The 134682-nt window shown below is 38.9% G+C and overlaps 1 protein-coding gene and 2 long non-coding RNA genes across 6 annotated transcripts; 1 reads left to right on the plus strand and 2 right to left on the minus strand.

Annotated features, from left to right (window-relative positions):
• Positions 1–62565: 62565 nt before the first annotated feature.
• On the minus strand, positions 62566–79968 carry LOC148424142 (uncharacterized). Its single transcript, XR_015865765.1, has 3 exons — positions 77934–79968; positions 63240–63290; positions 62566–63093 (listed from the first exon to the last, which is right to left on the minus strand). It is a non-coding gene; the product is annotated as an uncharacterized LOC148424142 (long non-coding RNA).
• LOC148424143 (protein mono-ADP-ribosyltransferase PARP4-like) lies at positions 67805–121188 on the plus strand. Of its 4 annotated transcripts, none has more exons than XM_088415914.1 (37): positions 67805–67839; positions 68391–68518; positions 73812–74034; positions 78315–78393; positions 79742–79820; positions 79897–79986; positions 80062–80220; positions 83594–83731; positions 85032–85199; positions 86486–86637; positions 89646–89777; positions 94322–94420; positions 94567–94750; positions 95802–95943; positions 96539–96681; positions 96759–96890; positions 97889–97975; positions 98063–98227; positions 98320–98366; positions 100091–100172; positions 100427–100564; positions 100645–100834; positions 102027–102097; positions 102902–103089; positions 103519–103618; positions 103741–103911; positions 106274–106354; positions 106437–106517; positions 107915–108010; positions 108093–108278; positions 108451–108495; positions 110747–110903; positions 111006–111972; positions 112951–113056; positions 115278–115377; positions 117465–117594; positions 119422–121188. In XM_088415914.1, exons 2-37 carry the CDS (start codon positions 68393–68395, stop codon positions 119639–119641), a joined length of 5454 nt encoding a protein of 1817 aa, XP_088272040.1. In that variant the 5' UTR covers positions 67805–67839; positions 68391–68392; the 3' UTR covers positions 119642–121188. The 4 variants fall into 4 exon arrangements, with proteins under 4 accessions (XP_088272040.1, XP_088272041.1, XP_088272042.1 ...); XM_088415915.1 differs by lacking the exon at positions 67805–67839 and adding an exon at positions 67890–68014; XM_088415916.1 differs by lacking the exon at positions 67805–67839 and adding an exon at positions 68204–68305.
• LOC148424144 (uncharacterized) lies at positions 83577–93903 on the minus strand. Its single transcript, XR_015865763.1, has 5 exons — positions 93465–93903; positions 89629–89769; positions 84995–85192; positions 83977–84073; positions 83577–83705 (listed from the first exon to the last, which is right to left on the minus strand). It is a non-coding gene; the product is annotated as an uncharacterized LOC148424144 (long non-coding RNA).
• Positions 121189–134682: the final 13494 nt, after the last annotated feature.

The following is a 134682-nucleotide window of genomic DNA, read 5'->3' on the forward strand; positions in this document are numbered from 1 at the left end:
TCCTAAGTTGTAATTCAATCATTTCATCAACACAATAAAATATAACACATGAATACTGTAAATACTGGAAATTTCTTTTATAATAAATTGGAATTTCAAGTGTAAACTTGGATTGTTATCATGTTTGGTCAGCTATAGGCTTCAGTCTAATTAGACTTGTGGGCTGTTTTAAGCGCAACTCTCCATGAAACTACAGCCAAAGATATAGGAAGGGAAGGGATAACAGTACAGTTACTGGTGGGGCTGTAACAAAATAAACTGCATCTGTATCATCAAAGAACGTAGAACATGATACATTGTCATTTCACACGACCTTGTAGAATCAGATTATCCTTTGAAAACCTGCCCAAATAAAAAAAGAACATTTGTGAAAAACAGATAAAAATATACTTTTTCAGTGAACTGCATTGAGTTTTCACAAAGCATGAAACAACATCAGTCTGTGTACCTTCGAGCATGTTGGACGAAAGCACATTTCTTAGCAACGGAGTAAAACGTATTCACATTCTTGCTTTTGAAAGTCGCACAAGTTTGCGAAATGCGGAAAAGTGTGTTGCTCTCGATGCCCATGCATGACATTGGTGCCACTCAGTCGTTTCGGTCAAGGCACGAGCGACTTTTCTTTCAGTCTCTTTTAAAATGGGGTGGTATAGCGTACCTTGGCTCCGCTGTTTGCAACATTTTCCAGACCATTGTAAGGGCGTTTGACCTAAATGAGGACAGAATTTTCTCCATTGTTTATTTTAGTGCTTCCTGCTGCACAAGCTTGACTTTCCAGGATGTGCTGCTGGGTGACATCATGACAAAAGAGCCACAGAATTCAGTTTAACAATTACCAAAGCTGCTATGTGCGTAGTACACGACAGAATACAAAAGACAAGCAGATAATACATTTGAAAACACAAAGATTATTGAAACATCATTTTAACAACTATATGAAACCAAAGACACATGACTCACCACTGTGCATTGGGAGCTGAGCGGATGACGGCGCTCTTGAAACTCGACTCAAGGTCATCACTCATTTTGCAGCGCGTAATTTGCATTCACCTAAAATTGCTGTCGCCTTTGTCCTTAAACTATCTCCATATGCACTGTAATGTATTTCAGGCTGTTGAATCATGTTGGATCAACGTGAGCATTTTCAGAGAATTTTTATGGTTACCAATCCTGATATGACACTGATACCCTAAGTATAATGTTGCCACTTGTCAAATGTTCTCGCTACATTTACAATATTGTTGCTACTTTTCAAGAATAGTTTCTGTGCACTATTTGTGTTGTCTTCGAGTACTCTAGCTGCATTCATATTATTACTACCCATGTACAGTAAGTTTGCGGTACAAAGAGTATCGTTGCTATGCATTCACTACACTTATCACACACTCACTTTTCTGGCTGGTGGTTTTAAAAATGGTTTTGTACTGTATATCTATGTTTGTTTTGTGAAGCAGGTACTCTCTTGAACTTTTCCTTGACTTACAATCCACTCTGAAAAATAAGGCATACAATCGAACAAACTGAGCCTTGGTTAGCCACAAGCAGCACTTTTGAATATGTTTTACCTCTCTGGTCTGCTTTTTTTCAGTCTGTCAAGAACTGCTTTTAGCTCTGGTGAAATTGCCATGGTCAACTAAATAATAAAACATTATTAATCTTACTTTAGCTTTAAATATTGATTTGTTTACCTCTTATTCCAAGGACGAATATGGCTTGTCGAAGTAAATATATATCTTGGAAGTGACTGAGAGTCCGCGTAATGACGTCATGGCTTGGAAAACATTCATTGGAAAACTTCACTTGTGCTTCTGTTGGCTTTTTTTTTTCTTTCTTTTTTTTTTTTTTTACTAGATTGCATTCAGTCTCCAGCAGTGTTTGCAATCTCTGGCAGATGGACTTTTATATTGTGCACTCCACATGATAAATAAAACAAGAATGTTGTATATCTCTTCAGACTGGAAAGCTTACAAATATTTTAAAAATGCTCTTATTGAAGCGTTTTCTCTTCTGGTAAAAACTAAGACACGCACATGAGTATAAATACCACTATTTTCTGGTTTAATTGGAAAAACTGCCCTGATTTATTTTGTTTGTTATCTAATAAAGTTCTTTAACAAAAAACCATTGAAGCAAAAGTACAATAAAATAAGTTTTAATAGATTTCAGTTTTAAATTAAATTTAGCAGCTACTTTAGAAATTTTTGAATAATATCATGGATATCGCTTGTCTTCACTAGGGCAGAGTCATCAGTAAAACACAGGTTGAAAATAGATTCTTACGTGAATTGATTTTTTGCAAAACGCATACACACACACACACACGTGTGCATTTATTGGCTGTGACAATCCCTATGTCTTGTGTTTCTGTAGAGCAGTCATTCTTGGGCATTTTTTATAAAAAAAAATATATATATATATATTTTTTTATTTTTTTATAAAAAAAAAACATAGGCGAATAAAAACATAGGGTAGAAAAGGATTTTCGTCAACTGAAACGCACAGACAAACTGTACAAGGAAGACATCTTTGGGAAAAAATGAAGAATGGATTTTGTGTTGAATTAAGTGTTTTGGGAGACAGTTGTTTTGGTGAGAGAAAGCATTTTATTGATGTATCTTTTCATTTTTATTTGTTTTTGTAATTTATTTTGTTCATATGCAATTACTGGTAAATTTTGAAAGATGTTCTTCTTATACTGGGATTTGTAATTTAGTGTACAATCTCGTTCAAGCTTGGATGCTTTTGTTGGACTTAATATTACTTTCCAGACAAATAATTTTAAATTCCCTTTCATTTTAAGTTTTGACAATATCATGTATAGTGACAAGTTTTAATTGCTGATGCAGGTTTATTGATGTGTAAATGCTCTGGAAAATAACCTGTGTTGTCCACAATTCGGGTGTCACAATGCCCAGTAATGCATGCGTGTGCTTCTGTACATGATTTCTCTAGCCGTAGTGTCATAAATGATGGTGTTATGAGGAGTATTTATTCGAATCGGACATTGTTGATGGCGTGAGTGGGAAACGATAACCCTGACTGCCACTGACTGTTTTGTGTCGGTTTCTGTTGGAGGCACACTGTGTTCATGATGACACCACGCACCCTTTTTGGGAAGTCAATCTTGCAGGCATGATGCTCAAAAACAAAACATGAAGGAAATTCATTAGCCGCATCCTCATTTAAAGCAAGGATTTACATCCTTACAAGTGTTTAAACTGTTGCAAACAGCGGAGCCATGGTACGCTGTACCATCCAGAAAGTTTTTCACCTGAGACAAGTGCACCACAGCATCATAAAGAGACTGAAAGAATAGTCGCCACCGTCTTAATCAGATTGACATGTGATGGACATCAGGAACAATGCACCACCACGTCTTATTTTATACAAAAAAAATCGTAAAAAGTCTGAAATTGTCCATGTTTTTTTGAAAAAAAAAAAAGCACATTCCTTTCAAATCAGAACTTAATACATTTACAACTGACACTTTTTTCGCTGTCATCTTGTAAATCTGACTGAAGTAGTATGATAATGCGTCTTTGTGTGAGTGTGTGTGTGTGCAGGTGTGTGTGATGTGAATTGAATCGTGACAGTAAAATAGAATCTCTTATTTCCATCATCATTAACACAAATGCATATTTTTAACGCAAGCTGTCTTGAGTGTTAATGCACCCATGGAGGGTCTCATTATGTTGGGGATGGACTGTGAGATGAAGTGTCAGAATGAGGAAGCCATGTTGCCTTCACACAATAGCAGACAGAAAAATAAGTGGTGTTATTTCTGATGTATGTGTTAGTTTTGAAAGTATTGGAACTATTCCATGTCTAGTATTCTTATACACGTAGAAAGCCTAGAGTGTGAGAGATTTTATGACTACTTATGATCCTTAATGCAGTTTTAATTCACAGGATTTGAAGGCCTACAGATGTCAGTTGTAAACCTCAGAATGTGTAGAAACTTCTCCATGCCTTTTCGTTATGCTCTTTCATTATGTGAGAGCTATCATAAAAAAGGTTATTTTGGAGGGATTTCTCCAGCAGCCAGCCTCTTTTGCTTCAGAACACACTGACCAGGATAAGGGGGGACTCCTGCCAGTTCTCTTGGATTTCCAGCTACCTCACTCTTAGGCTTCAATACTTCAGGATGAGGGATATTGCATTTTGACACTGGAATTAGAAGAGGTGAGCAACTTACATTTTTTTGCTGGTTCGGCATTTGTCAGAGCCCCGCCCCCTTTCCGCCATCATCGGTCAGTCAATTTATTTTTTTCAAGCCGACAAAATTGTAATCGTCAGTCTGTTGGTGTATATTTGCCCAAACCTCTGCCAACACTAGAGGGAAATAATTTGACTTTGTCCCACATCTGAGGGGATGCAAGGGACGACAGTACAATTATCAGGCATGTCCACTGGATGGCATTATCATGCTTTACACCAGTGCTTCTCAAATGGAGCGATGGGTACCCCTGGGGGTACTAGAAGGAACTCCAGGGGGTACTCAAGAATTCAAATAAAATTAAGAAACATACAAAAATCCTTTCAAAATAAGTATAGAAGTAATTAAGTGTTACCGGAAAATATAAGTTCATAAAACAAATTTTATGTTCAGTAGGTTATTCAATTTTATGATTGTAAAAAGCCTGATTCTCCCCCATACAAGAATAGTTTAACCCAACTTGTCACGTACAACCTCCTGTCAAGTTCATGATATATTTTTGTTAACACCTCTCTAATATGATCCCAAAAGAGGACATTTTAAGTTGTACTAAGTTGTACTGATGTTTTGTAATATTTTTTTGTGGATAATTATTTATAATTATTTTTTTAGAACAAGTCTTTTGTGGACAAATATTTATTAATAATTAAGTTAATGATTTATTTTTTGTGAACAGATCTCTACTGTAATGCCAAAAGAGGACTCTTTATGTTTAATATTTTTCTTTGGACAAGTATTTATTCATAATTATTTATTTTTGAGAACAGGTCTGATGTTTTGTAATGATTATTTTGTGTGGACAAATATGTATTAATAATTTAGTTAATTACATCTTTTTTGTGAACAGATCTCTATTGTAATCCCAAAAGTAGACAATTTTTGATTAATATTTTTCTGTGGACAAATATTCATTTATAAATATTGCTCTTTGAGAACAGGTATGACAATTTATGTTGATCGTTTTTTGGGAACATACATAAGATACATACAGTGAGCCACACTGCCAAATACATAATAAGAATTAAGTAATTTCTTTTGATAACAAATCTCTTCTATGAGCCAAAAGAGGACACCGTATGTTTTTTTGTTTTGTTTTGTTTTTTAAACAAAAATGCTTTGCACTGGTTAAGGGGTACAATATATTTCACAGTGGGTGAGTCACTGAAAAAAGTTTGAGAACCACTGCTTTAGATAGATGTCAGTTCTCATTTCTAACTGCCTGCTCTACAACTATACAACATCTGTCACATACACTACAAGTAAAACAAAGTATTGCTGAGGTTGAATTTACTAAAAACTAATAAATAAATAAAGTCTATAATTAGGGAATTAAACAACTTTATCTCGCATTTAATGGCTAAGAGCCAATCAGAGAAAGAATGCTAATTTGCGTGTAGACCAGGGGTGGACAATTCCAGGTCTCGGGGGCCGGTGTCCTTCATGTTTTCCTGTTTTCTCTCTCAAACACACCTGATTCAAATGATTAGGATTATTCTCAAGCTCCAGCAGAGCTTGTTGATGAGCTAATGGTTTAAATCAGGTGTGTTAGGGAGAGAAAACTGGAAAAAACATGCAGGACACCGGCCCTCGAGGGCTGGAGTTGCCCACCCCTGGTATAGACCATAGATTGCTGGAAAGAGTGACTGCCTGAAGTGGAATATCACTCTAGAATGTTCTTATCAACAGTATGAGTTGTAGTTTTTGAAACGAGGACTAAAAAAGGGGGCAACTACATTTCAATCTCTGAACTCTCTGAAGTTGCTGTATAGCTGTGAGTGATGAGCAGTTAATTGAATCAATCCCATATCTTGACTGAATATGTTTCTCCCCTGCTTACAGCTGGTGGTGCTGTAAAGTGACATTTTTCTTAGCATTTCTGTCATTTGCCGGCCCGGCGGCAAAACAGGTGTCTGTTTGTGACGGACTGACGGACAGTCCATCAATGCTGGCCTCTGGTGACCACTGGAATCATCTAGGCCAGGGATTCTCATATTGCCTCGTTAGCAAGCAATTATGGACACAAAATGCATTTTAACCAATTTAAAAATGATTACCTTTTTAAAAGTATATTATACTGGCCCAAGAGTGACTACATTTCTGCTATTTTTCCACAAGTTACAGCAACCACAGTGAACAAAACAGAATGGGTGTGAGACCACAGTGAACAAAACAGAATGGGTGTGAGACCAAAAATACAGGTGACGGATACCAGACAAGATGTTTAAATTGTCAAAACATTTGCCACAGGTTGAAATGAACATATCCTGACAGAATATAAAATGGATCAGTACAACTTGGAAGCGATGCTTATGTGAGAATCATTCTACAGCATCTCCCATTGGTTCTTTCAACTCTTCTAAAGCTGGTTTTATATTCCCTACATTGCCCTCTGTCCATCCATTCATTTTCTTCTGCTTTATCCGGGGTCGGGTCGCAAGGGCCGCAGAATTCAGGGGGGAAGCCAAGACTTACCTTTCCCACTGTGACATTGCTAATGTTTCATGATGAATGTGTTTGACAGAGAGAGATACACTTTCAAGAATGTGCAGTGTGAATTTAAATACGGTTGCGTTTTTCCTCTGCAATTGGAGAATGAGGAAATTAGTTACGTGAAAGTAATACAGTGGACCCCTGCAACGTTTTTTTGTCGGTTTTGTTTTTTTTTCACTTTACAACATCAAAAACAATAACTTCTCCTCTCAAACATGGCATTCAGTGTGTGTGCGCTACTACACTCCTATGTCACTACACACATCACTGCTTACAAGTCAAAGTCAAGTTTATTGTCAATTTCTTCACATGTGCTTAACATACAAAGGAATCGAAATAGCGTTTCTCACTATCCTCTGCGTTTTACATGTACAATAACAAAGTGCAGGTGCGCAAGATGAGACAAACCTAAAAACTAGATACTTATCTATAGTAATGTAAAGTGCAGTATGTTTGATCTACTTTGCCTAGTGTTGCTAAACTACTAAACAACTAACAACTAAAACTGAAAACTAAATACAAAAAAAACAGGTATGGCAAGAGTATCCCAAGACAAGACATAAGTAGCAGCGTATGACAGGACAATCCAACAGTACGAGACAAAGCAGGACGTCACTACAATGCTGGTCTGCTATTGGTCGGTTTGACGACTCCCTAAGATACTGGTCTACTATTGGTCGGTGTCACGGGGTCACGAAGATGCCTGTCTGCTAATGGTGGGCGTCACAGGGTCACAAAGATGGCGACATGCTAAAGTCTATCTCGTTTGAGTGCTTACAATATTGTATTTATTGTGCATATTAGTGCTTAGTTCAAACTTTAATTGGTTAGCCATGGGGCCCATGATTGCTAGTGATTTTAAAGAGAGATGTAAGAAGTTCATTAGTATGGAAACGAAGCTGGAGATAATTAAGAAATACAAAGAAGGCTAGACTAGGCTAGGCTACCCTCGTAGGGAATATGACCATAACAAGTTCGTCACGTCACTCAAAGGTCAATAAATTATTTCTATATTTTGTATTTATTATGCTATGGAATTGTTTAAATGTATATTATATATAAGTAGCACTTACTATAATATTGTGTTACCAATTTTTGATACGTATATACAATTTTATGTAATGTGAAGTAATGTTTTTAGCTGGGGTTTGACACGCTTTAACTAGATAATATAGGTTTGGATTGCGTGCCATACGGCAAATTCGCGTTACGATCCCAACCGCGGAACAGATTAATCTCGTAAACCGGGGACCCGCTGTATAATCAAACATGCATCGAGCAGTAGTGTATTGTACATGTGCCCTCCCGTCATTCTGGTGTGTACCAGTTAGGGGGACACCATTTGGCTCTTCCGTGGCAAGAAACGTGCTCAAAATATGCCAAGCAGCCACATTTTATCAGGAGAAAGCATTGACAAAATATGAAAAGTGTGAATGTCTCCAACAGAACATGATTGATCATCAAGAAACATTCTATCATCCATGGTAAACTGTGGCCCAATACATTATGTGCCTTTGAACATTGAAGACTCAGTAGTTCCATCTTTCCACAGCCTGCTACAGATGCTGTGATAAGCCATGAAAAAAAAATTCGAACGACTTTAATGCAGAGGAGTAAAGCAATGGCCGAAGTATCACCACAAACCACTTTTTGGGCAAATGATGCTGCAGTGGCTGTTAGTAACAAAGAAACTGTAACCTTCCCAAGAAGTAGACATAGAAAAATAGATTTCATCACTATTAATTATTTTTTTCCAAAATTTGATAAAAATGAAAATGCATGCTAAAATAATATTCTGATTAAAATACACAATGTGAAAAAAAAATATCCTGGCTAGAATGGCTCTTTGAAAAAGGGCATCATTGCGGAAAAGATATTGCCATGTAGGCTCAGGAAACCTTCAAAAATTGTTAACACAATTGTAGAGCGGACCCAAGTGCACAAAGAGACAGGTAGGAGTAGAGAACAGGTGATTTACTGATTGCTGAAAACAGGAGGCAAATGGGTGATAGGAGCTGGGTTGGACACAGAGTCTTAGGAGCTGGCAGACAGAGCCAAACAGGGAATTGTGGACAGGCAGGCAGAGCTGGTCTTCTTACTGGGACTGCATGCGTTGGAGTAGTCAGGGACCAGCGAGGACAGAATCTAGGCTGGCAGAATTGGGGAGTTGGCATTCAGGTAGTCAGGGGCAGACAGGGTTGGAGTCTGGGCAGGCATAACAGAAATGAACGCAAGAAGGCTCCCCATGGGAGTAAGACAATTTGGCAGGCTTATATACTGGGCCTAAGCCCCCCTGAGGTTTACTAACATAAAGAGGCAAAGTGTGCTGTGGCCTGACAACTCCAAATATAAAATTGTTAAGGGAAATTGGTGTTGTGTCCGGGAAACAGACCGTTTGGATTGTTGCAAATACACTGTCAAAAAGTCAACATCTGTGATGGCATGGGGATGTGTTAGTGCCTGTAGCATGGGAAACTTGCACATCTGTTTAGGCATCATTAATGCCAGAAGGTGCGTACAGGTTTTGAAGCAACATATGGTAGCATCCAAAAAACATATTCTTTTGGATATTACTGACACATGCTTATTTCAAGACAATTTCAAGCCACATTGTACTTGTTATAACAGCAAGGATTTGTAGAAAGAGGATGCACTGGCCTGCAGTTTAGATCCCTCTACCACTGAAGTGCAAAACATGACAATGGACATTTCAATCTGTTGAGCAAATTGCACATCAAGCAAGTATGAATAAAATTCCACCCAACAAAGCTTCAGCAATTATTGTCCTCAGTTCCCTTGTGGAATGTTGTTAAAAGGGAAGGTAATGTAACACATTGGTTTAAAGAAAATGAATCAGCGTAAGCATTAAATACATTGCCTAAATAGTGTATTCAACTATCTTTTACACAACATCCCAATTTCATCACAATCGGGGTTTGTACAATTGTTTTGATGTCGGCTTTTCACATATTTATGAGTAAAATTCATCTGGCATCCACAGCTTCATATCTGCCTGCGCCTCAGTCAAATTCACCAAAAAGACTTGAGACCAGGTGCCTATCTACACCCGCACTTAGACATGGTTTGAGCAAGCATAAGTTTAGATCCACTTTCTGCCACCAAATTGACACTGCGCCAAGTGCATCACAGGCGACACCCCCTGTGCCCAGCATGCCCAACTTAGAGGAGATCTGTCTGCTGAAGTGCCGTGCATTAAGCCTTCTGCTCACATGATATTCAAGATCCGCCAGTATCTGTGCTGCACCTCAAGTAGTGTTTATAAAACGTTGGTGTAAGTGTTGCTATGGCCAAAAATAATGCAAACAAATTGAAGTGTCTGTGCCACTGCGTGGCGTTTTATTACTTCTTTTTATTTCACTGTCTTAATGATAATCGATTACCTCGCGGATCTAATGAGGGTAACTGAACTAAACGAGTAAAAACGCAGGATGATTAATTTAGTGCAATTAAATATGAATGGATGTAATGTAACGAGCAAAAGGGCGCAGCATGTCAAAAGAAACGTGGTTAAATAATTCACATGTGGAGGGGAACAGTGTGGCTGATAATGAGCTGACTCGTCGTGCATGAGAGGACACGACGCAGACCGAGTGCCGCCATTAATGTGGGCTGGGCTTGCTGATCGTTTCCTGCGTGTCGCACATTGGATCCAATAGCATCCCCAGGGACGCCACCAGCACAATTTTCCACTTATGAAATTGCATGCAATGTGTGCGCTTCACATATTGAACACACTCTCCAACCTTGCTGGCGTGAGCTTTTTTCCTCTTTCAAAGCTTTAAAAAGATGCCCACGTATGGCAAAAGTATGCAAAAAAAAGTCTGTTGTTTTTATCTTCAAAACCCTGAGCCATGAACATGCAGAGTGCTTCTTTAGTGGCTGTAGTTTCAACAAAGCGACACGTCGTCTCCCCCGAGAGTTCTGTTGTTAAACTTTAATTCATAACTTATCAATAATTTAATGTGAACCTGTTCCTTCACAGAACCTGTCCCCCACCCCCATTTAGCGTTCCTCTGCTCGTTCAGCTTCCCATGTGCATTTATTGTGGTGCAACCCTGCATCAATATAAACTGTAACTGCAATAATAAACATCAGCTGTTGAATGGATCTTTGATAATTCATTACAAAAATTGAGATGCTGTTAAGAGAGAAGAAAAATGTAAATTCAATGATAAGTAAGTCTCAGCATAATATAGTAAATCCTTTCAGAAAATCAAAACAGACAGGCCTATGGGGGGGTGGGTGTTGTATATTCATTCATTGATTTTCGGGTCACTAGACCCTATCTCAGTTGTATTAGTTAATTTTAAATTTATCAATGTAAATGTAGATTGTTTGTCTATCCCACCCCCCCCCCCCCCCCCCCCTTCCCCCCAGACACTATTTTGGAGAATTGTATTCTGAAGAAAAACACAGCTACATAAAGTTTAACTGTAAAATTTTACATAATGACATAATGAAGGTATTTTATACTCACACATTCCTATGCATATTCGCGTAAACACCCTTTTTTGTGGACAAAACCGTTCCAAACATGAAAAAAAAAAAAAAAAAAAGAACTAGTGCTGGGCATCGTGTCTTATAAGTCTATTGCACTATATTGCAATACAGCAAAGGTGTATTGCAGTAGATATTGCGATATATTGGGCAATGTTTTTAAAAGAAAAATAAATGTGTGTGTATATATATATATATATATATATATATATATATATATATATATATATATATATATATTTGTATGTCTAAAAAGATTGAGCCCTTAAAAACCAAAGGAAATTACTGTATTGAAACAGACAAATTCTATTTATTCTTTTTCAGAAGCCGCACACCTGCACATCTGCAGACATTAAACTTTTTTTAAATTCTAATTTATTTATTCATTGAACGTTCCCTTTTTTTGTATTAGAAGCATGTCCTTGACTGTGTTAATATGTCCACAGAATTTACAAATACTCTTTCAGATGGTACTGATGTGGCACGAATACAAAAGCAGCATTTTGTCACACGTGTCAGCACAAGATACTTGTGACAGTGCTCTTCAACTGCAAACAAACAGATCATGACGTGTTGGTGATAAAAAAAAGTAATAATAACAATAATACAACAAAACCCAAGGAAAAATCTATTGCTACAATTGATCAAATCCAGTGAAACTTTCAGATACAGTTGTTTCTGTACAGGTTTTTTTTTCTTCATATTACAAAAAATAATTCATTGTATACTTTTGGCTTATAAAAGTAACAAAATGAAGTAAGAAAAAACAAACCTTGAAATCTCAAAAGTTGCGGGTGACTTGAACAATGTGCGGAAGCCCACGATATGACTAAAACGGCAGAAATACTACCTTAGAATCATGAAGTTTTATTTTTTTTGCTTTTTGCCCTCTTCCTCTGCCTCCACTTATGCTTTGGAACATGACCTCACTTGGAAGATAGTGGATTGTAACATTTAATGTACAAAAAAGTAAAAGTAATAACAACTTAAAAAAATAAATAAATAAAAGGGCTTTTTCATATTTGTGGAAATTTGGTTGGTTAGGCCAGGGTTCCATAGTAACTGTCGTTTTACTCTGAGCACAGTGGCTCCTAAAATGACATTTTCCTGGCTCAAGTACAGTATAACTCCTCTGCAATGAAAGCATGTTTGCAGTCTTTTCACTATAGCAAATCTATGTCTCGGACGTCACCGTTGGGCAAGTTACCGCCAAACTGTAATGCATTATTTATTACGTATTATTGTTATTTCAAAGTGATTTGTTACATTACAATATTACTGTGTTTGAAATGTAATGCATCACACTACTGTTGCATTACTTTTATATTACTCTCACCAACATAACTGGAAATATGGATTTGCCATTCTAAATGGAGCTCATTACACTCATTACACATCTAGTGGAAGGTTGACTTCAGCCTAAAAACAGTACAACAATTTCATCTGTATTGTATTGTAAACCTTTAAAGACATGACAAGGTACAGAATTGTTTCTATGTATTTTAATCCCATTTAGATTTGCCATTCTAAATGGAGCTCATTATGCTCATTACACATCCAGCGGAAGGTTGACTTAAGCCTGGAAATAGTACAAAACATTTCATCTATATTGTTTTGTAAAACTTTAAAGACATGGCAAGTTGCAGTATCTTTGTTATGTATTTTAATCCCTTTATTACTTAGCTTCTCGGCATAGTGATGCATTGTTTATGCTTAAGGAAAAACTGTGCCTTCTGCTATTTCAATGTTAATATTCCAATTCAAGTTCAGTTGACTAGGTTAGAGACAGATGTTTCAAAAATAGATGGTTTCGGTGGGGCTAAGGTTAGCAGCTAGCCTACATAATCGTCATTGTCATTAGCGCGGTTTAATGTGAGGTTTTGCATGCTTCATATTGATACACATTGACCAGAACTTTTAAAAGACTATTATTAATAGCAAAAAAACAAACAAAGAAAAAATAGTGTTAGCTTACCTTGTCATTATTGGTAGTTGCGACAGGGATCTTGCTGATAAGGTTTCCATATGCTGATAACTCCACTGAGGAAGGCAGCAGCACACCTTCTATGTATGACATACCACGAATCTCCTAACATCTTGAGGTGGAAGTAGCATCCCTCAGCGAGAGAACTTTGTTTTATCCCCACTCACAATTCTCCGCGTCTTTTGGCTAACCTCACGTTACTATGATACAGCTCCAAATGGTTTGTTAAATTACTGGTGGTATTCCGCAAAGTGGACAGCTCTTCAGGTGTCACGCACAAAGTGCACCTTCTTATCTTTATCTCTGATGAGCTGCAAGTAATAGGCGTATGTCCATTTTGTGTCTAAATTGTCCATATTCAAGATGTCGTCTGCCGTCACCGTATTCATCTCTGTTGTTGTAGATAGTAACAAAAGAAAGTAAACATTTTGCCCCGGACTTCTCTCCTTTGATCTTGCGGTGTTTATGGAAAATATGTGAAGAAACAAAACAAAACAAAAAACACCGTCGGGCTGAAAATACATCGTAATTCATTGTTTAATGAGTACAATATCACTATTTTTTGTGTGTAATATATTGCACTACCACGTTACAGTAAAAAGTAATGCATTACAGTAATTAGATTACTTTACATTATGGCTCCACGCGTCAAAATGACGTGTTTTAGTAACCACGCTCCTCTGCGCGGAGTCCATGCAAATCAGATTTTCCGCAGTGTGTACATTCCGTAATTTTTTTTTTTTACCAGCGGAAAACACAGCGGGCGAACTATTGCTTATGGAGGTTTGCTGGTACAAACACCTTTATGATTAGGCTGAAAAGGACTACTGTGACCTAAATACCATAAACAACTCCTGGCAAGCACCACGTGGGAGAGAAATGAGGAGTCTGTTAAAAATGCTTGAAAGAATTTAGATAATTTGAATCTACTCGGATTCTATATCTCAGATAAAGAGTAGTGTTGTTTGTATGCTGTCGACTCCATTGACTGCCACCTAGAGTATGGGAGAATATTGTCTGACTGCGGCGGGAAAGCCTCTCTGAGTATAAAGTGGTGCAAAGTGCTTGCCACCACGTCAAGCATCAACAAAGCTAGACCTTTATGGAAGGCAAAGCAGAAAAAATCATTTTGTATTACGCAACAGCGGGGTTTTTCGTGGTGTGGGGAAGGCTTTAATATGTTTTTGTTTTGTTTTTTTTACCCTAGGAGGTATTTTTGCACATGCAGGTTTCATTCTAGATGGGTTCTACTGTAGAAATATTTATTTTGAACACTGCTAAGTCTACTTGCAAATAAATGTTCACTGATCTTCATTATATTATTGATAAATGGGTTTTGGTGTCTCCTCAATTTCTTCTTCTTTCCTCTATCCTCCCTGGTGTAAAAACACAGCAAAGCAGCAAAAATCGACCACTGCTCTGATGGACGCCACCAGAAAGCACAAGCTTGGTCGGCGTCGTCACGCAACTCACAGGAAGGCAATTATGGCAAATCCCCCGTCTGCATGCGGAGCATGGTTGCAGCGCTCGATAGCTGTTGATGAAGATCTCGGCACGTAGCGACCACACTTGACGACACATCTGGAGCGACTTGAGGCAAATAAGAAGGGACGTTGGGGCCTCGGGAGAATCCGTAAAGCAAAGGAGCATTTGGGAAGACTGGCAAACTTCAGTCTTTCACATCATCGCTATGAAGAGTGTCAATAAATAGTCATCAATAACTGGCCTTTCAAGAACACAGTTTTTTTTTTGTCCCTTGTTCGTGGATCGATTCTTACTGACTCAACAAAAGAGTCTTCGGGGAAAACGTCAATGGAATTCCGTGAGCGTACTGGCAACACATAAAAGGACTGTATGTTCATTACAACCTGTCTTATGACGTGATGGAGTAAAAATAAATCCATGGTCAGTTTTACTTTATATCGAATGAAGAGAGAAAAAAAGTGTTTTTCTTTTTTTTTTTTTAACAAATCATTTTCCCCTTTCCAATGTAGAATTCCTGTCTTTGATATGGCCAAATAAAATCCAAATATTTTTATCTTAGCTTTCAGTGTTAGCTTTCCCCTCAAAGAATAAGACTGGCCTCGTCTTTTCTAACTGTTAAATATTTGGCAAAATTTATGTGGGTGCAGTTGTTGTGAAACCTCTGGTGGATTGTACTACAGTCAGTCAATCTGTCAAATTACTATCTTTCATTAGTTTATTTTTACACATGTTTGAAGCCCTTTTATAGTGAAACCAAGGTCTTAAGTGGCAAATAAACATAACACACTAAAGAGAAGAATGTTGTTGACAAACCATACAAAATTTGTTTGAATAAAAAAAAGGATACAGTATTAACGTTAACGTTTGAAGGTAAATGACTATCAGTGTGATCCACATGCTGAGTAGCATATGCCACTGTGTTTCAAAAACAGCAAACTTTCCTTGAATTGAAGTATTTCACTATTCTTGCTCGTAACATCAAGAATGGATCATTATTTTACCTCAATAAAGCAAGATGCTTGGAAAACAAACATGCAACAGAATTATAAGATCTAATTTTACTATCAAGGGTCAAGATTATTTTGAAATTTCAAGTTAATGTCAAACATTAAGTGGCTTAAGAAATTGTTATTTTGATGACATTGTCTGCGACCTGCCCCCTGACGAAACAAGACAATTGTTTTACATCTCTCCTCCATTTGGTAGCAAGTATCATTTCAGACTGAATGTCCTTTTACAATGAATTCTTTCCAGTTACTGCACTTGGTTAATCCACTTGATAATACATTTATATGACAACAAACTACTCAAAACAAGAGTTTTAATAATATATGAATATATATGTTGTATAAGCAGTATCTCACGGGACAGTATTGATACTCTCCCAACAGCACTGATTTGTCTTTGTTAAGTATGAATGAACATTATGCTTTGATGATTAATAAACTCTCTGTTGCCTGAGGCTGCTTTTCCCCTCCCACTTCATATTCCTTAATTTTTCTTTGTCTTAATTTGACTTCCCATTCCCCCTCTGTTGGTCATTGTTTTTAATGTCTTGTGGATGAGTTGTAACTATAGTCCGCAAATTGTTCATACATTATCTCAACTGCTTGTCCTCAAAAGGATCGCTGGTTTGCTAGTGCCTATCCCGCCTATTATGTGAGGTGCATGGGGAGAACATGCAAACTCCAAATAGGAAGGCTGGAGCTGTAATTGAACATACAACCTCAGCATGTGAGGTAACAAATCTGCCACCCGTTAATATTTTATCAATGATTCAATAATGTAATCATTTGGACAAATGTCACCTTTAAAAACAGCTTTTGCCTTGTGCTGTCAACTAAACAAGACATGCGCTTCGGTGCAGAGGTGAGACCTTCAGAAAAACAGTTGCTTTTATACAGAGAACAATTTACACACAAGTGGATTGATTATATTACTAATGAGGGGACCTCTGGAGGCACTTGATTGCATCAAATTCTATGTAAGTGTATGGGATTACAGAGAGCTGGATACAAATGCACAGCAAACTTTGCAATTTTATATTCACTTAAAATGTGGAAAACCATGTATAATTTTCATTCCCTTTCACTATTGTATGCTACTTTCTGTTAGTCTTTCACCAAAGTTTCAACAAATTAAAATCACATTTATGAATGTAAGGTCACAAAGTTAATAGAATATGAATACTTTTTCAAGGCACTTTTTTAGTTATTTTCAGGCAGACAGACAGACAGACAGACAGATAGATAGATAGATAGATAGATAGATAGATAGATAGATGGAATCTGTGTCTTGCGTGACATCATATTTATTCCTACCTAATCTGCCTCACAATAAAAAAAATGACACCAGGGCTTGCGAATTTACACACATCAAGCAAGCTAATCAAGCAACACTTCATTGTAAGAGCATTGAAAATCAGTTATTTTAATATTTTTGGTATTTAATTTTGTGACCATTGATTTACTAATACACATATCAAAACCACAAATAAATCGTTGGCTTGCTCCAATGTAGATCTGCACAACCCTTGCTATTTGAAAATAAATTCCATCCTTCTTTCTTTCTTCAACGAGACTTCAATGGTTGTTTATCCGTGTGTTAAAGCAGTGGTCCCCTACCCTCTGTCCACGTACCGGTCCGTGGATCAACTGGTACCGGGCCGTATGGGCTGCACCCGAAATAATGTTTTGGAGATGATTTAGTCTTTACAGTTCATACGTTGGTGCTTGATCTTTGTTGTTTTGGCGCCGAAAGGTTGGGGACCACTGTGTTAAAGGTTCATCAGCAAATCTTTTTCAATGGACATGGAGCCTAGTCAGCTATGTTACATTGAATTAAAAGCACACATGTACACTAGCAACCTCTTCTCATGGATTCTCGTTGATATGCTTTAGCTTTACAGACTTTAAGTTGTGCGATTTCATTGGACATATAGGCTGTCATAAATGTTCACTTTGATGGAGAATAATTGTAATCTCATGCAAAACTTTATTGTGTTTAAGGCTTTGACGTTCCAATGCACTAGGCCCAACTGAAATAGTAGCTCTTGTGTGTTAATTATGATGTAATTTTTTATACTTCATGTATTTAGCCACAGAAATGTTTTAAACCCTTTATAACTGGCAACTACCAGGGCTTGACATTAAACCAACCAGATGAATGGGAATGTCATCAGTGGTAGTCCCATCCAACCCCTTCGGCAGTGTGAGTTTTACATTTGGTTCTATCCCTATAGCCGAAAAAAAAAAGGTTATGATTCAAGACATGAGGCACTTCAATTTGTATATGACATAGCATTAATAGCTTTTCCGTAGTGATGAAACACATAAAGAAATTATCTTTTCGTTAAGCCATCTCACATGACCTTACTCAGCCAGTCAAGTCTGCATATGAGGCTCACTGTATGCAGCAGACCATGCAAAAAAATCACATTTTTTACTTCTGGGGGAAAAAGCATATTGCCTTATTTTAACAAAATGCTACATTTGTAGATACGGTATGGATTACTATGTTGAGGTAGGACACGTTTTATCGTAAGTGTTTAATAAAATTGCAGGTTTACACTGAAAATTCAACATTAATTTTGTGCCCCAACTGCCAACGCATTAGCAGTTCCTAATCACAATGAAGAATAAAAGTATTGATTGAATGCATAATGATGCCGCAATGCATACAGCATATAAAACTGTACATTTGTTATGAAGCACTGACTCTTGTGATAGGAGCCAAGAACACTAGAGGCAGGAAAGAGTTGAGACCAGTTGTTCAATAAAAACAAGGCAGGTTTGGAAAGTAAAGGTATCTGGCTTCAGACAGATTAGGACAGCAGGGGTTTGAATATTCCGGGACAGACAGGTTTGGATTCCCGACGTGCAGATGAAATACATGCCAGAGTATGGGACGATCTGAAAAACATATCACGGAAGAAATGTAATTTATATACTACAACAAAATAAAGGGCTTAGATACAAATTGTGACCTGCGTGACTAAATGGCATTCAATATCGAGGCTTAATGACATATAAGCCTTAATGACATCTTGTGATGCAAAAGTGATGCTTGAATCAAAGCAATGTTGAAGAGGATTTTGGGGACCGGCGGATTTGCTCCGTTTGGCCTCGCCGGCATCCTGTCTGGTGCCGCCACCTGCTTCTACGCCTTTGTTGGCTTTGAACTGCATCGCTACCACAAGTGTGTCTAATTATTCAGTACTGCCACATACATAAGATGGCGGCGCGTGTATACGCAGCGGCCACTCGCTCTCCCGACAATGCGTTGTCTTGTGTACATGTAAAACGCAGAGGATAGTGAGAAACGCTATTTCGATTTCTTTGTATGTTAAGCACATGTGAAGAAATTGACAATAAACTTGACTTTGACTTTGACTTTGATACCGCACTTCACCTGTGCATATCAAATAACCACGTTTTGTTCCTCAGCCACTTCTTATTCTCACTCTTCTCACTGTTCCTGTTCCCTCCATTTTACTCCACAACGACAGCTTACCTGTGGCTTACCTGTGCTCCGGCTTTTTGCACTGGAGTAATTGTTTTGTCCTGTGAAAATGGGGCCAGTTATCAGAACAGTGTAAATTGGGGGAACAGTGTAAACTGTGGGGTGGAAAGTTCCAGTGGGAGAGAGGTTGTATCCCTGACCATTGGGACTATGTCGAAGTGTCCTTGGGCAAGACCCTGATCACTGAAACATCTCGCTCCTGATGCTGCATCATTGGTAAATGTTACGACCCTGGCCGTCACTTGTGTGTATTGCTTGTGTGTGAGTGAGTGAAAGATTGAGCGCTCGTCTCTTTAGGAGAATCTCTGTTGAGAGTGGTGGACAGCAGAGATTGTCAGACACCGGACCAACGGGACCCTCGTTGATTGACGAGGATTACTGCCGCAAATTTAAAAGGCCTCTGTGGAGTGGTAGCGATAGCGGTTGTTTGAAAACAGCAGTATTCTTCACTCTCCGTTTCAACTTTGGCCTGATTGTTCTTCGAGCGCACCCTTCTTTACGTTTTTGTGCCACTTGTTTTAGTTGTTGTTTGTTTTGATATGAATCAGTTTACATAATATTCTTAGTGTGTGTGCTTGCTTTTTGCTGCTCCCCTTTATTTTTGGCCCAACTGAAGTACATTGTAAATTGTGTTTTTGGTCACTGTAATGTTACTGTAATGTGATTAGTGCCTATGGCAAAACTTGACTTTGGTGGAAAAAGGAGGACATGGTGTGGTGATCCCAAATCGGCCTACATCATTGCCTACAGGAAAAGAAGACTCCAGAAGAGTCAGTGCTTCACCAGTGATGAAAATCACAGCTCATCGTTATTTAGCCCTGCATTTGATAAGACTGTCTACTACCGTGCTGATAAGAAAGCCAGGACTAAATGCCACTAGATTTGCTGAAGAGGTTGGTTATCACCAGATTCTATGTTGGAGAGGGTTAGGTTCTACCTTAGCTGAAACACACAAAATACACTCTTTTGAATTGTTACGGGAAATAAAAATGTACATTCAAAATTAATAACTGTAAGTGTAACACAAGACAAAACCACTAAGAACTTAGGGGGGAAAAAAAACAATTAGGAAACATGTTTTCAAAATTTTGTCCAAAGTTCAACCAGAAATATGTGTTTTTTATTTGTTTCTTTGTCTGTTTTCTGCCAATTGTACATTATAGAAGCAGAGGGAAGAGGAAGAAAGGGGAGGGGTGGCGGCTACTCCAAGCAGTTTCATGACGGGAAACGAAGATCAGTTTGGAAGTTACGATGACGAGTTATTCTACATATTTGATTTCACCCATCAAACACAAAAGAAAACCCCAGCAAAGACATCGCGTTACAACAAGAATTTACCGAAACCTTACCCTGCGTTGTGTTGTTGCCACTTATTAATCCCAGTGTGCCTGGATCGCTGTCCTTCTTTCTACTTGGCTGTAAGGGTTGTGTTTTCATTTTCTTTATGTCCGCGGAAGCCTGGGCTAATTGACTGGCGTTGACATATTGGCCCAAGTTTGTTGATTCCGTCCAACTGTGCACTGAAACCAATGGCAAATTTGACTTGTATTCACTCACTATGTTTCAAAATTCTGGTCTGTTTGTGACTCTTTGTGACAGTGTGTGTGCTGCATTCATGTAACATCACTAAAATGCAACTAAATTCTGCACAATGTTTCTTTAACACATAGATTGTTACTGCTCAATATGTTTTGCAAACAAAGGTCATCTGATTTTTTTTTAAACGAATATTTCAACAAATACCTTGTTTAGGTTATTAATAAAATAAAATGCGAAGCAGCATTAGCAGCTGGACTGACCATTTTTTTGCGCAACTTCAAACATATTTTTTTTCCTTTTTGCTGAGAAACCTTGCTGACATTTTGGAAACATGCCAAATCAATGTGTGAAGTGTGTCCATGTAGTTGACGTACATAACTCTGTCTATTACAAATTACACGAGCTGAACCCCCGTTGCGCTTCGCGAGGTTTAGGATTGTTTAACTTCCTTTAGTAGACCTCTCAGCCGTGTTCTTTTTTGTTTCCCCAAACAATTAAGAACATTTAATTACTGTCAAGTGGATGAAAATATCTCTTCTCCCACTACACTGCTGGTGAGGCGTCAAAGTGCTGCTGAGGCCGTCGCCAGCCCACTGCTTGTAAATTGTGCATCTGCCTTATCGGCCCTACGAGAGTGAGATGGCTGCATATTTATAAGAACATGGGGCCTCCAGATGAAAGCTGCTGCTGCGGGCACCGTTTCCAATCGCTCCCTTGGGACGCCATTACTGTAAACAAGCGTGTTGAGAGAGGTGAGGGGGAAGAAGAGGGTGTTTGGCTTTAGCGTGTGTGTGTGTGTGTGTGTGTGTGTGTGTGTGTGTGTGTGGGGGGGGGGGGGGGGGTTCATGAAATATTCTTTGTCTGCACTGTTGTGATAAAGGGCTCATTTTTCACTTTTTGCTTCTGTGAGGTGAATCTTTGCTTGTTTTTGGCCACGTTGCAATGTCGCCCCGTGCTTCTAAGCGTTTCCCTTTTTTATACAAACACACACATTCACACACACATGTGCAATGATGTAACAACCTCCATTAGCTTGTTGCCTATGCAGATCAACTAAACGTAATCTTTTCATTAAAACATGTTTCTCTCCTTTCATCTTGCTTTCATCCCCCAGATCCTTTCCCTTTTTAACTAACCACTTTTATCTGGTTTTGTTTTTCTCTTTAAGACCATAATAAGCCTCATTTACTCTTTTCTTACCTCCGCCAAGATGCTCATGTTTTCATCACCAGCTTGTTTTTTAATTAAAAAGATTACAAAGAAACTACTTAACACATTTCCATGAGACACTTTGCACGAAACTGTGGCAAAACCAGACTGGAATGGGCAGACTATGGTGGAAAAAAAAAAAAAAGACAGTTGGCAACTGACACCTGTACCGTGATTGAATGCTGCACATCTGCAAAAGTGCCGCAACAAAACTGTAACCACATATAGGTACATAGTGCTGCACTGCTTTTATTAAACTATAAAAAAAACATTGCATGGTGGTCAAGGAAGCAGTGGGTTGGCCCAAATGGAAGTGTGCAGGAACAAAGGTGAGATTGCCTGTTTTGAGAGGCTGCCTTGCTACATTCACTGACTGTATTGCCTTTTGTACATTGCTCAGGTGCATTCTGGTGGCATTGACTGCTCACTTCACTATTTCAGTACACGTACACAGATATGTCATAATATGTCACTATTTCACAGATATGAAACTGCAAATATATACTTGGATTTTTGTGAAACACAAAACATGTATAATAAAAATCTGGTAGCATGCCAGCAGCCATTTGGGTCCCGCATAACCTTAAAATTGTCAGAATGTTGTTTTTGTTTCCAACCTAATGTGTTTTTTCTCTTTCTCTTTGTTTTTTTCTCAAGGATCACACCTGCTACCAGTTATCATTATCAGGTGAGTGCCAAACAGATTGGTAAAGTCTTCAACTCATCTGTCATTCATTTGTACCCCATTCCCTCCATTTGAGGTTTAATGCTAGGTTCTTGGTGAATGTCTCTCTCTGGTCAACTCATATATAATAAATGAATAAATAAATAAATAAATAAAACACAGGGTTGGGGGGCATTACGTGAGCATCTTCATGTACACCTCAACCTCATGTATGTTCCGTTGGGCCATTATTGGGGTAGTTAATTGTCAGTGGTTGATTTGTTAGTCTCAAACCAAGCAGGAGGCTCACTAGTCAGGGGGGAGGGACAGAAGGGCGCGGTATCCCAGGAGGCGCAGACCAGATGGAGTGATTGTCAGGCTGCAGACAGTGGAAGTCTACATTCATCATGGGGTCCAGAACCATGTGAGAAGACACCCAAGGCTGCTCCTCATGGCCTTATCCCTCCCAATCAACCAGGTACTGGAGAGCCCTACCCCAACGGTGGGAACAAAGAGGTCGCATTACCGTGAAGGCAGAAGCCCCATCAATGAGACAGGACAGGGAAGGAGGTAGAGCTGCAAGAACCTAGGGCCTCAAATGGCCAGGTTTATTCTGGAAACGTGGAAGATCTCCAACCTTTTTTCAAGGATCGGTCAAGGCTTGAGATTCATCATGGACTGGCAGATATAAAGTGCACATAGAAAAAATAAAAAAATAACTGAAATGTACTGTATATTTTAGCGTTGTTTTTTAAAGTTTTTTTTTTAATATTTAATTTAAAAACAAAAAAACACACTGATTTTACACTTCAAATGTAAAAAAAAACCATGAAATCACTGCAACTGTAAAAATACGAAATAATATAAATACATACAAAACATTTCCGTTATTTTATCGATGAATGCAATAGAAATAGAGTTAGAAGTTATTGTTAAAATATAGTTACATCAGTACGGTATTTCACCAATGTTAGTCAGTTATTTAAGGGTAAAAACTGTGAAATTTGCATTCAAAACAATATAAATGGAAATTTCACTCAAAGTTACTTAGAAATTTTAGTAATTTCAGTATAAATATGCTGTTAAATGACTAATAATTTTGTTAAAATAACTAGAAAAGCTTTCATTTCAGATTTTTTTTTTTTTTTTTCCAGATTTAAGGAAACCTCTAGAGGACAGAGCTACGGTAGAGGGCAAGTATCAAATTGAAGCTGAGTACCCCTAGCAATATTTTCTAGGGTGCTGCTAAATTTAATTAGGTCGTAGGAATAAAATGCGCTGAATTGGAATGAAAGCATAACAAAAGTGGTGGTGTCAGATCAGGGCGTTTGGTGTTTAGTAGTGCTGGGCGATAATTATAATAATGATAGCAATAATAATAATAATAAGAAGAAGAAGAAGAAGAATGGATTTAATTTATAATGCACTTTCCATTTAACAGAATCTCTGTGCTACAGAAAAGAAGCAGAAAACTCAAACATAGTATAGCAAAAAAAAAAAAAGAACCAAAGGAACAATACTCATATATCAAAATACGTATTGCGATGCAAAGTGACGTACACATGTATTGCAATACAAGATTCAGTGTCAATTTTGAAACGTGTCGTGATATTTTGTTTTTTTCAATCAATCTGCTTGCTCCGAAGTGACTTTCATCTCATGATTTTTGTTATATGGTCGGGCAAAATGATCTGATACATTTTTAGGTTCAATAAAAGACAAATAATGTAAAGTAGTATGCATTGTGTTTTATACGTTTATTATTTATTTATTACCTTTCGAGTGAGGCCATGTTCCAAAGCAAAAGTGGCGACAGAGGAGAAGGGTAAACAGCAGAAAAAGAAAACTATGTTTGGAAGATAGCATTTCTGCCACTTTAATCATGTCGAGGGATTCCACACTATGCCACTTGTAGTAAGCTCCTGCATGTGTTCCTGGTGTTTTTTTTTCACCAACACGAGTGACATCACAGATCTGTTTTGTTTACGGTTGTAGATTACTGTCACCAGTATCCTGTGCTGGCAGGTCTGGCAAAATTCCTCCTCTGTATTCGGGCCACATCAGTGCTATCTGTAAGAGTATTCATAACTGCTGGGCACATATTAACACAGACCAGGGCATGCTTGAAATACAAGGAACCTGAACACAGGAAGCCCGGAGACAGGTGGATTGAACTGGCTGACGTGCTTTTAACTGCGCCACCGCCCCTATCATTATTATTATTATGATTATTATTATGATTATGATGATGATGATGATGATGATGATGATTATTATTATTATCATACCACACAATGAAATTGTTATTCTGCAATACCGCAATACTCTTTTAAGACACAAAACCCAGCACTTGTACTGTATTTAGCCAGACCGGCACTAAGCTTGCTAATTAACAGTGAGTCATTTCTAACTGAGGTAGAAATCTGGGTTACTCAAGAAATAAACATTTAAATATATTTTCTAAATAAAATTTGAAATAGCACAACTCTCTCAAATGCACGTGAAGGCATCGTTTCACTCAGCTAATCAACAGCATTGAAGCTCATGTCCAAGCTTATGGACATTGAAGTTGATTTGTAGGCAACCCTGGTCCAAGAGAGCCGCATACCTGCATGCTTCTCTCCTACATCACACCTGATGCTAAAAGTGATTGTTTTGATTAAACAGACGACTGCATATTTGTCATTTATGCTTAAACTTTATTCACTTTTTGAATTGGCTTTTGCCAGAACGGGCTAGTGTGATACCCTGTATGTTTCAAGATTTTGGCAACAAACTTGATTCCAATAGAGGCTTATTAGGTCAAATTTCCTTTCCGAAGTCAAAGTGTGAGCCAAGTACAACCAAAGTGTATTAAAAAGAATAAATCATACCTTCTTGCGACAAATATTTTAATTTGATTAAAATGTGATTAATTGCAATTTCTCTTGATGTGCACATGTTGTGTTCCTGTCGCCACTGATGAAAAACATCCGACAAATAAGGTCCCAACTGATTGCTCTCCTGATTGATGACACTGTGTCCTCATTAGGTGTTGTCTTGATTGATTACTGTTTATCTTCATTAGGATATTTATTAAATATACCTGCACACTCTTAATGGCATGATGGCAAACTTTAAAAAAAAAGAAAAAAAGATGCTCTTTGTTTCAATTCCCAAAGGGATGCGCTCTTTCTTTCCCTCTCTGCCTGCTTTATTGGAAGCATGCTTACCACTGCTGTTTGCCTTTTATGAGGAGCGCTGTTGTGTTGTTTAGCTTGCACTAAAATATCAGCTGGACAGATTTAGGGATATTACACAGAAAAACAGCACACCAGAAGTCATCCGTGGAATATGGGACGGTAGGGATAGCTCATAAGAGGCATTCCCAGGAGTCAGGTTGTGTTTTGAAAATTTTAAATATGTTTTCATGATGTTGTGTAGAACGTCCAACCCGTGTGAAGCATGCTGTGGTGCCTTTTTCTCTCCCCTTCCTCAATAAAATTGATAGATGTGGAGGTCATTTATCATGGTGGTGACTGGCTAATGCTATCAGCATGCTGGCAGCAGCTTTTAATCATCAGCTTATGGATGAAGAAAGTGCTATATTATCCAATCTCAATCCATATCCTGCCGAGCATGAAATGTTATTAAAAAGTTGCAAAGCGCCTCGATTGGGGGGTGACTTTTTCCTACTCAAGGGGCGCACTTGATTTCACTCTTTTGTGGCAAATATGTGGAATATTGTATCCTTCCAGCACAAACTCCAATAAGCGACCGAATCAATGGGGCCGCCGAGCTCATATATCATATTGTATCATATCATACGGCTTGCAGAGCTTTGAAGCACGTAATGGGTTAGCATTTTAACACACTGAGTAGGAGGGGGAATCTCTGGTGAAATCCTACTGTAATTGCTGCTTTATTACAACTATTTTCATAAATGTGTGTCTTTGTCTTGGAAAATGGAAGACAGATTTTTTTTTTTTCGATTAGCCCCAAGATGGAAGGCTTGGAGACCTTTCTTTTATGTTCCACATCGTAAGTTAAAATTAGACTTGCGGGAAATCAATAAGATCAAAGCACACTCACACATGCACACTATATACATAGTATACAAAAGCATGCAAGGACATATAGCCATTCACACTCAAAGACAAACAACAGTTCCCAAACAAACCTAAGGACAGTTTAGATTAAAAAGTAACTGCTGATTTATTTATAAATGCTGTAGTATTTGTATTTGCATGTTTTTTTTAGGCGTATGATCCATGCAACATCATTATTGATAGTGACTAACAGTGATCTCATAAGTGTTTACAATAGTAAATGTATTTTAATAAAACACAAGGACCAGTTTTAGCATACCGCTTGTTGGACTTGTGAAAAACAAACAAATAAATAAATAAAACGCTGCGTTTAGGATGAAGGTCCCCCGCCTTAGTACCAGACTTTTCTGGGTCTAGTGACCTTGAGGAAAAAACATTGCAGACTTTACGTGCAATGTGAGGCAAAGCCAATCTTAGGTGGCACTCAACAATATTCTCTCACGTAGCGGACATGGCCCTGCGTCCATAAATCACTCCCATGACAGCTGCTTGAACTCGGAAAAAGCAATGAACTTAACTATGAGTCACTCTCACCTATTTTTAGTCCGCTTAAATCAGTGGTGTCCGGAGTTTGGCCATTTGCTGCATGGCCTTGCTTTTCATTGGGCCACACCATTTTTGAAAAACAGAATTAAACAGGAGCCGAAACAGGAAATTACTCTTGTGCTTGCCTACATAGTAATTGTTTTGGGGTTGAATGGGGACACAAGCGTCTGCTGCTTTGCTTTCTTCAGCAGGGACAGATTTACTGGCATCCAGGGCCAGTGGTCACCCCAAAAATGACTTTGTCAATTAGTGTAAATCCCTTTGTTATATCATGCATGATCTGCTTTACATTGGATTAGTTTGGGCATTTTTGTATCATTTGCTGCACGCGGGGTTCTGTAAGAAAAGTTTGGACATTGTTTTAAAAGAGTCCAAGAAGTGATTGCTCAATCAATTGAATCAATTGAAATGAACCTTTATCTTATTTTCATTGTCTTCAGGTGATCAGTGATTCGTTCAGTTGATTACATTTTTATCTCTCTCTAAATTTGCAAGTTTTGCTTTTTAGGAAACATTAACGATCCCTGAACTCTTACAGACGTTTGATGCCGCTCACAAGGGAAGCATTGGCGCCGCCGATCTGCCGTGCCCGGTTTCATTCCGCAAATTCCTTATAGAAAATGTGAGCCTGTTGGGAAATTATTATCACGGGCGTATCATTTTTCCCACAGTGATTGGTTATTTTCCCTGGGAAATGAGAAGCGGAGAACGCACACGCATGCACGCACACACACGCAATGTGTGAAGTAGCAGGTGTAATCGAGGAAATCAGTACACTGCTTACTATTCATGGTACCACTATTCAACGGGAGATTCTTTATTATCACCTACTTATCCTTTTTAGGTATTTCTTTGGGAGTGTGACTTTAAAAGATTCTCCACACATACTGTAACTGTAAACCATGCTTCTCTTGTAAAGACACAAGTTGTTTTTGTGTAATTTATCTTTAAATTGATCAGCCTACTGGAATTATATCCTCTCTCTTTTAAAAAAAAAACATATTCTGTATATGACCTGGCAGCAAATTATGTCTGGTTTCAAAATATATTGTGCAGTTTTTAATTACGCAAGAGCAACACATTTTAAGATTTTGGATAACGGTGGTGTGCGGTGATGAAATACGACATTAGGATGATTCTCATTGCTCCTTTTTGTAGTATATGGAACGGTTGTTATGCAGCTCCAGAAGTGTTTTTGTAGACTTCTGAACAGTAACATAAATTTGGTAACAGTAGAGATCAGTACAATACAATAAGTACTTTTCGGAGTTGAGGTCGAGTGTTTTTTTTTCCTCATTTTAAGGGGATCCACTTAAACCGCACAACTCAAAGCAGGCCATTTTTTTCCACATATCTGTTTGAATAACATCTATTCAAATGCAGAATAAATTTTATCATGTCATTTATAAGACTAAAAATTATTATATATACCTCTAATTCGATATAGGTAGCATCCGTTTTAGAGCGTTTGCACAGAACATCATCAAGCACCGCCTTATTGCCTCTTTATTGTCAACAACGAGCCTGTGTGGATCATTTTTCAGATGGACTTTGGCTTCACTTGATTCCTTCAGGGCGTGGGCGTACGTTTGAACAAGCCGGTATGGACGTCGGCAAGTGAGGGGATAAACAGCGAAGGGCAACGTTCCACTCTCTGATCGCACAACAGTCGTCACTTGGGTAAAGAACATCACAAGTAAGATAATCAGCCAATCATCTCCGAAGACCTCTATTTCAAACCAATTGGACGGGTCCGAAGATGACCACTCGTGGAAGAGTTACCAGGATGTTTGCGCAAATTACGAGAAGGAAGGGGAGGATGTCCGTGAGTTAAACGGGAGACGCTATTTGCTGCGTTAGAAAGTGATGATGACTTTGAGGTCTTTTGAACAAATTAATTTTCAGTTGTGTAAAAAAAAATAAAGCACACAAACTTCAAAATCATTTTATTGTTGCAACATTATTTCAGCACGTGTCTACGTGCACGCGTAAATCCCCCCCCCCCCCCCCCCCAATAATCCAATAATTGTAACAGTGTTATTCGATATATGATGCATCTGAAACTGTTATTTCCTCAATTTAATAACACATCATGTGTTATAGTTGGACAGCTATGACTTATGTAACCACTCAAGTCAGGGGTAGACCTATGCTTGTGTTTTTGTAAAATTAACCCAAATTGAAGTAAAACATTTAGAAGCAAGGTCAACTTGTAGTCAGAGAAATGTGGGATGTAAATGATTTCTGTTTTGCTTTTGCCAGATCAGAAATGCTTCGCAGATTGGAAATTGACGCTTCCCTGGTCAAATATTCTGGGTACATACAACCTGAGAAGGATGCATCAACACACACTGAAGAAGCTATGTCCAGTTTGCCATTAAAGATTCCGGAATAGCGTCACACCACACAGAAACGTCCTTGCTTTGCTTGACTGCAGGCGCCATTGCTTTTCAATTTCAATTGGCAAGGTGTGGGATAGGGATGTGATCAACTTAACTACATGCAAGCCTATACTGCACACACAGAGCATTCTTGGTGGTGCTCTAGCATAACATCTCATGTTTTTTGCAGAAAATCAAAGTATGAAGTAGGCAGTGGGCAAATTGGGTTTCTTCCACTTCTTGGTATATGATTCACACCTATGTATATCCTTTGAGCTGTCTTGTATGGAGCCTATTGTCTTACTTGTAGTTTTATTTCATTGTTTTAACTCTCAATTTTCATCTTAAGAGGTTTCGTGTCAAGAATTTAGTTCTCTAATTGCTTCGCCGACCTAAATAAAATTTAAATAAATGTCTAAATTGTTTGTAAATAAAGGTACAATTTTGCGTGTACAGGAACCAAGAATAAAATGATGCAAAAGTTATATCACAAATGGCAACAAACCACATTCTTAGTAAATGGAGAGTTCAATATCATTTATTTGGCACGTCAGCGGCTCATCAGCCTCACTGTCCGGTACCTGAAACCATTCAGTAACCCCCCCAAAACCCCAAATTTATGATGTATATCCAGACTAAGAGAAACAATGTTCTAAAAGGAGGAGTATGGATGGGTGACGGGGAACATAAAGTCTGATGAGGAGTGAAGGTTCCTTTTCCTTCCATCCTTTTTCTGTATGCAACATTAAGCAATTAACAGTGGTCATAACGGCTTGAGTATAAGTCTAAAACACTTTTAATTTCACAAGTAGAATTGCTTCACTATTTGCTGCTTTTGTGAAGTGAGTTGAGTTTACTGTCACCATTCAGAGTCCTTTTCTCAAATTTGAACTAAGAAATCAAAGCAAAAACATGGCTGAAATGGTACACACACATATGTATATACAGTAATCCCCCATTTATTGCGGGGATTACGTTCCAAAAAGAACACGCGCAAAGTGAAATCCACGAAGTAGTCAGTTTATTATTTTACGATGCAATACTGAACTATAGACTAAAACCAATAATCAAAACCAATTTTAAAGCCCAAAATTAGTACTTAGTAAAAAATAAGTGATAAGTAATTAGTAATAAGTAATTAGTAAATATAGTAATACAAGGTTGGAAACATTGTCACTTGCGTATTTCACAGTCCCAACTGTGCTTCTTTGTCCTAGTTGTTGTTATGGGTAGTTGTTGGCGCTCTTTCTTTTTCTGAGCAAGAAGATTTTTATAAACGGATATGCCTGGACATCGAATTCAAGTGAAGCCTCTTATATCATAACAATACACTTGAAATTTCAATTTATTACAAAAGAAATCTAGGTAAAAGTCACATTTCCAACATTGCACATTTCTCCATTGCTGTCTGTGTGCCTACATAGTGTGTGCGTTTGCTCTCGGCACGCCTACGAGTCACGAGATCGTCTCCCAGTGACCAAGTTGCCAATCAATGTGCTTACTTACAATGTGCATGTTGGTAACGCGTGAGCGTGTGCAGAGCTGAGAGCACAGAGCGGTTACAGAAGAGACACAGGAGAGACGAAAGCAAGCTTTTGGATCCTCTTGCCTTTTGTAATAAATTGACAAGTGAAAAACTAATACAGTACAGAGTCAATATTTTATTTCTAGACAACAGTAAAGCCCCTGAGCCAATCAAGATTCAGAGCACAATGCACTGTAAAAAATATCCACACTGTAAAAAAATTATGAGGCAGTGAAGCCGTGAAAGATGAACCACGATAGAACGAGGGATTACTATATATGTATATATATATATATATATATATATATATATATATATATATATACAGTCGGCCCCCGGTTTACGAGCACCCTCTTTTACGAACATTTCGACTTACGAGCGTGGACTGTGGAGATTTTTGTCCCCCACTTAGGCACAAACCTTCCGTCTTACGAACAATACGACATGGCGGTCATTGTGTAGGTACATCTATTTTCGCTATGCTACTTCATCTAATTTAGAAGTTGACGCTCATCACGGCAACGTCGAACGCTATTGCTCTTACAATGTCACAGTCACTGTCTCAGTCACGGTGTCAGTCACGGAGTCAGTCACGGAGATATAGCATATCGGCATATCGGCATAGCATATCGGCATTTCTGTGATTGACGTGAAGCCGGCCAATAGCATCTCCGTGAGTGAGACCGGGTGACCTTAATCGACCAATAGCATATTGGCATCTCCATGACTGACTCCGTGACTGACACCGTGACTGAGACAGTGACTGTGACGTTGTAAGAGCAATAGCGTTCACGTTACTGTCACAAGCGTCAACTGCTGATTTTGTTGACGCAGCTAAGCGAAAATATATTTGCATACACAATGGCCGGCATGTCGGATTCTTTGTACGACAAAAGGTTTGCTCGTAAATGGGGGACAAAAATCTCCGTGGTCCACGCTCGTAAGTCGAATTGCTCGTAAGTCGAATTGTTCGTAAAACAGGGTGTTCGTAAACCGGGGGCCGACTGTATGTATATATATATATATATATATATATATATATATATATATATATATATATATATATACCTGATGGCATCATGATAGCTTGTTAATGAGGCATTAAGAAGCTATCATTGAAAGTATTTTCCATCTTTATAGCAGTGTCAAGCGATTGGTGTTTGCATCAAGACTTGATGTGTGTTAAAGTTAAGTGCAATACTCCCATAATTCCATACATACACTGGTGACAGCAATGCCAAAATATAGTAACACATGCATTGTATAACACCTTTCAGTTTAGAAACGGCTAAATTCCAGATTTCTCAGTTCTTTAAATGCAACCAATCAGGACTTGTCCACTTAAAAGATCTTTCTTTCACTGTTCTCGTGCCCTTCTTCATGCTTTTTTTCAGTTCGATCACTTTCCCCAAGTACTGGTCCTCGCCTCCAGCCCTCATGTTCACCCACCTGTGCCTCATCAGTTCCATTCACTACAGAGACTTTTCACTTCCTTTCCTCTACTTCTGTGTTCCGTCTTTTTGGCTCATTTGTTCCTCTGCCTGGTTCTCGCCTGCCTGCTTGCCAGCTTTTTTTTTTTTTCTGAGTTGATGTTTGAGAAGTTTGTCAGTTTCATTGCCAGCGATTGCACACACACACCCACACACACACACACACACACACATGCACTGAGACAAGTGTGGCTTAACGTTGTGTTGTTTTGTTATCCAATTGTTATTTATTTCAAACTCTTTTTTGGGCCCTTGATATGGGCTTTTAATGACACCTGCCCATTTTGAGCAACTTACATTGTACTAGTTTTTGTCTCCAAAATATGAGGGCCACACTGAAAACAAAACCACAATCTAATTATCCTATCATAATACAGCCACAATATTAAAATAAAAGAATTACAATGTTAAGAAAAACTGTATTTATTCATTTTGTCATTCATGAGGTTGTGTTTTGCTTTCAACCTAGCGGAACTGGCAAATATTTGTCTAGCTTGTTCTTGAATGCCTTCTTGAAGTCATTGATGTTTTTACCTGTGCATCTGTCAGATTTGAACACGCAATGTTTTAAACTGCGGCAAAAATGTTTTTTTTAAATAAATGTTATGTAAATATTTTTAGGGATTGTCTATAAACTGTATACAAGTACATGAAGTAAATCCATCCATTTGTCCAATTTATATGGCCGCTTATCCATCACAATTGTCCCTGGATTTCTGGTGCGTTTTCCAGCTGTCTTCGGGCAGTAGGCGGGAGACACCCTGAACTAGCTGCCAGCCAATCGCAGCGCACACAAAGACAAACAACCATTCAAGCACCCAGTCTCACCAAAGCACACCTGCCATGCATGTTTTTGGAATATGCGAGGAAGCCAGAATGTCCGGAAAGAACCCACGCGGGCTCGGGGAGAACATGCAAACGCTACACAGGAAGGCTGGAGCCAGCTGGAATTGAACTCGGGACTCTAAACTGTGAGTCGGACATGCTGTTCACTCTTCCACCAAGCCGCCTGCACTAACACTACCTCGGTGGGCGACTGGGCGACGCATTGAGCACCCCTGGTGTAAATTCTAAGTAATTACAGATGCAAATAATCATGCTGGTCACTCTGTTGTAGCTTTCTGACAAAGTTACAAAGTTATCCATTTTGAGCAATGAGAAGTGCTGTACCTGTGGCCATCGCGTCACACAATAAATTTAAACAGTTTTTGGGCACTTTTTTGAAAATGTTCCACCCCATACGCTATAGTGGTCGTGGATCTCAGAATTGCAAGCGTTTTTTGCCCCATGGCCCAGGGTCTACTCCAGTCATGTTCAAACCCCGTCCTCCTACATTATTTTGACGTTTTGTTGTACAATGCAGCTGATTAAAATGATTAGCATCAATATCAGGCTTGCTAATGAGCTGGTCATTTGAATCGTGTTTTGGGAGGAGAGAAATTTCAGAAACATGCAGGACAGCAGCCGGCGAGGACCAGGTTTGGACATGCCTGGTCTACTCCACTGAATATTCAATGATAATATGATGGTGATCTTTTCAGAAACATCTGTTTAATTTTTTTTTGTGGTAGTCTTAACAATGGCAAAATAGCAGTGTAAATCTATTGTATTGAATTGGCCTATGTGTAAAATTAAAGTTTTCAGTTTATTCATTTATGATACAGTGTGAGAGCATGGGAAGTATTAATAGTGTATTGCATAGTGTCGGCCATGTTTGATTGAAGTTCAACTCCTATTGATACTGAGAACATGAAGTAAACATGTTTTGATTGTAATAATTGAGCCCCAAAGACGACTAATTCAAACACATATTACGTATGATTGACCTCTCTGTGAGATTACAAAATCGAGGAGCGAACATCTCCTTTCTCCATCATTTGTCCCATTTCACTGCTGACTCCTCGGGCAATCTCTTCGATGGGGTCTCTGGTGGAAAGAGATAACATGTAAAAAGATGATCAAGGACCGTGGCGGTTACAAATAATAAAATGATATTTACTGTACCATCTGTCTACCATCTGTTTTCTTACGTTGAGGATTCTGTTATTTGTGATGATTTCAGCTTCCGTTTTGCCTTTTTATAGTAAATACAAGGTTTGTGAGTGCACTGCACCTGTATGAGTCAAATAAGACTGATGTGTGTTTAACCATTTGTATCCGTTATAGTTATAAGTTATAGCCTGTAAGTATCAGTCTAAATTTTGTCAACACAAATTGTTTTCGTGGGAGTACAATGCAAAATTGTATGAAATCTTTTTATGGGATTGACTCGAAATGGTGTGTTTGAATTGTCTTGGTGTGAGAATGACTCAAAATTGTGTGAGTATGAATTGTTTTCATGTGAGTACAACTCAAAATTATGTGTGTTTAAATTGTTTTAGTGTGAGTACGACTCAAAATAGTTTAAATTTTTTTTTTTCCACAAATTGAAATCCTGCAAGTTTAAGGTTTTTGAATACACTCTCACTATAGCACAGCTTCGACTCTCCACTAGACGCGACTTCAAGTATGTGCACAATTCTCTGGTGCGGATTGCCGTCTGTGGATACGATTCTCTTTTTTCCGCACGAATCCCTCATGTGGATTCATAGCTAGGGACCTCTCCTAGCAAAAACAAACACTGCGGTTGATTTGAAAGAAGCTTTCCCTTTGAAAAATATTTTGATTAGATGGAGACACGAACACTGAATTTGAATTCCTTTTGACAAATAAAGATGAATTAATTACAGATAAAGATTTTTATATGTTCACCGTGTTTAGTATTAGTTTTTCAATTAATGTAATTATGACAATCATAGATAAAATATTGACAGGTGGCACGGTGACAAACTGGTTAGCAGGTCTGCCTCGCGGAGGTTGTAAGTTTGCGTCTGGCTCCAGCCTTCCTGTGTGGGTTCCTCTCTGGACACTCCGGTTTCCTCTCTCATTCCAAAAACATATAGTTTAAAAACATATAAACATATAGCAGTTAAGATGATGGGTGGATGGATGGATGGAAAATATTAACTTTTTCCTGTAAAAAATGGCTAAATAAGTCAAGTATCCCTTGTATGACACTCTAGCAATGACCTTTTTTTGTGTTGACTGCTTTATTCCGATCCTTTTACAACTTTTTGTAATATTCCAGATTTAATTTATTTTATTTTAAATAAATCTTTAGCTTATATTTCAACCAATAAATTACGATATGTCATATATTCGACTTTTAACTTCCATGTTCGCACCTTTTTTTTCATGCTGTAAATGTTGTTGCAGCTTAATATCTTTTTTTTGTGAGCAGATACTTTATGCTAAATTTTGTTATGTAATGCAATTGATCCTGTCAGGAGAATTTAAATATCATTGCATATATTTTTGGGAACAAAGTTAAAACAAAAAAAAACAATACCGGCATTTCATTGTGGACCGATGACTGTTTTGCATTTAAAGATTAATTAATCAACTAGAAATACACTTTAACTCAAATATTTTTGGAGTAACCATGAAGATCAAAAGAGGTCACACAGTGGCTGAATATTAAAAGCTAAGATCACGCAAACAAAACATCAGAAAATCCGAAGCTCCAATTTTGTCACTGCATGAGTTCTTCTATGAGTTGTTGCTGCAAGAAGAAATTAAACATTTACTAGCCAGTACCATTTTATTCCCTAGTTTCTTTTTATAAAGACATAGGCGTGTGACTGGGGCATATCAAAGAGAGGTGCTAGTCCTGTAGCACGTTGACACTTGAGTTGTTTGCGAACATGTTCTCTTTACGAGGACCCTCGTCTTTACTCTCAAACCTCCATCACATGCTTCGACACAATCAGCTCTTCAATCTCACACATTTGCTGCTCGAGGCCATGCTGTGATGAGGTGTGTGTGTGTGTGTGTGTGTGTGTGTGTGTATGTGTGTGTGTGACTCTCAGAGACGACTTTGGGAAAAGCTTCTTCAATTGGGACCGAAAAAGGCCATTTGGGGAAAAAGCTCATTTTAACTGAGAAGTGACATTGTAAGTAACTTGGAGCCTGCAGCAGTGACTCCGGCAGAATACTGAATGCACTTAAAGTTGCTTTGAACATCGTAAAAGTCAGTCTAATGCCTGTTCCTGATTTGTTTATGTTAAAACTGAATATCATGAAGACAGTAAATACCAGTTAGATGGCAAAGACGATGTGCTATTATGAGAACATGATAAATGCCATATGTTTTGTCAAGATTTAAGTGACTTATTTCAGTACACTGTGAACAACAGGGCATTAGACATTGCAGGGAAGAGAATATGTAAAAAAGTGATTGCCTTAGAATTAGGGTAGCTTTTTTTCTTTGCTGACCAACGTCATTAGTGTGATTTGAATAAACCACCGTTGCTGGGTGGGAACGCAAACTTGTAGGCCATACTCAAGATCCTCAGACCAGAAACTTATGTTACCAGGATACTCAGAGTTCCTGGGCTTTTGGTCTGAAAGTCATACTTATGTCCCAATTCCAGCCAGATTTCACCAGCCCCCATTGTTTTGTCCCAATTTTACGCCAATTGTTTGGCCCATGTGTATGTCTGTCACACAATTGCCTGACCGATTCACATAAAACAATAAAAAAAAAAAAACCTTTCGAATTCCTTCCTTTTTACTTTTACACTTACATTTGCATCCAACCGGAACTGTAACTAATTCCTGGTAATCAGATTTGATGAGATATTAAATGCTATAGTTTTTTTTAATTTTAGTGTTTAATATTGAAAATCAGGTCACCCAACTGAGAAGCCTAGCGAGATGGTACTTTAAACTGTCAAAACATTTGCCACACCTGTCACTTTGTAGATGTGAAATCTAGTAAAACAATGCAGTCAAGCCTGACAATACCTCGCAAGACATAGTTAAAAGTTTTTTATTCCCCCAGGGTCTCACATGTTTAATTTACCTATGTGTGCCATTTAAACTTCATCGTGAGTGAGTGAGTGAGTGAGTGAGTGAGTGAGTGAGTGAGTGAGTGAGTGAGTGAGTGAGTGAGTGAGTGAGTGAGGGAGGGAGGGAGGGAGGGAGGGAGGGAGGTGATAAATTGTGTTTTTCCACATGGGGCTCTGTTAGCAAATGAAGGCATGCCGGTTGCCATGACAATAGCGAACACACCCCCAATCCTCTTTTGAAGCTTTTCTTTTTGTCGCGCCAACATTAGCAGGGACCAGCGGGTGGTTTTGTTTCCTCTTGTCTTTTGTCACATTGATGCTTTAATTGCTGCGTGCTTGATGGTTATGACTGACCGAAACAAGAGAAAGGAACATAGTGTCCCGCATGAATATGTATTTCTGCCATCGTGTCCATCATACAGCTCTGTAAAATGCCTCAAGGCCGCATGCTGTCACAGTGTAGAATGCAGGTGAGCGCCCTTTATAGAACATCCATATAAAGACAGACAAGTGAGACAGCCTCATCAGTATATTCGGATATTGTTTGTCTGCTTTCATGCTCGAGGGCGGCCTGACCTTGGATGACGATGATCACAAGTACCTTTTTGGATTTGAATTCCTTTGTTGTGTTGTTTGTCAAGGCTTTTTCTTGATTATTGATTAAGAGTCTTGAATATTTCTTGATCTTTGCCCTTTAGCCCATTGCCTGCCACGATGCAGGGTATATGGCACTGAACATCAGATCAGCATGCAATGTGATGTTTTATCCATAGTCTCTCTAAATCTGGGGTGCAAAACACATTGATCGCTGCCCATCAGTCGATCACAAATGTCGTATTAGTAGCTTGCAAGAAATTGCACAACATGCAAAAAGAAAAAAAAAAAAACACACACACGCAAACAACAAGGCCAAAAGCTGAATGCAGAGGCATACAGAATAATGAATTTGGTGGACTTGGTGCAAGCCAATCACAGGGCACACTGAAAAACATCCATCACACACCCAATCACACGTAAGGACATTATAGTATGTCCAATACACCTGCCATGCATGTTTTTGGAGTGTGGGAGGAAGCTGGAGTGCCCGGAGAGAACCCACGTGGGCTCGGGGAGAACCTGCAACCTCCACACAGAAAGACGAGAGTGATGTTGGTTTGAACTCAGGTACCTCAACTCTGAGGTGGACGTGCCAACCACTGCCCCACCGACCCACCCCTGACCTATATAATATTTATTCAAAATTATTAGCCTGGAAAATAATGCTTGATAAAATATTTGTCATTGATTTTGTCCAGTTGGTCCATATATATATATATATATATATATATATATATATATATATATATATATATATATATATATATATATATATATATATATATATATATAAAATTAATACGGTTTTGTAACCACTCACATTAGAACAAAGCTTTACCATTCCACCATTTTGAAATAAATGAGGCCGACCAATAGCAGACTAGCATCTCCGTGAGGAAACGCTGACCATTAGCAGACCAGCATTGTAGTGACGTGTTACATGGAGGCATTGATCAGAAATTAAGTGCAAATACCTGAAAATGCCTGCAGATGAAGACAAAACAATACAAATACAGCCAATCTCCTAGATTCATGACAGTTGTTTTTGTTGCAAAGCAGGGAAAACAGCGTAAAGAGGGGACAAAAAAACGAAACGAAAAAACGAAAACGAAAAAAAACGTAAGCAAGCGATGCTGTAACAGGGGGGCCTATATATATATATATATATATATATATATATATATATATATAATGTGTGTGTGCGTGTGTGTGTGTGTGTGTGTGATGTAATACAATGCTGTTTTATTGTTTTATTATTAGAGATAATAGATCGATAGAACTCTCGATTAATATGTTTTAATGACTGAGATATTTAGTACGATCCTATATACTAAGAAGATGCCTGATGAATGAAGGAGCATATTGGTGCCCATTTTTAAGAACAAGCGTGCAGAGTTGTGGTACATAAGGAGGAACAAAGGTGATGAGCCATTCATTGTAGTTATGGGAAAGAGTAGTTGAAGCTAGACTAATGACAGAAGTGAGCCTTTGTGAACAGCAGTATGGTTTCATGCCAAAAAAGAGCACTAGAGTTGCAGTATTTACTTTGAAGATCTTGATAGAAAAGTACAGAGTTCAGAGGAAGCTGCATTGTGTATTTGAAGATCTGGAGAAAGCTTCAGACAGGGTACCCAGGGAAGAACAGTTTTTTTTGTTTTTTTGTTGGGTTTTTTTTTTAGGTAGTCTGGAGTGGCAGAGAAGTATGTTACACCAGTGCAGGACATGTATGAGGGGCGTTAAGACTGTGGTGAGATGTGCTGTAGGTGTGACAGAAGAGTTCAAGGTGGACCTAGGCTTGCTTCAGGCATTAGCTCAAAGCACCTTCTTGTTTGTTTGCTATGGTGATGGACAGGCTGACAGACAAGGTTAGACAGAAATCTACATTTCTGCATATGACATTGTGATCTGTAGAGAGTAGATAACAGATGGAGGAGAAGGTAGAGTGGTGGACATTAGACCTAGAAAAAGAAAGCAATGAAGGTTAGGGTTATCGGTGAGTGGATGAGAGGTACCCAATTGGAGAGTGAAGATACAGGGAGAAAAGATAAAGAAGATGGAGAATTTTACGCATTTAGGGTAAACAGTCCAGAGTAATGAAGAATGTGAGAAAGTGGTAAAGTGTGTGCAGCCAGGCTGAAACAGGTGGAGAAAAGTGTCAGGTGTGATGAGTCATGGAAGAGTTTTAGCCAAAAGGAAAGGTGTACAAGACTGTGGGAATGCTGTTTGGCCTGGAGACTGTGCCATTGAGGAAAAGATAGAAGGTAGATCTGAAGGTAGCAGAGATGAAGATGCTGAGGTTCTCTTTGGGAGTGACCAGGACCGATAGAGTCCGGAATGAATAACATCAGAGGGACAGCCCATGTTAGAGGTTTGGAGATACAGTCAAAGAGGCCAGATTGAGATAATTGGGGCATGTCCAGAGGAAAGACAGTGAATAAACACAATATGTAGGATGCGGAGTAATGTATCAGAGGTAAATGGCACCTGCCCATTGTTTATATTTATGAATGCAGCACACACATCCCCGGAGCTAAATCTGTTTGCTTGCTGAATCTATAAATCCAAATGTAAAAATGTTGTCTACTTTTGGTGTGGAGTACTGAACGCCTATTGTGACTTAGCGGGGTCTACCAAATCCTCAAACACGACAGGCTGGACCTGCACGTCACAAAATTTAAGATGTGCACATGTGTCACTCTCCCAAATTAGGGCCCTTAATTAATTTATCTAAGATACTAATTCAGAAAAAATTAACTACAATATACAGGATTGACCTTTTTTTTTTAATTCACTTTGGTCAGCAGAGGGTTTTGCTAAATTTGCCAAATTGTATAGAAATTGAAAGACTTGCAAATGAAAGATTTGTCTGTTTTGATGGCCTTAATCACTGCAGATTGATATATTAACATTCATACTAAAGCAACAGCAACTCTCACATGCTGTACAACTTCTCACTTTTATTTGCAACGATAGAGTAGAGCAAGGAATAAGTTTATAAGTGAATATGTTTATGACTGATCAAGTAGTATTTTTGGCTGTGATAAGAAGCCCCCAAAATACTAAATTCTGTTGAAGGGCCCATGGAGTCTTGAGCGGGTCTTCTGTCTATAAAACATATAGAGCCCCATGCTAAGTAGCTCTTTTCTGGAATTTGTGAAGAGATTTTTTTGCATTAACTTTGTGAGTGTGTGTGTGTGTGTGTGTTTGTGTGTGTAGGTGTCCGTGTGTATGTGTGTGTTTGTTTTGAAATTCCATGTTCTATCCTTGATGTTCTACTCTCAGAAGGAATGTGCTACTCTCTAGTTTTGCCATCCGCCTGTGTAATCTGGCCAAAAGCATCACAAATTACAGCCTGTGACATAATAATTAGAACAAATCACACTCGCTCAAAGAGACTCAGTATTAATAGAAAAACAACCAATGTAATCCTCACAAAAGGAGGATTTGTCATTAAGGCTGGCGTATCATTCTGCATCAAGTTAATGTGTTTACCTAATAAACTGGCAAATGAGTTCATTAAGGCGCTTCTATGCAGCCACAGCTGATTTATTGATACAGATTTAGGCCACATTTTCTAACACTGAGCGCAAAATTGTTATTATGTGCAATCATGGAATTCACTCCCTTCTTTGTTAATATCAAACCTTTTTTAAACATGCATTGGTCTGATCAGTGAATTGTAACAATGGAATCAACTGTGCTGATTTAAATCAGTGCTATCGGGCAGTTTTAGACCAATTTTCAAGAGGTATAGGTTGGGGCCAGGTATTGTCAAAGGAGAAAACACACACACATATATATCCTTTTATCGAAAATGATTCACTGTAGCTGCAATTGGCTGGCAATCAATCCAGGGTGTACCCCACCCAATGTTAACTGATATTGGGTTTGGCACACCAGCGACCCTAGTGAGGATAAGCAGACAATAGTGAATGTATGGAGGGATGGATGGATGGATGGATTGACTATACCATTCTTTCATTTATATTCTAAATCTTTCTCGGGCCGACCCAACCTGTTAAAGATGGACAGCAGTCACCCTAACTGGGAAGGTGCCATCACTCATTCTAGAAACCTTGATTATTGTCTGAACCTTCCATGACTTCTCACATGAGAGCATGTTGGGTCACTAGAATTGAGCTAGAACAGGTGTGAAGTGAGTTAGGCTAGAACTAACTGGCACTAGGCTGGACTGTTGCAAAAAAGGGATTTATTTATTTATTTATTTATGTATTTATTTATTTATTTATTTTAAGTTTAGGTCTTTGCAATCAACACACTGTTTTCACCTATTGATGAATCCCCTAGCCATAAGATTTCTGCTAAGGTAGCTCTAAATGAAGAATGTGATCATACCGTTGAATACCGTTCTGTGCGTGCATTACAAGTTGGGATCCCAATCTTATTTATAGTATGGCTACTTATTCTGTGACTGCAAATAGGTAAAGTCAGCTGACTCGGCTTAAACTGGACTTTTGAAATATTAGATCACTCTCCTCAAAAGCCTTTCTTGTAAATGACCTTATTAGAGATCACAATCTTAAAATGCTTGGTCTCTGCCAAACCTGGTTAAAGCCAATTGATTTTTTTTTCTTACCAAAAATGAGGCCTTTTCCCCGAACTTTGTGGGTTCACCTGCGACAAGTCTTTGTAAAAAGTGCAAGGGTGTTGCCGTAAATTCAGAATCTGATCTCAAACTTAAACCCAAGCACCAATCATACCTTCAAGACATTTGATGCTCTTGTTATGTAATTCAGCTCCCCGTTGCCCTTTTATCTGGTAGTTATTTACTGCCTTCCCAGTCCATATTATGGGTTTTTGGATTAATTTCTTAAACTTGTGGTCCATGCGTTTGGCAATATAGGAACATAGGTTTTGTTTGACAATTCTTTATCATCTCAGGGTCGATTTAAGCAGGTCCTCCACCACTTGAACAATGGATCTCCAAATTGTGTATCTGGCACAAGTTAATTCTCAATCACCCTAACCCTTTTTTTTTTTTTACTCTCCTAACATTGATAAGAAGAAGGCAGACTGAAGCAGAATAAATTATGTAGTGAAGATTGTTAAATCCTAGTAATCTCATTTTAAGTGACTGTTGATATGACGAATTGATTACAAAAATAATGTTCTCTCAGTCCGTCCAATTTTTATTGTGGTGTGTTTTTAAAATGCAAAGAAACGTTACAAGAAAATATTCATGACTTTAATAATGTTGTCACTGTGGCTACAAAAGTTAAAGAAATGATTGCACCATAACTATGACACCCCAACTATAATTAGTGGTGTTGCACCCAAGGACTGCAATAAAAACGCCTTTCTTTCATATTGATTGAATTTCTGTTAAGGTCAATGGGAGTATTGACATTGTGCACATTTTAATAAAATATTTCAAGATGTTTTCTTTCATTTTTTTCTTTGTGCTTTTAGCAATCGTGCTTTTAGAAACCAAAGAATACTCTCAAAAGCAAACATTTCAAGGATACCACTGGTTTTCTGTGTAAGGCTGGAACTTTTTTATTGGGGTCGGTATCAGAGGTGTTTGTGGGGATAGTTTGCAAGAAGCAAAGGTTCAGTAACTTTCAGGTATTGAGTTTGTCTATTAATGTATAGTAAAGTGCTCTTTGGAAAGTAAAAACATCTGTGATGTTGTCTGTTCTTCAGTATGTATTTTCATGTGCATGTGTTTACATTTGTGTTTTGTGGTCACGAGAATGTTCTCAATTGTCCTATTTATTTGGACACACTGTCATTTGCTCATTTTCAAATCTTGACCTTCACCTTTCCAAATAACCATTTCACAAGCGAAGTAAATCATGAGGTAGCACAGAAAATTTCAGTTCATTTACTGTAATTTGCTTTGACCATAAACTAACTGATTATTTTCGTGCCATTTAACTCTTTGAACTACATAGCGCCCTCTCTTGTTAGTGGAGCACAAAGTTGAAAATACTGTACTAAATATGGTAAAATTGCATTTAGCTGTTATGCAGCATAGGAAATGGAATGATGCCAATAGATGAGAAATCAGTCCTAAATGTAAATGCTTTTAAATCCAGGTTAAAAAAAAAAATGTTTTTTTTTTTCCCTCTTTGCCCCATTAGGCGTTCTGGCGCATCTTTGTTTTATCTGCATCTTGTAATTTTTAGACCAAAAGTTAACAAAATTTTAGGCCACCTAACAACAGGTCTACTTCGAGGCGCAGGTAGTGTAATACCAATTAAGTGGATTAATTAACTGCATTACATTCATAAAGATGAAAAGGGAGCTTCACTTATTGGCCCTCAGTCTAACATGCGCTGAATTGCCTAAACTGGTTATGCAGTTCCAACTGGACTGTGACATTGTAGAATTCATATACAACAGCTGTGACTTCCTCCCTAAAATTGTATTCTGTTAGAATGTTGTCAATGTCCAGTAATTTTTAAGAGTGTTGCATTAGTAACATTGAGAATCATGAGTATTGTACCCAAACAGATTGGACACAGGTGGATGAACAAAACTGCCAATTTTTTACCACGGTCACAGAAGCAACCAAATCACAACAAATTAACAACTCAGTGACATAGGGGAAAAAAAGCACATAGTAAAGCACTATCCAAAAAGTCCAATTGGAGGATGTCGTCAAATTGCTAACTATAACTTACTTTCTAAAAACTTTCTAAAACCAACAAATTAACAAAGGAAATGCACACCAGCTACCATCTTAACAATACGAGGTATCACCAACACAACACATGAAGAGAGTGTTTGAAAATAATCCATCATCTATCATAATCATTTAAATAGTCAAGAAACCCCAAAACTTTCCAATACACAGAACAGCCTTAGAGGGGACAAAGCAAAGAGCGGAAACATGACTGTGAGGGACTTTTTAATGGATGCATGGATCTAAGCCTTTGGGTTTGAGATGACATCTCGCCAAGCTACCCGGCAATGTCAGGTAATCTGACACGCACACGTCTTGTTGACAGAGATCTTACTCCATACATCAACAGCTGATTGTTTGCAACGTGAATGTCCAATTAATCTGTAAATTATTTTATGAAATTGGACTGACAGGTTTATTTACGGTGGCCGACTGGGGCAAACGCGGTGTTACCGACAGAAGATGAACAAAACAAGGCGCACAAACTAATAAAAAACAACTGCAAACAGAAAACTAAAACACATTAAAAGAAACATTCTTTTAATGAGTTTTTGTTTTCTGTTTGTAGTTTTTCATTTGTTTGCCTCATCCTTGTTTCGTTCGTGTTTTGACGGTTGTAGCCCATTTACCCTAGTTGTCCACTGTACATATGACCTGTGTCCAAATCCATATATTGTTTGAAAATCATTCATATAAATTTTAAATTCTTAAGAAATTAACAGACAAATTAACACACAACCACAACAATCCATAATTAAATGAATATAAAAAATCTTTATTTGTCATTAATTAATCTATTTTGTAATAGGATTCCACTTCAGCAAGCTGTTTTAGAAGCTTCCCGAAACTTCGTGATTCTCCAATAAAATTGGCGCTAAATGGCCAAAAATGGACCACAAAAGCTTTATTTGAGCATGATTAAAAATGTGCATATTTTATCCTAAAGATTGAACCCTGATGAGACATTTAAAGCTTCTGTTTGGCGTTCAGTAAACGTTCAATTCTGCCTTTTTTTGTTGTTGTTTTTTTTTTTTAATTTGCTCTACGCATGCGCAGCATGAATGACTCGTAGGTCAACTGACTTTGCCAGGTAGCTTGGCATGATCATCGTAATTTGCATATAAAACTCAAACCCAAAGGCTCAGATCCATGCATGAAAAGGATCAGACTCACAAATTCAAAGGAGAGATTCATGCAAAGACGTGGTCGTGTCTCCCGAGAGTCGTACTCATATGAACGGTGAAAAAGACATGTCCTGTGAGAGTCGCACTAAAAGTCTTTCGCTTATGATTGCAACTGCTTGTAGACGTTATTACTTTGTGTGAAGTACATTGCGTTGCGTTGCTTTGCAAATGAAATGTGTTACGTAATGAAAGGAACCATATCATGGTATCTTAACCTTTTCATGTCAAATTAATTCTTGAGAATATCAAAATCTTACCTTTGTCGCGTATATATATATATATATATATATATATATATATATATATATATATATATATATATATATATATATATATATATATCCATGAACTCATCCATGAACTTTGATGCGGACGTGCTAACCACTGCTCCACTGAGCCTCTGGTATGTAAACTTACATGTGCAAATGTGATTTTACAACATCAAGAAAGACAAAGTAACAGAAAAATGCAATAAAATAGCAGTCTTTATCTTGGATTAACATGCTATTTATCGATGTACATGATTCATTTCTATACAATGCCAATGTGTATTTACAGCTATGGCCTGTCCATCGGGAACACTTGTAGAAATTGCACTGTTTTTATTTGTAATTTATCCTCACAAGGGTCACGGGCTTGCTGGTGCCTATCCCAGATGGCTTCAGGCAGTAGGCTGGAGACACCCTGAACAAGTTGCCAGAAAAGTGAAGGGGACACCAGGACAGATAACCATCCGTGCACCCATTCAATGTCCAATTCAGCTGGAGTGCGGGAGGAAGCCATAGCGCCCGGAGAGAACCCACGTGGGAGAACACGCAAAATCCACAATTGTTAGTACAGGTGAGTATTAATAATAAAACATATTGTCGAAAAATTATGGCAATGAAACACATACATTGTTGTATTTGTAAAAGCATAATAGTTAATATACAAAGCTCTTGTTGTGGTATCTCATTAGGTGGTGCAAGTTGCTCTAATGCTGAGTGTACAGTGTATAGTAAGATTTATCACTGGGGCTGGCACAACTAATATTCTGCATTTTATGAGTGAATGAGCATCCTGAGCGCAGACGCAAAATATTAAACAGCACTGACCATCACAAGCACACATCTCTCTGCACTATTTTTCATCATTATTTACTATCAATAAACCAGCCTTTGTTAGCTACCTGACTTGATAAAAACAATGCTCATTTTTACACCCAACCAAGAATTTTTCGCAATTCACCAAGCGAGGCTTACTTTATAGATATAGATATAGTACTGCACTGTGTACAGTGTGTGATTGATGTGTGGTCTCTCATTCAAACAGTGAAAGCCAGAATACATAAGCGCAGACTTCCAATATGTGAAAAGAACACATGGAATGGACTTGGCATGCTGTGCAAACACAATACTGCCTGCAATTTGAGGGCTTCTTGCGCTAGTTTCGGTATGGGAAGTCCCATGTCAAATGTAAACCTTTTTTTCCACATTGTGCTTTCATAACAGCAGCAACAATGGATGTACAGAATGTCAATGTGGTCAGGCAGCAGAATAAATGTGAGGGTTTGGTTTGGTAAAAACATAGGTAAGGTAAAGATAGATGAAGAAAAAGAAGTGGAAATAAAAAATGGAATGCAAAGGTTAAAAGTAAGGATCAGAAAAAGAAAAATGCAAGATTAGCAATTGTCAGGGTTAAGGCATTATGAGGGTAATTATATACAAAAAAACAGGAAAAGAAAAAGTAAAGGTAAATAATAGATAAATAATTGTTGGAATATTAAATAGAAGCTCAAGCAAGCGATGAAGGATCAAGCAATGGAAAATGTTAATTATATTCTAGGAAATGAATGGGAAAAATAAACACAAGCGTTTTATGAACGGATATTTTCTTCCACCAAAGGGCAGAGGCTCATCGTTAGCACTGATGGACTGTCCGTTAGTTCGTCACAAACAGACACCCATTTTGGCAATGGACCAACGAACGATGGGAATGCTCGAAAAACAGTGAATTAAAAATATCTGAAGTGCCATTTTCATCTGTTGTTGTAATCGTCGGGATAGACATTACGTCAGATGTCCGTCGCCATGTCACCATGCCCCTTTTTGCTTACTGAAACATAAATCAACTGACTTCCATATTTATCTGCTATATTGCTGCATCTTTACTGTAAAAACTACAATCAATCTACAGTCAATGTGACAATGTAGCACCACCTAGTAGTGAAGAAATATGGTCAGTTGAGTGAATAAACTGTGTTGGTTCAATTCCCTACTTCAGTACCAACACAGCTTACTTTACTGGAGATGTAGCTGTAAATGCTCCATTTCTTAGTCCCGGTTTCATAAACCAAATTGCATACTATACACAACCTCGCCGAGCAAAAGTTCAAAGCAATGTTTAGAGTTAAGTGTTAAGAGATTTTTGGGGGTTATTTTGCTTTTTAAATATGTTTCACATCGAGAAATTGCTTGCTGATTTGGGGGGGGGGGGGTCTGAAAAACTGAGTCTTGTCTTCCATTTTGTAGTTCATTCCTGCTTAAGTAGAACTTTGTGTTTTAATCATTTGGTTTTCATTGTTACTTTGGCTTATGGCATTTTGTTTGTTATTTTATATTTATTAACTCTTTGCTATGACGCTTTTTCCTGGTACTTTGACCTAGGGTTTAACGATTGCTTTTTATTTGTGGTTTGCATACCCGTCCGATATTCCTCAAACTTTGTTGCTCTTTTTTTTGTTATTAAACTATATTATTCTTCATGTCTGTGCCGTTGAGGTTTTTTTTTTTGGGTGGGGCAGTCACCTGTGTTTTTACTTAACAGAATCCATTCATCTCAATTTAGAACACCTTATACTGCAACCACAGCATTTTCACATGACATTGACGTGACTTTTCTTATGGTTGTAGCAGAGGGGCTGATTCCAATTTAGGGGGTGGTGACCATTGGAAAGCCTGAGAAGATGGCTCATATAGAGACATGAAAATCATGTCAAAGGACTGAGCAGAGGGCAAAAACGAAGACACCACCCTTCAATTTTTTTTTTTTTTTGAAGCTAGGTCGTTTTGCTCCTTGGTAGTGGCTTTCGAATGAATTGTATCCAAATTGGTGCCACAATTGTTTGTTTCCTGTGGGTTTGGACTAATGCCTCATTCAGATGGAGCGCGAAGAGCGTACGGTTTTGTATTGTCAATGGAGTCAATATAGTCAATGGAGTTTGCGTGACGGGCGCAATGACATGTCGGACGACGCGATGGAGCGACGCACTGCGCGTAATTATGCGTGACGCGTATAGTTTATAAAATTGAACTTTTGTCGCGTGTCGCGTCGCGTCAGCCAGTCAGCTTCGGGAACATTCAACGTCTTAAGCAGGGGGCAGGAACGAATCATGGCGGCTGCTTTGCGGTCACCGGGAGCGATCCAACACGGACAGTTGAGCTTTCAATACAAAACGGAGCCAAGCAAGAGCACTCACCTGGCTTGTAGAAAGGCGGGAGAACTTGGGACAACTGGTATGTGCAGCGTTTGCTTCCTTTCTTTAACAGCTGTTGAATCGTAGTTACTGTGCTAAGCTAACAATAGTGCAGCACTGACAGTACAGTATTTAGCACGGTATTGGCCACTTGATTGCGACATTGAAACTTTTTTTTTTTTTTTTTGACGAGTATTGCCGTGAAAGCGAGGGACATGCTGTGTAAAAAAAGAATAATAAAAGGTGCTGTTGGAGAAAATATTGGCTCTGCCATATCCCGGAAAAGTGAAGGTTCTCAGCAATGCTCTCCTTTACGGATCCACTGTTAAGTGCACAGAAAGCTCACTCCGCTCCCCTTGCGTGATACTGTTGCGTGAGAAGTGAATTTCATCTTGACCTCTCGACAAAACGGCTTGCGTAGAGCGTAAACGACGCGCTCCATCTGAACGCAGCATAAGGCATCATTGTCGGCAGCTTGACTTGAGAAGCGGGATACACCAGAAGAAACGACTCATTGAAGTCACGTCCTCCTTGGTTTATGTTGGTCAAGGTTTTATGAGCGACAGCTCTCTTTGGGAAATGAGGCTGGCGGTCCCAGAGGTGATTTCAACCTCCTTGATAGGTGACTCAGACTCTTGCAGTAATTGGCTGCCACTGCTTGTTGGTTTTCCACGTTCCTGTCAAGATTTAAACATCACACCCAATTCATTTTATTCATCAACATAAAATTGTTCTTGTAACCTTTACCTTCTACTTCATTCATTGCCAAATCGACTCATCGCTGATGGAACACCCACCTTTCAAGCATTTTCATACTTTTGGTGAATGCTATAAAATGCAATTCCTCATACAATACATGGACTTCGGGGGACCGTCTGGTTGTAAACCTGCTTCAGTTAGTGCTCAGTATCAGTTTTTTTTTTTTTTTTTTTTAAACAGTAACCATTTTGCACCTTAAAGCACATGCCAAAAAAAGCAGGAATGCCCACCGGCATTCCCTGTCAGCAACGTGACGATTCAGTGACAGGTTGTCTGTTAATTACTGGGCTTTTAGACCAGGTCTTGTACTGCCCTTTACAATAATATGGCCATGGTGGTCTGTTGTTTAAAAAAAAAAAAGTAGAAGAGTGGTGTCAGGATTTCTAATGACTGTTTAATAAATTAGATTATCACTTATACAGAGTGGGGAAGCTACTTCAAAACTGCAATGCATTATTTATGACATATTACTCTCATTTCAAAGTAATTAGTTACATTACAATATTACTATGTCTGAAATGTTAGCCATTACACCACTATTGCATGACTTTTATATTACTCTCACCACCATAACTGGAAAATGGATATGCCGTTATAAGTGTAGCTCATTCCACTCATTACACATCCAGTGAAAGGTTGGCATAAGCCTAAAAACAGTACAAATCATTATATATGTATTGTATTGTAAACCTTTAAAGACATTACTAGATGCAAAATCTTTTATTTTTGTATTTTAATCCCTTTGTTACTTAGCTTCACAGCATAGTGATGCATTGTTTATGCTTTAGGCAGAAACAGTTAGCGCATTCCCCAATTTCAATAGTAGTGCAAAGTGCATAAGTTAAAAAAATACATAAAAAAGTAGTGGTATGGTAGAATACTATTAACCCCAGCTAGTTAATGATGTAGGGGTAAACCACTCTTGGCTAGGCATTTTCTGCTGCAAAATCTACCTTGGATAGTAGTAGTTTTTCCATACAAGTTACTTTCTGCCAGTGTGGTGGTGTTTGATGAGTTGGTCCTCTCAATATACCCTGAAAATACTCTAATAATGCAAGTGCTAATCAATGTTAACACCTGTGTGTGCATAACCTATCATTTTTGGCTGTTTCAGAATGCTTTCCTCTGAGTGAAAAGCAGGCAATGTATACAGTACTATATCATACTGTTGAAATTATTAGTGACATACTGTATTATGAGGTGTTGGTCGCTGCTAGACTGCTTACCAGGTCTGGCTCATAGAGCAGAGGCCCTGGGTTTGCCCCTGGGTCCAGCCTTCCTATGTGGAGCTCTCTCGGTACTCCGGTTTCCTCTCACATTCCTTAAACATGCATAGTAGGTGTACTGGAGAGTAATTATCTTCAGGTATGTTTGTGAGCATGAGTGATTGGTCATTTTTATGTGCCTTGCGAGTGGCTGGCAACCAGTTTAGGGTGTCACCCACCTACCTACTGATCGAAGACACCTCCAGCATGCCTGTGACCATTGTGAATGAGAATGACTTTGACCACTTATTCTCTCTCTCTCTCTCTCTCTCTCTCTCTCTCTCTCTCTCTCTCTCTCTCTCTCTCTTTTTATGTTTTTGATGACTATTATTACCTCTGAAACCCTGTGGTGGACTCGCACAAGACTGGTCAATGCTACTGATGGCCAAATCAAACTTCTTGAAGCAATGAAGCTTTTCAGTCAATTGGTTTGCACATGGTTCAAAGGTTCATATGGCTTCATTTCCTCAATGGCCTCCATCAAGTAGTCTAGAAGCCCAAGAAGTCAGCACTCAGTGTTGAGAATTCTACGGCTGACATGACAGGACATGAAAGTGTGTGTGTTACAACAGAAACGAAATATAACAAGTGTGTTAAGAATAATTTGTTATTCATTTTTATTTAAAAATTCAGTGGACCCCCGGGGTACAAAATTCCTGCTTTACAAATTTGTTTTCAGCTTACGTTGTGATCTGCGACATTTTTTGTCCCCTCTTTACGGTATTTTTCCCACTTTACGACAAAAACAACTGTCATGACCCGAGAGGTTGGTTGCATTTGTGTTGTTTTGTTTCCATCTTCAGGTGTTTTTAGGTGATTGCTCTTATTTTCTAGTCCCGCCAAACTGCTTGCGCTGCAACGTGTCACTTAGATACTGGTATGCTATTGGTCTGCGTCATGACTCCCTAAGATACTGCTCTGCTATTGGTCAACGTCACTGTCAAAATGGCGGCATGCTACAGACTGGATCGCGTCTAGAGTGCTTAAAAAAACGATTGATTGTGCATATTAGTGCTTAATTCAAACTTGAATGAGTGAGCCATGTGTCCCAAGATTGCTAATGATGTTAATCAGACAAGTAAGGAGATCATTTACATGGAAACGAAGCTTGAGATAATCAAGAAATATGAAGAAAGCTAAGCTAGCCTAGCCTAGGCTAGGCTACCCTTACTAGGGAATATGGCCATAACAAGCTATCAGGGCACTCAAAGGTAAATAAATCCTTTCTATATTTTATATTTATGATGTGGTTTAATTGTATGCATGTATATTATATTGACTTACTATACCATGTTGATACCAAATTTTATGTATATACAATTTTTATGTTTTTACCTAGGGTTTTACACGCATTAGCGAATTAACATACCGTAGGTTTGGATTGCCTGCCATACAGTGAATTTGCGTTACGATCCCAACCGCAGAACAGATTAATCTCGTAAATCAGGGGCCGACTGTACAGTAATAGCTTTTACACTGTGTTTGCCTTTAAACTGTTTATTTTTTGTATTTCACCAGCTTTGAGAACTATTCTTGTACGGATGAAGCTGGGGTGGAAAGAAATGCAGCTGTCAGTTTATATCAATACAGATGTTATTCTGTGTCTCCCAGTATACTCATGGATTGTTCATTGTCAATATTTAGTTCAAATAGGTGCTTTTGGGCCTCCACACATAGAACCAACAAACAAAAAACTGACATTAGCTTCGGCTAACATTGTACATATTCACATGAAACACATACATACCACAGTGATATGTTGTAAACGAACCGCTGAACACTTCCTCTTGTGTCACTCCCTAACCAGTGTGCTGTCATGTCTGACGTTAGCATCGTTAGCGTGTCATTCGAACGTTAGCATAACATATAGAAAGTGCTTCACAACCTTATACTTAAGTAAACTTGCATGCTCAAAATGATCCCAAAATACAGTATATATTATTGCTCTTGTGGACTTGTAAATAATCTCTATATCACTGGAAATGTAAAGTAAAAAGGTACAAAGGAAACAACCGAAACAAACTTCTCTGCATGATCCACCATTACACCAGCACCACCTTAATTCAAACAAGTAAACTACAATAATTGCTACAGTCAATGGCTTTTAAGGGTTTATCAGCGTTTTTTAGGACTTGTTTTTTTTTTTTTGAGGGGGGGGGGGGCTTTCAACACATAAAAGAGCTTCTACTTACAAAAAATTCACATTACAAAATGACATCTGGAAGAAATTAATTTTGTAAGTAAAGGTACCACTGCATTTTTTTTTTCCCTATTTGTTATTCACTGCCAAACTCCTTACCCAGTTAATGCTCTTCTGGGTACGTGAATGCACTTCAATTGCATTTTTCGTTTTACAAAATGTGTTAGCCAGGGTGGTTGGGTAGTTAACACATCCACCGCAGTTAAGGGTTCAATTCCAGCTGGCTTCGGCCTTCCTGTGTGGTGTTTGCTTGTTCTTCCCGAGCCCGAGTTCTCGGGCATTCCGGCTTCCTCCCACACTCCCAAAAACATGCATGGCATACCAAATTGTCCTTAGGTGTGATTGGGTACGTGGGTGAGGAGGTGGAAGTTGTGGACAAAACTAACGGAGACTAGCACAACTTCAACAGACAATATGATATTAAGACAGAGAACAAAACACATGAACACAAACACTACAACTCGAAAACAACTGAAACAGCCAAAAAAGAGAAAGCCCCAATTCCAACCCACAACAAAATAACATGATGGATGGAAAGAAAATGTGTAAGCCATTTCTTTTTCAGAGCAATGGTTGAAGATGAGTTTGAAATATGAAAAGCACTAACGGTACTGTATTCCTGATATACAGATTAATCTTTCCCCGCATTAGTTGGTAGTTGGTTTCACACTTTCTTACATAAACCTTCTCAGGATATTGGCCACCTCTGCTTAAATCAAGAACCTCATTAGTAAAAGAGATCATTCAATTTTACTCCCAAAAGGCATATACTAATACTTACTATAAACTAATAAGAATTTGGTTCAGTTAATTGAGTTTTCTGATGGTGTGGGGGAGGTTGGGGTGAAAAAATTACCCACATAATTATTTCAAGAGGCTGGCCAATATACAATATACAAAAAACACCTTAATTGAAATATGAAATGTGCAGGGTGACCTTCTCGTTTAAGTACCAAATATTCAAAATAAATGATGAACCTTTGATCATTTTTGATGGATGTTCAAAGTCAGGGATGCTGAGAGTGAATTCAAATCAAAAGGAGAATTCTTTATAATACTTAGACTGTCTCGTGGAACTAGATAAGGTCACTAGAATACAAGAAGGCGCTCTCATTATACCAGAAAGAAACAGAAAGCCCACTAAATAGCTACATCAGAGGATTTGTCTCAGACACAGAATCCAGTAAAGCCAGGATATTACTGCAACAGAATTTTTACTCAGACAGCATCTCCCAATCATATACAGTAATTAAGTAAAAAAAAAAAAAAAAAAATACAGTACAGGATTCATGCAGTTTATATCTATCCAGTACTACTATCTACTATGCAGCAGATGATGTCAAAGCCAGAGTCAAGTGTGATTTACTCTTGCACTGTTCTTAAATAAAGGTACGGATACAAGTGATACTAAAAAATTCAGGTTCTAATTATTACCGATGGTGATGGAGATTAGAAATACTGAGTGACTTCTGTAAAATATTTAACCCTTTTTACATGCAACTTGCAGGAACTTGGGTGGCCATTGGGAATTGTAATTATTTTCTCCAAATAGTCTGTCCACACGGCGCGCCCCGCCCTCCCCCTTTCTGACCGAGCTCAAAATGACCCCGGCCTAATTTTCAACCTAACATGACCCTGACAATTTGACACAAGAAAATAAAAGAATTTTGCTGATAATTTAGCCTCTTTTTTAACTTTTCATTTTTGAGGTGGCACAACATATTTTCCACAACTTGTTTTTGTTGCTGACCATGAAACATTTCTCTCAGAGGCCATGGATGTGGAATTTCTTGCTTCTCCAAACCTGTCTCCCTTTTCGTTAGTTTCCACAGTTTGTATTCTTTTATGTCATGCCTGTCCATTTTATCTGCCTTAAATGCTCCAAAATTTTAATCAATGACGTTGCTTGACATTTTCATTTGCATTTTTTTTTTTTTTGCTTTTTTGCATAGCATTTTTATCTGTGGAGATAAAATGAGTAAAAAAATATTAATCTGAAAAATTGAGGAAGATATACTTGTGTTTAAGCAGAGGGATGAAAACTAGTAAAACATTATTGAAAAAGCATATTCCAGTCATGTCATTACTTAAATATGTTTCCAAATTATCCAGTGTTAAAATTAACACCCCTGTCCTGCTATTGCACCAGTCACTTTTTAAACAGGCTTCATTGTTAAAAAAAACTGTTAAAAAAAATTAGTGTTTACGTTCAAACTCACCATTTACACAGGCATCTTTTACGACCTCCAAATATGGAATATTGTCAATGCAGACATAACACACTTTTCCATGCTATCAGATGCCCTTGGGCTGACCATAAGGAACAGGAACTGCCAAAGGGGAAATATCCATATTCTCTTTTTGTTATTCAGAACAAACATCAGGAAGAGCAGAACAGGCAGTGTGAAATGGCTTTGGTGAATTCATGATTAGCATGCAGTGGATAAACCTAAAGGAGAAGTTGGTGAATAACAGTTTCATTCATTTGTTCTAACCTTCGACAATCTCGGTTTCACCCTCAGACCAAGGTGAGTGGTTCAACACGCTGGGCCATCAGTAGCCCACGCCCACTCCTCTGCTGACAAGCGCTTTGAGGGAGAAAGCAAACTGAGCAGGGCTTCTCCACCAAGAAGTACTGCTCCAAGTAGAGTTCCAAGGAATATTTATGTGGCAGGTTATAAGAAAGCACTGTCTGATGATGTCAGGAGACTATGCTTGCTCAGAAAAGAATACTCATTTTTGTTCTCCTGCCATCACCTGCTGTTAGAGGACACAAATTAACATTACCTCTTTTCAACTAGTCACTTCTCACAACACTTTCCGATCTTGCACACCCAAATGTGTTTATTTCACTACAATTAGGGAACATTCACTTTTCCATTCACTTTAATTTTATATAATATGATTCAACGCAACTCACTCAAAATATGATTTGATGATACAAGTGAGGGCGTCTCGGTGGAGGAGTGGTTAGCACATCTGCCTCACAGTTCAGAGTTCAATTCTGGCTCTTGCCCTCCTATGTGGAGTTTGGATGTTCTCCCCAAGCCCAAGTAGGTTCTCTTGGGGCACTCTGGCTTCCTCCGTCAATTAAAAAACATGAATTGCAGGTCTATTGGACACTCCAAAGTGTCCATACGTGTGATTGGTGCGTGAACGTTTTTTGTCTCTATGTGCACTGCAATTGGCTGGCAACCAGTTCAGGATGTCGCCTGCATACTGTCCAAAGACAATTGGGATAGGCACCAGCAAGCCAGCGCCCTTTATGAGTATAAGAGGCTACAGAAAATAGATGGATAGATGGATGATACAATTGAACCAATGAAGATACAATTCCATACAACCAATGCTAATTGACACATTTAATATTTAGTGGAAACTTGATTTAACAGGCAAATTCGAGAAGGGGCTTATCTGTTAAAGCTAATTGTTTGTTAAACTGAAGTAGCATGGTGGTCAAGAAACACAGCAAAAATTGTTGTTTTAAACTGTTTAAAAACCCAAACCACTTTAAACTGTTTGAAATGTTTTAATGTTCATTCAAACTTGCCTCACTGGTGCTTGTGGGTGGGATAATGGCATGCAGCTGGTCGTGTTCACGAGAAGCCATTTTGGCATGTATTGAATTTTCACCTCTGTTATGGTTTGTTGCAATAGATTTGCTCAGACTGGCCCATCTGGCCCATCCCTCACAGGGATGCAGTATCCTTTGATTCGTTGATATTCCACCATATTTTGGGATGATGGATATATGTATTCATAAAAAAATAATTTGCAGTAGATTTGAATGAAAAAATGAATTGTTCTTAGAAAAGACAATTTGGATCTTACAGTCAATCAAAACTTCACAGCATGACTAACAAACATTATGACACTACTCATGATGCAACACGATGGGATTCACTCCCATTAAGGTGCAATTTAATTAAGGTGCATTACAAAGCTACAAAAGATGTAATTTCCATGATAAATGATCATGGCCCGTTAAGTTTTCAAATTTCACTCATGCACTACATGAACAATACAGAATCCCTGTTGTAAACATTATGTATGACGCGTGACACATTAGTTGCACAATCTGATGAGAATCTGATACATAAAATATTTTTAAAAATTCTACTCGTGCAAGAATACTGTGCATCAACATAAAAGCAGCATTAGAAAATAGAAACGTCAGAGGTACATGTCAATTTGTTCAAAAATAGATTTAAATGGAGCGGCATTGTGAAAAATAGCACCTGCTCTTAATGGTTCTCAGCTCGTGTCAGTTTACTGCCATAGAGATGATGGATGGGCATTCTTGTAGGTTGTCAGCTTGACAATCAAATATGACACCCTGACATCCAATGCCAGAAAAATAACAACGTTGAAAGGTTTTGCAGTTTCACCTCATGTGAACGTCAAGGTAAGTGAAACATTAAACCCATAGCATCAATCCATTTTCTTAGGCTTAACCTGTTCACGGTCATGGGTGAGAAGTGAGTCTATTCCGATTGACGAGAGTGAGGGGCTTGGAACACCCTGGAATGGTAAATGTACAAGAGTGAGCCAAACCACCAGCTATGTATATGAAATTAACTCATTAAATGTTGCTTAACTACAATGAATCATCTGACAAAAGAAGTGCACTGTATATTTAAGACTAAAAGACGCACCTGATCATAAGCCGCAGTAACAAATAGAAGAGAAGAGAAGAGAAGAGAAGAGAAGAGAAGAGAAGAGAAGAGAAGAGAAGAGAAGAGAAGAGAAGAGAAGAGAAGAGAAGAGAAGAGAAGAGAAGAGAAGAGAAGAGAAGACATAATATTTAAAGTATAATCAATAAAATTTAATATCGGCTATAAGCCATCGGTTGGAACAAAACTTATTTGGTACATGGAAAGATGATACAAGGAATTTTTTAAAAGTTTTCTCAAACTGCCTGTTTTCAGCAATAACATGTCTTCAACACAAACTGAACATGCCTACACATTCTAATGTACTTTGGAATGTGACAAATGAGCCTTCATTTATTTTTTATTTATCTATTTAGTATTTTGCTGAAGTCTCATTGTGGTAGTTCTGTCAGTGTAAATCAGATGAAAGACAACAAAGACATTCCTCTCTCCAGAGGCAGCCCTGGGAAGCTGGGGCTGTCTGGACCCCTGACCACCTGACCACTCCGAACAGTTAGGCAAATGGTCAGGTGCCAAGTTGGCAGAGGTGGACAAGGACAAATTTTAGAGAGCTTTTTTAGAGAACAAAAAGCCATGCGAGCATGCCATCCAGAATAAGAATTTTAATGTGTGGAATTACTATGAATATGACAATAAAACTCTTGAATCTTGACCTTACAAGCGAGCCTGCTCTTACATCAGTATGAAACTATTACTATTAGTACTACTGTACTAATAAGTACAGCAAAAACAAGCCCGCAGGAAAAGTATAACTTGTTTCATACTTGACGCACTGGCACGCGTTATTCAGCACTGTATACTCGGAGCAGCTTTTTCCCGCTGTCAGACAATATTCTCCCATGCTATAGGTGGCAGTAAATTCACTCTACAGCATACAAACTACACTTCTCTATAACAGAGTTAGAGAATCTTTGTAGATTCAAATGATCGAAACAGACTTCTCATCTCTCCCCTACATGGTGCTCGCCGGGAGTTGTTTACGGTATTTATATCACGGTATTCCTTTTTCAGACTAATCATAGTCATAATCATATCATAATCATCATAGATTTACTATAATGAAAATTCCCTTGTTGTGAAATATTTCTGGCAGCAAATATGATTTAGTTGTAGAGGAGTTCTCCTGTATTTTCAACCAAGATGCCTGAGTCCGAAAGGTCTTCATTTTCATCTACAACCAGCATTGCCAGGAAGCAGATTCCCCAAACGTGTTCAGGCCAGAACCACTCCAAGTGTTAAAGAAATTGAACCCAATGTATTTTCCTTTTGCGACCAAAACAACTGTCATGACCCTATGGGGTTGGCTGTATGTGTGTTGTTTTGTCTCTATCTGCAGGGGTTTTTAGGTAATTGCACTATTTTTCTGTTGCCGTCAATGCCACCGTGCAACGCGTCACTACAATTCTGGTCTGGTATTGGTCGGCGTCTATTCACGGATATGCTGGTCTGCTATTGGTCAGCCTCACTCGTTTCAAAATGGCGGAATGGTAAAGTTTTGTTCTATCATGACTGGTTACAAAACCGCATTTATAGTGCATTTTACTGCTTAATTCAAACTTGAATGGGTTAGCCACCAGTCCCAAGATTGCTTATGATGTTACAGAGAGAAGTATGAAGATGATATACAGTATATGGAAACGAAGCTGGAGATGATCAAGAAATACGAAGCTAGCCTAGCCTAGGCTACCCTTACTAGGGAATATGGCCATAACAAGCGGCACTCAAAGGTAAATAAATCCTTTCTGGTTGGTTTATTTATGATGTTTTCTGATTGTATACATGTGTATTATATATATGTAGCACTTACTATACTATTTTGTTACCAATTTTTTATATGGATGTACAATTTTGATGTTTTTGCCTGGGGTTATATATGCGATAGCTATTTAACAGAGGTTTGGATTGCCCGCCATACGGTGAATTCGCCCTACGAGCCCAACCGAGGAACGGATTAATCTCATTACACAGGGTCCCAATGTATTGAGTTTATTTGTGAATGTCTGATTTCACAGAATCCATTGAAGCTTTTCCCCTGGTGGCAAGTAAAAACAAATGCAGATGCCGCACTGGACTAACAAACTGCAAGGTTCAAAGAGAGAGAAAAAAGTATTGGTTTATATTTCGAAATTTACGGTAGCAAATTACAAACTTAAATTCCAGCGCATTTATTCAGTGAGGAAAAAAAAAAAAATCATACTAAGAAATAATTGTTACATCACATGATGTCAATCAATCAATCAAATTTTATTTGTATAGCCCTAAAAGGCAAACATTCTTCTGCTGCATAATCTCTCAAAATCATCTAATTCGGTACTTTCCTATACAATTTCCTCATGAGTCTCCTTTACAAGTTTTGATTCTGTGTCCGCTGAACTATTAAGACTTTCAGTAGCAGAGTGTGTTTCATCACTAATAATGGGATTAATTTCAAAGCTGATAACCATAGGTGTTAATAATTATTTATTGAACAAATTTCTTAATAGCACCCCCATGACTGCCCAACCTAACTGTTGGCTCTGACCCTAAACTTTAATACTGCACTTTGAAACCCTAACCATAGACTTAAACTCTACAGTACATTAAAATGCTGACCTTGATTTAAAAATCCCAACCCTAACCACTTTCAAATGTGACCTCACACATTGTAACAGCTGACATTCAAACTTAATTTTGCAAACTCACCATTGAAATCCTGACTGATTTGTTAGCGCTGTCTATATGGTTCAGTGGGTCACATCTCTTATGGTGCACATATGGTGGTGTAGAAATCAAATTATTTTCATGGATATTTTGGACCTGAACTTTTTTAACACATTTTTAACCGTCAGAAGTAGGAACATGCCCTGCAATTGGCCAGAAAGCCAGAGACCCGAGTAATAAGAAGCGGCGGCTTGTTAAGTGCGACCGAAGCAGGAGAACAACGCTGGGTTATTTCTCGCCAGCCCATGTGTATCTGCCCTGAGAATCCAGCCAGCGAACCTAGTAATCGCCTGCTCTGTAGGTTTTGTTGATACTTTGATATTCCGAGTTTTTCCCTATTAATAGTATGTTTTCTCTGTTAATTTTTTTCGTGTGTTGTCGTTCTCCTGTGGTGTGTATTTTTTGCATGGATAATTTTATTTCTCTCTTTTGGTTGCAGTTTTAATTTTTGCTCCAAGTCTCAGTTGTACTTTACCTTTTTGGCATTTTTTGGCAGTTTTTCTTCCAAACTGTGATTCTTGTCGATAAACCTTGTTGGAACATTCAGTGTGCCTCCTGTCTGATTGGGCACAGACTGCACTATCACTTACTCCTGAAGTCTGTGGATTGTAGTCCAATTTCTGCTTGTGTTTTGAGATTAATTCGTAACAGATTGAAGAAAAAGTATTCACCAGTTTGTTTATTGCTGCACAATGTGGAATGTTTGTGATTTTATGTGAATATGTCCAAAGCTAGCCTATAAAACTGCAGACTTGTAGCCTCCACCGTATGCATGAAATACCAATATTGCGAACATAAATATCACTGTTTTCATTTTTGCTAGATTCTATTTGCGAAAGTATATTCAGTATATATCAGTATATTGACAGCATTAATATATATATATATATATATATATATATATATATATATATATATATATATATATATATATATATATATATAATATATAATATTAATATATTGACATCACAGCCACAAGTCAAGGCTCATGCGCACTACCTAAACATGTGCACCTAGAATGAGACATAACTTTCTAATTAAAAACATCTTTAATATTTTACTTTAAAATAAAAGTCAAAGTTAAATTATCAGCTAAATTTTATAATTCAATAAAAGAAATATTTTCTTTTAGGTTGAAATACAGTTCAAAGATGCTAAATATTTATTAATCATTGAAACCTATAGAATTTAAAGAATATAAAGGGTCAGGGCTGGTTTTGGCAAGGCCACCGCAACATAGCTCATCCTCAGCCTCGAAATCGCTTAATGTAGGACCTAGTAAAAACACGCTCACATACAAACATAATTTATGTCCACACATAAAGCAAAGTTAAAAAGACAAGCAATTAAAACTCATGCTGGATCATTTATTTTACATCCAAGTACCGTATATACATTACGCGTAGTTGTCTTGAAGAATGCGAGGCAATTAAGCTGGTGTGCAGGTCAACGCTTATGTATGAAAGCATCAAACTACAGCCTAACATTAAAGGTTAGAGGAAGACTTAGGGTCCAAATTATTTCATATATTCTGTCTGTAGTTTAGAAACATGTTGCATTTTTTGTGTGTCTGTCTTGTTGAAATCAGAAACATGTATCTCAACTCTTAATTGTCAGCACAATGCCAGCACTCACTAGCACAGTGGTTCTCAAAGTGGTGTTCATGGGCTCCCGAGGGTCTGTGGCCTGACTCGTGGGGGTCTATGAAATAATTTGGGTGTTTTGGAATTGTTTGGGTACCTCGGTGGAGCAGTGAAACGCACCTGCGCCTTATGGTCCAAGGAACCCAAGTTCAAATCAACCTCGCTCTGGCCTTGCTGTGTGGAGTTTGCATGTTCTCTCCGAGCCCGTGTGGGTTGTCTCCGTGCACTCCGGCTTCCTCACACATTCTAAAACCATACATGGCAGGTGAAATGGATATACTAAAATTGTCCTTAGGTGTGATTGGGTGCGTGAATGGTTGTTCATCACTGTGTGCGCTGCAGTTGGCTGGCAACCAGTTCAGGGTGTCCTCAGCCGACTGCCTGAGGCCAGCTGGGATGGGCATCAGCAAGCCTGTGACCCCTATGAAAATGGATCGATGGATGCAACTAATTTAGTTTATCTTTCAACAGTTACAGATTTGTGCCTTGTTGGGCTTAGTCTGTTTTTTGGCGCCGCCTAAAGGAGTGAGAGCTGACTACTAACGGAACAAATTAAAGAAGAGTTACCCTCATTTGCTGTTCGCTGTCTGTCTTCTTATGTAGAAGCCATTGGGACATCTAAGGAAGGACAGAACATTGCGTTATTAATCAAAACTATGTATATTTATGTTAAATATATTTTATATTATATTGTGAGTGTATTCAAGACTCTTCAATGATGCAATCAATTCAACCAGTTTAATATATTTTCAAAAATGTAATCATTTTCAAATCTGTCAAAATGCATTTTGTGTCTACAATCGTTTGCTAAAAGGAGATGAAGCTAGCTACCTTTCTGAGGGAAATTGAACTGGTTTGTTTTAAGGAGGTGTAATTTGCAATTTTTATTTTCTTAACTTCAGCATAGCTGAAACGTAACAAATATACTAGTTGTCAAACTGAATATGTTGCTGAATAAAATGGGCACTTATGCTTGGCCTAAATATTTTTTTGTTTGTTTTGTTTGTGAAAAGATTTGCAATGGGGGTCCTAAGAAAATGTGCTTTTTAAAAGTATTCTCTGACTCCAAAAGGTTTGAGATGTAGGAGACCTAAAACTGTGTACTATTTTCTAGTTCTAGTCCACCACCCGTAGAGATTAGGGCAGATTGGAAAACTTGTTCCTGTAAATATTACAGGCAACAAATGTACCCGGCAACAGCGATGTACGAAAATACTGTAAGTTTCTACAGTACCTTACTGCACCTATAATTTGTAGTATAACACAATGTAGTTTAGGGTTAAGGTAGATTTTTAATTTAACTGGATATAAATTTACAAAAATTAATAAAAATGTACTGTATTATATATTATTGTAAATATTCCTTGGACCTCTATATTTTTGATTACTATTGGCAGTAAAACACTGATATTGGGTGATTAGGGGAAAAAACTGTAATTTTGAAAATTTTGGACAACAACTATCTGTATGTTGAAAATAGTTTGACGGCATCATTTCGTATTTTATTAAGCGACAGAATTCAAAGTGCGTAGCACCAAATTACACAATTGAAAGTATACCCTCACGTCATTCAGGCACTTTCGAATTAATGTAGCAGCAAGAAAGCAAGCAAGAAAGTGTCAACCGGCGAACGCTAATGTAAAGTTACTTCATAGAGCGCAAACGTATCCAAAACAATACATCCAATGCAGGCAAAATAAACCAAATTATAAAGAAAGAAAGACAAACGCTTTACCAGTTGACACACACTGGGTCAAGGCCGAGTGTTCTGATGTGTTCCGCCGCACAGGCTGCACCAACTGAAATGCACTTATAACAAACTGGAGTTCTGTTGAATAAGACCCCTTTAAACAGACACTAAGAACAACATTTACTTGTTCATCTTTCATCCAAGTTTTAATGAGACACTCAGTTGACACATGGCTGTTGTGATTCTGGCACGACTGTGCCACGGGTACTGAATGTAGGAATAAATTATTATGCTTGCACAATGCACATACACCATGCATATTTCCAAATACTGTGTATACCCTGCAATGTGCCCCTATGGTTACAGGTATGTATTTGGAAACACTGTAGTTGATTAATGATTGTCTTAAAATCCAATTTTCCTTTGTGAGCTTTTTTCTTTTAGTCTTTTTATCTTAACTGATCCACACTGAGATCTGTGCAAGTCAATGTTACTCGTTGTGGTGAAAATTCCACTTTTTAGCAAATTCTTCATATTTGAAATTTGAACACCTTTATTATCTTAAAAGGAATTATTTCTGGATTGTGATCGAGTGTTTAAAAAGGTATTATTTCTGTGTTTCTGCATTTTGTGTCTTATAATTTCTCCAGAGACAGTCTTCAGAAAATATTTGACAAGATGCTGTATTATAACTGATGTTAATTTAGAGCCAACCCATGACTTCATACTCCCTGTTTGCGTTTTTCTTCTCCTAAATGTTACTTGTGCATGGTTTGAGACATTTCTTTGCTCATTGCAGGGGTTTTGACGAGAGACTTGTTCACTTTGAATATGATGCCATCCACAACAGTCACTTCTGTTGTATGCATTCAGTATTCCTGTCTTGCAGCCAGACATGTAGGTCTTTTTTCATGCATCCTCTTGGTGTTGTCTCTTTTGTGTTCTCAAGGTCTGGTCTGTTTCTGTCACTTTTCTGAGCTTGTCTCTTCTCTCTTCAGAGACTGAAAGGGATGACACAATCATATCCACATAAGCCTGTATTTCACTATATTTTAAAGTTTAGTACCCTCTTTCATTTGTATCAACTGCACTAGAAAGTTACTCTGCATCAAATATACTGTACTTGCCTGGTATATAAATGCATAATTTGTAGGGCTGTATCGTCATTCATTTTATCCATGTTGAGCGGTGACGGGGTGGGGATTTCAACCCTGGGCCTTCAATGGCGACATATTTGTGGCTGTCTAATATGCCTCATAATAGCATCAATGTGACACCAGGGCTCGAGTGTCGCACATATACATCACATCACCTTTTATGTATACAAGTTAATCAAGCAACACCATTTACAGAGCATTTAAAATCAATTATTTTTAAGAACCTGTATTTTTGACACTTAATTTTGTTACCATTGATTTAATAACTCATAAACATGACAAAAACAATAAAAACAATGCCCTTTTCACTCACCAAAGGGCATCTGCACAGTGCGTCATTCTTTGAAAATAAAATCCATCCTTTTTTCTTTCCTTTAGAAGACTGCAATGGCCCCTCCGTGAGTCGTCCCGTGATCCGTAGAGCAACATTGTCTGGGGTTTTATGCCCCTGGAAGGGTCTCCCATGACAAACAGGGCCTAGGTGGAGGGCCAGACTAAGCACAGCTCATAGACCCTTTATGATCAGTAACATTATTGGATCTCGTTTTCCCTTGCACAGACGCGGGTTATCGGGGCCCCCCTCTGGAGTCAGGCCTGGAAGTGTGGGTCATTGGTGAGCGTTTGGGCCTGCACCCATGGGGCAACATGCCCCCCCCCCCCCCCCCTTCACACACACACACACACTTCACCACCTGTGGGGGGGCCAAAGGGGTCTGGAGTGCAGAGAGCTGGGCAGCGGCCATGGGTGGGGACCTTGGCGGACCCATCCTCGGCTACAGAAGCTAGCTCTTAGGACATGGAATGTCACCGCTCTAGCAGGGAAGGAGCCTGAGATGGGGGACTTCATTGCTCACGTGGGCAATGGCAGTGAGACTGGAGGGGCGTGATTGGGAGGAATGGCTCAATCTAAGCGGTGCTTGGTTAATGAACTTCTGTGCTCGTCACTGATTGTCCATGATAAACACATCTTATTTTCTAATTACAACATATACTGTACCAGGACTTTACTACATAACTTTCTTAAAACAATACCCTTTCATGATTTCTGAAAGGACATTGAATTTGTTTATGGCAAAAGAGTGTTTTGAGAAAAAATTAGCTGCTCTGGACCAAAACATAAAGAAGAATGACCGATGACAGAGGTACCATTCATTTTACTCATTATGTCCCAGTTTTTCTTTTAAGTGCTATGTGATTTTTTTCTTTTTTTTTTTTTTTTTGGGGGGGGGGGGGGGGGGGGGTAGGCTAATAGATAGTGCACTGGCCCTGTAAGTAGGTTAAAGAAAACACTGTGGTACTAACTGCTAAGCTTCCTAGAAAATACTTGTTCTGCCACAGATTTATACCGTAGAAAATGTTGTGTCTAAGAGTCTATTCTTAGATTTCACCTCCCTTTACTACAAGGATGGTTAGAGTAGCAGTGATTATATTCCTTATTGCATGCCAAGTAAATATAAGCACTCTTTCATATAAATACATGTATTTTCTCAATATCTTAAATGGCATTTTTGTCATGCATCTTGTTAGGAAGTGTGTGGTCCTATGTGCCTCCCCATTAGCACTAATGAAAAATTAGGCAGCCTCAGCATTTAAATTGCCCACCCCTGCTGTTTAAGAAAATCAATGCTTTTCTTAGATTTTATTTTGAAGTTGTACGTTTGAAGCAATCATTGTGGTCAACACCGCAACCTCGAATTGAAGAAGGAATGGCCTATTAGTATGCCAGATCGTGGTAATAGACATAAACCGGAGAAGTAAATTTAAATTCCAGTCCTCGTGCGTTAGCGCATTACTTCCGCTCCTTGTTTTGCTGATTTGCTTGTTGTGCTTCAATAAAAAAAAAAAAAATTAAAAAATGCTTACCATACTGAAAAATGTACAAAGTAAAATTCACGTTTTGCAAATACTCTTTCATTTTGGAATTGAAATGAAACTATAACTGTGCTTGTAACGGTTAAAAAAAAAAAAAAACGCTGTTACATAATTTTTCTCTCAACACTCATGACTGAGGAAAGGATTTTTATATCACTGTATGTATTTTTATTTACATTTTGGACAACGTGTAAACTTAATTGTATTTGGACTTTGTATGCTCATAACACGGAAGAAACAGGATAAGACCTGCTACTTTAAATACATTTGATAATTATGGTATGAATTAAATGATTATGTTGTGAATTGTTTCATCAAAAGCCACTGGTGATTTATTTATTTATTTATTACAGAGCTTTGTTTTGAAATCGCACCGGAAGCTTTTTTCCTTTTAGAAAGATATTGGTTTCGGTTCATAGTAGGCTGACACAAAAAACAAGATTGACAGGTCAGTGTAAATTTCGAAAGTTTTTAAAAATTTCTTAGCGGAATCGTTGTGTACTGATGACGCATATGTTTATTCTCGGTTCTAAATTTAAGCGTCGTTTTCCTTTTTACGGGATCCCCCCGTTTACCTTTTCTGATTTATCTGTTATGTTTGTGAAATACCTTTATTTCCTACAGTACGTATTGGCATGATAGATTATTACTGTTCTTTGTAACGTTGTTTGCAATAAAATCAGAATCGCCAGTAGGTTGCTAACATGAAAGTCAGGTTTCTTCGTAGTGTTACTATACTTCCTTGTTATTTGAGCTGTATTTTGTACGGTGCCAAATTATTAAAGATGTTTAGTATTTGTTCGTGGGCAGATGTGTGGTGAATATGGTGAATTTAATCATGCTTGTCTTGTGTTTTAATCAAATACAGGATGCATGTCGAGTTGTTATTAGTTGCTAAGACTAGTTTTAAATAGGTATGTTTGTCGTATGGAGCGCATTGTTTTAGTGCGTTGATGAAACCCAGGCGGACGCATTGACTTTAGGAGTGTCTTTTTACAGACATGGCTGTATTTGACAACTGCTCTGTGCTTTTGGACCTGAAGAACTTGCCGTTTAAGCAGAGGAGAAGTCTGAAGTTGTCAGTGACGGAAAACGGAGGAAGCCTTTGTTTTGTTGTCACCAAACAAGTAAGACCGGTGTTCTACTGTGCATAACTGCATAACTACTGTCCCCCCGTTTTGATTGTTGTTTTGTTTAGGTTATTAATTAATGAAAAAAAAAATCGATATTTTTTCGACCATACAAACAGCAAATTCAACGTGTTCTTATAAAACTCTATAAATTAACTAAAATGTCATTTAGCAAGCAAGAATTACATCAGTTATATGTATAAATGCAAATACCCAACCAACTACAGGAAGAAAGTTTATTCCTTAATTAATTTTTTTAATGCTACTTTTTGTTTTAATTAAAAAAAAAAACTATTACACTTCACAAAATTACATCTGAAGTCTCACAATGTCAAGAAGAGGTTCACATATTTCATATTTTTGGAACTTGTCCAATTTCCCATGACAAATATGTTATTGCTAATTTTCGGGCCAGTGCAAGTCTCGTTTAGTCTGCTTGTGAATTTGGTTGACAGGCTACACCTCGCTGGGCATTCCGGCAGACATGCAGTGCTAATTTTGCTACAAAAAAGCAGATTACATTTTAGACTACCTAAAAGGTGGGTGTTTCTTTTGTAGCGCAAGTTTTGTAAATGCAATTTTGGTGAATTAGACGGTGGCGCTTGTAGGCAGATTCTGTGGTCCTTATTGTGTCGTAGATTGAATTGTATTTCATTCATAAGTGTTACAACAGCATGAAACAATCTGTCTGTTTTATTATCAAAATAATGTCCCTGAACATGTAATAATTATTACCATCTATCCATCCATCGGTCCATCTGTCTATATATCCAGCCTTCCAACTTTTACTCACAAGTGTCGCAGGCATGCTGGAGTCTATCCCAGCTGTCTTCGTGCAGTATGCTGGGAACACACTGAAATGGATGCCAGCCAATCACAGAGCACACACTGACAAAAACCCATGCACAACCACAAGCACACTCAAGGGCTATTTAGAGTGACCAATATACCTACCAGGTATACCAGGAAACTGAAGTACCCGGAAATAACCCACTCAGACACAGGGAGAACATGCAAGCCCCACACAAGTCGGCAGGAACCGGAAGTGAATCTGCGAACTCTGCACTGTGAGGCAAACATGTTAATCAGTCTAATCATTATTCACTTCAAATATAATTTAATAGCAACCTTGAATCACACACAGTCTCAGTTCAAATACAAGGTAGTACAGTCCCCCTGAATTATCATATGAATCAATTGTGGAGAAACAAAAAATAATCATTATCATTTCTATCTTGTAATAGCATGTCGTGACCAGTCGGGACAACTATTGTGAGAGGGGTACGGTTGCGTTTGCCAGGCGGTCTCTCAACTGCACTCACCAATGACATCATCCACACGAGGAGATCCTAGAAATTACCTCGATGTGGGCACGCCAATGTCACACACGGACCAGCGAGTCTGTTTCTATTCCCGCTACGTTAAAGTCCTCTTAGGCTTTACATGCCCTAATTTTTTAATGTAAATGAGGGATAACACCAGGCTTGTCTCGTTCCGTTCCTCCATGGCCCTCAATAAGACAAACCGTGTTATGCCTTATTCTGTGCAAAGCCTTGGAAAATACCATAAGTGAGAAAACTTCATTCATATGCAGATTTAAAGTGCACTTTGCTCTAGACTTGCATTCTGCACAAACATAGGGCCCCCGGTGTTGGTTTTCAGGTTTGCCGTTTAATGCAGAAATTTCTAGACATTCTTTTAATCTTTTGAAAACAATAACTATGTGTAAAGTGTAAAGTGAGAGACATTTTTCTTTTATGATTGGATTGTATTTACACAGTTGTTGAACCTTGCCTTGCTGAGCCTTTCTTGGATGTTCCTTCTATACCAGGCATGTCCAAAGTCGGTCCTCGAGGGCCTCCTATCCTGCATGTTTTTGAGGTTTCTGTCCTCTAACACACCTGATTCAAATGTTTATTTGTACGATGGAAATGTCAAAAACATGCAGGATAGTGGCTCTTGAGGACCGGCTTTGGACATGCCTGTTCTATACTCAACCATGAAACTCACTTGTTTTCACCTAACCTCTTCACTTATGGAATGTTTCGGACAGGTGTTTTTAACTTTTTCTCAACTTTCACAGTCTTTTAATGTCCCAGTCCTAGCTTTGTTAGAAAGTGTTGCAGGGGTCACGTTCAAAATGAATGATTATTTATAACTAACTACATTACTCTATTAAAATAAGTATGTAACCTATGAACACAACTGTAGATCACTCTTGTTCAGCAGTACAATGTACATATTGGTGTACCTTGAACCAACAGTAGAACGCCTCGATAAAGAAATCATATTTGCAGCCAGAAATTTTTCACAACGGGGGACTTTTCACAATAGCAAATCTATGTCTCGGACGTAAACATAACAAACTTGTTGTGGAATCTACAATCTGACTGAAGTTAAAAAAAAAAACCATCCAACATTAAAAAAAAAAAAAAAACAGAGTAAGAAACTGCCAAATCTACAATAAGCTTTCATTTTCATCGTTACATCAATTTCTTGCATAATGTATTTCACTTTGCTTCATCCATCTTTCATCTTTATTACTTTGAACCTGTTTTCAAGTGTTAAGCTTGGTTTAAGCTTGACACGAACATGAATGAAATGATCCATGCATCAAATGACGTGATTTCGGCAACCATGCCCCTCCGCGCAGAGTCCACAAGGAACGTATTTTTAGCAACACGTGTCTTCCGGAATTTCTTTACGAGCAGACAACATGGTGGAGGAACTATTCCTTATTCGATGGTTAAAATAAATAAAATAAATAATAAAATAATAAATACATCCGTGATCTAAATACTATAAACAACTCCTGGTGGGAACCACATTCAGGAGAGTAGCACCCCCACCCAAAATATATATAGACTGGGCCCCTGGTTTATGAGGTTAATCCATTCCGCGGTTGGGATTGTAATGCGAATTCGGTGTATGGAGGACAATCCAAACTTATGTTAATTAGCTAATGCGTGTAAAACCCCATGTAAAAATATAAAAAATGTACATACATAATAAAAAATTGTGTCAAAATAGTATAGTAAGTGCTACTTATATATAATATACATGCATAACATTAAATAACACCATAAATAGAAAATATATAAAGAATTTATTTACCTTTGAGTGATGCTTGTTATGGCTATATTCCCTAGTAAGGGTAGTCTACGCTAGGCTATCTTAGCGTTCTTCATATTTTTTGATTATCTCCAGCTTTGTTTACATATAAATCATCTTTTTAATTTACATACATACATGTTATTTAAGACAAATATTATTGCAGTACAAATATTTGCTTGAATCTTAAATGATTAAACCTAATACACTGTACAGTAAGTGAGAAGTAACATAACCTTTTACCATTTTATTTTGAAAGAAATCTAGGTAAGAGATTCCCAACGGTCTGGTGAACGTCTGCTCCATTGTGTCTATGCCTCGACAATGTTTGCATGCGCCTACTGCATCAACAATGTGTGTGCCTTTGCTGTTGGTGCGTTTGATGACTAACACGGCACATCACTGTGGGAGTAAAAGCGTGAGTTGGGGCGGGAGTAGATTGAAACCCACAGGGACATGCCGTGTAATTCACTAAACGCACCCCAGCACACGTTGTTGTCAACAGCCAGAGAGGAGCAAAGCCTACATTCACCAAACTGTTGGAGATCTACTTCCTATTTATCTAGAGTTTTGCTGCAGGCTTTTTTTTCACAGAGAATTTCAGTGCAACGCAAATGCAGTAAAAAAAAAAAAAACATTTTGTATTATGCAACAGAGTTTTTTTTTCGTTGTATGAGGAAGTAAGAAGAGGAAAGGGCTTCAATGCATGTTTTTTTTTTTTTTTTTGACAATGGGGGATTTTTTTCACACATGCAGGTTTCGTTGTCGAGGAGTTTTACTGTATATCTTTGCATGGAAAGCCAAGCAGCAAACTATATCTAGCTCAGCTCGCTATTACTAAGGGAAAGTCCGAGCTTATATTCAGGATCTTCTTTTCTCGGTCGTGACCGATAAATTGTTGAGACCATAGGTGAGAGTAGAAACGTAGATCGGCTGGTAAATGTAAAGCTTTCCCTTTGGGCTCAGCCAGACAGATACTGACAAAAACCACTATTCATAACTACAGTTCCATCCGCAGGTGAAATATTGACTACAAATACTGATTGTCCAGTTGTGTGCTCTCGAACACAATTTTTTTGCCACTTGTATATTTTGTATATTAAAGTAAAGATGTATAACTAATAATAAATGAATCATTGCTGTTTAGTTGGCTGATCCAGTGAAACCCCGCTGCCCCACCCCCAACCCTGGAATGTAAATGAAAGTAAAAAAACATGTAAACCTCTCCACAAAAGGGTGGGCGTGTATTCACCCTACCTTGTGGAGAGGTTTACATGTTTTTTTACTTTCATTTACATTCCAGGGTTGGGGGTGGGGCAGCGGGGTTTCACTGGATCAGCCAACTAAACAGCAATGATTCATTTATTATTAGTTATACATCTTTACTTTAATATACAAAATATACAAGTGGCAAAAAAATTGTGTTCGAGAGCACACAACTGGACAATCAGTATTTGTAGTCAATATTTCACCTGCGGATGGAACTGTAGTTATGAATAGTGGTTTTTGTCAGTATCTGTCTGGCTGAGCCCAAAGGGAAAGCTTTACATTTACCAGCCGATCTACGTTTCTACTCTCACCTATGGTCTCAACAATTTATCGGTCACGACCGAGAAAAGAAGATCCTGAATATAAGCTCGGACTTTCCCCTAGTAATAGCGAGCTGAGCTAGATATAGTTTGCTGCTTGGCTTTCCATGCAAAGATATACAGTAAAACTCCTCGACAACGAAACCTGCATGTGTGAAAAAAATCCCCCATTGTCAAAAAAAAAAAAAAAAAACATGCATTGAAGCCCTTTCCTCTTCTTACTTCCTCATACAACGACTACAAATAATAATATAAAATAATTCTTTTTGTGACTGATTAACGCAGTGGTTACTCCCTGTGGGGATGGGGTAAATTCATTGATATTACTACAGAAAATCTAGTAAACATATGAACAAATTTCTATTAAGAAAGAGCTTTGGCACTCTATTTTGCCATCTTGTAACTTGATAAGAATACAGTATCATCAAAATTCCAAAAGAATAGGCCTAGGTAAATGTATAAACAAATAGGTGGGCAATTACTGTACACACTAATTTTCAGGGAAAAAAAAAAAAAAAATTGGCATCACCCACCTATTTTCAATGTGTAAAGCACCATTACTAACACTCAATTTTTTGCCTCATTCACAGTGCTCCTTCGTCGTAGTCAGCAACATTTCACACCTTACCCCGAACAGGCTGCGCAGCATCTGCAGGTTCCAAACGCCAGTGGTGGCGTTGGATTATGTGCACAGTTGTTTGCAAAGAGGCATCCTTCTGCCTGTGGATGACTACAAGATTGACATCCCTTCCATTGATGCGTCCTCTCACATTCTTCCTTCCTCAACAAAACTAAGTCCTTTCAAAGATGAAGGTAAAATTTAGTTTGCAGCCATATAAGATGAACATTTAGTTCCAGCTGCTTGGATCGAGTCATACGCCGTTCATGGGTGCTTTCCAGATCAGATTATTTCATCATTACGTCCTAAAAAAAAGGGTGGAATGCCCTCTCTGGGTTGGTGATGATGTCCTGCCCCAAGTAGAGAAGTTTATGTATCTTACAGTCTTGTACATCGACATTATATGCCGTTATTGCGGGCTGGTCTGTCGCATGAAGAGAGAGGTGAGCCGAAAGGTGAAGGTTATTCTATGTTTCTGCTCTCACCTATGGTCACGAGTTGTGAGTCATGACCGAAAGAACAATATCGCGGATACAAGCGGCCGAAATGAGTTTCCTCCGAAGCTCGGTCATCTGGGAGGGTCTCAGTGTCGAGCCGCTGCTCCTCCGCATTAAAAGGATACAGTCGAGGTGGTTAAGGCATCTGGTTAAAATGCCTCCCTGACGCCTCCCTGTTAAGGTGTTCCGGGCATGTCATACCTGGAGGAGGCCCCAAGACTGGACGAAGTAGCCGGAGAGAGGGAAGTCTGGGCTTCCCTGCTCAAGCTGCTGCCCCCGGATAAAATGGTAGCTGATGGATGGATTATGTGATTCTATTAAATACTGTATGTAATTCACCACAAGTAAATTATGTTCACCACATAGCTTTTTTTTTTTTTTTTTTTGATAAGGGCTTCTTACTACCGGTACTCAATTTTTATCTGCTCATTGGGTGACATAAAGAAGGTCAGCTGATTGGCTCATTTGTATGTAAAGGCACTTGACCTTAACTGAAGAGCGTGCTTCATGTACTATTAACTAAGTGACAAGACAAATAGAGCCTTTCTACCTTTGGTTCTCAAAGTGCTTTAGACCAGTGGTCCCCAACCCCCAGTCCGCGGTCCGTGGATCAACTGGTACCGGGCCGCGTGGGCTGCACTCGAAATAATGTTTTGGAGATGATTTAGTTTAATGGTACGTGCACACCGAACCGTAACGAGGCGAAAAAGCGGGGAGTTTTGAATTGTAGTCAATGGAGTTCGCGTGACTGGGCGCGAATGCACGTCGGGCGATGCTATGGACGCGAATGGAGCGATGCGAATGGCCGCGCGCGGTCACGAGAAGCGAAATTTTGCCTTTTCGCGTGAAGTTAATTTTTTACTTTTTCCTCATTTCGCGTCGCGACAGCCAATCAACTTCGGGAACATTCAACGGGTCACGCAGGGGGCAGGAATGAATCATGGCGGCCACTTTGCGGTCACCGGGAGCGAACCAACAGGGCCAGCTGAGCTTTCAATACAAAACAGAGTCAAGCAAGAGCCCTCACCTGGCTTGTAGAAAGACAGAAGCGAGAACTTGGAGTAACTGGTTTGCTTCACTTCACAGCTGTTGAACCGTAGTTACTGTGCTAAGCTAACGATAGCGCAGCATTGTCAGCACAATATTTAGCACGGTCTCGGCCACGGCAAGATTGCGACATTGAAAACTTCTGGCGCCGCCTTTGGCCGCTGTTGATATTTCATATATTACATACATAGTAAGAAGGATGATGTGGCTCTTAGGGCAGACCCCCTCCCCCCGATCCACAATATAAATGTAAGGCGTTGACCGGTCCGTGGTGATCAAAAGGTTGGGGACCACTACTTTAGACTAACTAGTTATTTACAGTACGTACTGTTGCCACGGCATCAGGAGAAACTGGGGCTTCATTGTCTTGCTTAAGGATACTTTGACATGGTCGAGGATCAAACTCACAGTAGTTACTGTGCTAAGCTAAAGATAGGGCAGCATTGTCAGCACAATATTTAGCACGGTCTCGGCCACGGCGAGATTGAGACATTGAAAACTTCTGGCGCCGCCTCTGGCCGCTTTTGATATTTCATATATTACATACATAGTGAGAAGGATGATGTGGCTCTTAGAGCAGACCCCACGGTCCACAATATAAATGTAAGGCGTTGACCGTTCCGTGGTGATCAAAAGGTTGGGGACCACTGCTTTAGATTAACTAGTTATTTACAGTACGTACTGTTGCCACGGCATCAGGAGAAACTGGGGCTTCATTGTCTTGCTCAAGGACACTTTGACATGGTCGAGGATCAAACTCACAGTCAATCAGATGGGAGACCACCACCCTATTACTAAGCCACACTTTATACAAACCACTGAACTTTTTGTTTTTTATGCCTGATAAGGTAAATGTTCATACTGTATTCACACAGATTTTTTGACAGCTATTCACAGTTCAATTTTGGTCGTGGACAGTATAAAAGGTAAATTCTTAAGAACTGAGTCACTGTTTCGATTAAACTTAGTGTTGTCATGTAATACAGGCTGTATTACATGACAACACTAGAGGTAAAATCAACAATAAAATTGAACACAGACAAGATATGCTTAGTGATACACAAAGGCACTTTGACAAGCAAGTTCCACCATATTTTTTTCAGACTGTTTCTTATTGATTGTCTGGAGCTGAAATGTGAATGTGATTCTTCAGTTTAGTTGATATATTCTTTTTTTTTGACATTGATTTCTTTTTCTTCTTCACAAAATCATCTTCTTTCCCCTATAGTGGTTACTGGAGCCTGGAGACATGTACTTCTTGTAGAGCAGAGGTCTTCAGTCCTGTTCCTTGAAGGCCTGTGTTCTGGATGTTTTAAATGTCTCCATGACACAAGACACCTGATCCAAATGTTCAAGATTGTCATCCAGCTTCTGAAGAGCTTGCTCATTTTCTGCACATTTGAATCAGGTGTGTTACAACTAGAAGACATACAAAACATCCAGGACACCAGCTCTTGAGGACGCTATGGCAGCAAACTGAGGCAATCAGTCAATTGGAATTGGTTTGGCTTTGCAGCATCAGACAATGAGAAACAGTCTGCTGCAAAGTATGTTTAAATTACAGGGGTGTCAAACTCATTCTTATCGAGGGCCACGTTGCAGTTACAGTTTCTGTCAGAGGGCCGGGATGACTGTGATAAAATACATTTTGGATGTATTTGTCACACTTCCAAATAGTTTTGAAATCAGAGAGAGGGTGAGGGGAAAAAAGTGCAAATTGACATACAAATGTGATATTTTGACCGGAAACTTGAATTGGAATGGGCGTTCACGCGGGCCGCATGAAATGATGTGGCGGGCCGGATCTGGCCCCCGGGCCTGGAGTTTGACACCCATGGTTTAGAACATCCATCTATCCATTTTCGAGAGCCGCTTATCCTCACAGTGGTCGCAGACTTGCTGGTGCATGTTCAAACTAAATCGAGAAGCACGACTTTTATGATTTCAATATTTAAGTTGAGGCATTTGAAGTAAGTATTGCACTGTGTGTGACATAAAAGGAAAAGCTTTAGTTTGACAAGACAGAAGCTCCATACAGGGCAATCACTGAGTCAATTGTACTAAACATTGTCAAAGTGAAGTTGCCAGTTTATTTCATTAGCCACATATTGATTCACTTCAATGGTCGGTGCAAACGGTGTATGATAAATGAGAATCTCCTGAAAATAATCTTTTTTAGTTTTGAACATTGCCTTTAATATAATCTCCGTTATGAAGATGGAAAAAAAAATCAAATTTGAGTTAAAAAGAAAAAAAAGTTTTTTTTTTTTCTATTGAGGCCACATCCCCCAGCCATAGTTTGTTGGCAGGAGAAAGGAAGCTGCAGGATGGAATATATGGTATATGGGTGTAGTTGGGTGGAAAAACTGTAAAAGATTTAGGTTTTGCTTGCACAAATCCCACCTTGATATATGCCCACAAGCAGTGCAGATAGAGTGCCATAAATATGAGGCGCAGACGTGAGGACTAATGGAAAAACAGCCAATGCAGCATGTGCACTCTCCTCTGTTTACACAGTGCAGACAGATTGAATCAGATCCAACACCCACCCAGTTTCAGCCAAGCGACTCTTGGCTCTTGGCTCTTGGCGCTTGTCGATCACGGCCTTCATTTGCTCGTGGTGCCGACACGAATCAAAGAGTTGTGCTCTCTCTTGGCTGATGTATTGGCCTGTTGATAAAGCGTCTGCGTTAGGCTCACTCGGCTCGACACAGACGGCTCGAGGTCATGCAAAGGTTTCTAACGACAAACTGGTGCCGCAAAAAGATTGTGAGGCTGCAGATCAGGTGTGTGTCGGAGCTTAAAGCCACATTTCTTTGGAAGTACATTGTTATGGGTGTGGATTCCCTCTTCCTCCAGGCTGCCACAAAGCAAATGACACTGCTGTATCGTGACTAACTGTGAGTGCGTGACTGTGTTTGTATTTGCAGTGAGCGGAGCTGTAGTCAAGCCTTCCAAGGAGGAAACCTCCATTCTAGATAAAAGTGAAAGCATACTGGGCAAGTCCAGGTATGTAAATTGTATAATGCTTGGGCACAGAAAATTGTTGGATTATCAGAATAAATTAGGTACAGTAAAAGAACCAGTAACACAGCATAATTAACCTGTGGACTCATGGGCTCTGGTTCTCTTCGCCCTATTCACATAATTAATTTATGTTTTGAAGCCACGGTTCTTTGCTGCAATTGTGAAAGTGGCTGGTACTATTGTCACTACACATTATAGGTACCCACCGATGCACAGTGTTCACCTGCACTTTTAAATGCATGTAAACATGTCTATCTTAATGATTTTACCAGTAAAAACCTGGCTTAATACTCCTAGGCTATTTGATTAGAAACTAAATACCCCCAGGGCCAATACCAATTATTAGTCATCAAAGATGCCAATAACATTCAATATTCATTTTCATGAGACAGAAACATTTCTGTATAATATTAAAAAATATATATATATATGATAAAACACCATGTCTTTAAATATATGTTTATTGAACAAAATTTTACTTTGTGTCATTTTGATTGTGTTTTTTTTAGTTGTATTTATAGTTATTTCAGAAAAGTTACATCTTTGTTGTAAAATTCAAACACAATTCAGGGCATGCCCAGGCCCCAGGGTCTCCCTTTAGTTTTATACAGTAAAGAAAGTATCGTCCTGCGATTTGCTAGTGACCAGTCCAAGGTGTCTCTACCTACTGTCCGAAGACGGCTGGGATAGGCACCAGCAAGCAGGCAACCCTGATGAGGATAAGCAGCTAGGTTTATGAATTAATTAGCTAATAATAATTCAATAATCCATTAAATGTAATATACAGTATCATACTATATAGCATATAAACAGTAATTAATCTGCTTATATAAACAGTAATTAATCTGCTTTATATATTTTTTTTATATCACAGAAGCCTGCCATTTCAATGGGGGTGTGGACTCTTCTATATCCACTGTAGATTAACCTTCTATTTCAAAGTCTATCAAGATGATGAAAATACTATGTAGTTTGTTGTAACACCACAGCAGCATTTTTCGATTCTTTTTGGCTCACCAGTCACATAACACAAATTGACAAACAAGCATTTATGTGCAAAACCAAACCTCCAGGGGTACTCATATCCCCCTTTTGAGAACTGCTAATGTACTGTACAGTACTGTGAACAATATGCTTTTGTTTGCAAAGTTAATATAAATGTCCTGGTTGTTGCGTGCCTTTTTATATGAGGACTGTTCTCTCAAATTGCACATCACTGCCATCTGCTATAGACTACTGGGCTTATCTCGCTAAAACCTCTTCAGAATGGACTCCTGTATTACTTCAATGAAAATACTTATCATGGCATTTCTGCTGTGGCTTTTCACAGGATTTATACAGAACAGGATGAAAATCTTCCCATATATCCAGATGACTTCAATGTGGCTAAGTATTCCATCTTTTATAAGGTGACTGTGAGGCGCCACATCTTTGTGTCTTACTTGTCAGAGGTAATAATGTGTTATAATGTACTCATCTGTGTAGGATGACAGCAGAAGTTGGTGCGTGCTGGAGCTGCAGAGTGCCAAAGGAAAGAAGAGGCAGCAGTACCGCGTAATTCGCTACTGGAAGGACGTGAGTCAAATAAGTCTTCTTTAAGAGTATGGAAATATTGGTCAAATGTAATGCAGGTGGTTTTTGTGCGAACAGCAGACCCTACCCAGTGACATGGTGATGTTCCCCTCGACCTCGGAGCAGGCTGTGGAGGTCTTCCAGACACTGACTGACACGCTGCTGGCTTCGGGTCTGGAACAATGGACCGGCATCCCCTCGCAGGATCAGAATTTTGGCTCGAAGGCCCTGCAGCAGGTTTTCCATCCCCTCCTCACAGCTTAAAACACAAATATTCAAGTAATTATGTAAACAGTAGCAACCAATTAGTCCCTAGAGGGCGCCACTGAGACATAAAAGATTATTATACCATAAACCATCACGCGCTTCCTCTGTGTATCAGAGGTATTACTAGCAAGATTATGAGTAACATAAAATTTATTGTGAAGGGACACACACGCTGCCCTGAGCAAAACTGTCTCTGTTACCTAGTTGGGTTCGTAGTTGTCATAATGATACACTTGGTCACTCCTGTTTTGTGAAACCCCATAGACATAATCAGCATAAAATGTTCCACTATGAACAACATAAACATTTGAATCAATGATTTTGTCTCAATAAACAATTATGCTTTATTTTTGGCCGCGTAATTTCACCTCAAGGTAGTTCGTAAGTCAGTAAATCTTCTATTTGCAAGTCGGTTTGTCTGCAACATTTGCCAATTAGCACCAAAACACAATATATGCCACTTATTGTAGGTTGTTTGGGTCCACACTTATTGACTTGGCCAAGCCCCCCAATTTTCTGCGGCAACCAGAAATAGTATAATCTGTTAATGAATTTTTTATGAGGACACCGCTGCATAACATTGTATCCTCTTTGAGATTATCCATCCATCTACTATCTATTGCTTATCTGGCGTCAGGTGGCAGGGGCAGAAGCTTGAGAAGGGGATTCCAGACTTCCCGCTCCTCAACCACTTCATCCAGGTCCTCCTAGGTTCATAAAATGAAACAAAAACACTTACAGGATGGTGGTGCAGGCCAACATTTGTCTTTATGATTATTTGTCGTGAACACAACTTCTTTTTCGCTCTGGGTTTATGTAAGGGCATCAACACGTGGATTGTAAAACATGGTGTATTCTTAAAAAAGGAATTAAGTGACAACAGTCTTTGCACTCAAAACTCATCTTTCTCTTTTTCATTGCGGAACCATTGTCACGTGGCCTCCGGCACCGATGAAGAGGACACATTCAGAAAGACGTTCCAAGTGTGCACTGTTGCACTCAAGTCATGCGGAAATTCAGTGTTGCCCCTCAGAAATTTAGAGTGCACCATACACACTTTACATAGTCCGACTGCCACCAACTGTAGTGGATGTGTAATTCCTCTTTGTGTTCTGAAATGGCAAATAAATGAATTGAGTGTGTTTCCTAGGGTCACACACATCGCCCTCAACAAGCATAGTAAAACACACCCAATTTGAGAAGCACAGCACGCACCTTCGGTCAAGGTCTCTTGTAATAAAATTAGATGTCCATTTATAACAGGGTGGCGCAGTGGTTAGCATGTCCGCCTCACAGTTAAGGGACCCAAGTCTCCAACTAGCTCTGGCCTTCCTGTGTGGCGTTCGCGTGTTCTCCCCGAGCACGTGTGCGTTCTCTCCGGGCTCTCTGGCTTCCTTCCACTTGCCAAAAAAACGTGCATGGTATGTAGGTGTACTGGACACACTAAATTGTCCTTAGGTGTGATTGGGTGCGGGAATGGTTGTTCGGCCCTCTTTGCCCTGCAGTTGACTGGCAACCAGATCAGGGTGTCCCCTGCCTACTGCCCAAAGTCAGCTGGGATGGGCACCAGCCAGCCTGTGGCCCTTGTGAGGGAAAGCGGCTATAAAAAATGGATGGCTGGATCCATTTATAACCAACCATATTGAGTCACGCCACAAATTACAGGTTATTTTGAGGGATTGGTGTATCCTTAATTTTGTCATTATACCCTCAGATGATGTAACCCAATAACATACCATTTTATTCTTATAAAAGGTCACTGCTTTCACAAATCCACACAAAACCATCGATCCGAATATAATCATTGAGGTTGTAATGTACAGTATTAATTGAAAGTTATCATTGACTACAAATTTTATTTTTGGTTGTCCTGTCAGGTATGTTTAAGTATGGATGCAATTTAATTATCATGTATTATAGCAATCTAGGGAAAACAAAAGTCTCAGACTTCATAATGATAACGTTTTTGTAAGGTAAGACAAAAAATATACAGTGGGCCCCCGTGTTACGAACTTAATCCGTTCAGCGGCTACTCTCGTAACTCAAACTGCTCGTATGACGGGCAATCCAAACCTATGTTAATTAGTGAATGCGTACAACGCGTGCAAAAACCTTAGGTAAAAACATCACAACTTTATACAAATATTAAAAATGAGTAACATAACCTACTGTACAGTTAAATTAAATAACATAACTATACAAAGGAAAAATGACATTTACCTTTGGGGCGACGTGACTTGAGCTGGGTGGAGGTGGAGGGGAGCAGAGACCAACCCGCAGAATTTATTTATTTTCTTAAACGGGAACTTTTCTCAAACTAGAACATATCACCGGCGATTTCCTTCTCTTTAATCCATAATAGAAGAACCCTCTCCGTCTACCGCCACTAGCAATTTTAGCAGCCACGTCTAACAGATAAAGTTTGCAAAGTCTTCACAACACACCGACCAGCTGTGCCATCAAGCTAGATCCATGTTTTTCAACCGCCATGTGCCGCAACACAGATATTGTCAGTTGTGCCGCGGGAAATTATCCCCCCGGTCCGCTGTCGGCATTGACTGTGCCGCGGACAGCCCCCCCGGTCCGCTGTATACATTTACAGCATTGACTGTGCCGCGGATAGCACCCTCAATGCTTTAAATGTGCCGCAGTGATCAAAAGGTTGGGAAACACTGAGCTAGATGAAGGCGTTCGGCCAAGCATATCGGCATTTCTGTGATTGACGTGACGCCGGCCAATAGTATATCCGCATCTCCGTGAGTGAGACCGGGACTGTGACCTTAATCGACCAATAGCATATCGGCATCTCCGTGACTGACTCCGTGACTGAGACAGTGACTGTGACATTGTAAGAGCAATAGCGTTCAGCGTTGCCGTGACAAGCGTGATCATTTAGTTTCGTTGATGCAGCAAAGCGAAAATAATTGTACAAACATATTAACCAGCATGTCGGATTGTTCGTAAGACAAAAGGTTTGTGCGTAAGAGGGGGACAAAAAACGCCGCGGTCCACGCTCGTAAGTCGAAAAGTTCGTAAGAGAGGGAGTTCGTAAACCGGGGGTCCACTGTATATATATGCTTCATGTTCACATATATTACTGGGCACACTCATGTGCTAAAAGTGTCTGTCTAGGAAGGATTACTAGGCTTCACAGGAATAAATGGCCATGGCATACTTCACTAGCATTCACAGATGAATTGACTGATGTCAAGCAAAGTGCAGAGGATGCTCCAACAGAGTCTGAAAAGAGTCCTGCAGATGTCACAGGGTTACTCAACCATCTGACAAATATTCTCTGTCACTATTATGCCACTGATTGATATGTACCTTGTTCAAATGGCAGCTGCTGCTGGAGGAGAAGCTGAATGCCGGAGTGTTGTCTCAAGACATTGCCGTTTTTGTGGAGCTGCTGTGGACTGAGGCCCTGGGTCGTCTTGACAACCTCCTCAAAGTGCCTGTTAACAAAATCAGCCTCAATGATGTAAGGCTTTCTTGTTTTTACCATAATGCAGAATGTAGTTTGTCACTCCCCAGAAAAGATGTTGACTATTGACTACTTATAGTAGAAGTCTTCAATAAATCTTATATACAGGTATGACATTTCAGAAAAGTTCCAGCAGTAGTTTCATAAAAGATGGGTTTGAAATTCAAACTACAAAGTACAAGGTCCTCCTCTTTGAAGTTATCCCCCCCGGAATGTAATGTACTTTTGCAGCATTCTCTGACCTCGCCTTTATGCATTCTTGGAAGGATTCCTCCAGGATTCTCCAGAGCTTCGTCGTCATGCCATCTTGATGTCATCCATATCTTCAAAACGGGTCCCCTTGATGACCCCCATGAGTTTGAAAAAGAGAAAAAAAAATTTAAGTAGGGAGGTTGTTCCGGCATGGCGATATTTTTCTCAGACAGGAATTTGCTTAAAGCGCTGTGAGCCTGCGTTGTCATGATAAAGCAGCCATGAGTATTCCTGCCACAAGTCTGGCTTCTTTTCATGGAATTGCAAGAATGCAAACACCCCTTGATCTCTGCTGTAGACATGCTGGTTGATTGTCTAGCCCGCATTGAAGGGGACATCTCTGAATTTGTAGTCAGGACTTGAAATAATATTTTGTGACACTACTCCTTGAGCTTTTCCAGCAGACCTCAGATGTGTTTTTGTTAACACTCAATAGAACGTAAGGTACTTTTTTTTAAAATAAATTATAGTTCAGTTGTTGCAATCACTAGGGATAGGCGGGTACCAGGTATCTCGGTGGTGGGTCATGCATTTCAGCCCTGGGCCTTCAGTGACATCAGGTTTATTCCAACATAAATTAATATGCCTGATATTAATGTCAATATGACATCAGTGTTTGAGAAGCCATACATATAAATTACACCCTGACACTAAAATAGGCTAAGCAAGCAACATTTAATTTCCAGAGATGTTAGAATCAATTATTTTGAGTGTTTTTCACATGTTATTTGTTACCATTGATTTAATAACAAATAAACATGGCAAAAACAGTGAAACGCAAATAAAATGTACTGGTTAACTCCAAAGACAATACAGTCATCATCACTGAAGCTACATATTTTTGAAAATGTTCAAAATAATTTAGTCGTGCAGGTTTTGTCTTATGGGAACTAAGCTTTTTTTTCTTTCAACATTGAAAACATTTCAATCTGGCATGAACTCACAAAATGCAAACGCTACACAGAAGGGCTTTAGCCCAAATTGATTCAAACAGAAATGGGATCCTACATTCAGTGTTTTTGCACTCCATCCTGTGTGTTTTAAGGTGAGCAGAGCTGAGGGCATGTTGCTTGAAGCACAAAGAAAACTGAAGGAATCCGATGCTCCTGCAGCGCACTCTCTTCTCTGTCAAGTTCACACCCTGCTGCCATGCAAATACTTCAGTGTTGGTTGCACTCCCTTGGTTATCGCCGAAAAACTGGACCTCTGTCAGGTATAATAAAACATTCATGTTTCGTGTGTGTTACATGCACAAATGAGTACACAATAGTACTGTAATAAAGAAAAGGATGAGGAGATTTCTTAAGTGTTTTCCAGTCCACAATTCACACTGCTGCAACAGATAACAATCCACCGTAATTAATATTGCCGGCTTGCAACAAACCACAGCCCAAAGAGGGTTCTGTTTTGCCTCCTCAATTTGGTTGCGCTTTCTTCTGCTTCTGAAGCCTGTCGAAACCCCTTTGATGAACTCACAAAAATACCCTCAAGCTTGTTCTTTTTCTGCTTTTGAACATTTGAAATGCTGACAGCCTTCAACAGCAAAGAATATACTCATTTATATTTTTTGATGTAGCTGTTTTCATCTCAATTCATATGTAATTATTGCAATTTTTTTTTCTAATTGTCACATATTGGATCCTTATAGGTCAAATGTAAAGACTATGCACAAAAACAACTGGGAAGCTCACCTTAAAATATCTTTAAAATACCGTCAACTATTGTTTCACTTCTCCCTCTCAGTGGTATGTATTTTAAACACAAAGGAACAATGGTAAAAGCACATTTGTAAAGTAATAAAACACAGCATTAGGAATAATATTGTGTTTATGACTTTAGAAGTGAGCGTTTTTTAAAAATCCATTTCAGGGGGAGCCAGACAATATTTGAGCCGTGTTCTGTCGATACCTGCGCAGTTGACAACTATGACCTAATTTTCGGTCTACAGCATGTGGCAAAATGGCCGCCTCCTGAGATGGATGCAATTGTGGATTTTTTTGCTTAATTCTTATTTCATCTAACACAATATTAAGACACATAGAACATATTGTTAGCTACGCGAATGTTATCAGTTTTGCAGTCTTGTCAAATGTGAAAAGAGAAGCGTGGAAGAGCGCAATGTTTGTGTGGCCGAGTCTTGTGGGGCCAAGCATACCAGAGCATGACCACATTTGTACACAACTCTCCACATTGCATGCTGCTATAGCATCAAATTTATTTTCTGAGATCTAGTTACTACCTACTGTTGTTCTGTTTGGAACTCAAACGACTCACATGATATTTAGAAAGAAATGCATTATAATAGGCAAGTTAAGTAATGGATGAATTCACCACATACATTTGTTGAATAACTGAGGATCTCCCTTTGTTTTATTTTTCCATGTCAAACAACTCAGAAAAATATTAGCCGCATATCGACAAGAAAATGCACTTTCCCCCCTTCCACACACGTGGCTCTAATCAAGACTGACAAGTGAGTCATTGTTTCTTTTTGCCTAGCTTGTTCGTGACATCCTGAACGTGAGTGAGATGACTCTGAGAAGCCCCACCCCTTCCTGCGTTGGCAAATTTCGCGCCCTAAGGTGCAGCATTGAAACAGTTGAGACTGGCTGCCACGAATACCGCACTGTATCATCTCTGCTCGAAGACAGGTAAGAAATTTATATGCACGGTATAAAAGCACCACAAGTAAATCATACAAAACAAATCAAGTTAGAAGCTAAAGTAAAACCCTAATCGCACAGCAAAAGTCAACCATCCCTAAGCCTGATGACGAAGGGAGGAGGACTTAAGGGAATACCTCTGTTAATGTGTTATTACTTTAATTTAACAACAATTTTAGAGCAAAAAGAAATAAGCAAATACAAATTTACAAAAGTAATTCAATGACTCGAGTGTCTGCAATTACTCAGCAATCTATTTTCTAATTATTCGATTGTGTTTTCATCATTCTGAAAATATTACACATATCCATTTTCTATGAGGCTTATCCTCAGAGATGTGGGTGCCCTCTTATCACAGCTGACTTTGAGTAAGAGGCTGCGTACACACTAGGCTGTCGCAAGTCACTCGCAGGGCACACATTGAAAAACAATAATTTCAGTCACCCCTACAGACAACTTAGTTTTACATTAATTCATTGCTTCTCAATTATTTGTTCCCATGAAAGAAAGAGAAAACACTGTGTGCCCCCTTTCTTGCTGTGATGACAAAAAAAGGGGTGCACATAATTTTTTGTGGGTTACTCACATGTATACCTGGTACTCACCCTTCATTAAAAAGTCTTCATCAATGTCATCCTCAGTGTCACTCCCACATTAAGTGCATTCTGTCTGTATGCACACAGCCACATCGCATTATTCAAACCCGCATCTTAAAAAATGTCGTTAGTCTTATCAGTTATGGTATGCGTGTTTCTTTCGGGACCCGGTTTAATTAGTCCAAGTCGGAGGTAAATTCTCTGTCAATGTAGAGTGACAACGTAAACAATCTCATTTACACCCTCACAAGACTGATACGTGGCCGAGAGTCAGTCCAAGCCGATTTTGTAAACAATCATATATCCTCAGAATAGGAAGACTTAGAGTGTGCATAAACAGGACGTGAAAGATCTGTTCTGCAAACCTGCACCACGGTCAATTCCACAGTTCAGAAAGCACCAAACAGGAAAAAGATTGTGATCTACATCCTGCTTTACAAAGAAAAAGCGCTCCACGTTGACAAGATTGTCTTCTCCTTTGATTGGATGCACCAAAAACAATTGGTTCTCTTTCTTTGTGCCATTTTATTTTTTTAACCGAGTGAGTTGGTGGTCCCTGCGCAAGCGCATTGACCTTCCAAGGACTTCATAGCACAGCATTGCTGGACCAACGACATATACAGTGGGAGGAGGTGTGCGTCGTCGTTGCAGTGACAGCGCGACGGGGCAGACATGCAGTATGTCGAATCTGCGGGGCAAGTGGAATCCACTGCGATGTTCCTACACTTTGTCTCGCCACCCAGCAAGAGGGTGATTAGCTATTTCTTTCGATTAGCTTTTTTTTCTGTTAGCTTTTTTTTGCAGCCATAAGCTGCGATACATACAGGCACGCACTCTCTTCATAAGTCAAATAGAGGATGACTGAAAAAGTTTGACCCTGTATCAAATACACCTGTTTTGTCTGCTAGCTGAGGAGGTGACTGTTAAATCTTAAGTGTGCTTCAAGCCATGGCACATCTTGGAGCCACTTGGAGAAAAAAAGTTGCTTTCAGGCTCGCTGGTTGTCATGGGTGAAAGTTTGGTAGGGTACACAAATGGGCGAAGTGAAGCATGCAACGTTACATTTAAGTGATTTTCGCTCACGCGTGAGTACCACTTATTTGCATACCTCACTATAAATGAGATTATCAATGAAAAATGTATAGATACCTAAAATTGTATCCTTTTTAACATGAACATTTTTTAACATCGACATTTAACATTTTTCAAATGCAGTTTTTTTTTCCTTGATTGACTTATTTTTTTAATGACTGATTTTTTTTTTGTTTTTTTCTTGCACAATGCGGATGACTAAAATAGCTATGTCGTCGACTAGCTATTTTGCAGGCAATGCAATGGGCATCCTCATGTAAAGCATGATAATCCCTCCCAGTGGACACGACCGACAAACGCAGTCGAGTCCAGCGTGCACACACATATATGCTATCTAGCCAGACATGAATAATGTCTTATTGCAGCTTACTGTCAAGGGGCTTAGTTTATTCTAACTTTTAGGCTTTTGTACTAAATTTATATGGTTCAAATTACGACTGCATATTTTAACTTTTAACCTTTAAAGGCCAAGCTATCGAGACTTATGTGCAATGATAATTCTAGCCATTTGGCTAATTTGATGTGTTAGTAGAACAACGGTTTTTAAAAAATTGAGGGGTGCTTATGGGGGCGGGTATGTGACATCGGAAGAGAGTGACAGACTAGCGGTTTTCTAACGGACCGACAATTACAATTTTCGGCGAGAAAACAAATGGCGGACCGATGATGACGGAACGGGGGCAATGCACCAACGACTGACAGAACCAGCAAAGAAAAAAAAAGTAAGATGCCCACCTCTGTTAAATAATGAAAAACTGTAGTGTAAATGGGTGTTTCCAAACTTTTGACTGGTACTGTAGATTCAAAGTTTAATTTCATTGTTCATAGTCAAGTATTTTGTTAATTTGTAAAAAGATGTATCAGCTTATTAATTGTTGTTTTTTTAGGAGTGTAGAAATGCCCATGACCATCCCTATCAAATTTAGCTTTTTTTTGTTTTTTAATTATAGAAAATAAGACTGGATAAATAGCACAATTGTGTGATTGGCCAGTCAGTTTGTAAAAGGTCAGTTGGATGAAGCATGGGGTTCAGTAATTGTCTGTGACACTTTATTGTGTATAGCCATTTAATGTAGCAAGTTTCTTTAACACATGACACTTTAAGCTTTTTTTTGACAAACTCAATAGATGACTTGCACTCAAGATTTGGAGACACGGTCTGCAGTTTTATCCCCACAGGGGCCTTTTCAGCCACAGCTCATGTGGGTCTGCTTCAGGCTTGATTGATCTCAGTAGGATGATAAAAGCTTACTTTTCATTCACAAGAGCTACTTGTAAAGTAAATGACTACCTTATTTGCCTTTTCAGTGCTGTGCAGATCCATCAGGTGTTACGAGTCAGCAGAGCTGTGGAGCTTCAGACCTTTAAGGGCAAGCTCGGCAACATCAAGTCGCTCCTTCACTCCTCCAGCGCCAGCAACTTTGTTGGAATTCTGTCGCGGTGAGTTTGAAAGGAAGCTAAAGTTAGATGGTCCATTTTGCACTCCCAAGTGTGCATTTTCTAATTTACCAATTTCTTCTGGAGAAACCAGTTAAGAACTACCGACTTCCAAAATGCCTCCTACAAATGAACAATTTGGGAACCCCACCCCCATCACCAAAAATGGATGGCTCTGATGCCACTGAACATTATGAGTAGTTGAAAAAAAAAATCATAAATGATATAAATGATACAACCCAAAAGCCATGGATCATCTTGGTTGAGAAATGTTCAAGGGGGATTTTTTTCAGTAAAACTGCCACTACCCAAAAAATGTACATGCATCGAATTTTCCTTTTGTTATGAGTTAATGACTAATTCAAAGCTCCATTATGGCATATGAATTATCCCCCCCCCCCCCCCCAAAATATATATATAATAAATATATAAAATATATATATATGTACAGTGGGCCCCCGGTTTACGAACCCCCTGTTTTACGTATTTTTCATCTTACGACGTGGACCGTGGCGTTTTTTTGTCCCCCTCTTACGCACAAACCTTTCGTCTTACGAACCATCCAACAAGCCGGTCAGTGTGTCCGCACTATTTTTTTTGCTTTGCTGCATCAACAAAAACAACTTTTTTCGCATGTCACGGAAATGCCGATATGCTATTGGTCGATTAAAGTAACAGTCACGGTCTCAGTCACGGAGATGCCGATATGCTATTGATCGAGTAAGGTCACAGTCTTGGTCTCAGTCACGGAGATGCGGATATGCTATTGGCTGGCATCACGTCAATCACAGAAATGCCGATATGCTATTGGCCGATATGCTATTGGCCGAATGCCTTCATATACTTTTGAATACAGCCCCTTTAATTTTTTTTCAATGTCACTTTTTTGCATATACATTGTACTGAGGGGTGAAGGATAAATAAAAAAAAAATACATATGTATTGATAGATCTGATGCCACTGAACGTTTTGAGAGTTTGAAAGGAAGAAAAAAATCATAAACGACATAGTTTATCACACCTCAAAAGCCATTGACCATTGTCATCAAAAAATGTTGGAGGGGGATTTTTTCAGTATAACTGCCACTGCCCCCAAAAAAATTTGTTTTTGTTATGAGTTGATGACATATTCAAAGCTATAATACGCGTTATAAAATATTCAACCTTTTTTTTTTGATGCAAATCCTTTCATTTTTCCTGTCGCCTTTTTTGCACTTATAATGACCATGGGGGCGTGGAACGGATAAATAAGTAAAAACCTACATGTGTATGGATAGATCGAATGCCGCTGAATCGTTTGGGTGATTGAAAGAAAAACAATATTCATAAATGACTTCGTAACGTGCTTCAAAACTTCTTTAGGCATTGTGGTAAAAAAGGTGACCCTGGTAGGTAAATCAAATCATGTGCACAAAGTTAAAATTTTGCGAACACCCCAGAGGTTTGTCACAGCTAAATGTCCAGAAATGGCCTCACTCAAACGGCGACTTAACGATCATACGTCACCCCACACCGCGAAGGTGCACTTCTTTGGAGGGGGCAATCCAGCATGTGCTCCACTTATGCTTAGGAACATTATTCCAGTGAGTGATGAACGATCAAATATTTGTATTTGTATGCCCAACTCTGGTGGTGAAAAGTGATAGAAGTCATAGAAACATGGGTAAAAGAAAATGATGAACGACTCATGATTACAGTTTGGTTCGGCTTGGAAATTTGTGGATAGACAATGATGGAAGGTTGACCCAGCTCACCAATGAATTATGAATGATGGACCAGCAAAAATTAGTACAATACCCAATTAGTACAATACCCAAATCTGTCTAATGTCATTTGTAAAAAGAGACAGTGTTTTTGAGCAGTCTCTCTAAAGATATGGGGCGCTATTTTGATAAGCCACCGCCCCTGCGCTCAGTGTAAAATTGGGCGCACCCTCGTTTTGGTGCCAGCGCAGGTGGAGTTTACAGTGTTTGGAGCCATGTTGCGCTTGTCTGGGAGTGGGCGTTCCAGCATTTATAGGATTTCCTCACCCCTGATGCTTAGTGTGAAAACTAGTTCATTACTTTTCATTTCTCTAATGCCTGCCATTTTTGTAAAACTTAAATGACAATAATCGTGCAAGTCTAGTTTAGTGTTTCTATAATTTTGGTAGACTGTCTATGCCTCACTTTGTCTTCCAGCAGACATGTCCCATAGTGCTTCTGCTATTTTGATTACAAAATGTAGAGTAGATTTTAGACCCCCTTTTGGTGGTCTATTTTGTGCACAGGTGGTTTGAATGCGAGACATAGGCACAGGCAGACATTCTGCACTCTGCAATTTGAGCAGTGGATGTCATCATTTCATTCATAAATGTGACAACAGCTTGGAAAAACCTCTTTCAATTATTGTACAAATTATGTCATTGAATGAACAGTAGTCTTCATTTCAAAAATATTTTAAAAGCATGCCATGGCACAACTATAGCTGAGGTAAATGGAGCATGGTCGAAAGTGTTCACCAATATGACAATAGTGTAGGACAGTTCCTCTAATTTATGAAGGAAATAAATTCATTGAACACCATATTCTGTAATCCCCAAAATATAGGACGCAGCTGTGTATAGGATACTCACTTAATTCTAGGGCCAAATTCTGGTATTTTCTATGTTATCGTGTATAAGACGCATCAGCAGTTTGTCAACAATGTAATGTATTGCAAAACAGAATGAATCACATGTTTGAAAATTATTCATAATTTCTTGTGTTGTTATCCGTTACGTTATATATGTGTTGCGAGTTGAGTGTATTTCAGATTTTCCACATTGTGAGCAGTGAATGCCTCGCCACTGTAACGTTGAATGCGCTCGAAGCAGTTGAGCTTGTGGCTGATAGTCTAAACAGGCAAAAACGGTCTTTATTAGGCACATGTTTTTCTATTTTTGAGTCCGAAACAGGCAAGAATTTTCCGAATTTTAGAACTTTAAGAGTATGTTAGAATTTAAGCAATGGCCATTAGGGAAGCTTTTCTGTTTAGACTATCAGACGAAAGTGGCCGCTGTGCCCAGTAAAGGGTTAATTGAATCAGATGGATTTGCTGCAAAAGGCACTGGCTGCTAACAGCCAACCGACTTCTGCCCTCCAGCCTGTCCCGTTACGGTAATTATCATAAATAACAATATGGCTGATGTAAAAATGTGTATCTGTACGTCAAAACTTGGTTTATATGGCTCAATCTTCCTCGAATGAGTGTCGAATTAAAAAAAAAAAAAAATCCCATTTATATTTTTCTATTGACGTGTGAAGTGCAAGACTTATTAACTTAACTTTTTTTTTTTTTCAAAATAACATTCACGATGAATAGGATTAAAAAAAAATCATCACAATGTTTTGTACCTTTTTTTTCAGGTTAAAATATTTAAGATAATGGTGGTCCTGTCTAAAAGTATGTGCAGTGATACCTCAGCTCACGAACATAATTGGTTCCCAGAAAGTGTGTGTAAGGCGAAAAGTTCATCTTCCGAACATTTATTTCCCGTAAGAAACCATTAAAATGAGAATAATCCATTCCCAGGTCCCCATAAAACACAATTTTCTCCTTAATAAGCCTTAAATCTACACAAAAATATACCTTATTTCATGTACAATAAATGTGCTATTGTATTGTAATTAAAGAAATAAACTGTACTTTATAATAAAGTCGTTTTATTTACCTTTGTGATGGTAGTTGATGACTTGATGGAATGGAGTGGGGGGAGGAAGAGGGACGATATCCGAGTGAAGTTGCCGTGCTTTCTCGGCGATAATACCCTCACTCACACTGTCCCCTGCTAGCTGCTTTTCATTAATCCAAATCAACATACGTTTTTCAACCTCTTCTATTGCCTGAAACCGTTGCTTAGACAACACAGAAACACCCTTAGCCACACACGCACCCTTAATAGCTTCCTTGTTCTTACGGATGGTAGCAATGGTATACTTAGCGTACTGGTACTGGGACGCTAAGTCACACAAACGCACACCTCGTTCGTGGTTTTCAATGATCTCGTTCTTCTGCTCGATTGTAATTTTCTTTAATGTTTTCTTAGGGTTAACACTTGCCTGTGGTGGGGTCTTTTCGGTCCCATAATAGCGACAAACTTGGACGCCGTGAGGCAGAAGAACCAGACAAAACCGAAACGGTGGCCGTGGCGCTGTTCGGTTTTGTTTGGTTCGTCCGCCGAAAACTAGTTCGTCAGCAGAGACTATATGCCCGCGATTTTAATGTTCTTGAGGCAAAAAGTTCGTGAACTTAAGTGTTCGTCAGCGGCGGTATCACTGTATATATTTTTTTTTAATGTTTTTACCTGGGGTTTACGCGCATTAGCTAATTAACAGAGGTTTGGATTACCATGGAGCGAATTTGCGTATGATCCCAATCGCAGCACGGATTAATCTCGTTATTTATTTATTCACTTGTTTGTTTGTTTGTTTGTTTTTGGAGAGGGGCTCCATTATTTGCTGGTTTTCATCCACTATAATTTCTTCAACACACCAATGTTGATAATGTTTGACCTTTGTTTTCTGTTAGTGGTTTGCTGCTACCTTGTTTTGGGGTTGAGAACTGGGGAATTAAACGAACAGATGCTGGCAATCTTGGAAATGGCATTTACTTCAGTGACAGCATGAGGTCAGTAAGCATTTGGAAAATCCTTTTATTCATTGGATATCCTCCTCACATGCTATTCTTCCACACTCGATTACTTTGCATTATTTTATCAGTTTGCCCTCATAAATCAGCTTCACAGTGGCTGTCCTTCTTCACCTTCCATACAGGACTTCCCTAAAGTATTCTAAACCCGGTGTAACGGACGGTTCTCGATTGCTGCTGGTGTGTGACGTAGCCCTGGGGCACTGCCTGGAGCTTCACCAGAGAGACCCCACTCTGACTCAGGCCCCTGAGGGACACAACAGCGTGCATGGCGTCCGCCGCACCGCCACCACTCACTCCGAGTTTGAGGTAGGGCTCTGCTACTATTTGTGAACTATGTGTTTACTTTTTAAGTGTCTTTTTAAGAATCATTAGAAATGAAATCAGATCTAACTCAAGATGATTGTTTCTGGTGATGCATTTCCAGTGTGGGACCAAAGTTTTGCAAAAAAAAAAAAAGTTATTGCCTTCATCAATTTGTAGCTGCATGAATAAACAAAACAAAACTCTGTACTCACTCGTGTTTGGCACATATTGACTGAAGGTGCATTCAATGGCCAATCACACAGGAGGACATCTGTGGAATTACATATTCATTGCACTACCCATGACAAAAATATGGAAACATTTTATAATTTATTTGATGAAGCAAAATCAAAAGCGCAGCATGTCAGCTCACGTTGCAAGGCCATAGAATGCAAATTTGATTACATTGGCACAACATTGGCACACAGCAAAAGAAATGGGATAATGGTAAATGTATGCATGCAGAATTGTTTAGCACAGTTTAACTGTCATTCAAGATAGCCTTTAGCATTTGCTAAAGTAATAACGCAACCACCCATCACCGGATTCACTAGCGATTAAATTTATTATACATTCAGTATTTACTTGAAAAAAAATCATATCAAAGTTCAGCAAAATTGTAGTGTTTGTGTTTTTATTTCTGAATCTGATCTTAGGATCTAGGCTGACTAGATCTTCAGTCATCCATTTGCATGTTAAAGCTAGGCCTTGGGGAAGCATGTAACTGGCATGTGACTAGCATGTCAACCAGGTGACAAAATTTCACCATATACGTGGACTTTTTTTTTTATCTCTGATGGAATAATTGTATGCATGTATATATTATTGCATAAAACAACGCCGTTGACAGCCACCTAGAGTATATCAAAAGCATAAATTATGGAGGGCTGATTGATAAGAGTTAATGACATGAGAGGCACTGATACTCCTGTACCAAGCTACTGGGAGCTCATATTGTCTACATAATGGGCACACTTGCTCTAATTCCTTTTTGAAAAAAAGTTTACTGTTCAATTATTACTGTAGCTAATTCTGTTTCCATTACGTTCTCCAGGGTGATGAGTACGTGGTGTACAGTCCAGATCAGGTCAAGCTGAAATATGTTGTTCAATTCAGCATCGACGGAGACCAGTATAAGGTGTTCGCCCCAGCTGTAGACACATTAGCTGAATCTTGCCTACCCCCTGCTGGCTCCGGTGAGCATTCCACAGCACTGCCATGCTTCCCGTAGAAAGAAGTCAGCGGGTGTATTTTTTGTTTTTTCATTTGAGGAGTCAGTCGTAGGTCAGCCTTAAGTGTCTTCTCTTTAAAAGTGTATATGATAATGTCTCATCTCCATAAGATGCCAGTTGTTACAGATTCAATTCAAACCTGCAACGATGTAACAAATAAATAAATAAATATCAAGTGATTGTGCAATGAAGAACCTCAGGGGCTGCGTTTGCAAAGCTTCTTATTGTGGCGCCGCTCCTAATTGGCACTAAAAGTTCCTTCGCCAAGAGTTTTCTCTTAGGATCAGTTGGCAAAGTAGCTGAGCAAGTTTTTAGTACAGTAACAACTCCCAAACTGAAACAAGACTTAATGGACCATCCTGCCATCCCCAAGGCGAGCATGCATGTCAGCAAGCCTCGTGGAAATATTTATCATGACAAAGGAGTGCAATGGATTGGAACAACTCCTTTTGTAAGACTATTTGATCTTTGTAGAGACAACACAGATCTTATGTAAATATGCTGGCATCGCCTATGACGCACGGGAGGGGCGAGTATAACACGTGTGTCTTTCTTTTAGCGATCCTTCCTGATGATGATGGTGTTGAAAGTATAAAGAATCCATTGGACGACGTGACCGCAGGACTGATGGACAGCTCAGGGCAGCAGCTCCCCCTGCTGGCTGTACATGTGAAGTGCAAGTTGATGGATTTGCTCTCTCATGTAGGAGGATTTCTCACAATCTTCAAGCGTCCTCGAACGGAGACATTTTGTTATTCTACGCCTTTATCTTTTTGTAGGTGGTCATCTTCCAAAAGTACACTAATTTGAGCAACATGCCTATTGAAGCCAAGTATGTCTTCCCTCTGGATGATTACGCAGTCGTGTGTGGCTTTGAAGCCTTCATTAATGGGAAACATGTTGTGGGACAGGTACAGTATCTAAAATTGTCCTCTTTGCTAAAGAAATAGAATCAAACTTAGGCTTAGGATTTTTATGTTGTCTTCAAATGACCTAAATTCCATGTTTTCTATCCAGTTCGTGAATGCATTAAAAAAAAAAAAAATACAGATCTGCATTTCTTGAATAAATCTTAAATCAAATGTTCCCGAATCAACACCTCATAGCGATACAAAAGACACCTGCCGGGCATTTTTCAAACAGGTATTACTTTATTGTGGATGTGGTGCTCCTAAACTGCATTTAAGAGTTGGAAGATTGATTTACTGAAATGTATGTTTCTTTTCCTGCACTTCTGCATCTAAAAAAGATTTGTCTAAAAGTATGTCCTTTGGTCTCGTTTTGATAATATAATGGCACAAATTCTAAGTAAAGTGTACGTGATGGACTAGTGGTTTGCATGTCGCACAGGAGGTCAGTCATGTCTGTGTAATTTGCATTTATAGTGTTTCTTGCAGTACAAAATTATTATTCGTCTTTCCAAAAATGTGCGTGTTGAGTTAATTAAGACTGTAAATTGTCCTGAGGTGTGTATGGTTGTTTGTTCATATTTGCCGTATGATCTACTTTAGTAATAAAATCTGCTGAAATAGTACAGTTCCCCACCACCAAAATGAAGACAAGCAACCTAAAAAATGTTTGGTGGATGGGCATTTAAATAAAGTCTTTGTCTTTTTTTTTTTCTTTCTTAAGGCCACATCAGTTACACAAAAGCAAAAATTGACTGTAACAAAACAAACATAAGCCTTCGTTTCCAATTTACCATGTAATAATAAAAAAAAAAAAAAAAACGCAAATACACATTTAACATATTTTTGACAAACTAAGTTAAGACTTTATTTGAACAAAACAGACTGGATAGTCAAAACAATCAGCCGTAATCCAGAATTGGGGCTTCAGTGGCATGTCATGCTAGCCTTGTTGTCTGATGATTTCCACACCAGTTTACTGTCATGTCCTTGGATGCCAGGTGAAGGAGAAAGAGCAGGCCCGTAAGCAGTACAAGGAGGCTATAGAGAAGGGCCACGGAGCCTACCTCATGGATCAGGATGCCCCAGTAAGCATGCCACACACCCAAGCTCACAACACATGTCAATAGAGTTTGATCTCACCTACAGTGTGGCCTCTACACCCTTCCTTGCAGGACATTTTCACCATTAGCGTGGGCAACCTGCCAGCAGGCGCCAGCGTGCTCATTAAAGTGACCTTTGTGTCCGAGCTCATCATCAAGGACGGGAGTGTTTTGTTCACCCTGCCTGGTAGTGTTGCACCGTGGCAGGCAAGTGCTGCGCTCAATCAAACTACGCAGGTAAGACAGGCCTTCCTAGGATATCCATTTTTTTTTTTTCTATAGTTTGAAGACCAAAAAATTAAAGCCCTGGCAAACTGATGTTTTAACAGGTGACCGTGGATAAAGTGTGTGTGACGGATGACGCAGCAAATACAAGGTTCGTCTGAAAGTAGATTGTCAGGTTCACCAAATAGACATTTATAATAATTAGGCAATAAAGAGAGAAAAGGCACTCAGTTTCATCATTTTCTCAAGTGGGATCGAGAGGGAGAAGGAGTGTAGCGTTTATTTGTTCACTGCACATTCGTTCTCCAATGCTACTTCTAACACCCCCCATTTTATATGATACAGAGGCATCTGATTACATGTAAAATTGGCAGACAGTATACTTGTTTATGTGTTCATATTAGCAAGAATCCTTTATCAATCTTCACATTCTCTGGTAGTGGATATGAGCTCAGAGGTCCTGACGTCACCTCCCAGGGGCTCTGCTGTCAATGTCTCCTTATCAGCTGTTCGCACTCTGCAGTCGAGTCGTCCTCTTGTAGCCACACCCAAGCTGAAAACACTCATTTATGCTGCAAATATGTACTATCATGGCAAATGTATAATAACTACTCAAAATGATTCCTACATAGATGGAGAAGATAATTTTTTCATCCATCATCTTGGCTTATTCTCACAAGGGTCATGGGTGTGGTGGAGCCTATCCCAGCAGTCTTTGGGCACCAGGCAGGCTACACCCTCATCTGGTTGCCAGCCAAAGGCAGGGCACACAAGTCAAACATTCACTCCCACAAACACATCCAAGGACAATTTAGAGTGTCCCAATTTCCTTCCATGCATGTTATTTTTGTTGTTGTTTTTTCTGTGGGAGGAAACCCATTCAGCCATGCAAACTCCACACAAAAAAAGCATGAGCTGGAAGCGAACCCACGAACTGTGAGGCAGACGGGATAGGCTTGCTGGTTCCTATCACAGCTGACTTTGGGCAGTAGGGAAACACCCTGAACTGGTTGCCAGCCAATTGCCGGGCATATAGAGACGAACAACCATTCACGCGCCCCATCACACCTTAGGACAATTTAGTATGACCATTACACCTTCCATTCATATTTTGGGAGTGCCGGAGTGCCGGGAGAGAACCCACGTGGGCTCGAGAAGAACATGCAAACTCCACACAGGATTGGTGGAGTAATGTTGATTTGAACTTGAGTCCCTGAAACTGTAAGGCGGACGTGTTAACCTCTGTGTCATCGAGCCGCTAAATACAAAATGAACAGCATGATTGTTTAATAAATAGCAATCAATAAAAAATGGTTTTGTACTGTACAACTGAGAACAGATTCTAATGTTCAAGGCTAACAAGAGTAAAATTAAGAGAACAGCAAAGCAAAATATGTGTAAATGAAAATTTAAATAAATCCAAGAAGTACAACACACTGACTTGCGATATAGTTACATATTTACATAATGCGTTACGTAATAGCATATAATTAATTATAAATGTTGTTAATGGACTAAAAACAGGTGTAGCTATTGAGTGCAGTGACAGTAAATTTAAAAAAAAAGTGGAGTTTAATGTGAATAATTTTAATAAATCTTAATACATATATTCCAAATTGCCAATTTTTGTTGCACAATTGAGTGAATTAAGTTTCCCTAAAAGATGTTCTTCATTAAAATCTTAAACTTGCAGATTGGCATTTTTCACTCCTAAATTGTTTGATTCAGTTGTGTGATGTGGAAATGGCTGTCTTCAAGTTTCTGTGTGCCCATCAAATGGCAGCTGTTTTGGAATCGCTGCATGAGAAACATTTGGCTGACATAATATGCATTCATATGTACGTGCATGTAAATAAAGTCATTGTTCCCTCTCAGAGAGTTCAGCCTGGACATGTCCATTGAGATGCCGTATGAGATCAGCAGCCTGCGATGCCTTACACACAAAGTCAAGATGAAGGTTGATTTCATGTTTATATCTTCATGTATCATATCAGTTGGAATAAATTACTTCTCATGTCTTTTGAATCCACAGCTTCATAAGGATGCACAGTTTTTCGATTGTTATCTTTTAGGACAGTTTTCATATTTTAGTTCCTACAAAAATGTGTATCTGCAATGCTTCAAAAGCTGACGCATATGCCTTTCAACATCACACATTGCCACAATGCCATGACAGAGCTGATGATTTTGCTCGCTCTCGTTATCCTGCAGAGGACCGAGTGCAAGGCGGTAGTGAGCGTGCTGCCCGGGCAGGTCATGGCTCCAGAAGGATTCCAGCTGTCAGTCACTCTGTCGGAGGTACATCTGCCCAGGATGTGGGTGGAGGAGCATCCTGACAAGGACAGCCAGGTCTGACAGTTTGCTGTCTGTCTGTCAGCCTTCATCTGCCGTTTTGCTCTTTTTGTGTGACCTCATTGTCCACCCTTTAGGCCTGCATGCTAGTTTTCTACCCCAAATTTGACATCAAACCAACTTCTGGATCCGATGAAGTTGTCATTTTGCTGGACACGTCTGAGTCCATGTGTGGGGAACCTTTACTCTGGGCACAGAGGATTGCCCAGCATGTCATCAGAAGCCTTAAGGGTGACCTTAAAATCAACATCATCTTGTTTGGCACAGGTCAGCATAACTTTTTTCTTTTTTCTTTTTTTTGGTGCCACTATGCCTTTTAGATATTGCTATGCAGTCTGTCAAGTTTTAGGAAAAAGTTTAACAATTACATTGAATGCACTCCCAGCAGGTAAAAAAAAACAAAACCTAAACAAATTCAGTTCAATGACAGAGAATCAGTATACTGCAGGGGTGTCCAAACCCGGTCATCAATGGTCGGTATCCTTCATGTTTCCCAGGTTTCTTTCTCCGACACACCTGATTCAAATGACCAGCTCGTCAGCAAGCACAGCAGCAGCGTGATAACAATACTGCTCATTTGAATCAGGTGTGTCAGGGAAAGCATGCAAGACAGAGGACCTCAAAGGCCGAGTTTGGACACCCCTGGTATGCTGTAACTTTAAAAGTGACAGTAAATACAGGTGGGTGCCAAAAACATTTGAATTTTATGGAAAAAGTGAAATGTATGGTACTCTGAACAATTTATTGTTGGAACGATTTGAATCCGACAAAAAGTGTAAATTAGAGGAAAAAAAACAAAAATATATATTTTTTCGGTTTTGAAAAAGAAGTGTGGTCAGGATAGGCTGAACAAAAAATGAGCAAAAAGTAAAAAAAAACTCTCTCTCACAATCTGAAAAAAACATGCATGATGAGTTTCATGAAGACAGGCAGCCCGGAGATGGAACGTCAATGTGAATGGTTGACCTCAAGTTGGTTTGTGTATATAATATTGGTTTTAGTTTGTCATTTTTTATCTTGGAGCAGATGAAATTCACCTGTTGATATTTATTGATATTCAGCTGATTCTGCAGACAACCATACTACTTCATCAATAGGGAAGAACAAAAATTTATAAAAAATGTAGAACAAATGTATCGTTCTTCTATTTATTATTGTTGACTCATACAAGCGCTTCCATTGCACAGTTAAGACTTCCTTGTTTTTTTTTAAACTAATAACCTGTAAGAAATTGAAAAAAACCATGCTTCTTTATAAACTGCAATGAGACACATTAACAAAAGACAAAGAAGGATGTCAATCTTGCCAGTTTGTCAGGAGCCTGAGGAGGACAGGGAAAGAGACCACTGCAGCAAAGTTAAGCATGTTGTACCCACAAATACTGTAAAAGATGAGATAACAACTTGTGGAAGCCTTAAATGCCATTCATTTCTTTTTTGTTGTCGTGTTGTTTTATCAGATCACACACAAGCTTTCCTGATACCGCAGCCTCTTGAAAAAGCTCGACGAAATGCTGAAAACTTCATAATGGTCAGTCCTGGCTACTTATGATCATACCATAATGTTGTTAGGACCAAAGGGATACTCTTAAAAGTGCATTTGTAACTAATGTTCATAAGAAAAGCCTCAAGAAAAAAAAAAACGTTCTTAACTAGGGCTGTTCGATACCACTTTATTCAAACAGATAGCAGTACAAGTACTTACCCAGAACGACACCAAGAAATCATACCACAAATCTACTTACAAATTACTATTCATTTTAAATGAAGAACTTTCATTTAGTTATGACAAAGAATCATCCATCTGTTCTGTCCAAAATAAAGCGCAAACAACTTACTGACTATAAATTATGGTACAAAACACACACACACAGTGGATGCATTCTATAAGGACATATAAAGACCTTATTCTATATATACTTATAAAAATTGTATTTTAATGGGGATATGAAAAGATGGATGGTATTCATAAGAAATGTGCACTCAGCCTTGTAGAAACTACTAAGTAAACAAAGGCATATCACTTATTGTTTAAAAAAACAGCAATAATGCATTGTATGCATTAATATAAACCTTATAAACATGTATACATCATACTCACATATTTTAATAGGCATATGAGAGGAATGACCTCAGCTGCTATCAGTATGGGCTACTACAGAGTACTTGAAAAATAAGGCTGGTGTCGATGTTTGCCTACCAATATTCTTGAGTTGCTTGGCCATATCCTGTATTCACCCGACGGGGAATCCATAGTGCCTCCTAAAAACCAATTTGAGTCAAAAAGTGTGTACATTACTATTTCGGTGTCCTCTCTTTTTATTTTTCCTATTAGTCCATCACGCCGGTGGGGGGGAGCACTGAACTTTGGCGGCCCTTGCAAGCTTTAGCACTACTGCCCCCGTCCCACGGCGTCCGCAACCTTCTCCTGCTGTCCGACGGCCACATCCAGAACGTCAATGTCACTATGCAGCTACTCAGGGACAACACCGAACATAGCCGCTTCTTCACCTGTGGCATCAGGTCAGAAAGGTCAAGGGGGGCATAGGTTACATGAACATTACAGGAGGCGTTTACTTCTTGGTTCATGGATAAAATACAGATAGAGCTTTGGATTCAGGCTCATTGTTTTAAGAGTCTTTATATCATCGTTGCGAATTGTAGCTGTATCAATCGAATTTACTTGACATGAATTGACTCACTAGGGTTGAAGGTAACTGGAGTTTATCTAAGCTGACTCAATAAAAAACAGGATTCATGACACATGATACATGACATTCCAATGATACTCAATGGTCAAACTGAATATAAAAGAAAAATAAGTTCAAATGTAAATAACATTGACAAATACTAATTGTATCTGAATCAAGACTAAAGAGATCAGAATTATGGGTTGTGTTTTGCCAATGCATTCTCTGTCCATTTTTTGTTTGTTTGTTTTGTTGGTTTTAGCTCTACAGCCAATCGGCACATGCTGAGAGCCCTTGCCCAGGCAGGATGTGGAGCCTATGATTTTTTTGATGCCAAAAGCAAACACAAATGGGCAGAAAAGGTGAGGAAATACTGCAAATGTGACACGACCACTTATATTTCTAATGTGATTTGCCTTTACTATTTCGAATGCTCACAGCTACAATGGAAACAAACCTAGGACCTGTTATGTTTTGGCAACAGGTGGAGTGCCAGGTGAGGCGCATGGCATCTCCTGGCTGCAGCTCTGTGTCAGTGAAGTGGCAACAGTTCAACCCGTTAGCACCTCCTCCTGTGCAGGCCCCCAAGCAGCTGCACGCGCTCTTCAACGACTGTCACACGCTGATCTATGGCTTTGTGCCACACTGCACACAGGTACAGTATGTCCTTGCTCAGTTATTCAATTAATTAGAACATTGTCAAGGTCAGAATAATCTTGAAATATCCTTATGAGAAGAACAATAGCAATTTTGAAGAGAAATTTAAAACAGAATCTTACATAAGATCAACAAAAATGTACTAAAATCAATCCCATGGGCCCATTACTAAAGGCAATCCTATCTCTGGCTAAAAAAGCTGGCCCTAAGGACATTAAATGTCACCTCTCTCCACATGGAAGGAGCCTGGTGCTGGTGTGCGAGGTTTCTCTTGGAGCACCCAAACCACCAGTGCTAAGCAAGTGACCCACAGTACCTTTGGCTCTGGTAGAAGATGTTTCCTGAAGTTAGCCATCATATTCACCAACTTTAACATGTTCAGCTGCAGGTTGTGCTGGCTCCATCAGCTAGCTGTACCAGCCACTTAAACTAAACTTTGTGGTTGTTAATACAGCCGATTACTAGGGTTTGGAACCTTTCTCATTCAGTATTGAAGAGGTCTCATCAATACGCAGGTGTGTTTCCCTTTTTCATCTTTCTTTCTGCCTTAGGCATTAGAGAGTCCATGTTCTCTTTCAGGTATTATTATTGCAGCCCAAAAATGTGTCTTCTTGAGAATTGTTAAAATGCTAAACTTAATTTCCAAATAGGATAAGATTAACTTTAATGTCCCCAGGGGGAAATTTGTCTTGAGCAAAGGGATTTGTCCACAACAGTGTTAAAACAGACATACATATAAAACACACATACAAACACACATAACAGCATGGTACAATTACTGCAGAGAAAATAGGGCACTCTAGCATGTTCAGAGCAATCCTACAATATGATCGGTCTTGTATTTAAAGTCAAAATGAATACCAAACATACACAGAAGAGTTTCTTTTTTTAACTTGATCCTGTTAAGGTTCTATCCTTTTAACTTATGTTCAGTAAAACAATCGAAGAAAATTAAGATTAGTTATTTAATGAATACACAATATGTAATGTTAATACTGTTAATAAGGATAACGTAATGTTAAATAATAGGAGAAAGGAAATAAAATAGGCAAAAAAATACAAAAAAAAGGATTGCTTATGGTTACTGCGGCTCTATTGGGGCGTACATAGAAATCTAGTCACTGATACCCTACTTCGCGGGTTTCAGACTTCGCAGGGGGTTGACAGCCCCCATTAACCGCGAAGTAGGGGGATCACTGTATGTATATATATATATATATATATATATATATATACTGTATATATACACCCGTATTTTATTTTTTACTAAAGAAGGGTTCGGTGAATGAGCATATGAAACTGGTGGGGTTCGCTGCCTCCAACAAGGTTAAGAACCACTGCTCTAAGTGTTTACTAATAAGATAAGTGAGGCCGACAACAGCATTCTCAGTACAGCACCCAGGCCTGTACGTTAATTGTAATGGGTCAAGATTAAGAGCCACCTCCGACTCAAGTTCATTTACAATAATTCTTACAAAACACTTCATAATGACACAAGTCAGAGCAGTTGGTATGTAGTCATTATTTGTCGATGGATATGCAACTTTGGGAACAGGAATGATAGAAACTTTTTCCAGATGTCAGGAACCATGTGATTGTCCATAGACTGCTGACAAATGGGACATCAAGCAGCTGTAAGCTCCTCTGAGCACATTTTTATTAGCTTGGCGAGGAAACCATCACCTGTAGTTTGGAATCTTACTGAGGTGAAGTTGGTTTAAATTCAGATTAATTCATAGTATTATAGTGTTATATATGGTATTTTAGTATATCAAAGGATTTTTTTTCCTCTCAACTCCAATGAAGTTGGGAACTGTGTTCAACTTAGTGTAATTTACATACATAATGCATACATAATTGTAATATACATACATATGTTATACTTTGCAAAGTGTAAAAATATCACAATCAAGGTCCAGCAACTTAAAACTCTACTATGACAAGCAAAAGCCATTTATCAACAACGAATGCCTTCTCCAAGTCCACAAAGCACATGTAGACTGGTTGGGCGAACTCCCATGCACCCTTGAGGATCCTGTCACGGTTGTAGAGCTGGTCTCAAATAATTTTGCTATACTACAGTATTAATAATAAAAAAATTGGTCTGGTTCAGAAGATCATTAGCTTTAATTAAAGCTCTAACTGGCCTGTTTCCAGCCAAGTGGTACCTCACATGTACAGTAGGTTAAACATTGCAGATAGAGGGTAAGACAAAATATGTGATGTTCGTTATCGCCAAACTATCAGGAGCAGAACTACATGAATTGAATTCACAAATGACTTTTTCCACATCAGCAGTGTAGATTTACTGTGTATTACTGATCTTGTTTTAATATGAGTTTGCTGTTTGCCATCTGCAGGCTACTCTGTTCGGAAACCTGAGCGGCCAGGAGCTAAGAACCATGGTGTCCACCAGTGAACTGCAAAAGACAAGGGGCACGGTTAGAAGATGGAGCTCTTTAATGTCAAATACGTTGTTCTTTTCATGACGTTGGTAAATGTCTTTAATGTGTGTGAATCCAGTTTCTTCACAAGCTGACAGCAAGAGCTCTCATCAGAGACTACGAAGACGGAAGCTTGGATTCCAACCAAACTGAACATGAGGTGTCATACAAAAGTGCAAACCCTAAGTGCATTGACTTTGGGATGTTGATGTTTATGTAAATGTTTACAAAAACATTATGTGTGTGTTTATGGCTCGTAAGGTGAATTCACCATATGACGGACAATCTAAACCTATGTTAAATAGCTAATGCGTATAGAACCCCAGGTAGAAATATCAAAATTATACATACATATCAAAAATTGGGACCAAAATAGTATACTAAGTGCTACGTATATATAAAATACATGCATACAATCAGAAAACATCATAAATCAAAAATATAGGAAAAGATTTATTTACCTTTGAATGCATCTTGTTATGCCCATATAGCTTAGCCTAGGCTAGCTTCGTATTTCTTGATTATATCCAGCTTTGTTTGCATATGAATCATCTTCTTACTTCTCTCTTTAACATTACTAGCCATCTTGGGACCCATGGATAACCAATTCAAGTTTGAATTTAGCAGTAAAATGTACTATAAATACAGTTTTGTAACCACTCGCGATAGAACAAAGCTTTACCACCATTTTGAAACGAGTGAGGCCGACCAAGAGCAGACCAGCATCTCCCTGAGGAGACGCCAACCAATAGCAGACCAGCATTGTAATGACGCTTTGCATGGCATTGAGGGCAACCTAAATACAAATAAATACAAATACAAATATAAATACAAATAAAAAGATGACCTAAATACCGTAAAGAAGGGATGAAAAAAACGCAGTATTCCACATCGCACCATGAAAAAAAAACGATGGCAAGGGACGCTGTAACCCGTGGGTCCACTGTATATACACACACACAAACAGACACACACACACCACCAAATTATAAGGCGCACCTTCAATGAATGGCCTTTTTTTTTTTTTTTTTTTTTTTTTTTCATAAATAAGGCACACCGAATAAGGCGCAGCTACAGTGGTGGCTGGGGCTGCCTTTGCATTCTGTTATGTATCCATTAGATACATTAGATACCCTATGATACAGATAGGGAATGCCAATTCATTGATCAGATAAGTCACTCAAACTTTATTAATAGAATATAGGCATTCTCACAGCCTAACAACCCTAACAACATAAAACAACAGTTTTATTTTTTTCCTTAGGTAGGCTTATTTCAGTAGATAAGACAAGCACCTTAATTATACTTGCACTAGACTCCAACGATTCACACTATTCTGTTTACACTGAACAAGCACCTTAAGTATACTTCTGTACTGGACTTATGTGTATCTTGTGTATTTTATTTCTCATATTTTATATGTCGACTTGAGGATACTGCTGGAAATGTGAATTTCCCTACGGGGATGAATAAAGTATCTATCTATCTATCTATCTATCTAAATAGGGTGAAAAGTGTTCTATAATTCTTGGTTTTTAATTGTATCTGTGTTCTCAGGGGAAGAAAAACCAGTTGAAGTCCTTCATCATTGACTTAAGCAAAGAGTTCTCTATCCTCTCCCAGTTCACCAGCTTTGTGGCCATTGAAGAAAGGGTTTGTTTTGTTGTCACTGACTACTTCATCCATCCATCACTCCTCTAATATGTCATAACACAAGGTTTGTTTTACCTATCAGGAGCCGGTTCAAGCACAGAAGGGGTTCACGGACATCCCTAAGTTGCTAGCGGAAGAAGATGTAGACGTTCTTCCGTACATCGACTGGACATCTCTCCAGACTGACATAGAAGACGAGGAGGAGAAGGAGGAGGAGGAGGATATGTTTGAATTGGCAGACAATTTTTTTTGTCATGGGTCCAAGAGCGTGAGTACAACTGTCTGCCAATAGTACTTTATTCTAAATGCCTAAGAGGTGTACACATTCACCTAACAATTGTGCAGCAGTACACCATTCAATTATGCTACAGCATCCTCTCTCGTGTTCATTTTACTTGTGCTTCTCTTTATAGGCTGATTTTGTCTGTTGTTTTGTGCAGGTTTTGGATTCAGACTCCAGCGAGCTGTGCCAATACTCTCCCACGGTTTGTCTCTTTGCCCTCAGTTTTTTTCTTTTAGGCACAGTGTTGGGAAAGTTAATTTTCCATGCATATTAGTTATTAGTTCACAAATTTTAAATGAATGAGTTTACGTCCTAGTTTATAATTGAATGTTCTTAAACTAAGTACTTAGTTCCAAAATTTATTTTCCTTTTTTTTATTTATTATTTTTGTAACAATTATTATACTATTTTTATTTTTCTTAAAACAGGTGAGAAGCATTTATACTTTACATATTTGAGACTAAGAATAAGGTGGTAAATATATTTACCATATTTTCCGCACTATAAGGCACATCAGATTATAAGACGCACCTTCAATAAATGGCCTTTTTTTTTCATTTCATATATAAATCACACGGAATAGAAACTACGTTGATGACTGGGATTGCATTATGCATCCATTAGATGGTTTTGCGTTATCATCCACTAGTGCTGCACCAAGGGGAATGTTTTAAAAACAATCAGCAAAGTCATCAAATTTTATTCATAGAATATAAACTTTATTAATACAAAATAAGTGTTCCCACAACTGCTAAAATGAAGAAACAGCTGTACTATATGAAGACTGAGGGAAAATACTTCCTGATTAGTATTACTCTGCATGTTCATGAAGCTCACTCCACTAAATTGAGAAAAAGTAGCAAGACGCTCAGCTTCATAGCTTGTCAGACTTGGCTGACCAGAGCTCACGGACTTGTATCCAACACATTGTAATAACAGAACATTCATATACATCATTTGATATGATCGATATATTAGGCGCACTGTCAGCTTTTGAGAAAATGTAAGGCTTTTAGGTGGGCCTTATGGTGCAGGAAATATGGTACTTAAATGTTTAATTACAGTATTTTAGCAGCCAAAAGACACACTGTATTTAATGGCCCGGTCTCAGTTGCGTTGGCTTGTTTTGTATTTAACACACACACCAGACGCCTAAAACATGTGGTAGCATGCATCCACGCTGCCGTATGTTCTTAACCTCCTAAGGGAAATTTTGACCCAACTCAGGCTTTTAGATGTTTTTGATGTGTGATATCAAAGGAAAACCATACAACAAAGAAAAAAAAAACTACAATACACTATTGCAACTTACCTTTTCGGACTTTATTTTGAAATTACATGAATATACCTCATATGATGTTGCACTATATTATTATCAAATGTAAACTTAAGCAAAGTAGTCAATATATTTTTGAACAGATATAGATCTCAATCCAAATAAGAGGCATAAAATGTTTCTAAAAAAAATCTGAAAATTAAATTTAAAATTAACGAATGAATTATTTTATTTCATGTACAAAATTATTGTGAAAAAATATGTTTTATTCAATCTATTCAATATATTATATCTAAGATAATATCTAAAATTTCAGATATCTTAAATCGCTTATTCTCTATAGTAAAATCGTTTTATTCTTCTACGCCACGCTGTCCAGTAGACATATAGGACACTGATTATTTCCTGTTTAGTTGCATGTATACCAATATTTTTGTATAATCTTCTTCCAAGACATTTATTAAACTGCTTGCTACTTTGCTGTTCAAAGTTGTGTATTGTCTGCTTTAACGCAATTCCAACATGATTTCTATGAACATTCTACAAGCACTAGTAATTCTAGTATTTCATGATAACATTAGGTTAGTTTAGCAATTAGCATGGCTTTCTCCAAATTTTTGTTTACCCCCTACTATATCCTTTTTGACGTCGTTATAAAAATCTTTAATAATATTATCGTAAGATACCTTATCATCCATCTAGATAGAGTTGGGCTTCTCATAGCTGTTTACGTGGGCTGCGGTTAGGGTTGCCAACTGTCCAGTTTCAGCTGAGACGTCCCACATATTGAGCTAAATTGTTTGTCCAATGGGGGACATCAAATATACCATGTATTGACTATCATCTCTTATAAATATAACACTCTGAAGATCCTAGGTCAGCTAAAAAGAGAGTGCCAGAGCAAGTGCCGATCACTCAATCTCAGTCTCACAAATAGCTATGACGCCGCAGACAGCAGCTCCCACAGCCACCCCCAAAAATATGTTTATTATCCCTAGAATAAGCTCATTCACAGAGACTTTCACATAGTGAAAACTACAATATGTTCAGTTTACGCTTGGCCAAAACAAGGACTATTTCATGAACTGTTATTGGTTGAAGTCACTCAGTTATACTGTAGCACTGATTAGGCCCAGGTGTGTAGTTGAATAATGTTTCACTGTTTTGGTTTTTATAGAGTCCCAATCTATCGCCATCCCCAACATTTCCAGAAGTGTGCGGTGAGAGACAGAGCGATTCTTTTTCCGAAAGTGCAATCAAAGGACGTCCCAATTTGAAGAGTAATATGGGGCTATATACAATGGACGTCCATTTTTTCCAGCCTTCTGCTACTGGTAAGTGTGCATTTTTTGCCTAAATTTGTAATACTTTTGACGCTCCTCCACATTCTTCTACAACCAAAGAATCAAATGTAAGCATTTCTGCCCTTCCACCAGATAGCCCAGTTGTTTCTCTTCCACCTCCAATGGGTGCTCCACCACCTGCATCTGTTACGGGTCCTTCTATTATGTTTCCACCTCCTCCTTCCGGCCCATTATTTGTTCCTCCTCCTCCTCCACCTGTTGATCAGCCACTATTTGTTCCTCTTTCATTGCCACTTCCACCATGCAACGTATCATTCGATGGTCCTTCACCTCCCCATCCATCGAATGTGAAGACATCCATCTCATCAGACCCTCCACCTCACATAATGGCCACAATACAGGGTGCTTCATCTGGTTTTGGACTGAAGAGCAATACATTTTCCATTTCCTCTCAAGTTTTGGGTGCTCCTGCACCTGCAGCTAGGGATCCAAATGCAAGCAAACCCCCGATTCTCTGCAGCCCATCATTGACACCACTGAAGCAGTCACTTCACCGTCGACCTGTCCTTGCTGCTACCAGTGAAAGCTCCGTGGAAGCCAAAGAATCGAATGAATTAGAAAATGATGACATGGACTTCATTTCAGTGGAAACTTCCAGACAGAGTCCTGGAAGAGTGTGGGACTCTTCAGCAGTTTCGGCCAATGAAGTCCCAACTCAGTTGTTGGGCAGAATTGGTGGCTCATTTAGTCGCGCTGCATCAGCAGTTGACACTTTTGGTGGGCCGGCACCACCAGAACAACTGACACAAGTTTCTTTATGCCAATCTAGGGAAGATACTTTTGATGCACTAACTAAAATTGGGGTTGCAAAAAAAAAATCTGGAGTCAAGCTACTATTGAAGAAGAAAACAATTGAATTTGAAGCTGAAACTTCTAGCCAGCCTGCTGAATACACCTCCGCAGTGGGTTTTTCATTTGTGGGCCAAGGTGTAAGCAAGCCTGCACTTGACAAGGTGACACCTGAATTCACTTTGGAAAACAGAACTCTCAAGTCTCATTCACTGATGCCAAGACGCCGAGTAGCCTATCAGACCTCCCGGTAAGTTTCTAAACATGCCCTTTTAATTCAGTAATTTAAAAAGTCATTACATTTTTGTTGTGTTTCAGTCTTTTAGTTTTTTTAGTTAGGTGTTAATGTTTTCTTTCTTTTGCACTCTCAGTGCTTTGCGTTTTTTTATTTTTTTCATTTAAAAAAGTTAAAGGTATATTGCGGAGCGCCACACCGTGAAGTTTCATGCCAAACAGACGAGTTAACTGTAAATGTACTGTACATGGAAGGGTACTCTTTGAACTTCAACCTAACCTACTGCAGTACAGATAATTACTTAAATCTTAAAATATCAAACATTACACAGTAACTGTATTGTTATCCCTTCCTGTTTTCATCCCTTAGCTGTAGTCAGGAGACACAGAGGAGTTGCCCTCGGAGTAACAGCCCTCAGACATCAAACAAGAGTGGAGCCTGTAGCTGACCAAACAGCAGAATTTACACTTGAAATTCCAATTCATTACAATAGCTATCTAGATAACAGCTTCCCAGCGCTCTCGTTTGTCCTGACCGTTCTCCTAAGCCGCGGTTCTCGCTCGCGTGCCAATCACTCGGAGAATGCTCCAGTTATTGTCCTCAACTGACTGGCCAGGCAATTCGGCAAACAGCTCACGGGCACTCCTACTAGACATATGATTGGCTCCTACCGCAACATCGACCAATGAGGGCAGCAGTAGATTACAACTGTGGACATCTTTCGTGGCAGCAGTCATAATGCACTCATGAACCAAAGTACCATTTTAAAATGTTTGTATGCTGCTAATTACGCACTCATAAATATGTAAACATGTCTTAAATGTCAGCATTTAACCTTACTAGTTATTGTTGTAAACAAGTTTTTCCGGAGTTGTCCTCTGTACTGTATTTTGAAACACATTTATTTACCGCATGTTAAAAATATAAGCACATGAGTTAAACATCCCTGTTGATATTGTGTGTATGTTAATTTCTGTACATCTTGTATTGCAGGACCAAGTTTGGTAGCGGGAAATTTCCTGGAACCACATCGTTGGATGGCATCGATTACATTATGCAGAATAGGGAATGGCCCAAGATTTTCCAGATGCAACTTTCAGTAAGTCAATAAATTAATATTGCAATAGGCCTTTTGGGCATTTCCTACACCTGCACCATGACTTGAGATCCTATGCAGTACCAACATGTATTAAACTATGCACCGTTGCGATCTTTTGCTATGCAGTATTTGTCACTTTTTGTCATTTTATGTACTCTTGTATCTTTTGTTTACAGTTGTGACCTATTTTGACTTGTCCCTTGTCGTATCAGTTGCTATACAATTGCTATAGGTTGTTAGTTTGCTTTATAATCTCATAGCGGAATAATGGATAGAAGTTTTTAAGTTCAAAGGCATTGTTGACACGCAGCCGGGGTCTTGCAAAATGGCAGTGAATTTCTCCGTTTTACCTTATTTGCTATTCGTGGCCGGGCTTTTTTTTTTTTTTTTCATCAAAACCGAATCTTTCCAAACCTCCGGCCAAAGTGGAGATTTGCCCAAGCCCCCGGCTTCATGGTTGCGTCTAACCAGCTTAAACCTGAGATTTGTGTCATCGCTCTACTCTTTTTTTCCCGCCAAAGATGCAGATACTAGTGATGTCAGAGTTCTTTTTGATTGGACACGTCAGAGTCGAAAGTTCTTTCTGATTGGACTGAATTTGGCATGCTTGTAACTGAATGAAACTACACCGTGCTGGATTCGTATAGACCCAATTTCTTGAAATAAACAAACAACTATGATGAGGTTGAGACTGCGGGTTTAAATAACAAATTACATGTAGACAAGGCCAAAGTTCCCAGTGACTCAATGTCAGTGTTGGGCAAGTTACTTCAAAACTGCAATGCATTATTTACTACCTATTACTGTCATGTCAAAGTAGTTAATTACATAACAATATTACTGTATTTGAAATGTAATGTGTTACACTACTATTGTGTTACTTTTATATTACTCTCATGTCAAGTTCACCTGTTAGACATTTGTGAGAAACCATACACAAAGAAGGAGAGAAGGCATTTTTATTCTTATGGATGAGGAGAACAGAGGAGAACAGCATGAATGGAAGGCTGCTGCATTCTGAAGAGCTCATCCGCACCCTTTTTTTTTTAAATTTGCTTAGGAGGTCCCTAGGTACAAAAGACAATGCTGTCCTAGAGGATTGGGTAGGCATTTGGCAGCAATTTAAACAATTGGTTTACGATGATGAGGAATGCAGTTTTATCACCTTTCTCCCCGGGAACAGGATGCGCACATGGTCACAAAACCCCCATTTGGTCATTACACATTCAGTGGGAGTTTGCCTTAAGCCTAAAGGTTGCATTGGTTGCATTGGATTTGGATTACTACATACAGTTGAACTTCTACTTAAAAAATGATTTTGTTCCGGAAGGAATTTTGTCTTATGAATCACGCTCCTAAACCCCCCTAAACGCTCCTAAAGTTGATCGTATTAATGTGGCAGTTGACAATATGAGTGCAATTCACTTGTTTGTCTTGAAATGGTGCTGGTGTGTTGGTGATGAGTGCAGAGAGAGAGAGAGAGAGACACCTTTTTAGGATGTTTAATGTGTATGGTTTTTTTTTTGTTTGTTTTGTTTTATTTTTTTTTATTTCCAGTGATATATTTTTGGATTATTTTGAGCATGTAAGTGTTCTTAAATTTAGTTTGGGGTCATGCGAAGTGCTTCCTGTGTGATGTCATTGCTTAAATGCCAACAATGTGCTAACAATGCAAATGTAAGATGGCTCAAAGTGATATGTTACATTGTGTTTTTTATGTGAAAATGTACAATGTTAGCCGTAGCTAATGTCAATGTCATGTTTGTTAGTTCTACGGTGTAAATTGTAGGTGGGAGGTATGGATGAAATGAGTAAAGATGAAAAGTGGAAGACCGCTGTAAACATCAATGCAAAAAAACGTAGTGTCTCGTTTGTGAGCAAGCCAGCATATTAATAAATTATGAAAAAAATGCATCACAAACTAACAAAAATGGTAGACATCACGAGTTGTGATAACATATTACATTACAGTCATGTTGGTTTGAGCGCTGGTATCTCGTGTCTCATATGCTAACAATATCGCCTTTCTTATCTTGAATTCTCTCGTTACTAGAGACAGTATTTTTCCGCCAAACGGTTTTGTAAGCTGTATTTTTCATAACAAGAGGCTTCCATAAGCGGAGGCACAATTGTACTATTTTTCCAATGCCATGTCCGGTCTGTATCAGCGTCCAAACGCTCCTCCCTTGACTTGGTGAAACATCTTATATCTGTGTTGTAGGATGGCTACTGGGAGTTGAGCGCAGAACTGGGAAGGTTCGTAAACATTGATCTCGATGTTTTCACCGCGTTCCTTGAAAGTAAAGGCATCCGCTCCCTCGGTGAGAACCACTTCTTCCCTGAAATTTCACTGAGTAAAATGTGATACAATCGTGTTTGTTTTGACATTTCTCATTGCAGTGTTTTAACAGTAGTGTGCATGTTACAACATCCATGCACTGATTGTTGCACATTGTGTTACCATCTATCCAAGTATTATCCTTACCACTCATCATCACAAGCGTGGCCCGCATGCTGTCCTAGCTGTCTTCGAGCAATGGGCGGGGTAACAGCCAGGGGTTGGCAGCCAATCGCAGAGCACACAAAGACGAACGACCTTACATATTCCCAATCACATCTAAGGACAGCATTATATTATACTAGCCTTATTTCCATTCAATAACCCTAACCCTATTCTGTTTTGATGTGTTTCAATGGTCAAAATCAACAAGTCATGGTTTGTTTGTTTTTACTAAATTACTCAAAAGCAGTGTAAAGAGGTAAGCACAAAAATGTATAAAAATAAAATACCATTTCTGTCAATGAATAAGGTTTTTTTTTTTTAATCAAATTTCATCAAATTTGTATTTGATGAAGAAAAATTGTGACTAATCAAGTGATATTTAATATAAGATCTTTGTGATTTTCTCATTTTTTACTTTGTAAGTCTACATTATGGTGTCTCTGTGTCTTTTATTTGTCTCAAAATGCTGTTTTGACATTGTATACCATTGATCCCAAACCACCGGTCCATGAGCTATAGACTGAGGGGAAAAAGTAAAGAAAATAAATAAGACCAGTACCTGAAGTAAGGCATTTTGGAGAACAGTGAATTAAAAAAAGAGAGGTGCTGCAGTGCAGCTCCTGATTAAAAATATGATGGAATTGAATAAACTTTGTTTTTACTTAGTTAATTTCGCTTAATAACCAATGGGTTTCCATTTTTTTTTCTCAAAAATGTTTTTGATTAAACTATAATGGCCAGCGCTGTTTCACAAATCAACTGTGCCTAACAGCAAACTGTGTTTTATTAAGAACATTTTCAGTATTGCTAGTTCAAGAAAATTTTAAGTTTAAATGTGGCATTTCTTGTATCAAACACATAAAGCATTTTATGCATTTATAACGAAAGAACAGCTCACTGACTAAAAAAATATTCTGTACTAGAGGTTTTCAATACTGTAATGCAGACAGCTAGACGGTAAACAGTTGTAAAAAAAAAAACCCTATTACATGTTGATGAATGTTCTCATAAAACACCTGTACAGTTAACGTGTTGAGACGATTCACTTGTTAGATAGAAATCTTCAAGAAGAATTTTAAAGACTTCATCTTTGCTGAGGAAATAGGAACATTTTCTAATCGCATCATACTAGTTGGTGACAAATATTAAAGTGCTTTAGTTGTGAGAGAGTGACTTGAATTGCAAAGTGGTTTCTTTTCTAAAAGCTGTGAGAATCTGCTTATTACTTATTACATACCCTTGTAGTAAATAGCGGTTTGTGTAGCACTTGAAGATTCACGTTAACTGATTTTTTTTTTGTAACCTTATATCTGTCACTGGATACTTAACCTGTCTTTCCAGACTATAAACCGCACCGGTATATCAGCTGCAGCATCAAAAATTGAGCAAAAAAATAAAATACATTTTGTCACTGATAGGCCACACTCCGGCTTCCTCCCACCTTCCAAAAACATGCATAGCAGGTGAATTACACATACTGAATTGTGCTTAGGTGTGATTGGGTTCGTGGATGGTTGTTCGTCTCTGCGTGTCCTGCGATTGGCTGGCAACCAGTTCAGGGTGTCCCCCGCCTACTGCCCTAAGCCAGCTGGGATAGGCACCAGCAAGCCTGTGACCCGTGTGAGGATAAGCAGTTATAGAAAACGGATGGATGGATGGATGGATATTGGTAAAGTTACTAAGTAGGAATTAGCCAGCTCAACACCCTTTTTCAGCCAATTTTCCTCATCGTCCACCAACTTTAGCAAAACCCAGAACATTTTTATTGCATGTTTAGATTCAGTAGTGCATCAATAGTGTATTAAGACTTTAAAAATTAAATTTGATATTTTTTAGTAAAACCGCATGTTTTTGTTTTTTTTGTTTTGTTTTTTTTTTCTGTTTTGCACTTGCGGTGTGGTGTAGGCATTAAGGCCTGTGCTGACATTCTGGGGCTTCTGGCGACTCTTCTGGTCCTGCAGCTGATGCGGTTGGAGAGGCTTCCGGAAGGCAAATTGCTGCGCACACTCTTCTGTCTGGAGGATAGTCCCCTCAGGTGAAGCTCATCAAAAACACAATGCTATATGTTCCCATTGTAGCGGCCTCTGAGCTCAATGAACAAACCATTTGCACATTGTTGCTTCACTTCTTTTGTTTGTCTTGAAATTCAGAACTATAGCCTATAGAACGCATCCAGGAGTAGCACTTCACTTTTCCACCTTTTATAATTTTATAGCCTCATTTCAAATTGTGGTAAGTTCATTTCTAGCCAACAAAAATTACACACAAATTGGGGGGGGGGGGGGCATTATAAATCAGCATAAAGTATAAATGAGTATTTACAGCCTCTGCCCTGAAGCTCAAAAATGAGCACGGTTGCATACTTTTTTCTCCTCATCATCCTAGAGCTGTTTTTACAACTTAATTGCAGTCCACCTGCAGTAAATTCAGTTGATTGGACATGATTTGGAAAGGCACACCTGTCCTATATGAGGTCCCAATGTTGACTGCGCATGTTGGCGTCAAAGAAATTGTTTGTAGACCTGCAAGACAGGGTTGTCTTGTAGCACAAGTCTGGGAAAGGACAAAGCAAAAATTCTGCTGCATTGAAGGCCCCAATGAACAGAGTGGCCTTCATTATTTGGAAATGGAAGACATTTGGAACTACCAGGACTCTCCATAGTGCTGGCTGGCTATCTAAACTGAGCGATCAGGGGAAGGGCCGTTGTCATGGAGGTGACCACTTTGTAGAGAGGGCAGTAGGACAACCACCTCTGTAGCAATCCATCAATCAGGCCTGTAGGGTAGCATGGCCAGACAAAAGCTACTCCTTTGTAAAAAAAAAAAAAAAAAAAAAATTGGAAGCCCATTTAAAATTTGCCAAAGGGCACCTCAATGACTCTCAGACCATGTCATCGCATCCCACTCTAGACGCATGAAAGAAGAAGACTCTTTGTGAAGACTCATGGAATGTCACCGGCTAGTAGATTCAAATGATCGAAATCCTTCCAAGCTTTTTTTTAAATCACACTCCTCGCCTCTGTATTCACCGGCGAACACCAATATCACCTATTTTCATTTTAATTAATCGTGGCAGCCACCATTAAAATTCCTTTAATCGTGCAGCCTTACATTGTCATAAATGGGGTATTGTGTGTAGAATTTGGAGGTAAAAGATTAATGTAGTATGGTATGGGGTTGTAAGATGACAAAATGTGGAAAAAGTGAAGCACTGTGCATACTTTCCGGATACACTCTGCATGCGTCCATTAGACATTCCGAATGGCAAATATAAAATGCATATCAAATATGAGTTCATGATTAACAAGAAACTAATGGTGGCCCTCAGCTTGCTTGAGCCTTGATAATATGTACAAAGATATGTACAAAATGTACACAAATTAAATTGATTAAATCAATCATACAAAAATGGAATCTCAAGAGCGGCCAGAGACGGTGCCAAAAAAACAAGCCAAACAAAGCACGCACCAATGAATGAACCGTTAAACTGCAGTAAATCGGTTTCAAAACATCATTATTTCGTGTGCGGGTCATGAGTCACGGTACCAGTTGAGCCACAGATTGATAGGGGTCCGCGGACAGGAAGTTGGTGTCCACTGCTTTAGGGAGCTGAATGATTCGCTTCAATGATTCATATCTGGAGTAACATCTTTGTCTTTAAATTCTTTTCATGAAACATAGTCACATTTATCCTCAAAGATGATAACTGCTTGACTATTTAGCTTAGCAGTCAAAAAACATGACTGGATGATGCGTTTTTTTGTCTTGTTTTGGGAGGCGTGTCCGGCGGCACCTGTAGTGAATGATCAGTGTTGATCATACATCCATTTGTTTTTTGTTTTTGTTGTTTGGCACAAAGCAGGCCAGCACACTGGCAGGATGTGAAGAAGGCTGTGGACTGGGTCTGCTTGGCGGACCGCCAGTACCCCTGCATATGCAGCCGCCTGGAGTTCGGGTTCACATGGGAGACGGCCACCCGCCAACTGCTGGGCTATGACGGTCCCCCCACCTTCTCGCCTCTCGCAGGCCTGAAGCTGAGGAGGAACATGTCTGCTGCACGTTCCCCTGTGCTGGTGCGTTGATTATCACATATGGAAATACTGTATTTCAGTAATCTGTTCTCATGCGCTCACAAAAGATTATGCCTGTATTTAATCAGAGAGAAATATTCATAGTCTATTTCAAAACAGCAAAATACAGTGGACCCCGGTTTACGATGTCCCTGCCTTATCTGTCTTTCATCTTATGACGTGGACCGCGACTTTTTTTTTTTTGTCTTCTCTTTACACCATTTTTTTCACCTTACCACATCAAAAACAACAACTTCTCTTCTTGAACGTGGCGGTTGGAATGTGTGCTTGTATGCCAGGGGCACTGCTCTCAAACGTCACTACGTGCGTCACTGCTTATGTCACTACAATGCTGGTCTGCTATTGGTCGGCGTCATGACTACCTAAGATACTGGTCTGCTATTGGTCGGCATCACGGAGTAACTAAGATGCTGGTCTGCTATCGGTCGGCTTCACTCGTTTCAAAATGGCAGAATGGTAAAGCTTTGTTCTATAGCAAGTGGTTACAAAACTGTATTTATAGTGCATTTTACTGCTTAATTCAAAGTTGAAAGGGTTAGCCATGGGTCCCAAGAATGCTAGTGATGTTAAAGAGAGAAGTGAGAAAATGATTAGTATTGAAACCAAGCTGGAGATAACCAAGAAATACGAAGAAGGCTAGGCTAGGATAGCCTAGGCAAGGCTAACCTCACAAGGGGGTACACTATGGCCATAACAAGCTCGTCACATCACTCAAAGGTAAATACATATTTTATATATGTATTCCTGATGTTATTTAATTGGGGTTAATATATAAGTAGCACCTACTATATTATTTTGTTACCAATTCTTAATTTGTATCTACAATTTTGATGTTTTTAGCTGGGGTTTTAGCTAATTAACATAGGTTTGGATTGCCCGCCATACGGCGAATTTGCGTTACGATTTCAACCGCAGAACGGATTAATCTCGCAAACCGGGGGCCCACTGTACTCATCCAAAAGGCTAATAATTTTCATATAGCATTTTTTTCTTTTTACGATTATTATCTAGCAGGTTGTTTCACAGGTGAGATATGACATATATGTTTGCTTGTAACTTCCTTTGTCTTAACACAAAATGGTATGAAAATGTATTGGTTTTGAATGCATCTTTATGTTGAATTTATTGATTATAAATTCAAAGTACATATGACATGCTACTTGTGGGGTTTTTTTTAATGAATGGATAGATGACCCACTTAATATTGTAGTAGTGTTGAATTTATTGATTGTAAATTCAAAGTATACAATTTACAGATTAGTGTGAATTATCGGGGTGTCAATATAGGGTTAATGCTAATTTCATACCAGTTACATTTTCCTGCTTTTTTACCTGCATTTTTTACCCTGCTTTGATTGATTTGTTTGCATATTGGTTACATTATTTCAAATGACTTTTTTTCTTCACACATAGTAATTAGGACCAATTCACAACAATGTTTAATAATAATTGAGAAAATCACCTCATGGTTGCTAACCAACCCATACTGTTCATCTGACCTCTTTGCTGCAACGACAATAAACATGGACAAAAGACAAGCCTTTTCTTTTTGTCTCGATTTTTATTTATCATTATTAAGTTTTTATAAATATATTTGCTAATCGTTTTTAACTCTCAGTGCCGTGGATGAGCATTTTCGTCAAGTAAAATCCTTTAGCTACTACAACTATATGTTTTTTTTTTTTTTGTATGAATGGATAGATGGCACTCGTGCCCTACTTTTAATACTTTTAGTACTGTAGTAGTGTAGTGTAGTAGAATATAATGTATGTAAACAGTTATTTTGTCACCTAAAACACATTTTCATTGTTTTTGTTCATGTTTTCAACAAAGGGATGGACTGTTGAGATGTTTCAGATGCCACTAAACCCAAAAATATTCGTGTCAAAGTCACTGTTGTGCAGAAAAAACATCTTTTGACAAACAATTCATTTCCTCCTTTTGTCCGAAATCGTTTTGGACAAAAGGAGAAATGGCTTAGTGTCACTCATATGACCCATTTTCAAACAGAGAATACTAAAAAAATAAAGCAGGGTCGATTTAGAATTTTGCATTGAGCTCCTTGTTATACAACAGCAGATTTTGCAAAAAGTACTGAAACAATGAAGATGTGAAGATGCTAGAAACTGCACCCATTTGGAGAACGGAATTCCAAATACAGTACTCCAAAATTACTGTAAATAGTGTGTGCGTACATCAGTGCTTATCAAATAGTGGAGCGGGCGGAAAAGGCTTTGTTTTCATCATGTGAAGTGTCATTGCAATAAAACAAGATTTTTTTTTAATTTTTTTGTTGGGTTTTTTTGTTTCAGGCACTTTGATGCACTCAATTACTTTTAGCTTTTATATGGGTTACAGCTTAGTTTCCACAAAAAGAAAACTAACAGTTGTTGAAAGTGGATTTGTATTGCTCTTTTCTTTTGTTAATGTTAAAAAGGATAGAGGTTTATATATACCTTTACCATTTTCATAGATAATAGTCTTATTTATAGTCGGCACGCCGAGTGGGGGAAGGAGAGCGCGAAAAGTTTTCTCTTTCCTAAGGTTGACTTGGCCAAATATAATTGAGGAGCACTGGCGTACATGTAGTATGTGTTTTTCTTGGATTAAACAACAACTGGTGCTCAAAAATATATTTGCTCTTGCATATTAAACTGTTACTGCTTGTATCAATAGTAAAAATTGGTGAACATTATTGAAGCATGTTAATCGTGAGTCTTGCGCTGGATCATTCATCAGTCATTGAACTGACAACCAACTGACGACCAACAAGAATGAGGTCTGTTATGTCAAGACAAAGCACAAGATCAGCGCATGCCTTGCCTGTGACTCCCAACGTCCATTTCCGTAAGTCTGGTCCTCCACATTGACGTAAACATTCACATTACTCACATTGTTCATAATGCGCCTTTGGAACAAGGTAGCGTGTTATTGATTGTGGTAGAAGTAAAAGGTCGTGTAAGTCATGAAAACAGATTGTTCAGAGTCAATATTTATCCAATTTCACTAAGTAGAACAAAGTGACATTTGAGAAGTTTTAAAATAATCATTTTTCAATACATGTACTGTACATGTACTGTACTGTATATGGTAGTTAGGTTCCATATAACTTAAACCTGATATGATGTTCCTTTAGATTTCTGCTGACATGGGGTGTTAAACAAACTGTCTGCAGGTCTGCAAATGAGTTTAATACACCCGCGAGATGATTGTGTAAAGTATAAAAATGAGCCGAATCGTTTTCAATGTATGAAAGATTTGAATAGTTTTTTTTAATTAATAATAATGTTTTGTTTTATGATTAATAATCATGTTGTGCTTGGACTATTTTGGACAGTATTTATGAAGAACTGTGGCGAGGCGAAGAAACCACACGTTGGTGTGCTAGTGGAGATCTTTACTCTTCACATGCCATCACAAAACTGATACAACGAAGTCCCAAAACGCAAAGACAAAGCCAACAGTTCAAAGCATCAAAGGTTCATAGCAACATGCCTACTGGGTGAGAGACATGGTCCTAGTGCCCATCCGCACAGCTCCCCCAAACACCCAGAAAGGCATAACGGAAAACCCCAGGGTATCCACCAGTAAGTGACACCAGGGGCCCAGGTGCGACAGGAGTAAGGGTGAGACGCTCAGCGTGAAAACCACGACATGGCGTTGCCAAAGGGATGTTCTGAGGTTGCGCAGGAGCCGGCAGCAGTGCTGACCTGCATGCTGGCAGGCACAGTGGGCTTCCGAGGGACGGTCGGTCGCGGCTGCGTCCCAGTCTGTGCCTGGGCCAGAACCTGTTGTGGCACCAACACCAGCTGACCCGCTCTGATGTATACCGGGACCATACCTGCGGGCATGGTGAAACGGAGGGACAGCTGGGTGATGCTAGCTCGAGGCCTACTGCTGAGGCCGGACGGACATCGGTATTAGATGAGGCCGCCCGACTGAAAGATCCCGGTCGACGGCCCGGGACTCCAGTACTGGACTGCACCAGCCGTTCTCACCAGCACCTGTACCGGCCTGTTGCTGGCTGGCTTGATCCCGGGGGCACAGAGGGACTGGACAACGGGCGAGAGGACCCTTGGCGGGTTTCTGGCTGGCTGACCTGGTACCAGCTTGTTGCATCACCTGACATGTTGTAGGCTGGTCGAGGGATGCCACAACCATGCGGGATGCCTGCGGTGATTCCTCGTAGTTGGAACAGCGCCTCAATAAGCTGAAACCACGCGGCCGGATCGCTCTGCCAGAACTCAGGCACCTTCGCCGATGTCACGGCAGCTGCCGATTGTGAGCGTAGGTGCGATGTGGCCGAGGAAGACACCTCTTCAACAGCTTGCTGAAACATTCTGACGTCAGGGGTCACCAATGGGGCGAAACAACCTTTTCAACAGCCTGTTGAAAGATTGTAACGTCTGGGGAAACTAATGTGGCAAGAAGACCCGTCCGGGGTCACCCATTCGAACGTCCGGGGTCACCAATGTGGCGAGGCGAAGGTGCCTGAGTTCTGGCAGAGCGATCCGGCCGAGTGGTTTCAGCTTATAGTCATGATTGCTGCCGATTGTGAGTATTGGGGCGATGTGGCCGAGGAAGACACCTCGTCAACAGCTTGCTGAAACATTCATCACATCGGGGTCACCAATGTGGTGAGGCGAAGAAACCACACGTTGGTGTGCTAGTGGAGATCTTTACTTTTGATTTTTGGTTTTATTCGTTTAGTTTTGATTTTTGGTTTTATTCTATTGTTTAGTGTTGCATTGTAAAATAATAAAAAAAAATCAAGTTTCCTACACGGATTTCACTTTGCGCGTCTTATTTTTGGAACGGAATCCCGCGATTAACGAGGGATTACTGTATTTCCCATTGCCCTATGACATATTTTCCTCCATGCAGCCTGCGTGCTAAAAGGAATTTGACATCTCTGACTTACAGTATACTCTAAGTATACGTGTATCAGTCAACTGAATATACAGTAAGTACACAACATGTATTCGTTGAATAGTAGACTGAATTAATGCTTGGTTAAAGGACGGCTGTTTATTCTGCCCTCGCTATGTTTCACGTTAACTATGCAGATAGACAACTCCGCCAATAAAGACACCTGTTGGTGATTCTTCCCCTTTATTCACCGTGGATTCTTTAAAGGTGTTAAACTGAAAAAAGATATAGAAATATTAATATGCTGCTGCAAATAAAATACAACACAAGTAAAGCTGCTTTAGTGCTGGATCACAAACAGGAAGTATTCAATGCAACAAGATGCGGTCACCTTTCGCAATAAACGTACATTTTCATACCAACCAAATGAAACGCTCTGTAACCATAGAACCGTTGGGATGGCAAAGAACCAAAATTTGGAGGGTTCTAGCTCCAAAGTTTCTCAAGGACAAAGGTCTAGACCAGGGGTTGGCAACCAAAAATGTTGAAAGAGCCATATTGGACCAAAAAAAACAAAAAACAAATAGCCTATGTCTGGAGCCGCAAAAAAATAAAAGCCTTGTAATGAAGGCAACACGTGCTGTATGTATCTATAATAGCTATATTAACCTACTATCAAAATGATTAACTACGAATACATAATGAGGCTTCATGATTAAATGTTTGTTTTACCTGCAGTGCATCCTGACACACCACATGACTACTCTGTTGTGCGATGCCGCCTCAAGTTTAACTAAATTACAATATTAATGAATTATGTTTCATTGCTTTGATTAAATTAAATAAAGCGGATTTTAGAAGTTTTTATTCACGAGGATTCGAAAAAAAAATGGAACGTGCAAAAGGTGGCCCTTATCTGGGCAATAGAGTGCAATAAAACGTAGCCTGCATCTAAAAAAATAAAACATCAGCCACATACCTGCATAAACGCGCAGTCTGTTCAATATCGATCACATCACTGGCAATTGAGTATGCTGGCTCTGAATTAATGTCCTTGATTTGTTGACCGGTGTTGCCTGCCATTTTAATCGTTCTTTCCTTCACTGTCTTGGCGGAGAGAGGCGTGTCTTTTTTTTTTTTTGTATTCCGGTTTTGTAGATGAAGTCCTTAAATTGGTGTTCTGATATGTTGATGAATGACTCCATGTAGTCACCAACTGTAAACGGTTAGCCACGTTTTATTATCTCCCGGGTTGCAACGAAACTTGCAGCAGTCGTGGAGTTTGGAGATGCAATCCACTTCTTAAATATATTTTTGCGCTCCTCTAATTTCTGCAGAAGTAATGCAATCGCACTTTTTCTCTCATTGCCAACTGGGTACTCGGCTGTAAATGTAGAACGCCTTCCCTGAAAATGTCGTTCCACGTTGCTATTTTTGTTATTTGACAACTTCTCGCTAAAGAGCAAACATTCAGGCAATCCTTCTGCATTGGCAACGAATGCAAATGATCTGGTCCAAGAAATGTTGAATCGTCTGTTCTCCTCAGTTATTTTTCTCTTTTTCCCTTTGGGATCCATGGCTCATTTTGCTTTTGATCAAAAACTATTATCTGTGCGTTTTATGTACCATTTTGAATCTACTCCAGGGACATATATTTGCAAAAAAAAAAAAAAGTGCAGTTTTAAACTCAGGTTTATTTCAATGTATCATAGGCAATCAAACAAAGAAGGCTTCAATGTTTTGGATTGACATTTGCTTCAAACAAGATGGATAGACACCAACAAGGAGGGTGCCTCAGTGCATCCTTGTCCAACTGTCATTGGCGCATGCGGCTGTCTTCTTCGAAGGACACATGTTCTCGTTACAGATCTCCTTCACACCCTGCTTCCGAATCAAACCACTTTCTGTTCGGGAGAAACACATCCTAAGGGTCAAAATTCATAATCGCGAGAAATACGGTTGTGTTATCTTCACTGAGGCATATCACTTTACTAGTACAGTACAGCGAGTCCTCATTTTTCACAGTTAATGGGGACCGGAACCCCCCGCGATAATTAAAAAACCGCGAAGCAACGTCACCGCCCACCAATGCCCCCCACGGAGTTTTACGCATGTGTTATGTGGATACCTGAATTTTTTTAAAATGTGAAGCTCCCTCCTCCTCCCAACAGAGTGTGTGTTTTATGATTGAGGCTGACAATGCATATTTGAGTGTCCTGCAAGACACTTGATTGGCTCCCAGCGCGACCATCGGCCAATGAAGGCAGGAGTTGTAATCAACTCTCGCCCCAACTCCCGTTTGCTACACCAAGAGGGAAGCCCAGTCAATCATACAACACGCAAGGCAGAGGAGGAAGGAGCTTCACCAGAGCACGTTGTACATCTCTTACCTAGGTTTCTTTTGGAATCATTCAGAATTTCGAGTGTAAACTCTCAATGTTGTCAAATTTGGACATATACAGCTTTCACTTTAATTAGACTTCCGAGCACCGCAACATATATTTTTTATTGGTCCGACATTTGACAGTTGTCAATGCCCTGTCCCCTTCCATCATTGTCAGTCCGTCATTTTTTTTTCACGCTGAAAAATGTTATTGGCGGTCCGTCAGCAACTTCCATCACCACCCCCAACTTCCGCTACCTCCCCCTTCTTCCGTCGCCCCCCACTCCTGTTGTCAACACCCCAGATGTAAGACACACTGCACTAAAACTAATTCATGTTTCTGTTTTTGTACCTATAGTTAAAGTTAACCCAATGTCTTTAATAGTACTGTTAGCCTGCACTTGAAACAAAAAGCATTAATATACGTGTAACACAAAAACAAATTTGACTAAGTGGTTTAACCCTGTGCTATAATACACCAACATGTTGATTAACCTGCATCTGAGTAAATGCAGGTTGGGCGAGAGTGGAGTTAGCAATCACGTCCAGTGGCTGGCATTATCATGCTTTACATGACACTGAGATGCAGGATGTCAGTTCTCATTTATAACTGCCTGCCTTACAACCATAGAAGACGGTTTCATGAACATTTGTCCAAATGTCTTAACTTCATCTGTCACGTACACGACAAGTGAAACAAAGGATTGCTGAGGTTGAATTTCTAAAATAAACATCTTTAATTAGTGAATTTAAAAGAGCCAATCAGAGAAATGATGCAAATTTTGTCTGCATATACTGGTTACTTGAAATGCATCCCAGAATGCTCTTATCAGCATGAAACGAAACGAGGACTAAGATAAGGAGCAACTACCAATAAAGTCGTTTGCACTTTTCAATGAGCGCATTATCAACTATGGCTCTTTGCGTGCTCATCTGCACTTTTCATTAAACCCATTAGCGAGTGAAACTCGTAAGAGTGCTTTACCCAACATGTACCATCCAACAACATAACGCAACATAAAGCAAATAAATAATTGACCAAACACTGGGGCATAACTCAAAAATAGGGTAAGTTGTCCAAAGTATAACTGTACAGTACACTATTGTACCCAAAAAGGCTTATTATTGGACTCTCACTGTAACCAACAAAAGGACAACTGGACTTCAAACATTTTTATAAGAAATCCACTCAAATCTTCATCCAAGCATTATGACTCACCAGCCATGAGGTTGAAGAGGAGGCAATAATTATTGCTTGTGGAGTTGAAGGACTTTGTGATGGCAGTGGCCTGTGACAGAACGAGACTATAAATTTGGAATCATCTGACATGGTGTTTTTTCAACTTTTTACACCAAGTAGTACCACCTGAAAAAAATAGTTAACTTCTTCAAGTGTCACCAAATAAACCAAGGTTAAAATACAGTTCAGTATTACTTAAGTTTTACTTCCTAAAAGCAAATGTATTAAATACGATACGCAATTTGGACATATATAACTTTCTCATGCAACAGCCAAATCTGTTGATCTGGTATGGGCAAGACATACTGTAAATAACATGCTAACAGACAGTGTTGGGAGTAACATGAGAAACATATTAGTACTGTAACGTGCTAATGTAATATATTACACACACAAAAAAAAAACTGACTAGGAACTGCCTAGTAATTCAACTGTAATCCATAATGTTCTGTCAGCAGTGTTTGGACAAATTACTTCAAAACTGTAATGCATTATTCATTACTTATTATTGTCATTTCAAACTAATTAGTTTGATTATAATATTACTGAATTCGAAATGTGATGCATTACACTACAATTGCATGACTTTTATATTACTCTCACCAACATAAGAAAATAGGGATTTGCCTTTCTAAATGTAGCTCAAGACGCACATTATACATCCAGTGGAGAGTTGGCTAAAGCCTAAAAACAATATTAAGTATTTGATCTGTAATGTAATCCTTTCGATACATGATAAGATACAGAACATTTTTTTTTGTATTTTAATCTCTTTATTACTTAGCTTCACAGCATAGTGATGCACTGTTTATGCTTTGGGCAAAAACCTAGTGGCATTGAACATATATTGTAAAAAAAAAAAAAAATGTAAATTGTGTACCCCTTTAATTCAGTTATTCTTTTCCATACTAAATGAGAAAGCTGGCAAGCCACTAACAACATACTTTGAGTATTATTGATTGACCTTCAAGTTTTGAAGTGGCCAAAAAAAAACATAATGAAACTCACCTTCACAAGGCAAAAATCAGGTGCTGACGGGGGATTGAAATCAAAGAAGAGCTCACTGATCGAGTAGGTGCTGGGCGACGTGTGCCTGATATGAAGGTATGAGGAAGACTCCTTCACCAACTGAAAATATTCATGTAAAGATATATTATAAAACACAAATGATAAAACACAGCAGAATGCCTTGTCAGAAGAACACCACCTCAAACTTTAAAAAAAACTTAAACTAATGTATCTTGGAATGCTTTTATTTTCATGTTCTTCTGAAAAAAACATGTCGCAACCACTGTGACCACTCTTTGGATTGCACAACTGTTAAGCTTGGTTTATGCTTGACACGCCGTGAGCTCCGCGTGGCTCCGCGCTTCAAAATGAGATCATTTTGGCAACCACGCCCCACGGACTCTGCGCAGACCAAATTTTCCGCAACGCGTACCCTCCGGAATTTCTTGACCACGCAGAAGTACTGCTTATGGAATGTTTTCATGGAACTGCTTCTGGAGGTTTGCCAGTACAAAAACCTTTAGGATTTGTGTTAAAAGGATTACTGTGACCTACTGTAAATATCGTAAACAATTTCTTGCGAGCACCCACGCTGGGGGGGCCTGTTAATAAACGCTTGGAAGAAATTAGATCGTTTGAATCAACTAGGATTCTGTACCTCTGTTGTAGAGTAGGGTTTTTTATATGCTGTAGACTCAATTTACTGACACCTTTAGTATGGGAGGATGTCAGCAGACAACGGGGGAAAGACACACCAAGTATAAAGTGCTGCAAAATGCACACTGGTGATATTTCGCATGTCTCCAGAACGTTCACGTGTCAACACAAAAGCTCGGAATGAGCCATGACGCGATATAAACAAACAACACAAGGTTGGTCTGAAATCACATTTACTCGCCAATCCAGGGCACTGAAAGACAACTTCAATATGCTGTGCGGGTGTCGACAACCTGCGGCTCTGCAGCCGCATGCGGATCTTTCATCCTTATTTTGTGGCTCTCCGTGGTTCGGGAAAATAAATAATGCTTGGTTCGGATGGTCTCCGTGCGTAACAAGCGACACATTTGAATTGCAGTCAATGAAGTTTGCGCAATTGGGTAATAGAGCGACATCTATTGGACATGGTTGGAGCAATGGAACACGAAATGCGACACGAACATTTCGGGAACGTAAAAACAGGAAACGGAAATGTAGCCAGATTCAAGGCACACATTGGAGGAGGCGCATGCACTAAAGGAGAGGAAGTTGTTGAGAGAGAGGCAAAAAGCAGAAAAAGAAAACTCTCCTGTTGTTCAAGTTGTGTTACAGCGTCCCTGGCTTAAGTTTTTTTCATGTTGCAATGTGGGATACTGAGTTTTTTGGTACCCTCTTTACGGTATTTTCCCAGCTTTGCGCCATAAAAAACTGTCATGACCCTAGGGGTTTGGCTGTATTTGTGTTGTTTTGTCTCCATCTGCAGGCGTTTTTAGGTAATTTTCTGTTGCTGTCACATGATGGAGATGCTGGTCTGCTATTGGTCGGCCTCACTCATTTCAAAATGGCAGAATGGTAAAGCTTTGTTCTATAGCGAGTGGTTACAAAACTGTATTTATAGTGCATTTTACTGCTTAATTGAAAGTTGAAAGGGTTAGCCATGAGTCCCAAGATTGCTAGTGATGTTAAAAAGAGAAGTAAGAAGATGACAAGCTAATCAAGAAATACGACGCTAGCCAAGCCTAGGCTAACCTAACTAGGGAATATGGCATAAAAAGCGCCACTCAAACGTAAATAAATACTTTCTATATTTCTTATTTATGATGTTTTCTGATTGTATACATGTATATTATATATACATAGCACTTGCTATACTATTTTGACACCAATTTTTTAATATGTCGCTACAATTTTGATGTTTTTACCTGGGGTTCTAAACCCATTAGCTATTTAACAATGTTTGGATTGCCCACCATATGATGAATTCATCTTATAGCACAACCGCGGAACGGATTAATTTCGTAACACGGGGGCCCACTGTATTTGATAAATTACAATGGATTTGTCCTAGGTTTTTGTTGTTTTGTTTTTTTTTCACCAATGCAAGTGACATCACTGATCTGTTTGGTTTACAAATAAAGAGCACTGTCACCAGTATCCTGTGCTGAAACTTGTGACAAAGTTGTATATTTTGTGTATTCCTGCCACATGAATGCCATCTGAAAGAGTATTCCCAACTACTGGGGACATTTACACAGTCAAGAGCATGCTTCAGATGAAAAAATGTTTCATGCTTTTTTTTAAAAAGAATGTTTAATACTGTATGTGCTCAGATTCGTAAATGATGAGTGGCTTCAGAAAAAGAATAAATAGAATTTGTTTAATTTAATAATTTACTTGTTTTTTTGTCATTTTAATATATAAGCCACAGATTTTTTTTTTAACAAACATTGGCCAATATCGCAATACGTATCGCAGCGTGCCTTTTCTGTATCGCAATATACCGCAATACACTATTAAGACCCAAATATGACAACATGACAATATCTGCAACATTTTTTTGTCCCCCTGTTATGGTATTTTACCCGCTTTACGACAAAAACAATTGTCATGACCCTAGGGGTTGGCTGTATTTGTATTGTTTTGTCAACATCTTCAGGCGTTTATAGGTAATTGCTCTTATTTTCTGGTCCCGTCAAACTGCCTGCGCTGCAACGCATCACTCAGATACTGGTGTGCTATTGGTTGGTGTGACTGCCAAAATGGCGGCGATCTACGGACTGGATCACGTCTGAGTGCTGAAAATAACTATTTATTGTGCATTTTACTGCTTCGTTCAACTTTAATGGGTGAGCCATGGGTCCCAAGATCACTAGTGATGCTAAAGAAAGAAGTAAGATGATTTATTAGGAAACGAAGCTGGAGATAATCATGAGATACGAAGAAGGCAAAGCTAGCCTAGCCTGGGCTAGGCAACCTCACTAGGGAATATGGCCATAACAAGCTTGTCACATAAAGGTAAATACAGTGATTCCCCCCTACTTTGCGGTTAATTGGGGGAATCAACCCCCCGCGAAGTCTGAAACCCGCGAAGTAGGGTATCAGTTACTAGATTTCTATGTACGCCCCAATATAGCCGCAGTAACCATAAACAATCCTTTTTTTGTGTGTATTTTTTGCATATTTTATTTCCTTTCTCCTATTATTTAACATTACATTATCCTTATTAACATTATTGTACAATCATTAAATAACTGAAATTAATCAGTTTGTTGAGAATTTGTTCTCAGGACTGGTTATCTGTGGTAAAAGAGAACACAAGTCATCACGTTGAACTTCACATTCATTTTGGCTCATGTATGGTGTATCATGTAGTATCTGTTGAATAATAAATCAACAACAATCTTAAAGTCAGTCAACTAACATATAAACACTTGCCAAACTTTAATCTATGAATTTACTGTATTTTTAGCCGACATTAGAGGGTTAGCAACAACTAACAACTACTACTAACTATAAAGAGCAACCTCTACACAAACGAACTTTAAACAGAATAAACACTCATCGCTTACTAAACATAGGCAGTAGCGTGCCAAAGAATTCTTAACAGTTAACTAATATTACTTAGTTTTTTGATGAATATGGTACTGTATAATGTACTTTTTTGCTTTTTTCATTTTTTTTCCATTTTTGCGCATTTTTTTATTTTATTTTTTATTTTGAAATATTTTTAATTTTTCCTGGAAAAACCCGCGAAGTAGTGAGACTGCTATATCTGAGACCGCAAAGTAGAAGGGATCACTGTAAATCATTTCTAAATTTTTATTTTGTTTTTTTTAATTGTATACCTGTATATTATATATACGTAGCAATTACTATACTATTTTGACACCATTTTTTAATATGTATATACAATTTTGATGTTTTTACCTGGGGTTCTAAACGCATTAGCTATTTAACATAGATTTGGATTGCCCGCAATACGTTGAATTTGTGTTGCAATCCCAACCGCAGAACGGATTCATCTTGTAAATCGGGGGCCCACTGCAAGAGCATTTGGATTGTTTTGTTTTGTATATATATATATATATATATATATATATATATATATATATATATATATATATATATATATATATATAGATAGATAAGTGGATGGATGGATGGATGGATGGATGGATGGATGGATGGATGGATAAGTTCAACTTGAAATTAAAATAGAAATCTGACATTTGATGGATAAAAGCACAGTGCTAGACTAAGTAAAGCAGATGGTTTTTACCTCATACATGCACTTTTCCTGGGTGTCCCTGCAGGTCTTGGTGCTCCAGGCATTCACCAGCTCTTTCAGAGCTTCCCCTGGCTGTGCACAGGTCATCTTAAAGAGCCTGGGTAAACAGAAATACCATCATCAACAAAAAAAATAAAGAAGTCTGAAACGTATGTAAATGTAGATAGAGCACCATAGGACTCTGCATGTTGGAAGTTTGCCGGAGTCTGAGCTGATGGGATGAAGGATCACAATGAGGAGAAGAGCTGAAGCGAAGACTTGAGGAGTGATGTTCATGGTTGCTGAGTCCTGGAGGGGAATGAGATGCCTTGCTTGCAGGGCCTTTTCTTAAAGGCTCCAAACCAATCAGGGCATGAGCGAGTCCAAAGTATGAGCATGAGATAATTATGAAAGAGTGATCTCATGTGGAGTTTTTTTTTTCATTTTCATTGTGTACTTTATGTGCTGTATGTGTCTAAGAGCTAAGCCATTTGAGACCCATGACTAAAATATGTTGTAAATAACGCAGCTCATTCTCTTGGCTGTCTGAGCCATGCACAAAATAAAGAGGCAAAAAAACTTGTGAAATTCTATGAAATTTCTTTCAGAACATGCAGTCATAATCAAAAGTCTGCCTTTGTGTTATACATTTGAAAAAAGAGCTAGTTTTACTCATTTCATTTCTTTTTCATAGGTCAGGAAACAAATGCATTCTGTGATGTACATTAAAATTGCATATTTGTTCAATTACTTTTCAAAACCAGCCATGACAACTAAATAAATGAATGAATCAATAAGACAAAGAAAAGGGCCAAAATAAGTGTAACTGTCAAACCGAATGAACTTTGATTTGCATAAGCACGGAACAAGTAAAATTCTACTGAGAACCACAGCCAGAGCAATTGAAAAGTAACTTCCCATTTTAAAATGCTGTACTTATAATTTGTTCGTTTGTTGTAAAATTTCTCTCAATTTTTTTGCATCTGCCTCATGTGTAGCCGTTAAATCAGTTGTTGATTAGTTCTCAGATGGATGATTTTGTTTGAATCTTGAAAGCCTACAAAAGTGGTTGGAAATCTCACCACACAGAAACATGTCCCAGCTTCTTTGAATATCAGCCACAGATGCTGTAGCAATCAGTTTTGCATAATGCTTCTTATAGCTATGTCTAGCTTCAATGGCTCTCCACCATGTTTGCATTCAAACTTTTTTCACTTTTTGGAATTCACTTATCATGGGGGTTTTCCAGTCCCCTTTAACCAAGAAAAATAAGGGAACAAATTGTGACT

Source organism: Hippichthys cyanospilos, chromosome 5 (assembly GCF_059441005.1).
Source record: "Hippichthys cyanospilos isolate Australia breed blue-spotted pipefish chromosome 5, RoL_Hcya_1.0, whole genome shotgun sequence".
Taxonomy (NCBI): Eukaryota; Metazoa; Chordata; class Actinopteri; order Syngnathiformes; family Syngnathidae; genus Hippichthys; species Hippichthys cyanospilos.

Coding starts and splice junctions, on each gene's coding strand:
- LOC148424143 (XM_088415914.1), top strand. CDS start 68,393: ATGGCTGTATTTGACAACTGCTCTGTGCTTTTGGACCTGAAGAACTTG. Junction 94,421..94,566: donor TACTTCAGTGACAGCATGAG/GTCAGTAAGCAT, acceptor CCTTCCATACAG/GACTTCCCTAAAGTATTCTA. Junction 102,098..102,901: donor ATGCTGAAAACTTCATAATG/GTCAGTCCTGGC, acceptor TTTTCCTATTAG/TCCATCACGCCGGTGGGGGG.